Genomic DNA, 144,179 nt, shown 5'->3' with positions numbered 1-144,179 from the left:
ATCCCAAATCTACCCTGGAGTCCTGGTCCAAGTTGGTGCCCTGCTTGGCTCGAGCAATATTGTAATTGCTCTCAGAGAGCTTGCTCTTTCACCCAAAGATCTGCTTCATTGCTCTAATCTTGCCCTTCTGTCTCAGAAGCGACACCACAACCCCCCAGTCCCTGCAGAGTCTCAGAGAATAGGAAGACTTCTGTCTCGAGTCACAGTCCACTTCTCTTAAGTCCTCAGCTTCTTCTGTGCCTGAACCAGCTTTTTCCCCAAGTTGAGCAATAATGGGAACAAAGTTCGTCAGAGAAAAGTTCACCTCCACATATATGTGTGAATTCTGGCCCCACGGTTCTTACAGTGCAGTTCAAAAGTATATTTTCCAAAGTGTTAGCTATATAGTGTTAAATAGTATTATGGGTAGGCATAAATCAATTGGTTATTACACAATTCACAGTGAACTATATCAAGCCCTAAGATCATGGCATCTGGCCCCATCACATCATGGCAAATCGAATGGAGAAAAAGTGAAACCAGTGACAGATTTTATTTTCTCAGGCTCCAAAATCACTGTGTACAGTGACTGCAGCCATAAAAATTTAAAAGACATTTGCTCTTTGAAAGGAAAGCTGTGATAAACCTAGACAGTGTATTCAAAAACAGAGATATCACTTTGCTTACAAAGGTCCATATACTCAAAGCTTTGGTTTTTCCAGTAGTCATGTATGATGTGAGAGTTGGACCATAAAGAAGGCTGAGCACTGAAGAATTGATGCTTTTGAACTGTGGTGCTGGAGAAGACTTTTAAGAGTCCTTTGGACTGCAAGGAGATTAAACCAGTCAATCCTAAACGAAAACAACCCTGAATATTCACTAGAAGGACTGATGCTGAAGCTCCAATCCTTTGGCCACCTGATGCTAAGAGCCAACTCATTGGGAAAAAAAACCCTGATGTTGGGAAAGATTGCAGGCAAAAGGAACGGAGGGTGGCAGAGGATGAGATGGTTAGAAAACATCCAGACTCAATGGACATGAATTTGAGCAAACTCTGGCAGAGAGCAAAGGATAAGGAAGTCTGGTGTGCTGCAGCCCATGGGGTTACAAAGAGTTGGACACGACTGATCGACAACAAAAATATCAAGCCCAGAGCCTTTCCTTCTGCCTGAAGAGAAGACTACGCCTGTACATTTCTCCTTTATGTTTCTCCTCTGAATTCTGCCCCTCCAAACAGCTACTCCAAAACAACGCAGGACTCCTTGGAAGCATGGGCAAGTCTGGTTGCCTAACACTCTATAAAACTTTAGCAGAGAAAAAAAAAAAACAAACTTTAGCAGACACTTAGTGAATTACTGCCTCGCAGTTACAGGCTTTGTGAAGATAATGTCACAGTTGATCAGATATCCTTCATCAGCTATCTCCAACCTCATTATTTTTCAGATGTGTCAGTAGGGCCTAAGGAAAGCAGATAATGAGCCAGAGTTAGGAGATTTATGGGAGATTTATCCCAGGTGGGATGCATGAGACAAGTGCTCTGGCCTGGTGCACTGGGAAGACCCAGAGGAATCGGGTGGAGAGGGAGGTGGGAGGGGGGATCGGGATGGGGAATACGTGTAAATCTATGGCTGATTCATATCAACGTATGACAAAACCCACTGAACTGTTGTGAAGTAATTAGCCTCCAACTAATAAAAAAATTAAAAAAAAAAAAAAAAGGAGATTTATTGGAATTAAGGCTATGAAAGATAAAGGAAAAAGATACAGGAAGGGCCAAAGATAGCCTTCAGATCTTGATGTAGATCTGACATGGAGGAGCAAGTAGGGTGGGGCAGAGAGAACCTCGGGCAAACATAGATCTGATAAAGGCCCAGCCAATGGTCTGGAGCAGATTGCCCGTGAGAGCAGATTTCTGTTTGGGTAGAAATAACCAGACCTAGTAACCTCACTGTGCACAGTCATTGGCTGGGGCTGCCTGGGAGGAGCAGCCTGAAAGCCAAGATGGATAATTCCTTGCAGCTGACCAGCAAGTTCTTCCCTGAAAAGAGATCCAAACATGGACACTCCTTGGCTTTCACAGCAGGGAAATTTCTGTCTGTCAGCTGACTTTCCATCAGTGAGAAGACCAAGGGAACCCTTAAAAAGTGTCTTGCTCATCACTTTAGCAAGTTATACGTCCTAGCTATTCTCTTTCTTGTTTACTACTTTCCATCACTAATGCCAGCACTCCATTCCGAGCCATTATTTCTTGCAAGAACTACTATAGTCATCTCTGCTGGTCTTCCTATGCCCATGGTCTTCCCATGGTCTTCCCATGTTGTGCCTTCCATTCTGTTCTGCCCACTGCATTCAGAGCCATCTTTTCAAATACAAGTCTAATTAAAACCCCTGGTAGCTTAGCATTTCTCTTAAAACACACAGTTAAATTCCTATCATCTTTTTCAAAGTCCCGAGGGTTGCTGCCAACTACCTCTTCAGCCTAATCTCATACTCTTCATTGGCTATGCTCCAAAACAGTAGCCATCTTTCTATTTCTAAGAAATGTGCCTTACTTCTTTCTTTCACTGGGCTTTTCCATATGCAGGTTTCTCTGTCTGGGATGTTTCTTGCATTCTTTTCATGTCTGAGAAACACCGAATGAAGCAGCTGGGTTTGTTTTTTCCTTTTTGAACATATTCCAAATTTCTTTTTTAAAATTAAACAAAATGTAGATCGGAGGGCAGCATTTTTTATAAAAATAAAAGTGTAAATAGACATGTAAGGTATTAAAGGACAATATTACCACCCAAGTCACTTGTAGAAAAAATTTGAATACAACATTGTTTTTAAGAAATAATTTATTCATTATTTTAAATTATTTTTCAGATCACTATAAAGAATAAATTTGCAGGCAATTATTTATATGGAATCATGAAAAAATTATGTAGTGTCCATTGAAAAAGGTGAAAAACAAATTGATAAATATAAGACTTCCATTTCTAGCAGTTCAGGCAACCAGATAACTGGGAAAACCCCTTGCCATATAATATCTAGAAATTGTAGATAAAAACACAATAAATATTCCTTTCAGTGCATAGCTGAGAGATATCTCTAAGGGAAAGAGAGAGAGGGAGAGACAGAAAGAGAGAGAAGATACTAATAACTGACAAAATCAGGTGAGGTGTGTATGGGTATTCTTTGAATTATTATTATTATTTTTTTTTACTTTTCTATGTGCTTGAAGTTTTTCAAATTAAAATAAAGTAACACAATAACAAACATAGCAAGATAGGCCCCAAATTAACACAATATCAAGTGAAGCAGGAGAGAGGTTGGGGGGTGGGGTGATCAAAATTACAGCATTTCAAGGTCCCTGTGTTCTACAAGAAAGTAGAGATAACTCTTGTAGCTAGAGAAAAAAGAAGCTGTACATATTTTTCAATTTCTGATAAGTATATATTTTTTGTGTATTAATGTGTATTAATTTTTAGTGTGTATTAACCCCGAAGACATTACACAGGCTCATTTAAATACTTCTAAAAGTAGTGGAAAATATGCACAAGGACATTTATCACCACATTGCTTATAGTAGCTTCACAAATTGTAAACAGCCTAGTTTAGGGTAATACTGTGCAGTCATAAATAATAATGATGATCCCCCATAGGTACTGACTTGAAAAGATTTCAGGCTTATGACTGAGCAAAACAGGTCACAGAATACATGCAGAAACACATTTACATAAAATTGCCTTTATACATCTATGATTATGACAATGGTTGTCTCATGACAAGTGACTAGATGGTTTCACTTTGTGCCTTACGCGTCTGCATTTGAATTTGTTTAAATGGGCATAAAAAAACAAAAACAGTAAAGATGTTCTTAAAGGCAAATGATAAAATAAATTACAAGTACATTCTGCTCAACATGGAAACATGTACATTATCATATGTAAAATAGATAGCCAACAGGAATTTGCTATAACTCAGGGAACTCAAACTAGGGCTCTGTGACAACCTAGAGGCACGGGATGGGAGGGAAATTCAAGAGGGAGGGGACATATGTATACCTATGGCTGATTCAATTCCAAGTACTTTCTGCTCCTTCCTTTCCACCTGGGCTCTGTTAGCAAAGATGTCTGAAACCATCGTACCTAGAAATGAAGAGAAAGCAGAGACTAGGGCACAGCTCCTCTTTTGTAAGCAGTTGAGTCTGCACTTTGCAATAGGGCTTCAACATTCATAACAGTGAGTATTGTATTCTTCTTATCTGAAAGTCAGGAATACATGGCCCATTCCTGTCTGGCTAGGAGATCCACCCAGAGAAAGGGGTCATCATTTCCCCAGGCCAGTGAAAAAAGGGCTGCTCAAGGCTCAGCTGCCACTAGAGATTAGAAAAGCAGCTGTGATCAAGTAAGTGCCCTGAGGCTGAGGAACTCAATGCCAAAGAATCCTTTTCCATTCCAGCATTCAAGATGACCCCTCCCTTCACATTCTTTCAATCATCCTCCTAATTCATCTACCAGAATGCTTTCCAGTTCCTTCTCAGCAATTCATTCCTGTCTTTTCTAAACCTTGCACTATCGCACTGCTTCCGTCAGGGATTTAACACAGTATGCAGGTCCACTGGTAAACTTTTTTCTGAGTTACGAGATCTGGGCACCTCTTGGGGCCCAAAGGTGCACCCAGGTTTGTAAATATTAGTATCACAGAAAAAGAAATGCATCGAGAATTTAAAAAGCATTTAATATCAGAACATGTCTCCTGACCTCAGTGCTTTCGTTGAGCCTCCTGTCTGTACAGTTATGAACATCTGTCCAGCTTTAAAGTGTTAGTCACTCAGACGTGTCTGACTTTTTGTGACCCTATGGACTGTAGCTCATCAGATTCCTCCGTCCGTGGGATTCTCCAGGCAAGAATACTGGAGTGGGTTGCCATTCCCTTCTCCAGGCGATCTTCCCAACCCAGGGATTGAACTCCAGTCTACCGCGTTGCAGGTGGATTCTTTTATCATCTGAGCCTGCAAAGTCCATTTTCAAAATACTATAGGTAGGAGTGCAGGGGAGGCACTCTTGAGCACTGCCAGTGGGAGTATAAATTTGTACAATCTTTTTGAAAGAGAAAAACATTGCTATGGACTAAACTATGTCCCCCCAGATTTGTACGTTGAAGCCCTAACCCTGCCCCCACAATGTGCCCGTATTTGGAGATAGGCCCTGTAGGGAAGTAATTCAGGTTAAATGAGGTCATAAGTTCAGTTCAGTCAGTCTTGTCTGACTCTTTGTGACCCCACGGACTGTAGCACCCAGGCTTCCCTGTCCATCACCAACTCCCAGAGCTTGCCCAAACTCATGTCCATGACTCGGTGATGCCAGATGAGTGTATCTTTCAGATGGGTGTATCTTTCCTTTTCTCCTTTGCTTTTCACTTTTCTTCTCTTCTCAGCTATTTGTAAGGCCTCCTCAGACAACCATTTTGCCTTTCTTTTCCTTAGGGATGGTTTTGATCACTGCCTCCTGTAAAAAGGAGGTCTTAAGGGTGGGGCCCTAATCCAATATAACTGGTGTCTCTATTTGAAGAGGATGAGACACCAGAACTCTCTTCCTGTCTCTGCTCCTGCACAGCAAAAGGCCCTGTGAAGACACGGGGAGAAGGCAGCATCTACAAGCCAGAAAGAGCTCTCATCAGAAAGTTATTTCCTGGGCCTCTAACCTCCAGAATGTTCTGTTGCTTAAATCATCCAGTCAGCGGTATTTCATAGCCTGAGAAAACTAATACAGGTACCAAAACTTTAAACAATGCTTAACCTTTTACAGAGTTCTACTCTAGGAATAATCGCTAAAGAAATCATCATGAATTTACACATGAATTTAAGTTCAAAGGCAGTCTTTGCAGGCTTATTAATAATATGAAAAAAATTAGAAACAAATATCTAGGTCCATACGATTGAATAAAGGTACGTGTGCGCTCAGTCGCTTCAGTCGTGGCTGACTCTTTGCCACCCCATGGACTGTAGCTCACCAGGCTCCTCTGTCCCTGGGATTCTCCAGGGCAGAATACTGGAGTGGGTTGCCATGCCCTCCTCCAGGGGATCTTCCCGACCCAGGGATGGAGCCCAGGTCTCCTGCAGTTCCTGCACTGGCAGGAGGGTTCTTTACCACTATGCCACCTGGGAAGCCCTGAATAAAGGTAGATTAAACAAGTAAATAAATGATAAAATTCTGTCTTTTAATATGTTGTGGAAGGACATTAACATGGGAAAGGAGTCATAAACATATTATTAGGTGAAAAAACAAGGTTATGAAACAGTGAATACAGTCCAATTATTAGGAAAAAATATTGTTATGCACAGAAAGAAGTGGGGGCACTTACCTGGTAGTCCAGTGACTAAGACTCAACTCCTAAAGCAAGTGGCCTGGGTTCAATCCCTGGTCAGGGAACTAGATACTACAAGCTGCAATTAAAGATCCTGCATGCTCCAACTAAGACCCAGCACAGCCAAATAAATAATAAACACATAAATAAATATTTTAAAAAAGATTTGTATGTAAATGCCAGTTTATGAATAATTTATTTAAAAAGAAAGAAGTGGGGATGGACTTACTTATATAAACACTTATTTTTATTTTTTTATATTTATTTTTATACCAAAACATTAAGAATAATAAGGTCAGGATGATGCATTAACTAGCAATTTTTAGTTTCTTTTTTTGTTTATATATGAGTTGTTTTTTTTTAATCACAGTGAATATGTGTTAATAATTTTTGAAATAAGAAAAAAACCCTACAAAGTTTGTTACTTTCTTATAGTTTTGAGCTTGACAGACCAAAACATCAAGCTGGAAAAATAGGCTTGAGTTCAGAGTCAAACTGTAATTTTTCAGTAAGGAAACAAAACAGACAGGAATGAATTGATACTTGGATATCAATCCCTGAGTTTCAGGTGATGATAAATTCACATAGAACCAACAGTACAATATGACTGCTAAAAAAGTTAATATAATCTTAGGTTGCACAACAGAAGTACAGCTTATGATACTTTGTTTAGTCCCCACTAGGGTTTCACTGATGGCTTAGCGATAAAGACTCCAACTGCAATGCAGGAGATGCAGGAGATGCAGGTTCGATACCTGGATCTGGAAGATCCCCTGAAGGAGGACACAGCAACCCACTCCAGTATTCTTGCCTGCAGAATCCTGTGGACAAAGGAGCCTGGCAGGCTACAGTCCATAGGGTCATACAGAGTTGGACACCCTGAAGTGAATTAGCACACATGCATGCAAAACATTCCAGATGTTCAAGCTGGTTTTAGAAAAGGCAGAAGAAAGAGAGATCAAACTGCCAACATCTGCTGGATCATCAAAAAAGCAAGAGAGTTCCAGAAAAACATCTATTTCTGCTTTATTGACTATGCCAAAGCCTTTGACTGTGTGGATCACAATAAACTGTGGAAAATTCTGGAAGAGATGGGAATACCAGACCACCTGACCTGCCTCTTGAGAAACCTGTATACAGGTCTGGAAGCAACAGTTAGAACTGGACATGGAACAACAGACTGGTTCCAAATAGGAAAAGGAGTATGTCAAAGCTGTACATTGTCACTCATATGCAGGGTACATCATGAGAAACACTGGGCTGGATGAAGCACAAGCTAGAATCAAGATTGCTGGGAGAAGTATCAATAACCTCAGATATGCAGATGACACCACCCTTATGGCAGAAAGTGAAGAAGGACTAAAGAGTCTCTTGATGAAAGTGAAAGAGGAGAGTGAAAAAGTTGGCTTAAAGCTCAACATTCGGAAAACTAAGATCATGGCATCCGGTCCCATCACTTCATGGGAAATAGACGGGGAAACAGTGGAAACAGTGAGAGACTTTATTTTTCTGGGCTCCAAAATCACTGCAGATGGTGATTGCAGCCATGAAATTAAGAGATGCTTACTCCTTGGAAGGAAAGCTATGACCAATCTAGACAGCATATTAAAAAGCAGAGACATAACTTTGTCAACAAAGGTCCATCTAGTCAAGGCTATGGTTTTTCCAGTGGTCATGTGTGGATGTGAGAGTTGGACGGTGAAGAAAGCTGAGCACTGAAGAATTGGTGCTTTTGAACTGTGGTGTTGGAGAAGACTCTTGAGAGTCCCTTGGACTGCAAGGAGATCCAACCAGTCCATCCTAAAGGAGATCAGTCCTGGGTGTTCATTGGAAGGACTGATGCTGAAGCTGAAACTCCAATACTTTGGCCACCTGATTCAAAGTGCTGACTCATTGGAAAAGACCCTGATGCTGGGACAAATTGGGGACAGGAGAGGGGGACGACAGAGGATGAGATGGCTGGATGGCATCACTGACTCAATGGACATGGGTTTGGGTGGACTCTGGGAGTTGGTGATGGACAGGGAGGCCTGGCGTGCTGCGGTTCATGGGGTCGCAAAGAGTCAGACAGCACTGAGTGACTGAACTGAACTGAACTGAATGCAGTATGTAATACTACCACATTTAAATAAAAAGAATGTGGAGAAGGAAATGGCAACCCACTCCAGTATTCTTGCCTGGAAAAATCCATGGACAGAGGAGCCTGGCAGGCTGAAGTCCATGGGATTACATGACTGAGCATGTGTGCACGAGGGTGGAGGGAGATGGGTTGGTAGGAATAAAGTGGTAGAACTAAAAAAAAAAAAGAATACCACATTTAAAAACAGATAAACTGAGTTCATAGGAAAATAAGTGAAACAATGTAGGCTCACATGGAGGTTGAATGAGGATGCTTACTGGGCTCATAAAAGATAAGAAGAAGGATAGACGTGGAAGCTGGCAACAGAGGGCTAGCATATGAAAGACAGAACTGATTTTGTTTTCCATTGTGCCCTTGAGAGAAGAACTAGAGTGAATAATGACTGCTTATAGGGAGGCAGTTTTCATATTAACTATAAAAAAGAACTTTCTAACGATCAGCCTATAGCAACAGGATGGCTGGGAAGCTGTTGAGTAAGGGTGAGATAAAAAAGATGTAGAAAGTTGTGTATCCAGGTGGAAATTAGGCCAGGTAACTAGTCAGGTCCATTCTACTCCCAGGGTTCCAGGTTATTTTCAGAGCATACCTCTGAACTCTGTGCTCATAATAAGGAAACATATCTCAGTGCTCAACAAGGCCAGTCAGGCAGCCTGAGAGCTGTGGCTTCAGCCTCTTTCCCACTTATGACTGTCACAGTTGTTTCTCATGTATTTGTTCCCTTTCCTGTCCCTCCCTCCACCCCATAGAAATACTTTTACAAAAATGATTTAAAAGCAATGTATATGCTCACTGTAAACAGCTTAAACAATGCAGAAATGTGACTGAAAAAACCCTCCAGACTCCTTTCTGCTCTCCATTTCAGTATTCTCATATATAAATAATGGCTTCCCTGGTAACTCAGCAGTAAAGAGCCTGTCTGCCAATGCAGAAGAGGCTTGTTTGATCCCTGGGTTGGGAAAATCTCCTGGGGAAGGAAATGGCCACCCACTTCAGTATTCTTGCCTGGGAAATCCCATGGACAGGGGAACCTGGTGGGCTACAGTCCATTTGGTTGCAAAGAGTCGGACACGACTGCGCAGACTAACCATGAGCGCGACACTGCTATTATAACAATGATTTTACCTAGACCAGGCGGAAGCAATCAAATGTCCATCAGGTGGCTCACCAGCTGGATAAACATTTAGGATAAACTAAATTTGTGTACACGTAGAGTGGAATATCATTAAAAATGAAGGAAACTTTGTCACATGCTACAACACAGATGAACCATAAAGACATTATGCCAAGGGAGATGAGCGAGTCACAAAAAGACAGATACTGTGTGATTTCACTTACACGAGGTGGATAAAATAGCTGAACACACAGAAACAGAAAGGAGAATGGTAGAGGTCAGGGACTAGGTGAGGGGAGATGGGAAGGTGTTGAATGAGTATAGAATTTCAGTTTTGCTTGTTGAAAAAGTTCTGGAGATCTGTGTATAACAATGTGAATAAACTTAACACTACTGTATTGTGCACTTAAAAACAGTTAAGACAGTAAATTGTATATTACACATTTATTACCACAATTTAAAATTTTAAACATTTATGAAAAATCTTCATAGACCATTCAGATTTGGAGAACACTGGATTCCACTACAGCTGAAACTTTTCTCCTTATACATCTTGATCATGATGGTTTTTAAGGTGTCTGTCTCTAAGCCTTTGGGGACAGTTCTAGCAATTGTGTGTGTGTGTGTGTGTGTGTGTGTGTGTGTGTGTGTGCTAAGTCGCTTCAGTCATGTCCGATTCTTTGCAACCCCATGGACTGTAGCCCACCAGGCTCCTCTGTCCATGGAATTCTCCAGGCAAGACTACTGGAGTGGGTAGCCATTCCCTTCTCCAGGAGATCTTCCCGACCCAGGGCTTTTAACCCTTATGTCTCCTGCATTGGCAGACAGGTTCTTTACCACTATGGCCAGCTGGGAAGCCTGTTATATCAGTTACACTGCTGCTAAACTTTTGTAAAAAACAGAAGTCTTCTACACATCAAGTTGGGTTACAAACTGGTTTCACTTTCAAGCCCAAAAGAGACTGTTTAATTTTATATTTTGTTAGTGACACCTTTGGGTTTATAGTTTAAGATCATTTTTACATGTTATCTCATTTGATCCTCATAACAACAAACTTTGGGGAAGATAAGGTAGATTTGTTATTTTCATTTCACAGATGAGAAAATTGAGGCTTAGAGAGTATACGTGATTTGTCAGGAGTCAGAAATCCAGTTAGCAAATATGAGAATGGTAACCTAGATCCCCAAACTCCCAGAAGAGAGCTCTACGCTGTGAAAGTAATGAATATAGTAGGCACTATTTCACATTCATTTTAGCAACTTCAAAGTTTATATTTTGGTAAAAATCACAATTTCAAGAGGAAGCAAATTTATCTCTTAACCGTGAGAATCACGTCTCTTGGAATTATCAGTTTGGGGACCATGAGAAATAACCAAAACACCGGGTTCCGCTGGTAGCAGTATAATTTAATCTGGTCAAGGTCAAGGACACTTCACAAACAAACTTTAGCAAAGTGATGGCTAATTTATCCTCACTTCTCACAGTATAGAAGGTCAGATCTGGGAGTCTGGGTCTGGGCTTTGTCCTTTTGAGTCTGGGTCACAGTGGACCGGAGTGAAGTTGAAGGTCCTAATGGGGAAAGAAACCTGAGTGGCCATCCACAGTGTGACCTTGACGCTACCCTCATTCTCTGTTCTGTGAGTGTCTCTATCTCAGATGCTTTTTTAAAAAAAATTTATTAGAGTATAGTTGATTTACAGTGTTGTGTTAGTTTTAGGAGTACAGCAAAGTGATTCTGTTATACGTATATTCATTTTCGGATTCTTTTCTCATGTAAGTTATCACAGAAGACTGAGTAGCATTCCCTATGCTCTATAGTAGGTCCTTGTAGATTATGTATCTTATATATAGTCGTGTGTGTATATTAATCCCAAGCTCCTGATTTATCCCTCCCTCCCATCCCCCCTTTCCCTTTGGTAACCATAAATTTGTTTTTGATAACTATAAGTCTGTTTCTGTTTTGTAAACAAGTTCATTTGTGTCATTTTTTCCAATTAGATTCCACATAGGAGTGATGTCAGATGATATTTGTCCTTCTCAAACTGAGTTACTTCTCTTTGTATAATGATCTCTAAATTCATCCAAATGCTTCTGAACTAGCATTTCCCCCATTCCCACCCAGTTGTAATCTGATTAGAATAGAGAATGTTATCCTCTGTCCTTTCTGCCCCTTCAGCAGGTAAAGAAGATGGCAATGGAACTGTCCTCATTATGGTGACGCTTTAAACATACCTTCCCTTCTGTTAAAACAATATGAAAAATGTCAACATTAACGTAGCAAGATAGATATACCCTGTCTAACGAGAAAGCAAGCAAACTTGGTTTTGTGCGACTTCTAAAACTGTTGATGTTCTCTGAATCAGAAACATGGGAATTTAAAAGGTATTAGGCATAGTTTTGGATAAAGAAAGTGAGACAAAACTAATTTTCAGACTTACTGTTGTTGAGGTAATGAAAACAAAGTCCTTTTGAACTTGTTTGTTGACCCCATTTCTCAGAAGCTTCCATGTACAACCTGCCCACAAATTTTCAACCCGCCCACAAACCTGCTAGCTTGGCTCTTTCAGGACTGGTTTTGTTTGAGAACAAGGTAGACTGTCTGGATGCGCACTGAAAGTTTTAAACAGAAGAGGGCACTCAGTCGGAGAGCTTCCAGCACCACGCTCACCAGAAATGCCAGAGAGAGAGAGAGAGAGAGAGAGAGAGAGAGAGAGAGAGAGAGACAGAGACAGAGAGAGACAGAGACAGAGAGAGAGAGAGAAGAGGGAGCAGAGGGCAGCGCTGCAAGCACGTGGAGGAGGGAGGAGCAGAAAACCGAAGCAGAAGAAGAGAGGCACGATCAATTGATGAGGATGCAGAATCAAACCCAACTGCAACTGCAAGTCAGGAAGGAAGTAAATATTCACGCGATTTCTCTCTAATGCTGGAAAGCAACTGTTGCGACAAGGCATGCAGCTTGAGATTTTGTGTGTCGTACTCTGAAGAGTGTAGCTTGAGAGGACTGAAAAGAGTTAGTGCGCTGCATCTAAATGCTTTGTGTGAACAAAGGAACAAATATTGGAAAGATTCTGTCTGTGTATTCCCTGTGTTTACATGGACAAAGGCCAGGAGATGATGAAAGACATAGTTTTGGTCTTACTGCCACTTAGCTCTATTAAAAAAAAAAATTTAACATGGAAGTATTTCTGTAAATTTTATTACATTCTATCCTAGAAGGAAAAGTACTATACTGTTTTTTGTCCACATTGGAACATTCCTTTTCAAATATTTTGGGTAAATTATTGACAGAAGTGTCAGAGGATTTCACTTTTCTGGTTGAACCTAAAAAGAAAAACTTCATAAAATGATGGCGTTGGAACAGATTTGGGAGTAATACAGTTCAAGACAAATATTCCAGAATCCCATCATAAGAATAATTTCTTATTTTTTAGGTTGGAAGTTTCCCCTTCCTAGGAGAAGTGCCCACATTGTCCCTCACCTCCCTCTCTCTGGGATGTATAGACAAGGGTTAACTAAGCTCTTCCTGCTCTAAGAAAATCTGTTCATAACAGCACTGTCCATCAAAAACATAGTGCCAGTTATGAGTACAATTTTCAGTGTTTCAGAAGCCACAGGAAAAAAAGTAAAAAGAAACAGGTGAAACTGTCTTAATATATTTAACTCAATATATCAAAAATATTATCAAGTCAATGTGTTGTCAATTAAAAAAAACTGTTATTGAGTTATTTTACTTTTTTGGTATGTCTTTGAAATCCAGAGTGTTTTACACTTATAGCAAGTGTTGATTTTGACAAGCCACACGAAAGTGCTCAAAGGCCTCATGTGGCTAGTGGCTACTAGACCGAATAGTGCAGATCTGGAACATATTATTTTTGGTCATGAAAAAAAAAAGCAATGAATCAGTGAAGTGGCAAATGTAATAATGTATCTAAAAGATGCACTGCCATCTATAACTTCAAACATAATTTAACATTTTTCAAATGTACCACTCAACTATTAAAATAATTTGTTGAACAGCTTCAAAATACCAAATATCCTTTTCACTCAGAATGGTTGCATAATGTTTTCCCTCCTGTGGGTATAAGAACAAGAAAGGAAAGTTTCAATGTGAAAGTCAGCTTTTTTTTTTTTTTTTCCACTTTCAACAAAATTATTAAACTACTTAAAAAATATATTTGTTATTTTTAAAGTTAATTAATTAGTTTTTGGCCGAGCTGGGTTTTCATTGTTGCTGCAGGCTTTCTCCAGTTGCTGCAAGCAGGGGCTGCTCTTCCTTGCGGTGCACAGGTTTCTCACTATAGTGGGGTGTCTTGTTATGGAGCAAAAGCTCTCGGGCGTACTGTCCTCAGTAGTTGCAGCTCCTGGACTCCAGCGCATGGGCTCAGTAGTGGCACACAGGCTTAGCTGCTCCACAGCACGTGGGATATTCTCAGCCCAGGGATGGAACCTGTGTCCTCTGCATTGGCAGACAAAGTCTTATCCACTGTACCACCAGGGAAGGCCTGTTTATTTTTATTTGTTTGGCTGTGCTGAGTCTCAGTTTTGGCATGCAGGATCTTGAGTTGTAGCATGTGGGATCTAGTTTCCTGACCAGGAATGTAACCCAGGTCTCCTGCATTGGGAGCATGGAGTCTTAGCCACTGGACCACCAGGGAAGTCCCTGAAACTATTTTTTGAAACACAAACCTGGTGAACCATTTCCCCACCGCCTAAGAATCTCATAGACACGAAACTCAAAAACACTAAGGGCGAAGTCTAAGAGGCTGGCATCTGAGGAACACTCGCTGCTTTGTAGCCTAAACACAGAAGTCAAGGGGAAAATTTATAAGCCATTTATATTAGTTTTGTAAATACTATAATAATATTTTAGTTATATTGATGATGCTATTATGGATCTTACATTTCTCCATAAAGATCGGCAGGATGCTGCAAATTTTCTTTCATTGAGATGGTTTCCTCTATTCTTAAGTAATGAAATACAAGTGGAACGAGGATATGCAAAATAAAATAACTCAAATAACCCAGGAAATACACATTTTTTAAATTCTATTTTTCATTTCATCTACTATTTTACATTCAGAATTGGGTGAATTGTATATGAATAACGTGGTATTACTTATGATTGGAAAAACTTTTATATTTAGTATAATTTAACGCTTATATTTTGTGAGTTGTATAAACTTAACTTTCCTAAAACTTTAATGTGTCTGAACCCTGTCTGTATTGTGGTGCAAGGGCTTAGCCGCTCTGTGACGTGTGGAATAATTTTTGCTGCCTCACGTTGCTCTGTGCAGATGACTGTGTTTTTAGTGAATTCTTCCAACTTAGAATAGTGAAATAAAATAAGAAATTATTTAGCATGCTTGTTTACTGAGGACACTTTGGTAGCTACTTCCTCCACCCCAACCCCAATCCTTTACTTTGGGTACAAAGTCAGGTCAGCATCAGATTCTTCTCCCATAGTTATTCCACAGGTGGGATCCCTGGGTTAAATATGGTCTCCCACTGTCTCAGTTGGCTTAAAATAACCAATATCTAAATACCAAAAAGGTCAGTCTAGAAAACCAAATGCTCATCTGCTTGTCTTTGCTGCCATGTTAATGTGGCTCCTTTTTTTAAAAGATGTTCTCTAGATACTGGCTATTTCATGGATTTGCTTTCTTAGTCACTATTCATTCTTACATTCGTTACTTCATAGAGTTAAAGATTTTTTATTTTCGATAAAAATTCCCCTCAAAAAAAAAAAAAGAGAAGGGCATCCTACTCTCCCTTTAGGAGTTTCTTCACCTTCCACTCAGATCTACTTGCATAAATCCCACATTCAGAGACAATAAGGTGTAAATGTCTATCATAAAAGATAGCAAGTGCTTCTTTCCTTTTGCAGGTTTTTCCTCCCTCCCTCCCTTTTCTTTTTAAAAATTTATTCTTTATTTTTTCCAGTTTTATTGACATATAATTGACATATGTTGTTGTTGTTCAGTTGCCCAGTCGTAGCCAACTCTTTGTGACCCCACGAACTGCAGCACACATATAATCTTGTATAATTTTATTTATTTATTTATTTATTTGGCTGTGCCAGGTCTTTGTTGTGGCATGCAGGATCTTCAGTCTTCATTGTGGTACGCCGAATTTCTAGTTGCTGCCTGTGCAATCTAGTTTCCTGACCAGAGATGGAATCTGGGCCCCCAGGGCTTGGAATCTTAGCCACAGGACCACCAGGGAAGTCCCTAACATTGTATAATTTTAAGATGTACTAAATAACAATTTGATATATGTCTACAGTGTATCTTTCTTTTTCTAGACTCCATTCAAGTTAAATGCCACTGGATCCAATAATGTCCAAGCAGCCCTGGAAAATGTTTGGGCTCAAAAAGTTACCATGTGGAAACAGCAGCATTTATAACCTATCTATACATTTACAATTCTGCCCATTCAACTAGCATCTTTGTATACACACATAGCCTTGTTGTGCCCTCCAAGAGTCAATGATCTGCGTCTTCAAATTTGCTCTCTCTCTCCAGGAAGGAGTAGTGTATGCTCTGAGTGATGCTTTCTCTGTTTTTCCTCTTTTGAACATTCCTTTTGAAGGGATGTTTATCTTATTCTTTCTCCACCATTGTATATTTAGGCACATTGAGGAAATTTAGATTTATTGTTTAAGTTATAAGGTAACAAGGCACCCTCATCCATCCTGATCATGAATTGACATAAAGATCCTGGAGCTGGGACAGGGATATGGGTGGCTACATAGTGGTTTGTTGTTGTTCAGTCATTAAGTCATCTCCGACTCTCTGCAACCCCATGGACTTCACTGCACCAGGCCTCCCTGTCCTCCACTATCTCCAGAGTTTGCTCAAACTCATGTCTATTGAGTCGGTGATGCTACCTAACCACCTCATCCTCTGACACCCCTTCTCGTTTTTCTTCAGTCTTTTCCAGCATCAGGGTCTTTTCCAATGTGTCAACTCTTCACATCAGGTGGCCAAAGTACTGGAGCTTCAACTTCTGCAACAGTCCTTCCAATGAAGATTCTGGTTGATTATTAGTGGCTAGACAAGGGCATTTTTGGAATTGTATGTATGGGAAGAAGACTATGTGTATTAGCATAGTGGTGGGAGAGGCAGCAAAGAATATAGTGAACAATTTTTTTCTTTTAACTTTTTTCTATTCTTCTGGAAATAGCACTCTTGTTATAGGTCTACTTTCTACCTATGAGGCCCATGGACACGTAAGGATGTGAGCCTGAAGCCCATAGTATTTCTCATAGTGGCAGATAACTTGAGAGAATAAACACAGACAAGAGAAGTAGAGAAGAAAGATGGAGAGGGAGCATCCTGAAAGTGAGAGGTTTTGTTCCTGTTGTCCTTCCCTGTCCTATGGTTTGCATATGTGAGCCAATAAATTCATTGCCATATTTGGCTAAACTGGTTCAAGGTAGTTTCTGTCATGTGTCACTGGGAGCCCATCTAATTCATTGAATGAAGTGAAAAGTTCTTTCTTCTTTTATCTTTTTTTCCCAAAGCTACAATGATAGTTCTACAACCTTCACCTCTAATTCACTCTCAGCACAGGCTACTCATACCATACTGAGAATGATCTTCGTATTTCATGGAGGCTAGAAGTCAATTTACTTTATAATTTTAAAAGACATGGATTTATCCTCTTAGTGTTTTAAAAATTTTAAAATGGTCATGTGTTATTGTTGTAATAAGAAAAATGGTTAACTTTGTTCTAAAAAATTAAATCTTCAGATAAGAAAGGATAAAATCAGTATTTCTGTTTGAGGACCCCTAATTTCTGGATAAGTGTTACAGTAAAGCAATCTCTATTTTAAAGTATTTTCCCAAATTTTGTTCAAAATTGTTAACACAGCAAGGAAGTTCCCTTGTCATTTATTTTGGCTCTCATAGTGACGATGGTCTGCCTGGTTTTGTAGGCAAAATGCTCTACGGTTTTACTTAAAAGTGTTGTAGGAAGGGGGACCCCTTCCAGGGCCTGAAACTGGGCTCTTGTCTAACACTCGGAAATGAATTGTCCGAGGAGACACATGTGCTGACAAAGGAAGAGATTTTATTGGGAAAGGGCACCCGGGTGGAGAGCAGGAGGGTGAGTGAACCCAGGAGAACTGCTCTGCCATGTGGCTCGCAGTCTTGGGTTTTATGGTCATGGGATTAGTTTCCCGGTGGTCTTTGGCCAATCAATCTAATTCAGAGTCTCTCCTGGTGGCCCACGCCAAGATGGATGGATGCTAGCAAGAGGGATTCTGGGAAGTGGACGGATGCGTGGTGTCTCCTTTCGACCTTTCCTGAACTCTTCCGGTTGGTGGTGACTTACTAGTTCCGTATTCCTTATCAGGATCTCCTGTCGTAAAACAACTCATGCGAATGGTTACTATGGTGCCTGGCCAGCGTGGGTGGTTTCAATAAGTGTGCTTCCCCTAACAAAAGTACTTAAAAATGTTTAGCTCTTATTTTCCCTTTGCTTAAAATTTTGTTTAAAGATTCATAATTTTGTAAACAAGCTACCTTTATCTTACTACTACTACTAATGTAAACCAGGTGGGATTGGGGCCTCCCCATCCTAGGTGCTAGCACCCTCATAATTTATAGACTGTGAGAGTCTAGATCCTGCCCGGAGAGTTCTGTGAATCCCAGGAAGCTCTTGCTTCCTCAGGGTTCCTTGGGTTTCTACTTTAGGCAAAGATGGTAATTAGGAGCACTCTCCCCAGTTTTCCACTGGGCTCCTTATCTGACAAGTACTTTGTGATGTTAGTAACTTTTACCAGGATGTGAGAGATTGCCGGAAGGATGAATCTCAGAGGGCACGGTTAGCTTTCCATCTTCTCAACAGCTCCACCTCCCCCTCCTCTCCCTCCCTCTCCAGTGCAATCCCTTTCCCTTCCTTGTTCTAGGCTGGGCAGTGATTCCTCTCACTGAGGTCTCAGCTTCCAAGCAGGCTAACCGTGGAATTTTCCCAACAGAGGAGAGTCTTATTCGTAACAGAAACGATCACACCAGTTGCTAGGAAAAGAACATTTTCCCATTTGTTAAACTAAGAGGAGTATTTGACATCTACCTGGGTCGACAGAGCTCTATCTGGCTGACACCTCTGCATCTCATTGATGGGAAAGGTTATTTCAAGATGCTGCGGTCTGACAGTCTCCCATTCTTTCCCTCCATGTGGTCCCTTTGAAAGATGTGAGCTGTAAAAATCGAAAACCTTCCTAAACAAGTACATGGGGAGAAAAATGTATCTCTGACAGTGGAATATTTTATTTTTTAAATTAATTTTTATTGGAATTTAGTTGATTTACAATACTGTGTTAGTTTCTGCTGTAGAGCAAAGTGAATCAGTTATACACACATATATATCGACAATGGAGAATTTAAGTAATAGAATGTGACGTCTTTTAACTAAGTCTTCTAGTAACGTTAACTTCCAAAGCTTCACATTTATTATTTGTCACGTTTTTGAGGTCAGTTGATATTATTATCTTTATTTAAAAGACAGGAGATCTAAGATACAAAAAGATTTGTAATCAGTTACAAACACATGATTATACATTTCTTGGTGTCCTGGCATCATTTCCAAGGTGGTTTCAAACCACAGATGGTGAATTATGAGCTTTAAAGATCAGCTTTTACAGTACAAATGTCCTTAGTAAAACTCAGAGAAGCCAAAGTCAACATTTACCCCCAAGTAATTCACATTCCAACTCTGGTACTTGAATAACTCCTTATTCAGGAAGTTGTTCAGCGCCACCTGGGGGAGTTCTTACAATGAAGAACTTTGCCGAAAATGGTAAAGACAGTTTAAGAGTGTAGAAAAGTTATTCAGGTATTCATGGATATGCATTTCTTTTATTTCTTTATGAACCTGTAAAAATCAAATCAACTTAACTCAGTAATTTGGTAGCGGGACAATATTATCTGATTTTCAACTATTTTTTGAGTGACTCATAAGTACCAGGCACTATTTTGAGTCACTGCAAAGACATAAAGTTGTGTAAGATAATGTCCCTGTCCTCAAGAAACTTTCAATAGGGAGGCCATAGTAGTGAAATGATAATAATAACTAACCCTTATGGAGTACTTGTTCTAGCATAGGTACTCTTCTAAGTGTTTCTTATCTAAAACTGTTACCAGTAGAAAAAGAAAGAGAGATAAACAATAATAATAGGTAATATTTCCAGAGAATAGACTTGTGGGTGCCACGGGGGAGGTGAGTAGAGGAAAGGATGATTGGGAGATGGGGATTAGCAGATGCAAACTAGTATATATAGGATGGATGAATAAGGTCCTACTGTATAGCGCAGGGAACTATAGGCAGTGACCTCTGATGAACCATAATGGGAAAGAATATGAAAAAGAATATATATGTATAACTGAGTCACTTTGTTGTACAGCATAAATTAAACACAACACCCTAAGCCAACTATACTTCAGTAAAAATTTTTTTAAATTTTAAAAATAAGCAATATTTATTGAGCACTATCACATGCGAAGACTTTCCTAAGAGCTTTACATATATTAGTGCATCTAATTTTCATTTACAGCCTAGAAGGTAAATAGTATTATTTTACAAGCTAACTAATTTAACCGTTACATGTTCATTAATTTAATTAGGACTTATCACTGTTCCTTTTTGCAGATGTAAACTGAGGTGTAGAGAAAGTGATTAAATAACATGGCCATGGTTACATATTAGTACATGGTGGAGCCAGGAGTCAAAATGCTATCACGGGTGCATTTAATTTACATGAATTCAGCCATAGGAACTGAGGCCAAGAGAAGAATTTAAATGGGAAGGGCAGTCCCTCTTCTCCTTCTACTCGGCTGTCACTCACTTTGGAGGGAGTGCGTCATGGGAGACGAAGGATTGTCCTGCTGGGCTTCTGTGACTTTCACAGCGTGGACGTGTCGCCAAGCCAAAGGTGATCCCTGGCGGCTCAACAGTAAAGAATCTGTCTGCAGTGTAGAAGCCCCAGGTTCCATCCCTGAGTCAGGAAGTTACCCTGAAGAGAAGAGAATTGGCACCCACTCCAGTATTCTTGCCTGGAGAATCCCACGGACAGAGAAGCCTGGCGGGCTACAGTTCATGGGGTCGCAAAGAGTCAGACACGACTGAGCGACTAACACTCACAGTGCATTTAGCAGGGTTCTTCCTTTCAGGGCAACTCATCTCGGCTACTGTGCAGCCATGGATGTCTTCTGATTATGCTGAAAGAGAGTGCTGTTGATCTCAGGAGAACAGTTATTAATCTCTGAATTGTCACCTTCTTAGGAAATTTTGAGAGATTTTTTGCACTATAACTTTTTTGGTCCTTCCTCACTGACTTTGGAGCCTAACTCCTGAGTAAGATGTAAGGTGGGCTTCCCCAGTGGCTCAGCAATAAAGAATCCGCCTGCAATGCAGGAGACCCAAGCTCGAGCTCTAAGTCCGGAAGATCCCCTGGAGGAGGGTATGGCAACCCACTCCAGTATTCTTGCCTGGAGAATCCCCCTACAGACAGAGGAGCCTGGTGGGCTGCAGTTCATAGCGTCACAAAGAGTCGGACAGGACTGAAGCGACTGACCATGCACACAAGATGTAAGACTGCTGTATACAGTGACAATAAACTAAGGACAAATACTGCGTCATTGAGGAGTTAAGAACTGACAAAAGCTACAGTGAGTCAAAGTGGGGCAAAAATCGTATTTACCTTGGGGAATAGAGATTTGTTGTGAACGCATGAAAAACTTCATAAATTGAGAGGATGTTTGAGGCAGCCCTTGAAGGATCTGTAGCTCTGACAGCCAGCGCAGCAGAGAAGTGAAGTGTAGAGGAGGATCCTGAGTGAAGGCAGAGGGGTGGGAACGTTCAGGGTGTGATCCCTGCGGCCAGCGGGCTGCCCAGGCCACGCCTCCACCAAGGGAGGTGGTGGGAAGCTGGCCTGGAGAGAAGCCATAGGTCCTTACACAGAGGCCGCTGTAGAGGAGGGAAGTTTTCCTCTACCCTCTTAGGGTACCTGGCTGGGTCTGAGAAGTAAACCAACAAAGCGAGATTGACAGGGGGAAAGCATACACACTTATTTAATATAAATTTTACAGGACATGAGAGTTTTCATACAGAAATGAAGACCCAAAGAAACAGACCAGTGTGCTTTTAGGCTATGTTGGATGAAGAGTAGGCTTCCCTGGTTGCTCAGACAGTAAAAAAACTACCTGCAATGCAGGGGGCTTGCGTTTGATCTCTGGGTTGGGAAGATCCCCCAGAGAAGGGAAGAGCTACCCACTCCAGTATTCTTGCCTGGGAAATCCCACGGACAAAGGAGCCTGGCAGGCTGCAATCCACGCGGTCACAAAGAACTGGACACGACTGAGTGACTAACACTTTCACTTTTGGATGAAGGGTGGACAGTTGAGGAGTATGTTCAGTTAAGGAATGGGAGGTAACTGTAAGAAACTAGGGGAAAGTTAGCAAGGCCTCTGATTATCATTCCTCTTGGTGTCCCTTTGTCTTTGAAGATAAGGATGCTCCCTTCCTGGGGACAGAGAGGTCACGTCTTACAGGAGAGTTTTAGGGTTTGTTTCAGGAAAGAAGGGGTGGGGGAAGAGGAGTCAGAGTGACCTTGCTTCTCCTATTTAATCAAACTCCTTCAGTTTAAAATATTCAGTATGCCAAGATGCCATATTTTGGGACAGTGTGTTCTGAACCTCACCACCCTCAATGCCAAGTTGAGGAGTTTGTACTCAGAGGTTCTGAGCAACGACATCATCAGGACTATGCTATAGGGAGATTTATCTGGCAGGGATGTATAAAAACAATTGGAATTGGGGATAGTATTAAGCATACTAGTTACAGGTTTAATGCAGTAATCTGGGAAAAACAGAGTCTTGTAGGAAATATTTTGGTTTGCAAAAAACGGAAACCAAAATAAATAAATAAATAAATAAATGGAAACCAACTTGATGTAGCCTAAGCTGAAAGGAGAGTATTATAAGGGAACCAGCACATTTGGAGAACTTTGGGGCAGGTGGACAGCTGGGCCTAAGGTTAATAAACTTTAAGTTCAGTGCTTCTTAACTGACTGCTAAGGAGAACCCAGAATGAGTCTCACCAACATGCTCACATGGATGAGTGTTTTGTAAAATTTGTTAAAGTAAGACTTTTCAACCACAGTTGGTTCAGATCTGTCTTCTTTCTCTACTCACTCATTCCTGTAGTCTGCACTAGCCATTTCTGGCTATTTTTTCTCTTGGGAGAGCACTGAATATCTGCCTCCACACCTTATCTGAAGCTGCGGACTACTTCAGTATTTTGCTACAGTTACATGTTCTTTTTTCAGGTTCACATGTCATATGAACCATCACTAATCCTTAGATGGAGCATTTAAACACACATGCCAACTTATTTCACTTCAGGCTCTCCATATAATAGGACAGTTTCTCCACTGTCAAACTGTTCAAGCCTTGCAACATAGGTACAATGATAAGATGAGGATTCTAAAAATATGTACTATGAAGATTCAGAAGACAAACTCATATACAAATGAGTGGTAAAATATTTATTCAAAAGATTCATAAAGCTTGAATGTGCATTTTAACTGTAATTTGAAAGGCATTTTGGAATATTTCAAAAGAATAAATAAGAACTAGATTCCTGATTTGAATAGATATAAAGAGTACCTTCTTATTTTAAAATTTAAATTTGAAAATTATTGAATTTGTCAATTTTAGATAAATATATTTATTCAGACAAAAATTAAAGGACTATGAGACAAAAGTGATAAAGATGCTGGTTACATCAAAAATAGAAATTCGAGATAATAATTTCAAAACATATCAAAGCAAACATTCAAAGGAAAAGATAAATTTGAAAATAAGTAATGAGGAAATTTTGGATTATACCAGAGTTAACAGGAATGACTCTAGGAATAAATTGGCAAAATATGTAAGTACATGACTGGTTTGACATTAAAAAGTGACATCCATAGAGATAACATGATTCATCATCACTACTCACTGAACATCAAATAGCAACTAATTTTTTTTGTCTAAGAGGCATTTAAAAAAATTTTTACTTAAGTATATTTGATTTATTTTTTTTTAGTATATTTGATTTAAAATGTTGAACTAATTTCTGCTGTACAGCAAAGTGACTAACTTGTACACACATATATTATTTTCCATATTCTTTTCCATTATGATACAGGATATTGAATATAGTTTCTTGTGCTATACAGTAAGACCTTGTTTATCCATCGTATACATATCAGTTTTCAAAGTCAAAGAATATCTAAGATTAGTCACAGTGTATGAAAACTGGAATAAACTAAAATCTTACTTCTATATGAAAGAAATGTGATAGAAATTCCTGCAAATTGAAAACTTTCCTAAAATGTATATATTATCAATAATAAGTTATAGGGCTAACAGAAGCATTTCTAAAGTATCAGTAATAAAAACCAAATTTTAATATTCTAAGCTAGAGGAAAAAAATGATCTTTCTGTTCTTTCCATGAAACTAATATTGCAAAATCATCATATGAAGAAACAAGAGAGTATGTAGCCAATGAATGTAGGAAAATTATTGGCATATCAAGTAGTTAATTAATATATTTTAATTTTCTTTCTCCATTCAGGCAACCAAATAACAATGCAGACATTGTAAGTGGACTCTGGAATTCTCTAGTAGAATGTAAGCCACTTTTAGGTTTGTTGAATCGTGAACTGGGCTCCTTCACCTACTTTAAATCACAGGAGAGCACAGGATGGAGAGAAGCCGACCTGACCCGTCGCCTTCAGTCTTGGAGATAATGCGGAGGAGGAGCAGGAGGAAGCTGAGCAGTGTTGAGAGCAGGGAATCTGGAGCCAGTCTGCTTAGTTTTCCTGCCTGGCCCCACTATTCACTTGCTGCTGGTCATGGAAAAATTGTTCTACACCTTCAGTTGCCTCAGTTTCATAATCTGCAAAATGATAATACCTTCCTAATTGTGTTATGAGGATTAAAAAAAGCTTAAAAGAAAATACACATTTGATATACACTATTACTAGATCTACACTAATCTAAATTTCAAAAGCATTTTGTTGGTATTTAGGACTCTGACCAGGGCTTCCCAGGTGGCTCAGTGGTAAAGAATCTGCCTGCTGATGCAGGAGACACGGGTTTGGTCCCAGGGTTGGGAAGATCCCCTGGAGTAGGAAATGACAACCCACTCCAGTATTCTTGCCTGGAAAATTCCATGGACAGAGGAGCCTGGCAGGGTGCCAGTCCAAGAGTGCCAGTCCAAGAGTCAAACACAACTGAGCACACACACAGGATTCTGACCACATGTAAGCACAGATATTATCAATTACTATACTAATTCATAGACAGCTGAATATTAATTTGAACCATAGAATTATTTTTGTTTCCCTCTCTCCATTACATTATGAGAGTATCAGTCTTTCATATACATTCACAGTATTTTAGAACTCTCCCCTTCCCATTTATTCCATTCTTTTCTGTCTGGCGTTCACATTTCAGTTATGGTTCTCCTGTGACCTTTTATCCTCCATATTGATTGGATTCTTACCCTGGCCTTAAATTCCCCTCTTTCTTTTTGCTTAGCAGTCAGTGTCGTCAGCAGATAATGGAAAGTCGACTCAGACACAATGAGACAGACAGGAAGAACAGGACACAGGAGCCACAGGCCAGAGTACAGAGAAGATGCTGGCAACCAGAGGAAAAGGGAGTGTCTGGAGAGGCAGATAGGGAACACAGCCAGAAACATTCAACCGTCCGCAGCAGTGCCTGCTGTGTTAGGCAGAACAGGGATGCCAAACAGAGGAGCAGGGCTGCAAGGTGGGGCCCTGCCCTGCGGATTTGGGCGGAATAGGACAGGAGGCTGCTGTCAAGGCTGAAGCAGAGGGCAATGCTTTTCATCCTTGATGTCTGGACAAGAACAGTTGAAACAAAGTTGCATTTTAGGTGTATTCAGTGTTAGTGGTTGAGAACACAGGCTCTGGAGGAGTAAATCTCCAACTGCACTATCCACTGCATAAGGTTATAAATTTTTTTTTTTTTTTTATGTTTTCTCTATGTAGCATGCAGGATCTTAGTTGCATTCCCTGCAATGGAAGCATGGAGTCTTAAACACTGGGCCACTAGAAAAGTCCCTCTACTATGTAACTTTGAACAAGTGGCTTAATCTCATACCTTCAACATGAACTGTAGTATGGGATAATTATACAGAATTCATAAGATTAATGAACACAAAGTATCCAGTTGTATGTATACTAATAGGAGCCAATATTATTGTTATTATTATATCTATCTAATCTAAAAATAATATATCATGTATAATAATAATAATAATGTATTATTATCATTGCTGTTATTTACTACAAATATGATGCTACCCATTCTGATTAGCTGACCAGTAGGAAAAACCACCAGAGAAGAAAGTAAATAAATAATGGGAAAAACATGGCTTTTGGTATGCTTTTCTAATCTTCAGGGTGATCCAGGAAATGAATGGAAAGAAAAATTTCTACTAACTCATTTTATCTTAGTAGCATGAAAGAAACAGCTAAGTGTCCTTGAAAACTAGTCAGCCTGAAGATATGGCAATTTATTTCAGATCTTTCTCCATGGAAGACATTTATCTTTGTGTTTTAATTAACTATTATAGCATTTATCCTGAATTTTATTAAGAAATCAATATCATTCAGAAACTTTGCTTGCTTGTTTTGCTTCAGTCGTGTCTGACTCTTCGAAACCCTATGGACTGTAGCCCACCAGACTCTTCTGTCCCCGGGATTCTCCAGGCAAAAATACTGGAGTGGGTTGCCATTTCCAACTCCACAAGATCTTCCTGACTCAGGAATCGAACCCATGTCTCTTGTGTTTCCTACATTGGCACGCAGGTTCTTTACCACTAGCACCACCTGGGAAGTGCTAAATCAGAAACTTTAAAGATTAAATATAATCCTAAATCACTAATAAAATATTTTCATATACATTTCATTTGAACTTTTAATTTTATGGGCTTCCCTAGTGGCTCAGATGGTAAAGAAACTGCCTGTAATGCAGGAGACTTGGGTTCAATCGCTGGGTTGGGGAGATCCCTGGAGAAGGGAATGGCAATCCACTCCAGTATTCTTGCCTGGAGAATTCCATGGAATTATTTAATTTAATAATAAAGATAAGGAGGCAAAATCTGCTTACAAAAGTTGGTTTTACCATTGAAAATATTAGAAATCCTAACCAGAATAAAGTGTAATCCATGCTAAATACTTCAAATATTTTTAAAAACTAATAAAACATTCCTTGAAAGTAACTTTTTATTTTTATTTTTTTGAAAGTAATTTATATGTGGTTAGAATAAATACAATGCTTCCAACTAAAGCACTGTTTTAAAGAGAAGACTGCTTTGTAGGTATATCAAGAACTCAAGTTATGAAACAATTTTAAGTACTTATTTTACAAGAAAACATTACATGGTAAAATTACACATGTAACTCAAGAGGATTTGGTGTCCATTCTATATTAAAAACTTTACACTTTCTGCTTATCTGGTTGCATTTGATGGTACAAATTTCATTCTTAAGAACTATTTCATTGAATTATGGAAACTTAACATGTTCCTCCAAAATTATTTTGGTTTTCATCATTCTCTCAGGCAGGTCTATTATAACTTGACTAACATACAATGTTTAAGAGATTCTGACTTATAAAAGACAAGATAGTATCTAAAACAAAACATGAGTTTGGGGATTGGGTTCCTTTGCAGACACAGAATATGGGAGAGTTATGAATAATTATCTTTGGAGATACCCAGAAAGGGCTGGTGGGAGGGATGGATACAGTAACTCACCAACACCATAGTGTAACTGGACAGTTGCCCAGAACCCCTTACTCTTTAAAGAGACAAAAGAAGAGATTTTTCTGGCTGTTCTTATAAAGTTTACATAATTGTTGGTAACCTGTGATTTGCCCACCTGCAATGAGGGAATCCAACAAGTTTAAAACCTATGTCAGTCACTCAGAATTCACTACTGTGTCAGGGTCTTGCGATACCTGGCTTCCAACATGGCCCTAGTGATGTTCATCTTCTGGTGTTATGTCCTCGTGTAGTGCCATCCCACGTTGAGTTAGGAGTGGTCTGTATGACCAGTAGAATTCTGGTTAGAAAAGGCAGCATGGCATTCCTATGTTCTCTTGGATTCTTCACTTTGAAAGGGAATGGGGCCTTATTTAATCAACTATAACTCATAGTGCTCAAGTATTTGCCCAAAAACGAGAATTTTCAATTTGGGAGGGACAAATCATTTACAGGCCAGCACTTGGAGAATTTAATCTTCTCCTTCATTCCTCATGCTCATTACCACTTCCACCCTTAAAGCAGGTGCTAAGGGGTCCTTCTCCCACTTAACATTCTGATATAAAAGTGATGATAATCTCTTTTCTTATTTCACCTATCATATTGAAGGCAGGCTGAATAGTCTAAAGTGGTCTTAAAAAGAGATTTTCTTAGTGAAAACAAAAGGGAAACAGAAAAGTATCTAAAAAAAGAAAAAGAAAAGTACAAAATTATTCTACCTAGTATACATATAATCATATTAATATTTGGTCTCTATATATACAGACCAAATCTGTTCCTAACGGAGAAATCAGGGCTTTGTTGCACACTCCTTAATATGCCATGTTATGGTCATGGAGATACAGTAGTACTGAATACTAATTCCTTACAAATATAAAAAATGGACAATAGTGAACTTGTGCTCAGGCGCTTAAGTCGTATCCAACTCTTTGTGACCTCATGGATTGTAGTCCACCAGGCTCCTCTGTCCATGGGATTTCCCAGGCAAGAATACTGGAGTGGGTTGCCATTTCCTACTCCAGGGGGTCTTACCAACCCAAGGAATGAAACTGAGTCTCCTGCATTGCAGGCCAATTCTTTACAGTTCCCTTAAGTGATAGGCTATTTTACAGGAAATAGGGCATTAGAAATACTGCCCTAGAAAGGATGCTGTTTAATGTATCCTGTTCAATGTGTATGAAAGATTTGAATGTTTTAGGGAAAGTCGTTCAGTTGTGTCGGACTCTTTGCGACAGCATGGACTAGACAGTCTATGGAATTCTCCAGGCCGGAATACTGGAGTGGGTAGCCTCCTCCAGGTGATCTTCCCAATCCAGGGATCGAATCCAGGTCTCCCACATTGCAGGCAGATTCTTTACCAGCTGAGCCACAAGGGAAGCCCTTGAATGTTATAAGGCTTTACAAATTCTTTAATTTAGAAAAGTGGCAAGAGTCGCTATGTTTTAAAACTCAGGAATCTATAAAACTTCATCAGAGCTCAGAGGATCTCTTTGACCCTGTTTGCTATCCAGATTTCCCCTATGTTTAAAGCAAAAATCTCTTAAGAAAAAAGTATCCACAGTTGCTTTTTCGGATAGGAAAGAATCCCCTCGCAACCCTCCTGGCATCCCAGTAAATACACAGGCATTATTAGCTTTAAAAAAGAAAGAGAAGATCATTAAATTCCTCGCTCTTCAGAGACTTCTATCAGAGGGCCTCCTGTGATTCTTTGAAGTTTGAGCCTTACTGTAGCGTTATTTCCACGGTTCCCACGTTACTTTCAAGAACAGCTATTTCTTATAATCCTCAGGTTTTTTCCTTCGCTCAGGACTGACCGTGAAGCCTCAAACAGAGTGACTGGAACTGGGAAACGAACCTGCCGAACACTGTGCCGGGTCCATCGGAGTGCGGCTGCAGGAGCCCGGGAGGGGACCAGAATCAGTCCCCACGCGCACTGGGACAGTCTCGGTTCTTTGTTGAATAAATACAAGAAAACGCGGCGGCTGCCAAGCGTGTTGGTGGGGGAATAGATTGAGGCGTTTATATGCATAACTGTGCGTAAGAAAGATCATTAACGAGGCGCTACAAACGCAGTGTAACCCTGGGCACCGTGTCATGGGCTTTTGTGTACTTGGAGGCGCGTGAGTGCCCTGCTCAGAGATTCCTCTTTGTGTGAAAGGGGAGAAACCAGAAGCTCTCCGCTACAGCTGGGTTTTCCTTTTCTTTCGAATTCGCAGGCTCCCAAATACTCCCGCAACAACACTCTCCTGCATTCCCGCACCGACAATCCTCGGACTTCAGTGACTTCTCCGTCCGTCGCCGACCGAGCGAGGAGCGACAATGGCTCGGTGCGGGCATCCGCAGCTCCCCGGGGCCAGAGCCAGGGGACGGCCCGCCGCGCTCCGCAGCTGCGCGCTGAGCCCCGCCGCCCGCCCGTCAGCAAACGCGGGCACCAACCGTCGCGCGGCCCGGCCGTTGGGCGGGTGGTAATTTCTGGGAACGGGGCGGGGTCCGCGGTGTACAAGGCCGGGCGTTTGCAGGCTAGCGGGAGGAGGAGGAGGAGGAGCGGGCCGCGCGGAGGGGCGCGGGCAGGGAGGGGCGTGGCTCCACGAGCGTCACCGGCCGGGGAGGCACCGGGGGCGGGGCCGGCGGCGCGCTCCAGCCCGCCCGCGCCCCCGCCTTCCACTTAGTCCAGGCTTCGGAGTGGAGATGCTGGAGACCCGGGCTAGGAGTTTCCACAACCTCCAGCCCTCAGTGACTGTCAGGCTGCCCGAGGGCAGGGCCGTCCCTGCAGGAGAAGGGCGGGAGTCTAGAGCTTTGGGGACGGGGTGACCGCCCGGGCCCGCGGGGGCCCTCAGAGAGGGGGCAAGGGCGTATGAGTGCGGTCCGGGCCGGCGGCCGCTGCAGGTGCACGCGCGGCCCCGCTGCCCCCCACGCGCCGGCCCGCGTTTGGGAGCAGTCCCGGGCCGGGGTCGGAGTCTGGAACAGGCTGGCGAAGGCGCCGAGCAGGAAGCGGGACGAGTGGCGAGAGTCTTTACCTGAGAAGGCGGGCTTGGGAGAAGTTGGGGGGCTACAGGGCGGGCGAGACTCGAGACGGCCACGGAAGCACGTTGGGCGGGCTGGTGCGGGCCCAGGGCGGCGGGGCCCCGCGCGGTATAAATAGCCGGCCGGGGTTTGACAGGCGCGGCGGTGACTGGCGGTGCCGCCGCTCCCCGCCTCCCCCCTCCGCCCGCCGCCGCCGCCGCGTGGGGAGGGGAGGAGCGCTCGGAGCGGGCGGGGTGGGGGAGGCGGACTCGAGTGTCCTGGTGGCGGCGGCAGGAGGCCGAGGGGGAGGAGCCGAGGCGGGGGGTGGAGGGCGGGGGCCACCATTGCTCCCCGCGCCGCGCTCAGTGTCGCCGCCGTCGCCTCGGCGGTTGGGGGGTCGGTGGGGTGGCGCGGGCGGGGGGCTCTGCGCGGGGCGGCGCGCCGCTGTTTTGTCTCCTCCTCTCCCAGTGGAGCGGCTCGGGCAGCCGGGGAGGCCCCGGCTCCCTCCGGACGCCGCGGCGGCGGCGGCGGCTAGTCCGCGGCCCTGCCAGGAGGGAAAGCGACGCGGCGGTCTTCCCGGGCGACGCGGAGAGCAGGTAAGAGCGCGGGCCGCCGAGGCTGGTGGGAGGGGGGGAGCGCGGAGGGTGCGGCGAGAAAGGCTTGCCGTCCCGGGTGCCACCGCCTCCCTCCGCGCCCCCGCCCGGCGCCTGTGTTGTTTGCTCCGGGGTTTGCGGAGGGTTTTCCGGAGGCTGTGGCGGTGACACCGGCCGGGAGCTGGGACAGGGGGCTGAGTGCCCCGGGGCAACGGTCGGGGAGCTGGACTTAGAGAAAGGGGAAGGCGCGCGGCGCGCCCGCCCGCGAGGAGCGCGGGGCGCGGAGCAGGGCTGAGGGAAGAGGTTACAGACCCCGGCGCGGGGGATGGGCCGCGCGCAGCTGGTCTGGCTGTGTTTACATCGCCGCGCGAGTCACCTCTGCCGAGAAGCGGACTGAACTGACCCGCCTTATCCCGCGAGGAGGCCAGGGCGGGGGTCCGGCCCTAGAGGAAACGCGTCCTGGGAGGGCCGGGTAAGGCGGGAGGCGGCGGCCGGCGCCGGGGCGGGACCCGGGAGGCTGCGGCCGCGTGGGGTGGCGTGGACGGCTGGGGAGCAGTTCCCTCCGCCGTCGGGCCTCCTAGCCGCCTCTTACCTTTCCTGCCCTCTGCGGCTAGCTGGCACGGCAGGTTGTACTCGGTCATTCTTTTATTCTCTCTCTCCACCCCGGCCCCCCGCTGCCACTTCCCCCTGTTCCCGCGGGAGTGGGGAGGCTGGGCTCTGACAGGAATCTGGTTTTTAAACAAAACAAAAACGGGCTCGGTAACACGCGCGTCCAGTGACCGCCTTATGGAGCCTCTCTTCGTGAAGCTGGCCCTCAGGGACCGTGTTCTTGGATGTTGGAGGGTGGGGGGGACGCGGCAGGAGGACGGGGAAGGCTTGGGTAGGGCTGGAACAGACTGCCTGAGCAGCTTTCCGAGCTGGGCAGCCGAGTCCCCTCTCTACTCTACTGGGGCATTTTAATGCATGTCAGTAGAGGACAGAGAAAATATTCCATTACCCCAAGAGTAATCTAGATCGAATCGTTACTAATGTTTCTCATGTGCCAGCATCCTGGGCTCTTTTTCTGCAGAATAGCCTTTAAGTTCATAGTACTTGATGAAAGAAGTAAGAGGCGAACACTTGATTGTACAACTGTGAATTTCACCCCCTATCTTGTGTTTAGCAACATTTATTTCAACTGTGTGGTTTAAATTTTAATCCGGTGATGATAGAACAGTAATCTGGTGTTTAGTAATCAGACTTGCCTTTCTTTTTAACTGTGAGTCTGTATCGTGAGATAAATTATGCACTTTGTCTAGTGCTGTGGTCACAGAATAGTGCCAGAATGCACAGAAGAATGTCTTCTTTACAAAGATAGGATTGGATATTTGAGTTTCAGAATTTCTTCTTTTCTTCAGAAGGTAGAATGACATTATATAAGGCTGGAAGCTGATTGCATTTAAAGGTGTTTAGGAATAAGGTCTAAATATGATGTAGTAGTTTACAAAGTGAGTTTATATGAATATTACTGAGATAGCTTCTAAAAACATGAAATAGAAAATTCATATATCTTGGGCATTTGAAATTGGACAATTTAATGTCAGTATTTTTTTAAACTTAGTGACTGAACTAATTGCTTTGATAAATGATTACTTTTCATTTCAGACATATATACTCATTTACAAAATAATCACAGTAGGTTGGAAAGAATTTGTAACTTTGAGATTTTTCTATCCTAAGTAGATAGATTGGATCTGTGGCTGTGGTAGGTCCTTATCAGTGTTGATGGCTTTACCTGCTCACAGATTGTACACCAAGGTTTATTGTCCTTGATGATAATAACAGCTTTATTGAGATATAATTAACCTACCATTCAATTCACCAATTTAAAGTGTACAGTTCAGTGGTTTTTAATATATTCATAGAGTTGTGAAACTATCACCATAATCAGTTTTAAAACATTTTCATTATCCCCAAAAAGGAACCTCATACCCATCAACTGTTACTCTCCATTTTCCTCCAAAACCCTCAGCCTTAGGCAAGCACTAATTACCTTCTGTCTCTATTCTGGACAGATTACATAAATGGAATCTTACAATGTGTGATCTTTCATAACTGCTTTGTTTGACTTAGTATAATGTTTTGAGAGTTCATTCATGTTGTAGCATGTGTCATTATTTCATTTCATTTTTATTGCTGAGTAATATTCCATGGTATGGATGGATATACCACATACTATTTATTCATTGATTAGTTGATAAACATTAGAGTTTCTACTTTTTAGCTCTTACAAGCAATGCTGCTATGCACATTTTTGTACAAGTTTTTGTGTGGATATGTTTTCATTTCTCCTGGGTATATACAGTTTTTTTTAAAAAATTAGTTTTTTGAGTTATTTAATACCCCAAATTCTGGATGCAAAATTTAATAACTTGTTAGTAAATATATTGAGTTGTTAAATTATCACCACAAGCCAATTTTAGAAATTTTATCACTTATAAAAATTCTTTCTAGTCTTTTTGCAGTTAACCCTTATTCTCACTCTTGGCCCCAGTCAACTACTGGTCTGTATTTTGTTTCTATAGATTTTTTTTTCTGGATATTTCATGTAAATGGAAACATAGAATATGGAATCTTTATCATCTGGCTTCTTAACATTAATGTTTTGAGGATTCATCCATATTGTAACATGCATCAATATTTTGTTCCTTTTTATTGCTGAATAGTATTTTGATGTATGGATATACCATGTTTTGTTTATCTGTTGACCAGTTGATGGGCATTTGGATTGTTTCCAGCTTTTGACTGTTGCAAATAATGAAGCTTGAAAGTTTAAGTCTTTAGTGTGGACATATGGTTTCATTCTCTTGGATAGATGCCTAGGAATAGAATTTCTGGGTCATCTAACTTTTTGAGAAATTGCCAAACTGTTTTTGAAAGTGGCCACATTTTATATTCCTATCAGCAGTGTATAAGAGTTACAATTTGTTCATACCTTTGCCAACACTTGTTATTGTCCTTTTTGTTACAGTCATTGTACTATGAAATGTTTAACTCTTTGTGATTTTAAATAGCAGTTTTCCTAAAAATGCAAAGTGTTAAATATTAAGCATTTTTTCATATGGTATTCATATATACATTTAGGTGGAAAAAGCCATTCAGATCTTTTGCCCGTTGTTGAATTATTACTGACGTGAAAGAGTTTTTATAATACATTCTGGATGCAAGTCCTTTCTTAGATACATGATTTTACAAATATTTTCTCCCAGTCTGTGGCTTTTCTCTCTCTCTCTTTTAATTGGAGTCTTTTGAAGCACCAAAGTTTTAATTTTGGTGGAGCTTAATTTCCCGATTTTTCTTTTATAGATCATACTTTTTTGTTTCAAGAATTCTACCTCATCCAAGAGCTTAAGGACTTCTTTTTTGTTTTCTTCTAGATATTTTATAGATTTTGCTCTTAGATTTATGATATATTTTGAGTTAATTTTTAAGTATGGTGCAAAATAAGGGCCTAAATTCACCTGCTGTATATGGGAAGATCCCCTGAAGAAGGAAATGGCAACCCACTCCAGTATTCTTGCCTGGAGAATCGCATGGACCAGAGGAAGCTGGCGGGCAATGGCCCATAGGGTCACAAAGAGTTGGACATGAAGCGACTTAGCACTCACATAACGGGTTGTCTTAACACCATTCATTGAAAAGATCATCATTTCCCCATTGCTTGTAAATGTAAAGATTTAATTCCAGACTTGCAGTTCTGTTTCATTATCTGTATGTCTGTCCTGTGCTAGTACCGCTCTGTCTCCATTGCTGTGCTTTATGGTAATTTATGAAACCAAGTAGTGTAAATCCTTAAATTTTGTTATTTTTTAAAATTGTGGCTATTTTGGGTTACATGTAAGGTTAAAAAAAAATTGACTTGTCATTGTCTGCAAAAAAATGTTTTGGAACTTTGATGGGGAATGCATTGAATCTGTAGATCAGGTTGGGATGAATTGCTGCCTTATAATATAAATTATTATAATATTTTTTTAAATACAGGAACATGAAATTTTCTTTTTATTTATTGATCTTTAATTTTTCTTAGTGATGTTTTAGAATCTTCAGTGTACAAATCTTTTACTTAAATTAAAAAAAATTATTGTAAGAACACTTAACATGAGATCTACCCTCTTGACTTAAAGACATTTAATTTATTTATTTATTTTTGGCTATGCTGGATTTTTGTTCTTGCTTGGACTTTTCTCCAGTTGAAGCAAGTGGGGCCTACTGTCTCGTTACAGTGCTCTGACTTACTTCCCACTGCCGTGGCCTCTCTCGTTGCCGAGGCACAAGCTGTAGGAAGCATGGGCTTCAGTGGTTTTGGTTCCTCGGCTCTAGAGCACAGGCTCAGTAGTTGTGGCCCGTGGACTTAGTTGATCCGCAGCATGTGGGATCTTCCTGGACCAGGGATCTGGTGTTCCTGGACCCCAGGGTGTCTTCTGCATTGGCAGATGGATTCTTGAACACTGAGCCACCAGGGGATCCTTTAATTTTTTAAGAATACAGCACACTGTTGCTAACTGTGACAAAACATTGTGTAGCAGGTTTCTTTATTTGGTAGAGGGTTCCTTTTAAATTCTATTTTATTCAGAGTTTTTTTTTTTTATCAAATTTTACTGAAGTTTATCAAATGCATTTTCTGTCTCTCTTAACATGACAAACTGTTAATAGTTGCTCAGGCTGATCCTGGTTTTAGTACTGGAACTCCTGCTTCTTGGGAAACTCTTAGTCCCAGACAAAACAGAACGGTTGGTCACGTTAATGTCTGAGATGATCATGTGGTTTCTGTCCTTTATTCCATTAATATAGAGTTCTATATTAACTGATTTTTAACAATTAAACCAGCCTTGTATTTCTGGGGTAAATCCCACTTGATCATGGTATATAATTCTTACTGTTTGCTGCTTACTATTAGTTTGCTAATGTTTTGAATGTTTTTGTGTCTGTTCTTATGGAAGATACTGGTCTGAAGTTTTCTTGTGACTGTTTGGATTTTGTAATGTTTTTATCCCAGAATAAATTGAGAATTGTTCCCTCTTCTGTTTCCTTTGAGTTTGTGAAGGATTGGTGGTATTACCTCCTTAAATATATTCATAGAATTCATCAATGAAATATCCTGGGCCTAGATTTTCCTTTTTGGAAAATTCTTAAACTACTAATTCAGTTTCTTCACTGGACCTATTCAGACTTTTTTTGCTAAGTTTTGTGTTACTAGTTTTGGTAATTGTGTTTCTAGGGATGTGTCTATTTCATCTAAGCTATTTAATATTTTTGGCATTCTCTTTGTAATAGTCCTATATGTGCTTTTAATTTTGCAAGCATAGGTAGTGATGTCTTTGTTTCATTTCTAATTTTGGTAGCATGTTTCTTCTTTTTTTACTTAGTCATTTTAGGAAAAGATTTGTCAGTTTCATTTTCAAAGAAAAAGTTCTTCTGTTTTCTGCTTCACTGATTTCCATTTTAATCTTTGTAATTTCATCCCTTCTGTTTGCTTAATATTTAGTTTACTTTTCTTTTTCTAGTTTCTTAAGGTAGAAGCTTAGGTTATTGATGTGAGATCTTCTTTTCTGATATAGGCGTATAAAACTACACATTTTCTTCCAAACACTGTTAGGGACCATATGTTTTTATATGTTCTGCTTTTTAAAATTTTAATTCATACTTTCTCATTTCCTTTGTGATTTCTTCTTTGACCCATGGTTATTTAGAAATGTATTATTTAATTTTCAGTTATTTGGGGATTCCCTAAATTTCATTGTTGTTAATTTCTAGTTTAACTCCCCTGTAGTAAGAGAACATACTTTGTATTTTTTCTCATTTTACATTTATTGAAACATCCTAATGACCTAGCAGGTAATCTTTTCTGAAGAATGTTCTATGTGCACTAGAAAGGTATTCTGCTGTTGTTGGGTGGAATATTTCATAGGTATCAGGTCAAGTTGGTTCTTTGTTGTGATTTTCTGTCTAGCTTTTCTATTAATTACTGAGAGTGAGATATTAAAATCTATTATTATTGAAGTGTCTGTTTTTCCTTTCAGTTCTGTCAATTTTTGCTTCCTATTTTTGGGACTGGTATTAGATATGATATATGGATATAATAATACACATACATACATTTTGTAGTAATACTTTTTCTGGTGTTAGTGTGGCTACTCCAACTCGCTTATGTTTTACTGTTTGCATTACATATCTTTTTCTTTTTAACTTACTTGTTTTGAATCTAAAGTGTATCTTATAGACAGCATATAGTTAAAATGCTTATTTTAAAAAATTAATGTGACCACTTCTGCCTTTTGATTGGAGAATTCATAATCTGTTCACATTTAATGTTATCATTGATAGTAAGATTTATGCAGTTCTGCTAGTTATTTTCTATATGTCTTATTTCTTTTCTATTTCTTTCTTTGGCCTCTAATGCCTATTCTGGAGTTAATAGTTATTTTCCAGGCTATCATTTTAATTCCTTTGTTAGTTTTTTAACTGGATTTTTAAAAGTTATTTTCTTAAGTTGCTTTAGGGATTAGAGTATGTATCTTAATTTATCAGTTTGCTTCAGAATTGACTGATTTAATTATAGCAAAATATAAAAACTTTGCTCTATTTTTTCCCCTGTCCTGTCAAGATTGTCATACATATGAAATTTTTATGTTTTAGGAGCCCAACAATACAATTTTACAATATTTTAATGTAATTGTATGTTTTTAAAGATAGTTAAGAGAAGAAAACATTTAAACAGTTTTAAAAATATTTATTAAAAAATAAAATAAAATATTTATCACATATTTACAGTTTATGTATTCTTTATTTCTTTTTATATATTGATTTATGGGCTGATTATTTCCTTTCAGTCTCATGAACTTCCTTTTGGATTTCTTGTAAGGAAAGTTTGTTACTAATGAATTATCTCAGTCTTTGTTTCTTGGGCTTGTTTTTATTTTGCCTTTATATTTGAAGAGTACTTTGGCTGGATATAGAATTCTTTGCTGCATTTTTTTTTTTCTTTTAGCATCTTAAATATGTCATCTTCTACTTTCTGGTCTGTATTGTTTCTGATGAGTAGTTTTTCTTTTTGTGCTTTCAAGATTTTCTTTCCTTAGTCAACAGTTTTACAGTGATATGTCTGGGTGTGGATCTCTTTGTGTAATCCTCCTTTGGATTCAGTAAACTTAAATGTAGTGGTTAACATTTTTAAACCATTTGGTAAGTTTTATCTATAATTTCTTCACATGTTTTTTCTATTCTCCCTTTTTTCTAGGACTCTCATTACATGTATGTTGCCATGCTTCATGGTATTCTTATATTTCTGAGGATCTGTTAAACTTTTTAAAAATTATTTTCTCTTCTTCATAATTGGTGGGCTTCCCTGGTGGCTCAGATGGTAAAGAGTCCACCTGCAAGGTGGGAGGCCTGGGTTTGATCCCTGGGTTGGGAATATCCCCTGGAGGAGGGCATGGCCACCCACTCCAGTATTCTTGCCTGGAGAATCCCTATGGACAGAGGGGCCTGGTAGGCTATAGTCCATGGCGTTGCAAAGAGTCGGACACCACTGAGCAACTTTCACACACATTGATATAGTTTCAAGTGCATTGGTTGTTTCTTCTGTCATCTCCAATCCGCTCTTGAACTCTGCTAGTGAATTTAAAATTTTGGTTCTTTCTGTGTTTTTCTACCTGCACCAAGTGGCTTTTGGGATCTTAGTTCCCCCACCAGGGATTGGCAGTGAAAACTTTGTGTCCTAACTGCTGGATTGGCAGTGAAAACTTTGTGTCCTAACTGCTGGATATACAGGGAATTTCCCCAAATTTTGGTTCTTAATATTTTTCAACTCTAAAATTGTTAATACTTTTTAACTCCAGGATTTACATTTATTCTTTTTTTAAAAAATAATACCTGTATGTTTATTGAGATTGCCTATTTTATGAGTTATAGTTGTCATACTTTCCTTTAATTTTTTTAAACATGTTTTTTTTGTTTGGAGATGAAATTAAATTTTAAGTAGAAGATGATATGTAAGCTATGTTAAATACTAAAATGAAGTTTGTTTTACTTCTAAATTATATTCAATATTTTAATCTGTATTTCATGATATGCATAAAAGTATATTACTCATAAATGCTAAATTTCATCTGATAGTTTCTTTTTAAACATAATTAGCAATTTACTTACAATACTATTGTTTACTGATAAGTAGGATCAGTGTACAATTTGAAAGACATGCTATTAATTCTGAAACCTTAGTTCATTTTCTGAATTGTTTATATATTATAAAGTCTACATGTTTATTTGTATTTCTTGCTGCTTAATTCTCTCACAGTAGGTGCTAATGGGTAAAAACAGCAGAAGAAGCCTAAGAGAGCAATATAATGTGTTAGAATGGTTATAAAATATCAAAGTCTTTATATGAGCCTGCACATTTAATAGTATAGTATTTATTCATTTTAGTTCCATGAGAGATTATAGTAAATAAGATAAATGTAGTACTTGTTTTCATGGAACTTTATATTCTGTTAGAGGAGACATACGTTAAACATATTAACAAGATAATTTTAGAGAATGATAAATGTAATGAACAAATAAAATAGGGTAAAGTGAAAGTCACTCAGTTGTGTCCCACTCTTTGCTACCCCATGGACTATGCGGCCCATGGAATTCTCCAGGCCAGAATACTGGAGTGGGTAACCTTTCTCTTCTCCAGGGGATCTTCCCAACCCAGGGATTGAACCCAGGTCTCCCACATTGCAGGCGGATTCTTTACCAGCTGAGCCACCAGGAAAGCCCACAGTAGGGTATTGTGATCTCAAATAGAGAATGATAAGGCAGCTACATGGAAATGTGATATAATTTTGGTGGGAGGGGAGCCATGAAGAAAATGTCTCTCTGAAGAGGTGGTATTTGAGGTGAATGAAATCTGCATGATGGGTGAGGAGGATTCAGTTTGTTCATGATCTGGAAGAGCTTTGTAGCCTAGAGAATAGGAGGTACAGAACAAGCTTGGAGTGTTAAAGGAGCAGGGCCGGTGTGGCTGGAGCTCAGCAAGCCAGTGAAAGAGAAATTAAGGGATGAATGAGATCAGAGAGGTGGGGTGGGCTTCCACTGGGTTATCTTTATAAAGACCACGTTAGAGTTTAGATTTTTTTCTAAGTGTGGTGGGAAAACAGTGGAGAAATATTTCAGTGACTTAACATTTTTAACTCAGGAGTTAATTACAGCCTGAAGCTCCAGTACTTTGGCCAACTAATGCAAAGAGCCGACTCATTAGAAAAGACCCTGATGCTGGGAAAGATTGAAGGCAGGAGGAAAAGGGGATGACAGAGGATGAGAAGGTTAGATGTCATCACTGACTCGATGGACTTGAGTTTGAGCCAGCTCTAGGAGTTGGTGATGGACAGGGAAGCCTGGCATGCTCCAGTCCATGGGTTGCAAAGAGTAGGACACAACTGAGCAACTGAACTGAACTGATACAGTTTTATTCTTTTTAGCAACTTCTGAGTGTGCATAAATTTCTGAAGGGTTTTCTATAAATGGTTTTAGCCTTATAAAGGATAGAAGGGAAAGTAACTTTTCCCATTTCTTGAACTTTACTGAAAAATACAACAAAAAAATCAATATCTGTAAAGCTTTGAATTTGTAGTACAGTTGTAACAGTGGCAAAGATTCTTGCCTAGAGATAAGAGTTCCAGGTGCAGTGGAGAAGATGATACTTAGTTCTGCAAGTTAAAATAAGCATGCATTTGTTCATAAGTAGTTTAGGGCTCAAAGTGAGAGACTGGGTGCACTTTTCTCCCTAGCTACTTCTGCAGGGCCCTTTTAATTTAATACTATAAGAAAGTTTATATTTTGGTTCCAGGTGTAATACATATGGGCAAATCTTAATTAAGATTGAAAGCTTATGCCTGAAAAGCTTTGTTTGTTACTAATAGAGAGTTGCAGGCCAACGCTTCTTTCTAAAAGAAAAAAAGCTCAACCCCTAAAGAGAGCAAAGGAGAAAGAACTTCTCATGCTGTCAGTTTCTCCCTTAGGCCTATAGGACTTGATATGAGAGAATTTGTGAGTTAAATAATTAATTCCCTCCTCGTACCACTTCCCCCCTTTTTGGGGGGAAAGAGAGAAATGTATGCTTATATAGATAAGATATATATAATTCCCATTTAGTATATTTGAACCTTTCTGATTAGCCTATGTTATGAGCCAATAAGGAAGTAGGTAGAGAAATCTCCCAGGGTTGGGTGAGAGAGGTTCTATGTGATTCTTTCACAGTTTTAATGTTAAAAACAGTTGTATAATCATGAGGCAGAAAAACTTAAAGAGCATAGACTCTGGATCCAGACTGCTAATCTCTATTTGTTTGTTGTTTGACCTTGAGTAAGTTCCTTAAAAAAAAAAAAAAAAATCTCCTGGTGCTTCAGTTTCCCCAGATGTAAAATGGGGAATTTATTATACTTGTTTTGTAGGATTGTGTAGATTTACTGGATGAATACATAAGCAGGTTTAGAATAATGCTGGCATGGAGTAAGTGCTCTATAAATGTTAACTACTATTATCCCTTCATTGTTTGGAAGAAGAAAAAATACTCTTTTTTATTTTGTTTTTTTTTGGTTGGAGGCTAATTACTTCACAACATTTCAGTGGGTTTTGTCATACATTGACATGAATCAGCCATGGAGTTACATGTATTCCCCATCCCGATCCCCCCTCCCACCTCCCTCTCTACTCGATCCCTCTGGGTCTTCCCAGTGCACCAGGCCCGAGCACTTGTCTCATGCATCCCACCTGGGCTGGTGATCTGTTTCACCATAGATAATATACATGCTATTCTTTCGAAACATCCCACCCTCACCTTCTCCCACAGAGTTCAAAAGTCTGTTCTGTACTTCTGTGTCTCTTTTTCTGTTTTGCATATAGGGTTATCGTTACCATCTTTCTAAATTCCATATATATGTGTTAGTATGCTGAGAAAAAATACTCTTAAGCTAGGCTGGTTATTGACTTTCCTCTAGGATAAATTCACACTAATGAATTCATATCCTGTTGAACCAGAATATTAAAAAAAAGTTTGTTGTGAAGAGCAGTTCTTTGCTTCCTTTTAAATCACAAAAGTGAAGAAGTTGCCAGAGGCTTTAGAGTGATCTGTACTAGGGTCTCTCCTTCAAAAGGAAAAATTTTCCCAGTTTGCTTTGCTGAATAGAGCCTAAGTAGATTTGAGGTTTTTTCATGACTGGGAATCTGCCATACATTCAGATCACCACTAGCTTCAGCTTCCCATAAAGCAGTTGCTTGACTGTCTTAATCCAGTCGAAACAAGTCTTTTCTTGTATCTCCTTTTGGGTGTGCAAGAGCTAGAGTGACCAGGCTTGAGACTGTAAACATCTGCACAGTGGTCATGGGATGAGCCAATGACCTTTTTTCCTTAAATTTTGTTGTGCCAAGTCTTAGTTGCAGCACACGGACAGGATCTTCGATCTCTATTGTGGTATGTGGGATCTTGTTCCCTCATCAGGGATCCAACCCTAGCCCCCTGGTTTGGGAGCATGGAGTCTTAGCCACTGGACCAGCAGGGAAGACCCAAGCCAGTGACTTTTGATTGTTACTTTTTCCCTAACCAAACGTCCAAGTACATATTCTTTTATCTGGTTCTTGCTTGATTTGGAAATGTCCTTATTCATAGAATATACGTGGCTGAACATTTATTTCCACCATTATAGTATTTCTTACAGATAGTTTGTGGAGTAAGTATAGAAATGAATATTCATTTAAGTTTAGGGTTACTGAGTAATGATCAAACCTTTGGGGACTTCCCTAGCAGTCCAGTACTTAAGGTTCCACCCTTCTACTGCTGGGGGCTCAGGTTCCATGCATACCTCTTGGTGCAGCAGGGGAAAAAAAAAAATCAGACCTTTGTTGCTTATCTGCAATCTTCAAGATAGGCTGGATTCTAAGATGTGCTTAATGTGATCAAGTCCTCCCTTGTTATGCTTATTTCCTTATTACTGCCCTGGAATTGAAGCGTATGTGGAGAGGTAATAGAGATTAGGAGGATAAAAATACTAAAGGAGTATAGCTAGGCAGCGGTATCAAGTTTAGCTCCAGTGGTAACTGTGGGCAGCCAAGTCAGGTTGACTTTGTCTTGCTGTTTCTTTGCTCATCAGTTCTTTAAATAACTCTAATGTTTGATTATTTGGAATATTTTTAGATGATAATTCCCTCCTAGATTTTCATCATCCTAAAATTAATTGAACAAACCAACGTTTGTTAGATTACACCCAGAAACCTGGCCACTGTAGTTCTTTGGTTGATGAAGAAACCAACTGAAACATGCCTGGCAAGAAAAGCATCAAAATACCTTAAACAGAACTTGGATGATGTTACAAACTATCTAAGTTCACTTCTTATCTGTATGTGATTCTTTGTCTTTTTCTGTGTGTCAAAACTCAGGGCCATGAGTAAATGCGGATTTTAAGATACTGTTATCCATGGTACGGGACTCTTGAAGTGCAGAATTGTTTTTTTGCTTGGCAAGTTATCTTACTTGATTTTCCAATTAGCCTGTTCAGTCTGTTTCTTCTTCTATAAAATGAACTCTAAAATCTCTTCAAATAATTTAATGCAGTTTCTTTTATCTTGTCATTTTCTGGGATCCAGTTTATATCTAGATGACTCCCCTTGCCCTAAAGTAAGTCCCATGACAATGATCTCTTGCTGCCCAAATAATTTCCAACCCTGATTTATGTGGCCCAGATATTTGTAAACTATATAACTTCTTACACTCAAGTTCCATTTTCAGAAGGGGATTCTTCTTTCCTTAAAAGATTCATTAGTTTACTTTTTATCCCTTTAAAATGTACTGATTTTTGTTTTAACAGATAACACTGAACATCTCAGTTTGGCATGAGGAGCAGTTAGGTTTTAGGTATAATCGTCTATTCTGTTACTGCTTTATTGTTAATATGAAGCTTTGGCAGTATGATACAATTCTGATTAATGCTATCAAAGATAATAATAAGGTCACATTCATTCAGTATTCATAGTGTGCCAGGTACTTTATAGAAAGGCTTAAAAGAACTAAACACACTGACTTCCTAGAATTGTTTCACTATCTTTTTATGGATGAGGATATTGAAATTTAAAGAGATAAATAACTGTCCAAGGTCACATAGAGGTGAGGCCAACAGTCTATAAATTCTTATTGAGTACCTACTGTATTCTGGGAATACAGTGGCCAACAGGCTCTTAAGTTGCACATGCTCTTAAACATAAATAATTCTGTTAAAATAGTCATCATTAATACAGGGATAATTATTCTTATTTCATATGGTTATATAAGAATGAGAAGACAATGCATAAGAATGCATGATTTAGTAACAGAAAAAATAGACATTGATACTACTGAGGCTGTCATATTAACATTATAAACTACATACATAATTTCCATCAGACTTGGTAGATAAGTAAAAAAATTGAACAATGAAATACAAATCAAAACTATTTTAGGAATTGAGTTCCAAATTTAAAAGGATTAATTTTAGCAATAAAATAAGAACAGTTAAGGGTTTTTTTGGGGGGAAGTTGTGAGTTAAACTGTACATAAGTTTAGATTATCAAGCTGCAGTTTTTCTTAGTATGATGATAATGTTAATACTGTACAATAATGTCTCTTTAATAGGTTAAATTTGTAGCATTGTCCTCTCCTTTTAAAATCTAGTTTATTGAAGTTTAATCACATGTAGTGAAATTCATCCTTACATTTCCATGATTTTGACAAATTCAATTTGTATCATTATGCAGTCACCACCACAATCAAGATGTGAACAGTGCTATCACCCCCAAAAGTTCCTTGTGCCCTTTGAGATCAACTCCTTCCCACTGATCTGTTTTCTGTTCCTATAGGACCTTTTCTTGAGTGTCATATAAATGGAATTGTCCTTCCTCTTACTGATCTGTTAGGCTGTTTAGATATAGTTGCTGCACTAGCAAGTAAGATAACCGTGACCCTCTATGCTGCTACAGCTTTCTTACAAATTAGGAATTACATTAAGAAGCAACTAAATCAGAAAAAATTGACACAGCCTGTTGGGAAATTGGAAAAAGAAGTTTGTCCATGGTTTAGTATTAATAAATGTTATTTAGTTTACCCAACATATTTATTATTATTATTTTTTAAATTTTATTTATTTATTTGGCTGCTCTGGGTCTTAGTTATAGCATGTGGGGTCTAGCTCCCCTGGATCAGGGATCAAACCTGGGCCCCCTGCACTGGGAGCTCAGAGTCTTAGCCACTGGACCACCAGGGAAGTCCCTACCCAACATATTTAAAAGGAATCAATTCATGTGAATGGATTTCACATTTTAGATGTTGTCATTATTATTCAGTTGCTCAGTCATGTCTGACTCTGTGCCCCATGAACTGCAGCATGCCAGGCTTCCTTGTCCTTCACCATCTCCTGGAGTTTGCTCAAACTCATATCCATGGAGTCACTAATGCCATCCCACCATCTTATCCTTTGTCACTCCCTTCTCCTCCTACACAGTAGATGGGAAACTAATAAAATCATTTTTAAACCTCTCCTTTGACCAACCTCAGTTGTACAAAATTTAGTTCGTTTGCTCAGTCGTGTCCGACTCTTTGCAACCCCATGGACTGCAGCATGCCAGGCCTCCCTGTCCATGAACAACTCCTGGAGCTTACTCAAACTCAGGTCCATCGAGTCGGTGATGGCATCTAACCATCTCATCCTCTGTCGTCCCCTTCTCCTGCCTTCAGCCTTTCCCAGCATCAGGGTCTTTTCCAATGAGTCAGTTCTTCGTATCAGGTGGCCAAATATTGGAGTGTTAGCTTCAGCATCAGTCCTTCTAATGAATATTCAGGACTGATTTCCTTCAGGATTGACTGCTTTGATCTCCTTGCAATCCAAGGGACTCTTAAGAGTCTTCTCCAACACCACAGTCCAAACCATCAATTCTTTGGCACTCAGATTTCTTTATAGTCCAGCTCTCACATCCATACATGACCACTGGAAAAACCATAACTTTGACTAGACGGACCTCTGTTGGCAAAGTAATGTCTCTGCTTTTTGATGAGCTGTCTAGGTTGGTCAGAGCTTTTCTTCCAAGGAGCAAGCGTTTTTTAATTTCATGGCTGCAGTCACCATCCGCAGTGATTTTGGAGCCCAAGAAAATAAAGTCTATCACTGTTTCCATTGTTTTGCCATCTATTTGCCATGAAGTGATGGGACCAGATGCCATGATCTTAGTTTTTTGAATGCTGAGTTTTTTTTTTTTCCATTTATTTTTATTAGTTGGAGGCTAATTACTTTACAATATTGTAGTGGTTTTTGCCATACATTGACATGAATCAGCCATAGATTTACATGTATTCCCCATCCCGATCCCCCCTCCCACCTCCCTCTCCACCCGATCCCTCTGGGTCTTCCCAGTGCACCAGCCCCGAGCACTTGTCTCATGCAAAAATATGGAGCGCTTCACGAATTTGCGTGTCATCCTTGCGCAGGGGCCATGCTAATCTTCTCTGCATCGTTCCAATTTTAGTATATGTGCTGCCGAAGCGAGCACTGAATGCTGAGTTTTAAGCCAGCTTTTTCATTCTCCTCTTTCACTTTCATCAAGAGGCTCTTCAGTGGGGTCATCTGCATGTCTGAGATTATTGATATTTCTCCCGGCAATCTTGATTCCAGCTTGTGCTTCATCAGCTTGTACACAATTAGATAAATCATCCGTGATTCATGACACAGAATAATTTACCCAGTCATTGTTGTTTCTTGTGATCACACATGAGTCCATCACTCAGATGAAAACTAGAACCTTTTTTTTTTTTTCTTTTTGGTCTCACTGGAGTGGGTCACTGTTCCCTTCTCCAAGGGATGTTCCCAACCCAGAGATCAAACCTTGCTGGAGGGATCTTAGTTCCCTGACCAGAAATCGAATTTGAGCCCCAGTAGTGAATGCCAAATCCTAACTACTAGGACTGCCAGGGAATTCCTGAGAACTAGAATCTTGACAAGAATTTACATCACATTTATCTGTGTGTGCCTTAATATATTTAAAAATCTTTAATAGATTTTGGTTGTGTATATTTCTCATTAATTAGTAGGAGCTCTCCTTTCCCCCCTTTTTGGAGGGAGGGGAATTACTTTACCTAATGTCTTGTCTTTCAGTTTTGTTTTTGGAGTCTGTTAAGAACTTTTAAAAATATTGGTGTAGTCATGTTTAGTAATTCTTTGTTTCTTGCTTTCCATGTATTTAGTAATTTTTCCTTAACTGTGAATTCATGAAGATATTCTCATTTCCTTCTAATTTGAAAAGGTCTTTAGGTCTTTAGTACACCTGTATTTAGGTCTTTAGTACACCTGTAATTTAATGAGTGGTGAGAGGTGGTAATTTAATTTTTGTCTTGTATGGATAATCACTTGTCCCAGCATCATTTAATAGTCTTTTTTTTTTTTGCCATTGATTTTAACACTGCCTCTTGCTACATTGTTTCCAATATGCATGTGTCTTTTTCTGACCTCTATATTCTGTTACATTGTTATATTTGGTTATGTCTACACCACTACTTACTGTCTAATTACTAGACTAGACTAGGTAGGACAGTTCTTTTCCAGGGACTTTGTTCACTTTTGCCAGTTTCTCTTGTGTAATACTCCCCCCCTCTTAACTATCTTTGTCAAGTTTTTTGTGAAACCTTCTTGGGATTTTTAACTGGAAATATGTTGAATTTGTTGGGCTTCCCTGGTAGCTCAGCTGGTAAAGAATCTGCCTGCAATGCAGGAGACCTGGGTTTGACCTCTGGGTTGGGAACATCCACTGGAGAAGGGAACAGCTACCCACTCCAGTATTCTGGCCTGGAGAATTCCATGGATATATATAGTCCATGGGGTTGCAAAGAGTCAGACATGACGGAGTGATTTTCACATATTGAATTTGTTAGATGAATTTGTTGAGCATTGGTATCTTTAAGATATTGAGCTTACCTATCCAAGACTGCCAGGGAATTCCCAAGACTTCTTTAATCCTTTTCAGTAGATTTATTTATTTTCTCCATAGAGGTCTTTGTTAGATTCAGTCTTAGATATCTTTGTGCAGCTTGTGAGATTTTAGTTGCTGGACCAGAGATTGAACCCAGGATGTGGCAGTGAAAGTGCTGATTCCTAACTGCTGAAATTCTGTAACTGCCAGTGAATTCCTAAGTCTTAGGTATCTTATATTTTTGTAGTTATTGTAAATTATATCCTTTTTAAAAATTACATTTGCTGTTTCTGGTATATAGAAAAGACACCTGATTTTTATATATTGATCTGTATCCACACAAATCGCAAACCCTCTTCTTCTAATATCCAAAGGTTCTTTTGAATTTTCTACAGTATGTACAGAGTTTTATCATTTATAAACAGTGATAGCTTCATTTCCTCCTTTCAGTTCCTTACTCCTTTTAATTTTTCCTTATCAAACTCTCCTGATCAGGATTGCTAGTATGGTTTTGAATTGAAGGGGCAATTGTAGGTATATTTGTTCTGTTCCCAGTATCAGGGGAAAGTTTTAAATATTTTGCCATTAAGTCTTGGCAGCTTTTTTCTTTTAATTATAAAATTTTATCAAGTGATTTTTATTGTATCTACCAAGATGATGTATAAATTATTACTGCATAACAGGTTACCTGCAACATGTGTTGATGGGGATGTGAAGAAATTAGAACCTTCATACATACTGATGAGAATGTGAAATGATGTCATTTGGCATTTTCTCAAAATGTTAAGTGTAAAGTTACTATGTGTTCCAGCAATTCACTCCTGGGTATATACCAAGGGAAAATAAAACATGTCTACACAAAAACTTGTGTATGAATTTTTATAGCAGCATTGTCTTATAATAGTTAAAAAGTGGAAACAATTTTGTACCAATTGATGAATGAATAGATAAAATGTGATATATCTGTGCAGTGGAATCTTATTCAGCAATAAAATAATTGAAATAATACATGTTACACATAGATGAATCCTGAAAGCGTAGTAAGTAAAAAAGTCAGTCACAAAAGCTCACATATTTAAAATTCTATTTATATGAAATGGCCAGAAAAAGCAAATCTCTAGAGATAAAAGTAGATTAGTCTTGCCAGGGACTAGGGGTTGGGGAAGGATGGGGAGGGAGTGCTAATGGACATGAGGTTTTTTTGAGAGGGAGTGCTGAAGATGTTCTAAAATTAGATTGTGGTAATGACTGCACCACTTCATTAATGTACTATAAACTTTTGGGTTATATGCTGTAAGTTGGTGAACTGTATGATATGTAGGTGTTAGTGTTAGTCACTCAGTTGTGTCTGACTCTTTGCAACCCCACAAACTATAGCCCACCAGGCTCCTCTGTCCATAGAATTCCCCAGGCAAGAATACTGGAGAGGATAGCCATTCCCTTTTCCAGGAGATCTTCCCGACCCAGGGATCACACCTGAGTCTCCTGCATTGCAGGCAGATTCTTTCCCTCTGAGCCATCAGAAAGCCCATGATATGTGAATTATATCTCAATAAAACTGTTTCAAAAGGTAAGTACATATGTAGTTTTGTTAGATGTTACCAAATTCCCCTCCCAAAGTGTGCCAGTTTGCATTCCCATACATTTACAATGTATAAATGTACAGTTTTACCAACAGATTATTGTTATACTTTTAAATTTTTACCAGTTTGATAGATGAGAGAAATGGTATTTCAATTTTTAAAAAATTTGCATTTTCCTGTGAGTGAATTTGAACATCTTTTCTTATGTTTAAGGGCTATTTTTATATCTAATTTTGTGAATTGTGTGTTTTTCATATTTCTCTCTTTTTTTTTGGTCTTTTATTCTCTATTTTGTTGTTCGGTCATTAAGTCATGTCCGACTCTTTGCGACCCCATGGACTGCAGCATGCCAGGCTTCCCTGTCCTTCACTATCTCCTGGAGTTTGCTCAAACTCATGTCCATCGGGTTGGTGATACCATTCAACCATTTCATCCTCTGTCACCCCCTTCTCCTCTTGCCCTCAGTTTTTTCCCAGCATCAGGGTCTTTTCCAATGAGTCAGCTTTTTGCATCTGGTAGCCAAATTATTGGAGCTTCAGCTTCAGCATCAGTCCTTCCAGTGAATATTCAGGGTTGATTTCCTTTAGGATTGAATGGTTTGATCTCCTTGCAGTTCAAGGGACTTTGAAAAGTCTTCATCAGTACCACAGTTTGAAAGCATCAATTCTTCGATGCTTAGCCTTCTTTATATGGTCCAACTCTCACATCCATACATGACTACTGGAAAAACCATAGCTTTAACCGTATGGACCCTTGTTGGCAAACTAATGTTGGCAAACTAATGCTTTTTAATATGCTGTCTAGATATGTCAGCTTTTCTTCCAAGGACTAGGCTTTTAATTTCATGAAAGCAGTTACTGTCTGCAATGATTTGGAGTCAAGAAAAATAGTCTGTCACTGTTTCCATATTTTCCCCATCTATTTGCCATGAAGTGATGGAACCAGATGCCATGATCTTAGTTTTTTGAATGTTGAGTTTTAAGCCAACTTTTTCATTCTCCTCTTTCACCCTCATCAAGAGGCTCTTTAGTTCCTCTTTGCTTTCTGCCATTAGAGTGGTATCACCTGCATATCTGAAAAAGAAAGTGAAAGTCGCTCCGTGGTGTCCGACTCTGCGACCCCATTGACTATGGAATTCAATGGAATTGACTATGGAATGTCCATGGAATTCTCCAGGCCAGAATACCAGAATACCAGAGTGGGTAGCCTTTCCCTTCTCCCAACCAAGGGATCGAACCCAGGGCTCCCACATTGCAGGAAGATAATATCTGAGGTTGTTGATAAAAAAAATTCTCTCTTTTAGTAGTCTTTTGTGATATAGTATCCTATTTCCAATATCATAGAATTTTCCTTGTTATTATACTTTATATAAATAAAATCATACACATAAACTGTTTTTGGGGAGAATGTGATATAAGAATGTGATTCTAAGTAACTCAATTATAGTCTGAGGTGAATTTTTTTCTGAGTGATACTTAGGTTTGCTATCATTTCTCAGAGTTTTTTTAGTCCAGAGAGTTGAGTCAGTATTCATTATTCAAAGATGTTTCTCTTATTGTTATGCCAACTTCCACCCCTTCTTCTAGTCCTAGGCCAAATGGTGACTCTCTAATGAAGTCTTTCTTGAATCTTCCCACCCCCCAGGGCTGATTGGGTGTTACTTTTTTTGATGTTGTCCACTGTGCTTTGTAGTTTCCTTCATGACATTTACATTAATGTACTTGCTTTAGGTGTCTCTCCTTGCTGTACTCTACGCTGCTTGAAGGGCGAGTCCTGGCTTTATGTTTTTGTGTCCTTGGCGTACTGCTGTGTTTGGTATATAGTTAAGTGCTTAGTAAGTGTTACTGAAAGAACTGGTGTAGTAGAGAGAAGAAAGAGGTGATATTATTACAGGGGAAACGTTGTCCATGGGGGAGAGGTAGAATTTGAATAACCAAAGAAGAGGGCATTCCTGGTGAGATAAGGGAACCAGCAGAAGGATAGGGAAGGGAATGAGCTTGGTCTGTGTAGTGAACAGTGAAGATGTTTGTCTTATTGGGATATGTTTGTTTACCCTTGTATTCACCATATCTTTACTGCTGCATGTGTATCTGCTGCATGAAACCCCTGGTTTAGTGTATTTAAACTTGGTGCTTTGAGAAAGTAGTAAGAAGATAATATTAAGACGGTAAAGAGAAGCAAGATTTTAAGGAGCACTGAAGAAAGGCATTAAGTGTTGGGTTTGATATGGTTCGTTGGAGGTGGTAAGTGGATGATCTGCTGGAAACTGTTATTTTCTTGATGTTTTTGTGAGGAAGGTATATAATGTGGATTGGGGGAAGAGAATTACAGAGAATATTGATCCCTTTGGTGATGCAGGTGCTTTAGGGCTGAGACCTGTTAAGACAGCTAGGATTGGCCAAATGGGCAAACAGAGGAAGGACGTCAAGAGAGAGAGGAAATAGAGAGCTGTAAACAATTGTGGTATTAAACAACCACAGTGGAGGGAGTAAAATGGGAAGATGAGGCTGGACAAGTGAGCATGGATTAGATTTGTGATTTCCATACTGGAGCATATCAGAATGAACATTTCATAACTTCTGAAAAAGAGACCTAGACCCCTTACTTGTTCTTACTAAATCAGTATGCTTGCAAAGATTGAAATTTCATCTTGTAGGTGATGATGAACTGTTGAAGAATTTTGAGAGGGGCTTGACGTTATTCAGTCTTGGATTACCCTGCTGGTGCGGTTAGATGGACTGGAAAGGAGGGGAGATTAGAGGCCAAGAGGCAAATTCTGAGGCTCTTACAACTTCAAAAAGATGATAAGGACCTCAACTAGGGCAGAGCATATGAGATTATAGAGATGAGTCAAGAGTGAGAGAGGATGATGATGATAGTGGAAAAAGAAGTCACCGATGAGTTTAGCGTCTGTTTCTTAGGCAACTTGTGTAGGCGATAGTATAGTTTATGGAGGTAAGCACAGTAGGAGAGATCATACTTTGGGGGAGGTAGCAGAGAAAAAGTTCAGTTTGGGACATACTGGGTTTCTCTCACACTTTTATTCATCCCACTTAATGGCTAGTCCAGGTGCTCTGATTGATTTCTCTGGAGTCATTCTTGATTCTTCTCTTTCATTCACACCCCACATCCAGTTTGCTATCCAATTTTGCTTCTTTCATCTACAAAAATTTTTGAAAGTTCACTGTTCACTCACCTACCACTCAGTCCAAGCCACCATCACTTCTCACCTAATTATGATATCAGCTTCCAAATTGATCTCTGTGCTTCTGCCCTTGTCCTCTTATCTGTTCTCAATCCAGCATCTGATTATTGATCCTTTTAATAATCAGGTCATCTCTCTGCATAAAATCCTCCTTCTCCCTGGATAAAAGTCAGAGTCCTGAGAGAGGGATTTCCCTTTTCCTCTCATCCCTTTCTCTTTCCTCTCTGTCATCATCTTCTGTCTTCCTTTTACTCACTTCACTCCAGCTCTATTGCTGATATTTGAACTACTCAGGCTTATTGCCTCTTTAAGATCTTGAATTTTCCCTTTCCTTTCACTGGGAAAGTCGTTGTGCCAGTCATTGGCACAGTTCATTCCTACTTTCTGAGTTTTCACACATGTGTCACTTTTTCAGTGAATTCTTCCTTGATCACCCAGTATGAAATTGCAACCCTCTTCCTTGCTAAATATTCTCTCCCTTTGGCTCATTTGTCTCCTTAGCCTTTATCACCATCTGCACATGCGTAATACATATTTTGCTTATTTTCTTCTCTCCACACTGGAATTTAAGATGCATAAGAATAAGGACTTGTGCTTTTAAAAAAAAATATTTTTTACTGTGCTGGGTCTTCATTGCTGCACAGGCTTTTCTCTAGTTGCAGCAAGCTGGGGCTACACTCTTAGTTGTGTGTGGGTCTCTCGTTGTGGTGGCTTCTCTCGTTGCAGGGCTCAGGCTCTGGGGGCTTCAGTAGTGCGGCATGTGAACTCAGTAGTTGCGGCTCCCAGGGCTCTGGGGCACAGCTTCAGTAGTTGTGGTGCACAGACTTAGCTCTGTGGCTTGCGGGATCTTCCTGGATCAGGAATCGAACTCTTGTCTCCTGCATTGACAGGTGGATTCTTTACCACTCAGCTACCAGGGAAGCCCAGGACTTTTGCTTTATTCATCACTATAACTCTCACTGAAAACTACTAGTACATAAAAGGTGCTCAATTAATATTTATTGATTGGTTGAATTAACTAATGTAGTCCTTGGAATATCCTGGAATAGATGCTTGCTATTTAAATTTGCAGGGAAGTATAGGCAAGAAAATACCTAGTAGACAAACTGGAGCCCATAAAATGGTTTAGACTGGAAGATAGAGTTGAGTGAAGCCAGGACAGTGTCTCGGATAGTTTAGAGAGAGTGTGAAGATCTGAAGAGGACTAGGGAGGGATGGGATCCTGGAAGTACCTTCCAGGACTGACTAGAGAGTTACTCTGTCCTTAGAGTTATCCAGGCAGGAACCTTAGTCTGGGCCTTGTGCTTTAGAGGTCCTCATCTGGCCTTTTTCCAGCTATACCGCTCCTGAGAGGATGAGGATTTTGAGGGGCTAGTCCATCTGGAAACCATTTCCAGATCAAGCTAAGAGTATTTGTATCCCCAAATTCCCTGTCCGCGTGGTCCTTCACAGATCTCTTCCCTGATTCTCTCCTCTTAGACTGTACCACATATATGTATCTCTGGCCTGAGGGTTGGCCAGGTGGCAGCTGTTTGCAGGCATGTAGGCAGAGGTTAGACATGTTGTCTGGGATGTCCACATGTATATATATGAGGCTTTTTTTTTTTTTTTTTTTATATGAGGCTTTTTGTAGTATGGAGTAGAACCAAAGATGGGATGAGAAGAAGGCAGGCCCCTTCCCCCAACTGATGTTGAGTCTGGGAATGCCAAATCAGAACTTAGCCTTTTAAGTTTTTATGAAAGTATATATGTCAAGATAGTGGGATAGAATAAAATTTACTAGCCTGTTAGTTTGGTCTATAGCTTTAAAATATTTAAGCATATGGTATGTGGGCTTATATTTGTACTCTTAAAGTTCCTTGAAAACTAGGGGTGGGCCTGCAACAGGAAATTGAAAAAGAGTATCTGGAGAGGGAGAAGATAAATTCAAGGTAGTTTTAAGGGGGGAATAATCAACAGTGTCAGATGTTTCAGAGACATTAAGTCCTATGAAGACAGAAATGTATCCTTTGGATTTGATAACCAGAATTAATAAAAATTTCATTTGGTGGTGATGGATACCAAACTTGTGTAGAAATCAGAAAGTGGAGGCACAATTTAAACGATTTTTTTTTTTTTAAGTAGAACTGTATCTGAGAAAGGAAGGAACTAGAGTGGTAGCTAGAGGGCTATGCAGGGTCATGGAGGAGTCATGTTTAAGGTGAGAGGGTCTTGACTTTCCTGGCGGTCCAGTGGTTAAGACCCCATGCTTTTACTATAGCGGGCGTGGCTTAGATTCCTGGTCAGGGAACTAGGATCCCACATGTTGTGTGGCATGGCCAAGAAATTAAAAAAAAAAAAGATGAGAGAGTCTTATAAATATTTGGATGTTGAGGAACAGAACCCAGTGTTAAGAAAGAGAAAGATAAGGAAAAAGAAGGAATAACTGATGGAACAAGGCCTAAGATCCAGTGCGCCTGTCAGCAGATCAGCTTTAGAAAACATAAGGGCTATTTGAGGAGGCTTGGAGTGTTTGGATTTGTGTGAATGCTAACTTTTGAAGAGTGAGCAAAAAAGTGAATGGCAGGAAAGTTTAACAGGCAATAATACATTAATGTTGTTCAGTAGTAGTTTTCTGGGTTAGTCTTTTTTTTTATTATTTAAAAATTTGTTTAAATTTTTTAAATTAATTATTTTTTTAAATTGAAATTAGTCTTTTTAAACTTGATTTAGTACACCTGGAGTTCTGGGGTTATACTTGCAGCCATGTGTTAAAATCCTCCTGTTGGTTGATTGAAATATAGCCCATAATGTGGGGTATAGGCTATGTATGTGGGAATCTGTTGTTATTCAGTAATTGTCATTTAGTGATGACTTAAAACTTTTAAGTCTGTTAAAAAACTTTTGATTCTTCAGTAGCTTAGAAATAATTAATTATGTTCATTATAAAATGTGTGTCATCAGGCTTGGAGATGATTTGTTGTAGTAAGTACATATTGTCTGAATCACATCTATTTTGAATAAAATATTTTTATAGAGTTATATTAATACTGTATTTTTCCCCCCATTAGTAGTTCCAGAGTACTGCTGGTTTATATTTTAACTCTTGCCAAGTTGTGAAACTAGTGAAGGATGCTTAGACTACTTAACATTCAAATTGTAAGTAAAATTTATTTCTGCTGTTGTTATCTGTATGATTAGAAAACAGAAATTGAAAATAATTGTTATCTTATGTGATAATAGTGAGATTCAGTGTGATGGGATTGAGGATTTCTCTTAGTTTTTATTCTTAAGATACAAATATTTCCTATCGCATTTTCTGTTGATAAGATCAAGAAGAAGACTAATAGTAGTACTGAATGGGTCTTAGGTAGTGAGGTGAAATTTCTGCTTTTTTTCAGGAATTTTCTATTTACTGTAGAAGTTTATGGAAATTCTTTATTATTTTATTTTCATATTTAATATAGGACATGTTATTAATGGAATGATTAATTAGAAATGATTATTTTCTCTTTAAATATGCTTAGTTTTTTGTGTGTGAAATTTTTGTGTGAAAAATTCTGTTAAAAAGCCCTGTGATTTCTTTGTGAAATATTTAATGTTCACAAAAATCAAATAAAATGTAACCTTTTAAGAAATAATCTAATACATAAATCAAGATGATGTACATATTGCCATTCATCTCCACTAGGGGAAAAAAACTTGAATTATGTTTACTTGAAACCATTTGCTATATTGCATTTTGAACCAATAACAAAAAAGTTATTGAAGAAAGAATGATAAAGTAATATTAAAGGCATTCCAAGTCATTTCACTACTTTATTTTCAAACTACTGTATTTGAAAGTATAAGTAATTCAAATTAATCTGTTTTATAGACCTTATAGAGTATACAAATTATGAACACAAAATGAGCCTGCTACTGTAAGCAAAAGATAATTCTAATTAGTTATTTATATACCTACATAAACAACATAAACATAAATTCATATACATAAACAAACCAAATGAGCCAAGGAAGACTGAAATGTTTACAAACCAATACATCTTTTAATTTGTTAAATAGGTGAATAATTTTAGAAGTTGTCTTGGTCCAGCACATTTTATGTTTTTAGTGCATAAAACTTTTTTTAAATTTCAGAAATTTTTACCAGACTATTTCAGGAATAACAATACATCTTCATAAGGGGAGAAAGTTGTAACATTTTATTTCTTAGAATGTAAACATCATAAGATCGCCAATGTGCAATAATAGCTTGGTAAGAACTGCAGATTGTGAACTTGACTGCTCTAAGAGAAGTGCTCATTACTGCCCTCTTTTGACACGAGCTGTATAAGCCTAGCTCTTTTTTTCTCAGTTTATAAAAATGTTAAAAAATTTTATTGCAAAATAGTTTGTGCTTTATATCCTTGTATTTCTAAAAATAATTTTTCAAATTCTTCTTCTTTTTAGGCTCTCTGGTTAATCATCTTAAGAAGACTGGATTTCTGGATATCAACTCTACTCCATCTCTATTGACTTTTAAAAGATGATAATGCAAACCTGTAACACTGACAGTCATCTATGAACCTTTAATTACAGTGATTGGTAGCGTTTGAAGCTTCCTCAGGGAGTAAACAATGACATCAGCAGTGGTTGACAGTGGAGGTTCTGTTTTGGAGCTTCCCAGCAATGGAGTAGAAAATCAAGAGGTTAGCCATCCAGTGTATTACATTTCTGTTTTGTTCATAAAATCAATGCATGAACTAATGAATTTAATGGGAAACAGACATTTGAGGGTAGAAATGTATAGTGCATGAGATTGTATATCTCTGTCATGTGTCCTCATATAATTAGGTACTAGAAGGTTGAGGGAGGTAGTGCTGGGCCTGAGTTGCCTGAGTTGTTGGAACTTCCATATCTTGGAATGGACTAGGAGGGAAAAAAGAAACAAGACAATAGTATTAGTTGTGAAATAAATTTAAATCTCTGATAAAATCCATTGTTTTGGATTTTAGAGTATATAAGTAAATACTGTACCTAAATACCTAAATTATGCATCTTACTTTAGAATTTTGTATCTCTTTTTGTTGTTACCTTTGTCTTTTGATTGTTCTAATTCATGTGAGAATCCATTGTATTTTAATTACGTATTATTTATACTTAAGAATTTAGATAATGTTTAAATAAGAAGAGAAACTCGGTTTTGAAATTTTATACTTGAAGGATTTTGGAATGTTATTTGTTTTTTTTTGTTGTTGTTGTTGTCATTATTGATAACATTAAAGAATAAGAGATAGGAGTAGAAAACAACAGTACCAGAAATACATGGACTTTGAGGGCCTGGCTTTTATTCCCACCATTTGGTAAAGACTGACTATTAGGAATTATCTAAATTAAAATATAATAATACTGTCACAACAATGGTCAAATATTTGGCCAGAGATAAGATGGGAAAATAGAGGAAAAAAGTTTGTTTTTTCTACATTCTGTGAAAGATACTGCTGTTACTGGTACTTAGTATTACATCTGAGATACAAGTTAGGATGTCAGACTGTGTGTCTGGATGCTGGCGTCTGGATTCTTTTTCTCGCTTGCTTGGTGTCTCGTCAGTCTTCCGAGATAGCTATGGGCAAATTCAGTGGGTTTGTTTTCAGTGGACTTGGTAACTGAAATATTCCTGTTGTATTTGAATCTAAAACTGTTTGAAAATCTACTAAGAGAAAGAAAGGCAAAGAACATGTTTTATTTTCATAATCAATTCCTACTTCCTTCTTGAAATTTCACTTTCTGTATGATCTCTTCCAAGTATGATTCATCCAAGAAATGAGGGACTCAGGATTTCTGTCCCGCCAATATCATCCAGTACTTGCTTCTTCAGGTACTTTCTTTTTGCCCCATGGTTTTACTTTGTTGATATTAATTCTGTGGGGGAAGCTGCTAAGAACAGTTGGCAGAATATATTTACCTTGTGGTGACTGGGTACCACCATTACTGGAAAATGAATAGAACGCTTTGTTTCTGGAAGACTCTCTATACCTCCCTTCATTTACATGGAATCCCATGTGTTCATGGCTTGACAAACTGATTATTACCAAAGAAAGAATCTGACAAAATAATTTTGCCAAGACATTATTGACTAATGATTTATGCAGTAGTCTTAAAAGGTGATCATAGGCATTTTAGGGAGAGTGTCACCAGAAAGGAGGAAACTGTTCTTGGGAACTTTTTCTTCACATTATATCATGTGGATGCCTACTTACTTTCATTTCATTTATTCCTTCAACAAACACTAATTGACCTCTTACTGAATGTCAGTTACTTTTTTAGGTGCTGGGGAAAAAATATTTCAGAATGGCTGTGAAGAATAAATCAGGGCTAGAGGTAGATAGAGAATTGGTAGGATATTTTGATTAGAATGGACAAGGAAGGCTTCTCTGAGCAGGCGGCATTTTAGTGTCGACCTAATAAATAACATAAGGGATTGAGCTGTAGAAACACCTGGGGAAGAAAATTCCTAGAAGAAGGAAAAGCCACTAGTATCTGTAATATTTCCTAAGTTTTTAAAGTGAGTTTTGGGGATGGTGGTATTTGAAAGATAGAATTTTGTCTTATAAGCTACTATTCAGGAATGTATTTATAATATATATATATACATATATATATATATACACACTACTTATACTTTAAAATGTAAGGTGGGGTGGGAAAAAAATGACCTTATTACCTTAACTTCAGAATCTGAAGAAAAAATAAATGTTTAAAATATGATGGGCAACACATTTTAAATCAATTATACCCCAACACATTTTTTTTTAAATTATTAAAAAAGTGGGCATTTGGAGACTTACTAGTGATGCTTAGGCTTTATTTCTCATAATTTTATTCTTGATTATGCTTTATATGAATGTGTTTTATAAAATTAGGATAATTCTATTTCTGACAAAGCAAAAAAGTAGACTGTAATCTTATTAATGAGTGTGGATATAAAAATCATAAATAAAATAGTAATACATTTATAAAATAGTCATATATTTAAAAATCCAGTTACCAAATAGGATTTAGATACATAAGGATAATCCAATTTTAAGAAAACCATCAATATATATCCCTACTAATATGACATGTGATATAGTGGTTAGGATAAAATACTTGATGAAATAGAATTTTATGAAGTTAAATATCCTTCCTGATAAAAACCCTAAATAATATGTGTGTATTTCCTTAACATTATTTAAAAAAAAATATATAAATCAAGAGCTAGAATCCTATTTAATGGTGAAATACTGGAGTATTTTCTTTGAAATTGGAGAGAAAGTCAGTATGGGCACTACTATTATTTAATATTTTCCTGTAATCAGACAAAACAATGAAAAAACATATAACTACTAAAAAGGAGATCAAATTGCTGTTTATAGATAATATGACTCACCACCCAGGAAAACCAAGGGGAAATCCATGAAAACCCATTATAGCTAATAAGAGTGCCTAATAGTTTGGTGGGTACAAAATTAACATAAAAATATCTTGCTTTCTTTTAAGGACTGTAATTAGCTAGAAAAAAATCATGGAAATAAACTGTATTTCAGAAAATTAACAAAAATGTATAAAATGTTGAGGAATAAAAGTAAAAGATATGTAGGACTTGTTTGAAGCAAACTAATTAATGACACTTAAGTAGACTTTAATAAACGAAGAGATATAGTTTGTATTTGGGTAAGAGAAATGGGAATGGTCAGTATTGTGGTCCTCCAATTAATTGTCAGTCCTCCAATTAATCTATATATTTAATTCCATCTCTATCAGATGTTAGGGCCAGTTGGGAGAAATTGATCATATGGGCCTAAAGATTGTATGGAAGAATAAACATAGAGGAGTAGCCAGAGCAGTTTTTGAGAAGGAAATACATAGCAGGTAGGTCTCATAGAAATGGGGAATTAATGCAGAAAAGATAAAAAAGGATTTAGGTATATTTAAAAACAAAATGAATGCAAGTTTTAGAGAGCATCTGCTTCCAGACAAAGAAGATTGAGACTTCTTCCACTTCAGGTTGTGATGGAACAACTGAAACCAGATTTATACTCCAACCATAAACAACTAGGAAAATGAACAAAACATATGAACCCACAGTTTTTATTTGTGCTATGGTCTTGAATGTTTGTGAACCCCTCAAAATTCATATGTTGAATCCAAACTTCCAAAGATGATTATCATTAGGAAGGTATTAGGAAGTAGGGCTTTAGGAAGGTGATTAGGTAATGAGGAAGGAACCTTTACAAATGGGGTCAATACTTTTATAAGAGGCTCTAGGGGGAAAAAAAAGGCTCTAGAGAGACCCCTTGCCCTTTCTGCCATGTGAGAACAAAAGAAGAAGTCTGTGACTTGGAAGAAGGCCCCCACTCAGTCATTCTGGTACCCTGATCTTGGATTTCCAGCCTCCAGAACTGTGAGCAATAAATTTCTGCTGTTTTTCAGTCACCTAGTCTGGTATTTGTTATAGTAACATGAATGGATTAAGACAGTTGGACCACAGACAGTGCAAGACTGTTCTTCCTGAGAAACAATTGCACTGGCTTACTGCTTGGACCTACTTTTTGGACCAAACCATGGGAAGGAGAAATCCAAGCAGAATGTGACAGTCCCACTGTATCAAGGAACCAAAATTCAGAATTTGGAGAGGCTAATGCAACTAAAAATGGGAAAACAATGGAATAGGTGGGGAAACAATGGAATAGATGAGGAAACATGGAAATAATGCAACTAATAGATAGGAAAACAAATAGATGGGAAAACTGGAAACAGTGACAGACTTTATTTTTTTGGGCTCCAGAATCACTGCAGATGGTGATTGCAGCTATGAAATTAATAAACACTTGCTTCAAAAACAAAACAAAACAAAAAACGCTTGCTCCTTGGAAGAAAAGCTATGACCAACCTAGACAGCATATTAAAAAGCAGAGGCATTACTTTGCCAACAAAGGTCCACCTAGTCAAAGCTATGGTTTTTCCAGTAGTCATGTGTGGATGTGAGAGCTGGACTATAAAGAAAGCTGAGTGCCGAAGAATTGATGGTTTGGACTGTGGTGTTGGAGAAGACTCTTGAGACTCCCTTGGACTGCAAGGAGATCCAACCAGTCCATCCTAAAGGAAATCAGTCCTGAATATTCATTGGAAGGACTGATGCTGAAGCTGAAACTCCAATACTTTGGCCACCTGATGCAAAGAACTGACGCATTGGAAAGACCCTGATGCTGGGAAAGATTGAGGGCAGGAGGAGAAGGGATTGACAGAGGATGAGATGGTTGGATGGCATCACCGACTCGATGGACATGAATTTGAGCAAAGCTCTGGGAGTTGGTGATGGACAGGGAAGCCTGGCATGCTGCAGTCCATGGAGTGGCAAAGAGTCAGACATGACTGAGCGACTGAACTGAATGCAGCTAATTTGAGGGGCAGGGTATCTGAAAGGAAGAACCTGCCCAGAGGAGGAACACAGAACTCAGCCTTTGGTTCCCCTAGTCTTTAGCTGAATGAGCTCCCAGGTATAGTAAGAAACTCCATGAAGCCAGGTAAAGGATGATCAGAAAGGTGTAAACTCAGGAACCTACTGAAAAAAATCTACATAGTTCACTCAGGGCTGGAAGATGCTAGAGTTTCAACCAGTTGGAAAAGAGAGTTTTTGTTAACTGCCCAGGGCCCTCATTAGAGATTCCAGAAGGGTCATGCCTATATAAGTGGAGCTAAACTAGCTCTGGAATAAAGGGGAGTCCAAACTTGCTCTAGAAAGATTTCAAAATAAGCCTTGAAAATTGATCCACAAGTAACATAACTGTCATAGTAAACATTATTAAAATAAGACAGCAATGTGTAAATTTCACCAAATGATGTAAATTTTACATATGAAATACCCAATCATGTTAAATGCAAGGATGCAGGAATAATATAACTTAAAACTTGGAGAAAAATTTGTCAGTGAAAATAAATAGAAATGATAGGTAATTAACAGATAAAATTTCAAAACAACTATTACAGATATGTTCAAGAAAGATAAAGAGAACATGAATCTCAGAGGAGAGGTGTAAATGACATAAAAGAACCAAGTGAAACTTCTAGAAATGAAATCTATCCTATATGAAAAGAAAAACACTGTATAGGATTACAAATAAATTAGGTACTGCATAAGAAAAGACCAGTGAATTTGAAGGATAGAAACTATATCATGAAATGCAGAAAGACTGAAAAAAGAAAAAAAGGTGAACAAAGACTTGGTTACCTGTGGGACAATATCAAGTTGTCTAACATAATGTAATTGGAGTCCCAGAATGAGAGAAGAGAACATAAAAAGCATGTAAAGAAATAATGGCTATAAAATTTCCCAAGTTTGATGAAAATATAAACCCACAGATCTGAGAAGGGGCTTCCCTGGTAGCTCGGCTGGCAAAGAATCTGCCTGCAATGCAGGAGACTCTGGGTTGATTCCTGGGTCGGGAAGATCCTGTGGAGGAAGGAATAGGCTATCCATTCCAGTATTCATGGGCTTCCCTGGGGGCTCAGACAGTAAAGTATTTGTCTGCAATGCAGGACACCTGGGTTTGATTCCTGGGTTGGGAAGATCCCCTGGAGGAGGGCATGGCAACCCACTCCAGTATCTTGCCTGGAGAATCCCTGTGGACAGAGGAGCCTGGTGGGCTACAGTCCATGGGGTCACAAAGAGATGGACATGACTGGACAACTAAGCACAGCACAGATGTAAGAATCTTAAACTCTAAATAGGATAAAGCAGAGAGTAAACAGACTGAGGTACATCATAGTAAAGCTGCTGAAAGCAAACTTCAAAAAGAAAATCTTATAAGCTTCTAGAGAACTTCTCCTCATTGAGAGGAGTGTGGCCTTCTCTCACACCATGGCTTGTGCTCATTCACTGATACCAGTACTCCAAAAAGGAGGAGTCATCTGGAAAAATGCCTCTTTTCTTGCTGTGTTCAGGTCTCCCGTTTGACCAGATATTGTGTACTTTACTCACACCAACTTGCACAAGAACAATGGACAGCTCTATGCTGCAGTGAATTAGCAGGTCATCAAACCAGTTCTGAGTCTTGGGCCACTGGCAGAGCTGTGACTCTATTTCCCAGAGTTTGAGGTGGTGGGACTCACTGTTCTGGCCAGGGTGCTTTTGGAAATATATGTTGTGGAGGCCACATGTTTGCGCTAATCAAGGCCTGGTGATGTTGGCACTTCAGACTGAACACAATGCAGAAGTGATACTCTATCTGCTCTGCACTGGCTGCCTCAGCGTTACCAGCGCTGGTTGTGTCATCTTATTGAGGAAGTTCCTGAACTTGCTTTGGTGGCTGAAGATAAAGTTGAAGGCTACAAGAAGACCAAGGAGATTGTTTTGCTTCTGAAGAAACTTAAGGCTTGGAATGATATCAAAAAGATCTGTGCTTCTCAATGAACGAGAACTGGCAAAGGCAAAATGAGAAGCTGTCACTGTATCCAGCACAGGGAACCCTGCGTCTTCTTTAATGAAGATAGTGAAATCATCAAGGCCTTCAGAGACATCCCTGAAATTACTCTGCTTAGTGTAAGCAAACTCAGTATTTGAAACTTGCTCCTGGTAGGCATGTGGGATGTTTCTGCGTTTGGACTGAAAGTGCTTTCCACAAGTTAGATGAGCTGTTTGGCACTTGGTATAAAGAGTAACTGCAAACTCCCCATTCACAAGATGCTTAATATAGACCTTTGCAGAACGTTAAAAACCCCAGAGATCCAGAGAGCTCTCCAAGCACCACATAGGAAGACTCACTGCAAAGGCCTGAAGAAGAATCCACTGAAGAACTTGAGAATCACATTGAAGCTACTAAACTCATATTCACAGACCATGTGCCAGAATACCATTCTTCTCCCGACCAAGAACCACAAAATTCAGGTGGACAGAAGCAGCATTAAAAGCCAGATCAGATGAAGAGGGGATTCCAGGCAAGAAGACTGTGGTGGAGAAGAAAGGAAAGAAGGCTCTTGGCATTAAGAAGCAGAAGCAGCTTTGAGGGGAAAAAGCTGCAGTGAAAACAAAACAAAACAAAACAAAAACCCAGCAACTGAAAGGAAACCCACAAAAAGGAAGCCCAACACAGAGAAGAAGTCTGCTGGATAAACTCAAGTTTGTTTATTCTGTAAAGGTCAAATCATTTTGGACAGTTAATTTTGAGTAAAGACCCAATCGAAGAGGTAATGAGAAGCATGGAGGAAAAAGGCTTCCAGAGGAAAAAATTCATTACCTACAGAAGAATGAAGATACGACTACAGATATCTTTATTAGAACTATGCAAGTCAGAAGATAATAACTTCCTTAAATTTCACAAAACTAAAACTTGTCAACCTACAATTACATATCCAGTGAAAATGTCCTTCAGAGTGAAGTTTTTCTCAGCCCAACATAAAGCTGAGAGCATTTATCACCAACGAATGTGTATTGTAAGAAATTTTAAAGGAAGATCTTTAGGCAGAAAGAAAATGATACCAAATTAAAGCATATGTACATAAATTTATACATAAAGCTAGAGAAATAGTTAATGTTTAGGTAAATACTTTCTAAAATTTGTTTTAAATTTTTTAAAAAGATAATTGTTTAAGACAAAAATAACAGTGCATTATACAGATATGTATGTATATAATAGCTGAATTATGGGGTTTGCAATGTGAAGAAGCAAAAGAAGTGAATGTATGACAACAGTCGAACAAAGGATAGGAGGCAGGATTGGAAACATACTACAGTGCTGTAAACTTTTTACATTAAGCATTGTTGGATATAAACTGTAATATGTTAGGAAGCCTATTGTAAGATCTGTGCTGTGCTGTGCTTAGTCGCTCAGTCCTGTCCGACTCTTTGTGACCCCATGGACTGTGGCCCACCAGGCTCCTCTGTCCATGGGGCTCTCCAGGCAAGAATACTGGAGTGGTTGCCACCCCCTCCTTCAGGGCATCTTCCCAACCCAGGGATCGAACCCAGGTCTCCCACATTGCAGATGGATTCTTTACCATCTGAGCCACCAGGGAAGCCCAAGAATCCTGGAGTGGGTAGCCTATCCCTTCTCCAGGGGAGCTTCCCAACCCAGGAATTGACCAGAGTCTGGTGCATTGCAGATGGATTCTTTACCAGCTGAGCTACCAGGGAAGCCCATTGTAAGATCTAGTGCACCACTAAAAAATAAAGAAATATAGATAGCAAGCGATTACTATATATAAATTAAATAGAATTAAAATGGATACTAAAAAAATTCTTAATTCAAAACAAGACTGAGAATGAAAGGAACAAGGAATAAATGAAGTAAATAACAGAGCAGTTGGTAGATTTAAACCTTGTTTTATTGATAATATTAAATATAAGTATTCTAAAAAGCCCAATTTAAATGAAGATATTGTTTAAAATGCAGATTAGATTTTTAAAAAAAGCCAAATCTGTTGGTTTCATGCAAAGAACTCATTTTAAATATAACCACACAGTTTAAAAGTGAAAGTATAGATACAGATGATACCATGCAAATATTAATTATAAAACAAGGTGAAGTGGTTTCAGGACAAGACCAGGGATAAAGATAGACATTTCATAAATGATAAAAGGACCATCTTCTCAAGAAGACTTAATAATCCTAAATGTTTTGCATTCAACGTGAGCGCTTCAAAATACATAAAACATAAACTGATAGAACTGAAAAGAACTGATAGAACTGAAAGAATAGATAAATCCACAGTATTAGTCAGAGTTTGCAGTATTCCTCACTCACTAATTGATAGATCGATTAGAAAATTAATGAGGGTATCAAAAACTTGAATAACAGTATGAGCTAACTTCACCTAATGGACTTCTATGAAGCACTGTGCCTAACAGTATTAGAATACATATTCAAGTGCACATGGACAGTAAGCGAAAGTAGATCATATGCTGGGTTGCACATCTCAGTAATTTTAAAAACTTTCAAAGGATCAAAATTATATAGAGAAAGTGTGACCAAAGCAGGATTATATTAGAAATTAACAAAAAAAAATGATTGCAAAATTTTTTAATACTTCCATATTAAATAGTATACTTCTATATTAATGTAACCCATGGATTAAAGAATAAATGACAAGAGAAAGTAGATGTTCAAACTGAATGAAGATGAAAGCACAGTATATCAAGTTTGAGGGATGAAGCCAAAGTGGTGCTTAGAGGAATGTTTATAGCTTCATATATTTACCTTGGAAAAGGAAAATCAATCTTAAGGTTTTGCCTCAACAAGCTAGAATATGAAGATCAAATCAAATCCAAAGTAGAAGGAGCAAAGTAATAAAAATAAAAACAAAATCAATGAAGTTGAAAGTGGACAATTTCTAAGTAGACTGCACAAGAAAAAGGCAAAATACACTAATATCAAGAATGAAAGATACATTATTATAGACAGTAAACATTAAGAAGAACTTTAGGCCAATAAGTTTGATAACTTAGATGAAATGGGCCAATTCCTTGAAAGTCGTTCCAAAAGGAAAAGCAGGCCTGCATAGCCCTCTATTTTTTAAATAAGAAATCTTTTAAAAAGATATCTTTTAAATAAGAAATCTTTTAAAAAAGTATCTTTCAAATAAGATATTTAAGTAACCTTTGGATTTGTAGTCAAGGTCTTTCCTGCAAAGAAAACTACAGAGCTAAATGGCTTTCTTGATCTGCTAAATGTTTATGGAAGAAGTAATACCCATTCTACACAACTCTTTTAGAAAATAGAGGACAAGAGAATTTTATGAGGTCAGAATTACCCTAATATCAAGACCAGACAGATTTTATAGGAAAAGAAAACTACATGTCCATATTCTTCATGAACATAGAATCAAACATTCTTGATAAAATACTTGCAGTCTTCCACTGGAGGCCTACACGCCGCCGCTGGGGCCGCCGCCATGTCTCTAGTAATTCCTGAGAAGTTCCAGCACATCTTGCGAGTACTCAACACCAACATCGATGGGCGGTGGAAAATTGCCTTTGCCATCACTGCAATTAAGGGTGTGGGGCGAAGATATGCTCATGTGGTGTTGAGGAAAGCAGACATCGACCTCACCAAGAGGACAGGAGAGCTCACCGAGGATGAGGTGGAACGTGTGATCACCATTATGCAGAATCCACGCCAATACAAGATCCCAGACTGGTTCTTAAATAGACAGAAGGACGTGAAGGACGGAAAATACAGCCAGGTCCTGGCCAACGGTCTAGACAACAAACTCCGTGAAGACCTGGAGCGACTGAAGAAGATTCGGGCCCACAGGGGGCTGCGCCACTTCTGGGGACTTTGCGTCCGAGGCCAGCACACCAAGACCACAGGACGCCGTGGTCGCACTGTGGGTGTGTCCAAGAAGAAATAATGTGTGGGCGTTGTGTTAATAAATAGTTTATGCAGTTAAAAAAAAAAAAAAAATCCCGGGGCATATAAAAGGGATCATATGTCTCAAATGGGGTTTATCCCAGGGAGGTAGGTTTAATCAATTAGTGTAATTTTCCATGTTAACAAAGGAAAATGGAAAAATCATGTGATCGTATCAGTAGCAGCTTAAAGCCCATTTGCTAAAAGCCAACACCTATTGTACAAATTCCATAAACTAGTCATAAAGGGCCGCTTTCTTAGTCTGGTAAGTACATATGTGAAAAACCCACAGTAAACATACTTAACGGAAAAGGACAATGTTTTCCTTTTAAGGTTGAGAACAAGGCAGGGGTGTCTGCTCTAACCACTTCTGTTCAACACTGCACTGGCAAAATTGGTACAGGGCAAGAAAAATTAAAGACTTACAGATCGGAAAAGAAGAAATAAAACTGTCTTTATTGCTAAATGATGCAATCATATACATAGAAACTCCTAAGAACTCTGTGAAACTGGTAATAAGTAAATGTAGAATAGGTGTCTATGTAAAAATCAGTTGTATTTATATATTCTGGCAAAGTGCAATTCAGAAAGTAAATTTAAAAAGCAATACTATTTAACAGCAGCATAAGACCAAAGGGTTAAGTTTAATGAAATCTGTACATAGAAAACTACAAAATACTGTTGAGACAAATTTAGTTCAGTTTAGTTGCTCAGTCGTGTTCAACTCTTTGCGACCCCATGGACTACAGCATGCCAGACTTCCCTGTCCATCACCAACTCCCAGAGCTTGCTCAAACTCATGTCCATCGAGTTGGTGATGCCATCCAACCATCTCATCCCCTTCTCCTTCTGCCTTCAATCTTTCCCAGCATCAGGGTCTCTTCCAATAAGTCAGTTCTTCACATCAGGTGGCCAAAGTATTGGAGTTTCAGCTTCAGCATCAGTCCTTCCAATGAATATTCAGGACTGATTTCCTTCAGGATTGACTGGTTGGATCTCCTTGCAGTCCAAGGGACTCTCAAGAGTCTTCTCCAACACCACAGTTCAAAAGCATCAATTCTTCAGCACTCAGCTTTCTTTATAGTCCAACTCTCATATCCATACATGACTACTGGAAAAACCATAGCTTTGACTAGATGGAACTTGGTTGGCAAAGCAATGCTAGGTTGGTCATAGCTTTTCTTCCAAGGAGCAAGTGTCTTTTAATTTCATGGCTGCAATCACCATCTGCAGTGATTCTGGAGCCCAAAAAAATAGTCTGTCACTGTTTCCATTGTTTCCCCATCTATTTGTCATGAAGTGATTGGACCGGATGCCATGGTCTTAGTTTTTTGAATGTTTTGTTTTTAGCCAGCTTTTTCTCTCTCCTCTTTCACTTTCCTCAAGAGGCTTGGTTCCTCTTTGCTTTCTGCCATGAGGGTGTTGTCATTTGCATATCTGAGGTTATTGATATTTCTCCTGGCAATCTTGACTCCAGCTTGTGCTTCATCCAGCCTGGTATTTCACATGATGTACTCTGCACATGAGTTAAATAAGCAGGGTGACAACATACAGCCTTGACATACTCCTTTCCCAATTTGGAGCCAGTCTGTTCCATGTCTGGTTCTAACTGCTGCTTCTTGACCTGCATATAGATTTCTAGGAGGCAGGTAAAGTGGTCTGGTATTTCCATCTCTTTCAGAATTTTCCAGTTTGTTGTGATCCACATAGTCAAAGGCTTTGGCATAGTCAATAAAGCAGAAGTAGATATTTTTCTGGAACTCTCTTGCTTTTTCTATGATCCAATGGCTGTTAGCAGTTTGATCTCTGGTTCTTTTGTGTTTTCTAAATCCAGCTTGAACATCTGGAATTTCTTGGTTCATGTACTGTTGATGCCTGGCTTGAAGAATTTTGAGCATTACTTTGCTAGTGTGTGAGATGAGTGCATTTGTGCAGTAGTTTGAACATTCTTTGGCATTGCCTTTTTTAAAGATTGGAATGAAAACTGACCTTTTCCAGTCCTGTGACTACTGCTGAGTTTTCCAAATTTGCTGGCATATGATTGCAGCACTTTAACAGCATTATCTTTTAGGATTTGAAATAGCTCAGCTGGGTATTCAATCACCTCCACTAGCTTTGTTTGTAGTGATGCTTCCTAAGGCCCTGTTGATTTCTCATTCCAGGATGTCTGGCTCTAAGTGAGTGATCACACCATGGTGGTTATCTGGGTCATGAAGATTTTTTTTTGTATAGTTCTTTGTATTCTTTCCATCTCTTCTTAATCTCTTCAGTTTCTGTTAGGTCCATACCATTTCTGTCCTTTATTATGCTCATCTTTGCCTGAAATGTTCCCTTGGTATCTCTCATTTTCTTAAGAGATCTGTAGTCTTTCCTGTTCTACTGTTTTCCTCTATTTCTTTGCATTGATCACAGAGGAAAGCTTTCTTATCTCTCCTTGCTCTCCTTGAGAGAAATTAAACATTTGAATAAATGGAGGAATATAACATAGGTGTGGATCAGAAGATTTATGGCTTAAAAACAGAGTTGGAGGGCTTACACACCTGATTTAAAGACTTACTGTTAAGATCCAGTAATTGAGATAGTGTGATGTTGGTATACTGACAGACCTGTGGATCAGTGGAACATCGCATAGTCCTGTGTAAGACTGATTGATTTTCAGTAATGGTGCTAATGTAATTCAGTGGAGAAAGGATAGTCATTTTAACAGATGAGGTGGAACAACTATATCCCTATGCAAATAAATGAACTACAGTCCTTTCTTGCATCATACACAGTGACAAACTCCAAATGTATTATATAATTAAATGTTTAAATAGTGTAAATGGAGAAAAATGAGGAAATTTTCTCAGCCTTGAAACAGGCAATAATTCCTTAGATTGAATATAAAACACATGAACCTTAAAAGAAAAAAATGATAAAATTCATTTAAATGAAAAGCTTCTATTCCTTAAAAATATCCCATTAATAAAATGAAAGGGCAGGAATTCCCTGGTGGTCCATTGGTTAGGATTACGGGCTTCCACTGCAGGGGGCTCAGGTTCTATCCCTGGTGTGGAACTAAGATCCTTTATGCTGTGTGGTGAGGGGGAGGGAGGAAAAGGCAAACCAAAGGTTGGAAAGGAGTTACAGCACATAACCTGTATTCAGAATATATAGAAGGACTTATATTCAGATGATATATAATAATAAGTTGGAGATAATCCATTAAAATTAGAAAAAGATTTGAGCTGATAACTATATGAATGGCTAATAAGCACACTTTTAAAATGCACAATATTATTAGCCATCAGGGAAACACAAAGTGAAAACACAAGGAAATACTACTACATAGAGAATGGTGAAAATTGCAGAGCATGTTTGGAGAGGAATTGGAACTGAACCTTTCATACATTACTAGTGGGAATGTAAAACAATGTGACCACTTTGCAAAATAATTTGACAGTCCTTTTAAAACTAGATGTACAATTACCATATGATCTGGTAATTTGATTTGTAGGTAAATATTTAATGGAAAAGGAAGGAGAGGAACAGCAAGACATTACTAGGAGTATTGCTGCTGTTTAGTCACTAAGTCGTGGCCAACTCTTTGTGACCCCATGGATTGTAGCCTGCCAAGCTTCTCTGTCCATAGGATTTTCCAGGCAAGATTATTGGAGTGGGCTGCCATGCACTTCTCCAGGGGATCTTTCTGACCCAGAGACTGAGCTTGTGTCTCCTGCTTGGCAGGCAGATTCTTTACCACTGTGCCACCTGGGAAGCCCCAATAGAAGTGTTAAAGCTCTGTGTAGAGAGGTCTGTCAATACGGTGGGAGTCTCAGCAATAAAAAGAAATGATCTACTGAACATGCAATGACAAGTATAAATCTTAACATTATGCTAACTTAACTCAAATACAAAAGAGCAAAACTGTTGACTTCATATATATGAAATTTTAGAAAAAGAAAATTTATGGAGATAGAAAGACCTGTGATTGTCCACGTGGGTGGATGGGGGAGTAGGTGGTGGTATGGTGGTGATTGTGAGAGTTTGACTGGTATGAGGGGTGCAAGGGAGCCTCCTGGGGTTATAGAAGTATTCTATTTCTTGATGGTGATGATCGTTACAGGAATTTCTACATTTACAGAAATCCATAGAACTGTACACTTAAAATGGTTGCATTTTATTTACATAAAAATACATCGGTAAAGTTGATTAAAACTAAATAATTTATTTTATTAGTTGATATATTATCCTGCTAGTTTTATAATACTGAAATGATATTTCTTTTTAAATTACCCCTATAAGTTTTAATATATATATCATTTAGTAATTGTTATTTTTCCTTTGTTTTTTCATTTGTTCTCTTTTTTTTGTCATTGTTATATTTAAGTGGGAAAAAAAGTATTTTGATTTTTCTTATACAGGATTATTGTAAAAAACAAATTCAGATACACTCAGAAATGAAAATTCCTTTTATCTTCTCACCTGTCCTACAGTGTTATTAATAGTTTGAAGTATATTCTTCAGATTTTTTATTACATATGTAAAACAAATATGTTTATAAATAGAATCATACAGAAGGACTGTTCTGTTAATCATTTCCCTCTGACTTATTTGTATCATTACTTGAACCAAACTACAAGTCCTTAAAATGACAGTTTAGTTTATATGAGGTGTATATTGTTGAGGAGGATACAGTAATTGACTCTTGATGTAAAAATGGGCTTTTGATCTCAGTCCTCTTAGTGTCTTGTCAAGGAGTTGGATATGTAAACAGGTAATTATAATACAGGATAATGTACAGTGGTGATAATAGGGAAACAACTTTTTCTAGAAGTATTTGGTATGGAAAAATTGATTCAGATTAGAGGATTGTAGAAGACCCTGTGGATCTGTGCCCTGAGTGGATAAAAAGGATTTGGACAGATAATGGAAGCAAAAAATCATGGAAATTTCACTTTTGGGAACAGTAGACACTTACTGTGTCACAGTTCTGCAGGCTAGGAGTTTGAAAACAAGGTTGGTGGAGTTGATTCTTTCTGAGGGCTGTGAGAGAGAATGTCTCCCACTCCTCTTTGTTAGCTTTTGGCAGCTTCAGGTGTTCCTTGGCTTGGAGTTGGTCTCCCTGTGTCCAACTCTTTGCAGCCCCAAGCAGTGCAGCCCACCAGGCTCCTCTGCCCATGGGATTCTCTAGGCAAGAATATAGGAGTGGGTAGCCATTCCCTTCTTCAGGGGACCTTCCTGACCCAGTGATCGAACCCAGGTTTCCTGCATTGCAGTCAAGTTCTTTACCGTCTGCGCCACCAGGGAAGCCCATGCTTCTCATTAATCACTCTTATTTAACTGGGTGGTGCTGTCAGCAGGCTGTGATTATAAAGCTGATCAAGAAGCATGATCAGCATGAAGATTCACCTGTCACTGTATCCAATTGGTGAAAAAGAATTTTTTTCTAATGTTTAAAAGTTGTACTCATTTCTTGCCTTATACACAGTAAATTCAAGGTTAATATTCAATATGTACTTTCTTTTAAAAAATTCACCATTATCTTTGCTTTGTAATTTATTTAAAAAATTTGTGCAATATTTTACACAAAATGAAGAGTATATAAGATAATATGTTTCAATTTAAGAGTAACAAAAAGAGGACATATGATCTATCATTCAGGTTAAAAAACAGAAATTATTGGCATTTTAGAACACTAAGTGTGCCGCACCTCCTGTCCCCATTCCTGTTCCCTGAGGTGCCATGATCCTGACTTAATGTGCTAACAGTCTTTTATTTTTCTTTATAGTTTTATTCTCTCTGGATATCTCCTAGACAACATATTATTTACTTTGAGAAAATGCGTAGTGGACTTGGCTTTAGAGTTAGGAAGGGACAGCATTACCATAGTTAGTAAAAGCTTCTGGGAGACAAGCTGACTAGTCTGACATCGGATTCACTGAACTTCTAGAGATTCTACTCAGGTAATCCTTAAGCAGTGTAATGAGTTAGTTCTGGAAACATAAGGCCATCTTGATCAGATACATGGCAGTGCTAGGGTATGGGCTTGGTATTGCAGCCTTCTTCAATAGGTATGTGATCATATGGAAAGAGTGCTATTGTGCCGTTGTTTATTTTTGATTTTTGAGCTCTTTGTGGTCTTCCAAAACTTAGGAGTAGATTAAATAAAGCAGAATACATCTGGGAGGTTCTCAGCTGATCCAGGTAGCAAGGGAAGGTGGGGTGAGTAAATATATCAAGACAAGCCAAATATAAATAAAAATCTGGAATAGGCTTATGGGCATCCTTTCCCTAGGGACCAGTGTCAGTGGTCATCTTGGTGATGACAGTTTATCCTGCTGTCTCAGGAGTTACTTTGCTACAACTGAACTAGTTGCCCTTCAGATGCAGTGCACAGCTGGCATCCTGGAACCTCTCTTCACAATCCCATCCTCCTAAACATTGCTATTGCCTCTCTCCCGTATTAGACCTTCTATATTCTAGGTTATCATCCTTATTAAACTTTTACTTTTTTAGTGAAATACACTCTCCAGTTTCTTCTTGAGAAAAGATGCAGGGAAGGTAAACATTTTGAGATCTCTCATGTCTGAGACAATATCTTTACTTTTTCATAAGATGGTTTGGGTGCAGAATTCTAGATTGGAAATAATTTTCCTTTATAATTTTGAAGAAATGGTTCCGTTGTCATCCGTCTTCCTTCCAGTATGACTGTGGAGAAGACTGAAGTCTGAGTCCTGATTCTTTGTATGTGACCTGTATTTTCTTTCAGGAATCTTAGAGAATCCTCTTTTTGTTCCTTAATTGTGATATTTCACAGTGGCGTGCCTCAGTGTCGGTCTCATTCTTTATTTGTTTATACTTAACACTTGGTAGATGTTTTTAAATGGTCACCTCATATCCTTCCATACTAGGAAAATTTCTGAAATTCTTTTATTTCGTTCCAACTTTTTTCTTCCCCTGTTTTCTTTTTCTGAAACTCCTGTTATTCAGGAGCTTGGTATTGATCATTGGTCGTCTTGGACTGATCCTCTAGTAGTGTTCCCGTTTCTCTCCTCTTTTTTCTCTGGTTCCTGGAAGACTGCCTCAGTTTTATCCTCTGTGCCTCATTTTAGCTATTGTGTTTTTAATTTCTCAAAACTCTTTATTTTTTAATGTTCTTTATTAAATTGTATTTTGTTCCTGCTTTTTGGATATATCTTCTCTTATTTCTATGAAGAATGTAAATTTATAAATGTATATGTAAGTAACTGGTATGCTTTGTGTTAGAGGTTTTTGCTTGGATGACTAGTAATACTTGGCTGTCTGCTCATGGTTAAAAGTGGAGGACTAAGAAGCTGATTGGGAACTCTACTTTGGGTACAGAATTGATACTAGTAAATGTGCCTATGTACCTCAAAGATGCTCTTGTTTTTCTCTCTCCAGAAAGTAACTCTCCAATCTTCTGCTGAGGTGGGGAAGGGCCGGTTGCCTAGCATCATGGAGAAGGGAGCAGGTCTAGGAATAAAAGTGCTTTTCAAACAACTTTAATGGAATCTTCCTTGTTTTAACCCCCCTCTTCTTTCTCCACCACCTGCTGCTCCTCTATTTCCAGAAGTAATTGGTATTGCCTTCTGTGGATTCTCCAGTGTAAAGTGTGTTGTGTCTCATTTATTTTTTGCTGCCAGGCTATGATTTGGCTTTCCTCGGTCTGCTAAACCACTTATTAATATTCATCCATTCACTATCAGTCTTTCAAGATTTTGTTGCTCTTATCTCTTCTTATGAGTTTATGTCTAAAAGTCTTTTATTGCATTTTAGTGGGTTTTCATGATAGAGTGAAATTATATGCATGTTTTTAATTTGCCATCTTAATCCTAAAGCCCTGACTTTTAAAATGTTTAACATATGTCTCACCTTTTGAGACTTGAAAAGATTATTAAAATGAACCCTATTCATCTCTTGCTTTGGTTTTTACATTCATATTTATAATACATGAAACTCATTTGAACTCCTTGAGACTATATGAACTCAAGGATTTATAAATGAATTCAGAGTTTGTGAATAAAGAAGTTGATTGTTTTTTTAAATTTACTCTTGTAGGAAAGTGGAAAGGTTTCTGAATATCCAGCAGTGATTGTGGAGCCAGTTCCAAGTGCCAGATTAGAGCAGGGCTATGCAGCCCAGGTTCTGGTTTATGATGATGAGACTTATATGATGCAAGATGTGGCAGAAGAACAAGAAGTTGAGACCGAGAATGTGGAAACAGGTAGACATCTCATAAAATGTTCATTATTTTTAACTTTCTCATTTTGTAAGTGTCAACATAACTATTGCCAGTTGAATAATATACCGAAAAATCTCTTTTTAATGCTATTTAACATAGCTTGGAAATGAGTGAAACATTTCTTAAGAGAGTTTATATTTATAGGAAGTTCTACATAATTCTTTGAGGTATAACAATCTCATATCATTGACTCTAAATTACAGACCGATAATAATATAACTATTTTTGTCATTTTTTCCGGGGAGTGGCAATTTTGACTAGTTGTTATTTGTAGAAGTCAGTAGACCAGTATATGATTTTTCTTAATTAAAAAAATAAAGTGTCCTCATTTCATAGCAGATTAGTTTCTTTTAACCAGTAGCATTAGAGCAGTATCATTTCTTTTTCTCTAGCTCAAAAGCGTCTTTGTGGTAGTGTATCAAATTCCTCTTTGCTTTTTTGTCTTCTTAGAAATTTTGAGAAAAAAAAAATTTTTGGTATTTCAGTAAGTCTGTGGTGAGATAACTGTATGTTTAGTTGGGTATTAGTATGTATAATTCTTGGAGAAACCTTTTCATTTTTGCCATTGACCATAAAGAAAAAAGGATTTTTTTTACCAGAAAGATTGTAGTGACAATTTTATAAAATAAACATTAAAATTTTTCTTTATTAGTTAATAGGAAAATAAATCCTTATATTTGGTTTGCAATCCTAATAAAAATTTCTAGTACTTCAGATAAATTTCTTTAAATGTAGCAGAATCTCATGATTAAAAAATTTTTACTTGATGTCTTTCGGCTTATTGAGGCCCAGTTGTACCCCCTGGGACTCTTAGCTTCCTTCAGCTTAAACCTGTTCTTCCTCAACAGTTTTATTTTTTGTTGAGCTGGGGGATTGAAACTTACCTTGCTCTTTGGAGGTACAATGATGACAGCCCTGCCGGCAAACCCCGTGTGCAGTGGTAATCAAGTCATTTTATTAAAACAGATAGCTAAACACTTCATAAAGACTTCGTGGCTATAGTCTGGAGTGGTACTTGATTTACAGTGCAAGTAGCAGGAAGATACTTTTTTTTTTGAGAGCTTGGAGAGTTTTCCAGTCTAAAGCTACAAGTTTAGTGGCGGAGATGAATTTTCCTCTTGAGGAAAAGAAGAGCACTTATAAAAGTATTATGCAGGATGATATTTTGAAGTAGATATTGTAACTGATTTTATTATAGGAGCATAACTAAATAGAACTAATGAAACAAGGAAAGTGTGATAGCTTAAGTTGAATAAAAAAAAAACTGATTGAAATTTCTGGGAAATGTTTTGATCAAAAAAAAAATAAGAAAAGCCATGATTTTGGTGGTAAATTGGAAGCTTGGAAAAATGAAAATTATAGTGCTAAATTTGTATCAGTAGAAATTTAAATTCACATTAACATACCAGAGCATGTTCACCAGATCTTACTGGTTATACAGTTAATGGTCAACAGTTCATTAATTTAATATTAATTAATTAATTAATATGGCAAAAAGAATTCCAAATAGGAAGTGGATATAATCCATTTAAGGGATTTTATTTTCTTCTTGAACTCACTGAGGGGTGATGATATAGTTTGCATTACAGAGATAAAAGTGATTATTTATAATTTCAAAAAAGAGGATATACATCGCTTCTCGGTCTTTTGGCTAAGATCAAGTGCGAAAAAGAGGATATACAAAGTCTGGATAAAAGAACTATTACTTTAATGGCATTATGAAAGTAGTTTTTGAATACTTGATAATATTTTTTAGATTTATTTTTCTTCAACACTAAAAGGAAATTTTAATAAATAGCTTACATTATTCTGAAACAGTCTAAAAGTACTGAGAAGTTCATCTTACATTTTGTTTTTAATTCCATTCTGGCTCATGGATTTTAAAACTCGTTTTACTTCTGAAATCCATATTACTTAAAATATAGAATAGGATAGTGTAGCTATTCTTGGCTTTCTTTACAGAACAACACTGTAAGATATGGCATTCAAATATAACATTTTTAAAAACAATGCCAAATTCAGAATGAAAACTACTGACTCATACATTTGTAATCAGAACACTCACATTTATTCATCATAAGGCATGCAGAACTTGGAAACTACAATATACTAATTTATTTAAAAATGCCCTGGCTCATAGTAACTTAGTAAGATTGTTAATATACATAGATTAGTTTAAAATCAGTTAATCTGAGCTGAATTGTGTTTTTTCTTGAAGACTGAAATGCAGTTTTACATGAGTTAAAATCTACACTTGATCTTAGCCAAAAGGCCGAGAAGCGATGAGTTAAAATCTAAATAAATTTTAATTCTCCTGATATCTAGAACCTACACAGATGAATAAAGGTTGTTATGACTTATTGTAATACATGTTTCCTTTTAGTGGATTTGGATCAGGTTCATTTCTTGTGGTGATAATAAATATTTCATTTAAATCTCAGATATATGTAGGTTTTGGAGAAGAAAATAATTGGGAAGGAAAGGAAAGGAATATTTATAAGATGGCTGTAGCAGTTTCTGTTTGGTGAATTGGTAGAAATGAGATCTGTATAGAAAAGAGTGCCTTTTGCCCATCTGGGAAACACTTCTTGGAATGATCCTACATTATCATTTAGATTACATTAGTCCACAAATGTTCATAATTGTGTTTATTGATCTGTTATGTCAGTTCTCTGTATGTTTTCATTGAAGTTTTTCTTCTTTTATTCCTTTATACCCATACATACATGTCTTTATGAGAAGCAGTATTCATAGTGTCATCCAGGCAGGAGTACTAAAATCATACAATGATGTACATTTATCTGTCTTCATTATTTTGTCTATAAAATGATTTATTTTGTTAGTGATAACTGTACACTGTCTTTCTTCACTTTTTTTATAGACTGAACATCTTCATTTCCCTCACAGAGCTTGTGTGTAATAGTAATCTTCTCTTAAGTTATATAGGAAAACCCAAATATATTTGAAACTTTAAAAAAGCAGACATATTCATCTAAACCTATAAGTTGCTTTTTGATGATAGCTAAAGTTTAGTAATCATAAGGAACTTTTGTGAAATAGTGACAAAGTATGGATGAAGGGTGGTCTTGACTGTGGCAGACTGAAATGCCTTTGCCAGAGGCTGCAGACTCCAGCAGTTCTAGGAGGCTGCTGGGGAGACTGATGTGTTGAGTTGGGGGTGGAGAGGCATCTCTTGGATTCCCTACTAAGATGTGCAAATCAGTTTTTATGTTCACTCTTTAAAAAAATACATATATAAATAATATAAATTTTAAAAGGTTGTTACAGATTACCATGTAAAAAGTAATGTTTATACCAATACAATCAATAGTAAGTTTTCTTAGAAAACTTTTAAAACTTGCCTGAAAAGATGGAGCTGTTTAGCACCTGCTTCTTCATTTTGTACCTTAACTTAAACTATATTTATACTCATAACCCTCCAATTTGTGAAAACATATTAGTAAATATTTTGTGTTTGTTATGTGCCAGGGCACTGTGTTCAACATGTTTGTTTCCCACAAGGAGGTAGTAATTTATATTTTGTGGAGATAAGATACATGTATTATAAAAAAATATAAACCAACATAAAATCAACTGAGCACTATTTATAAATTCAAAGAAATGTTCAGAAGAGGAAAGTCCAATTACAGGATTAGGGAATGTTTTAGAGAAAGTAAAGGAGGAAGACAAATGATAGAATTTGGATGAGGTAGCAGGTAGGCGAATGGCATGTAGAATGAGGGAAATATAGTTAACAAATGGGTGGAATGTAGAAATTCAAGATACGTTTAGGAGATACTGAGTAAATGAGATATTAATAGGTTCCATTAAGAATTGTGACTAGTGTGTGATTTGAACTTAAGAGTTAGTAATTAAGCATATAATAAACGGCAAGATCTGGAGGGTTTTGAGTAGATGCTCATAGATGATTAGTATCTCGGTACACAGGATGAACTGTAACGGTGAAGCCGAAAGACCAGCTGTTGTGGTACGAGGCAGGGACGGCTTGAGAAGCGCTGAGATGAGGTAGGGGCAACAGGGGCCTTCTCAGGGGGCGCTGATGGTGAAGAGCCCCCCGCCCAGTGTGGGGGACTGAGACCTGGGTTCAGCTCCTGGTCCAGGGAGATCCCCTTGAGGAGAAAGGGCACTCCACTCCAGTGTTCTTGCCGAGAGAATCCCGTGGACTGCAGAGAGCTGGACACGACTGAGCGTCCGAGCTCATGCACAGAAGCAGTAGGAACAGAAGGGGCTTATATAAGCAAATACTACTATGTAAGATCTAATAAGACTTGGCATGATAGATTATGAGAAGAAACAGAATTAATTAAGATATTACTCAGTTTTTTTACCTTAATAATGATGAAAGTATCATAAAGGAGTTTGGGGAAAGCACATAAGTTTGACAATAAGCATGTTGATTTTGATTTGAAGCAGGGCATCTGAGGGGATATATTTAGGTATTTAAAAAGACATGTAAATGTATAGTCAGTATCCCATCACAAAAGAGAGGGCATATTCAAATTGGGATAATTTAAAGAATGTTTTAATAAATGGATAGTTACAAATATGTCAGCGAGTGTAGGGTGACCATAAGTAATAGCATGGTACTCGTGAGCTAGCAGTAATAGAGTTATTTCTGTCCTTTGGCCCAAGGGCCAGAGGGAAGGGTTACTGGAACCCAGAAGAAGAGAGCCCTGGAGAGAGGGTTACCTTGAGAGGGTCTGGAACCTTTGGTCAAAGGACATAGCTGACTTGAGGGCAGTACCACCTAGAAGGAGCCCAGGGAAGTCAGCCTCCTGGGACAGAACAGAGAGGAGGGTGGGGAGTAGATCCACAGAGCACATGGAAGACTTACCTAGTGCAACTGAGGCTTAGTACAGCGAGCTCAAGGAGAGACTAATTGGAGAATCATCCTCATTGAAACCACTGAAATAAATGAAAGCGTCAGGGGGAGAGGAATTTGAAAGATCTCCTCAGGGCAAGATTTTAAATTCTATATTTGTCACTCTGTGCTCGAGAACAAAGGACACAGAATTAAGAAATTAACCTTAAGGAATGTTTACATTTTGAAGATGTGAATAAGAGCCAAAGAGTAGTCAAATATGATAGAAAATCCTGGGTGACTAATCCTGAGCTTAATTTTTTTTTCTTTTAAGCCTTTTAAGTAGCTTTCTTTAATAGGAAAGGGAAGAATATTGATTGGGTTAGTTAGTCTTGGTTTCAGGTTTCTGCTTTATCACTTACTTGACAATAATTAACCTTTTCAGAGTCTATCTTACTCTCGTAAGATAGGAGTTCAAGGTTGTGAAGATTATATAAAATAAACCTATAAAACACAGTGCTTGTGATGTAAGTACACCATAAGTGTTCCTTAACTTCATTAACACCTCTCTTCGTGCCTTCAGATGTGGAGAAGGTCTTTTATACATTGAAACACAAAATTTGTTTAATACTTCTCTACTTCTCTGTTATAGTACTTCTCTTTCCTTTCACTTTGACTTTTTAAAAAGACAAATATTTTATACCATAAGTCTGTACTTTTTCTTTCTCGTTCCTTCCTTAACTTACTGTGCTCTGGGATCTACATTTATCATTCTCCTGAAGCTCTTTTGTTTATCAGATTTCAAAGTCCACTCCTCTATCAAATTCACTGACCCATGGAATCATGTAGAAGTAGAGCCTTTTAAATCTGGCCTTCTTAGCTACAGAAACACTGTACTCTAGCTGTTTCCTTTCTGACCTCTGCGTGGCTGTGCTATTTATGCTTTTGAGCTTTTGCTCAAATATAGTTTTCTATCAGGAATGTCAAGTATTATTCATACTTTCAGGCCCAACTACATGAAACTGCCCACACTCCCTCTCCTGATCTTCTGTTAGACCAACTGGATGTAGGCACTTGATCATTTACTTTCTTATACTATTCTTGTGTGTATACTCCTTTTGTTTTCAAAGTAAGCGTACAAGCCCCTTGAATACAGGGCCCATACTTTTATTCTATTTATTTTATTTGAATATAATATATAATATAGTGTTTAACACATAACTGTTAGGAAATACAGACCGAAGCAAATTGAGTTTTGACTTAGAATTGCAATATAATCAAGAATCATGTATGTAAAATCTTAAGTGTGTTTTCTTTTTTATATAAGCTAAAAAAAGCTATTGGATACTCTTGAATTATTTAAAGTATTAAAAGGTACTCATCCAGAACATAAATATTGTCATCCAAAATATATCAAAGCCATAATGTTGTCATACTTAGATTAACTTTATCTTAAAAATCACAGTAAATTTTATTCATTCTTGCTTATACCTAAACTTGACTTTTTATTTTTGTATACTAAAAGCAATACATGCTCACTGGAAAAACTGGAAAGTATTGCAAAGAATAAACAAACAGAGAAAATCACCTATAATCTTACCAGTGAGGGGACATAACTACCACTTTTCTAAATTCCCCGCTCATCTTTTTTAATGTATGTTTTAAGTGTAATTAGCATCATGTTATATAATGCACATTGACTTTTTTATTAATCTTTACTAACAAACATTGGCTGAAAAGGGTCTGATAGCTTCCTGCTACTCTCTTCTGATTATTGGGAACATGACTTTGGTTTTTAACCAGGTATCAAAATATAAAAGGTTGGTCTTACTAGTTAAAGTAATTGTCAAGAGAACTCAGAAAGCTTTTTTTTTTTTGATCAACAAAATTGCATTTAGAGATTAGCTGAAAAGATAGATGAATGATAAGAATTTTTATATACTTCAACAAGAAAGTAGTGCTTTTTTTTAATAAATGAAAGATTAGCTTTTTTGAAATGGAGTTTTAAAAACTAAAAACCAGATTTCTCTTGAAAAATAAGGAACCAAATTTCTTTCTTGAAGAATCTCAAGACTAGGTTGACTTCATGATGAGTTGTGAATAACGTTTGTATTTGTTATACCATCAGAAATCCTCCCTGTGGCACAAGAGGACTCTTTTAATTAGAAAATATTGTTGCCACAGGGAGGTAGAAGATCGACATGAAAAACTGGGGATCTGAAAAGGAGCCCCTTTCCTAGGATTACCTGAAGGGGAAACAGATTGAGCCAGAAGGAAGACAATACTGGTAGGTTGGTCTTTAATTTATTAAGAATGTTTACAATTTTACATTTAATTACAATTATTTCTACTCCCTCTACCATATTTTTGTTTAAAGGCTGACAATGAGTCCTCCTTATAGGAGAAAAAATAGTATTCTTCCTCCTAAATAATTTGCTATCTAAAATTAAATCCCCTGTTTTGTTCCTAATACTTGTTTCTTTTTATGGGTAAAACTCTAGAGCTATTTCCTGCCTCCACTTCCTTGGAAGTTACTACTGACTGAACATCTTCAAGTCTGTCTCTTTTTTTTTTTCATGTCTGTTATTTCTGCTACTAATCTATACTTTTTCCTAAAATAACTTTTTAAGAAGTGTTTTCTTTCAGTTATCTATTTTCTTGAGTTTAGCCTGGTCACTAGTCTTCTAAAAAGGTAAAATGTAAATCTTAAGTTTGTTTAGTTTTGATTCTAGAATTGTTTGAGTTATAATTATACTATGATTTAGTTAGAAAGCATTATTAGAGAAAAGTTTTCAATATTTTATTGACAGTATTTCATTTAATCTGAGATGCCATCAATTGTAAGAAACATTTTTAGGCTACTGAAAGAAAAAAATGCTGCCAATTGTAAATTTTAGGCTATCATCAATTGTGAAATACACCGATTTCAGAGATGCCAAATGTGAAAAAACATGTCTTAGAATTAATGAACTATGTTATTATGCAATTATGAATCTTCCTGAAATTCCCATTATCTGGGAATTAGATACTAAAATATCAGGTTTATGAAAAATGAGAGAGAGGAGTTGCAGTTGTGGAGGTCTCTATATATGCTAAGATCTCTAAATTTTTTACTGTCTTTTAAGAGAGGGTATTTAAAGCACCATTTAACTATATTGTTTAAAAGTATACAAAATAACTATAAGATAAATGAAAAAGTATTCTAATATGATGCTTTTACTTAACTCAGTAGGTAGTTTGGGAATTCCCTGGTGGTCCAGTGGTCAGGACTTGATGCTTTCACTGCTAGGGCCCTAGTTGGGTAACTATGATTCCTCAAGCCACCGCAGGGCCAAAAAAAAAAAAAAAAAAAGAGTTTTATCATAATTGGCAGTTTTTAGTTGAATCTTGTGACCTAGTAAGCTTTTTAAACTATCATTTTAAAACAGGATCCTTTAAAGGTTTTTTAAAATAGCCACAGATTTCTAGTACACTTTGAATATATTTTTTACATACTATTAATTATCTGGAGAGTGGCCAAAAGCAAAGAACTACCCCATCAATTAATAAAACAAATGAAAAAGAATGATTTTAAATGGTATTTGTATACTTTTCAAGAAACATCTGTTTTGTATAAAAGGAAAGATAAATATATCCAGACAGGAGATCATTAAAGAATATTTGTTTAGTTTGGGAAACTAGTAGCATTCATTCCTTTGCACTCAGACTTGTTTTTTTAAACACTAATAACTTCCAATTTTATATATAACAATGTGTCTAAGTAATACAATTTTATTAATGCAGACTGTGGAGAGGGTTAAATGCAGATTATATAAAATTTTAAATGAGTAGCACATAAGGTTACAAGTGTTACAAAGTAGGGATAGCTCAGGCTTCTTAGGTATACAAATAGGAATGCTGTAAAACTGCAGGCAGATCCATTCCTCTCCCAGCTCTTTCTGCGGACCTGCAGCCTGTCCAGCTCAGAGCTGAAATTCTTGTGGTAAGCAGGACCCTGCCTTTGCCCTCACCAGGTTTTCAGCTTTGTGGAAAAGATGAACAATTAAACACATTGCTGCAATAAAATGTGATGAGTTAGTGTTATGATAGAATTCATGAAAGGTTTAGACAGCATACAGCAGAGGAATGGCTAGGAGGTCAGAGAATGCCTTCATGAGAAAGTGACATTTAAACAGATTTGAAAGGTTTGAAGTAATTAGCCATGTAGTGAATAGCATGTCTGAAAGTCTGGAGGAAGGAGCACATAGTCTATTTAATTAGCAGAAAGGTATTCAATATGGCTAGATTATGATTTATGACAAGGAAAGGGGATTAAAATGAAGCGAAAGAGGTAAAATCTTAACTGGTGAGGACTCTGAAACCTTTATACCTGCTTTTTGGGCCTTATCTAAAAGGTGGTGGGAAGCTTTTTTGAGTTTTAAACAAAGTATGTTTTTTATTCAAATTGGTTTCCAAAATATTGAGTACTGTAAAGGAAAAGTAAAGTAAGACAATAAAAGCATTACCTGAAATAAAGACTGAAGTCCTTAGCTCCTCATTCACAGTTTCCTAATTTTAAGCTAGTTGACTATTCTTACTCACTTTCCGCTAAATTGTCTGCCTCTGCAGATTTGGGCTGTAGATGTGCTCATGGCCCACACTAAGCTAAAAGTTAATAGAGATTAAAGTAGTTGTACAACTAGTGTTTCTTTTAGGAATCAAGATGTGGGTGCTTTGATATAATGCTGTCTCAGGAGGAGGAATCATTGTCTCTTCTACATGCCCCGTGCCCCGTTGTAAACTTGGGAGAGCGTCTATACATTTTCTCAGATTTGTGAAGGGGCGTATAACTTAAGAAGAGGTCAAGAACACTTTTAACACAACTGTTAACTATTAGCTTTTGCACGATTTTTTAATGGTTTTGTACTGTGGGCCTCTTTGGCCATGTGGTAAAGCCTGTGGACCTTCTCTCATATTTAACGTTTTTAAATATATAAAATACCTAGGAATACCAAGGAACCAAATATATTGAAATATAGCTTTCAGGCTATTTTTGTGATATATTAATACATGTTTCCTTAATAATGTATTAAATAATGAGATTTAGTGGTAAATCAAATTTACTGCTGTAATTTCAAGGTGGTGATGACCATCAATTATATTTTGAGAACTATGTAATAATTATAATACAATATGAAAACATTTTGTGATTTCTCTTGGTCATGAGGTCACAGATAATGTGTCTGTGAAAACTACTGTGGTTTGTACTTTATTTAAGATTAAGGTGCTAAATTTCAGGTGGATCTAAAAAGCAATTTTCCTCTATCTCATTCATGTCTTATTTCAGTTGTGTACCTTATCTTCCTTTTCTTCTCCATATTCTGCCCTGCTTCTGTTCTCTTTCCTTAATAGCTCATGGTAGGGACCTGAAAGCCAGTTTAAATATGTTTCTTATTGAATACAGTTTTATGATTTCTGCTAAGGAAAAGAAAAAACCTCTTAACTGTATAATGGTAGTTTTTCATGTCACTTAATGGTTTGACTTAAGTTATTCTAAAAACATTCTAGTGTTTGTACATCAAGTACATTTCTTAAAAGCTTCATCTGATCTTTCTTTACTTTTCTGTTGGTTTGAGATCCCTTCGATTTCCATGAAAAAAATTTCTGTGGCTAGTGGTTCTCAAACTTGAGCATTCGTCATAATCATCTGGAGTGCTTATTAAAATACAGATCGCTAGGCCTCACCTCCAGGATTTGTGATTCAGTGGGGTGGAATTCAAGAATTTGCATTTTTAACAAGTCCCCAGGTGATGCTGATGTTGATGCTGTTGGCCCAGGGATCATACTTTGAGAACCATTATCTTTTTTTTTTGGTGATCTCTACAGTTTTATTGTTACTGGAAGAGAGCCATTATCTTGGCTGTTGGGAATGATAGCACTAAAAGAGCTTCTGCCACTGTGAGAACTCAGTTAATACTGTAGTTTCTTACTGTGTCATATTTTACCCATCACAAAGATTGCTGTTGAGGGTGAAAAGGTACTAACGTTATTTCAGGTTTGTATGAGATGATGTAGTACATTACTATTAATTAATTCACCAGTAAACATTCATTGGGCATCTGTTATATATCAGGCACTATTTAAAGCATGGGCTTCCCTTGTGGCTCAGCTGGTAAAGAATCCGCCTGCAATGTGGGAGACCTGGGTTTGATCCCTGGGTTGGGAAGATCCCCTGGAAAAGGGAAAGGCTACTGACTCCAGTATTCTGGCCTGGAGAATTCCATGGACTGTATAGTCCATGGGGTCACAAAGAGTTGGACACTACTGAGTGACTTCACTATTTAAAGCATGGGGTTAGAGTGATGGACAAAAGAGGAAATGTCTGCATTCATGCAATACTTAGGCTTTGCTGCTGCTGCTAAGTCGCTTTAGTCGTGTCCGACTCTGTGTGACCCCATAGACGGCAGCCCACCAGGCTCCCTCATCCCTGGGATTTTCCAGACAAGAACACTGGAGTGGGTTGCCATTTCCTTCTCCAATGCAGGAAACTGAAAAGTGAAAGTAAAGTCACTCAGTCTTGTCCGACTCTTAGCGACCACATGGACTGCAGCCCACCAGGCTCCTCCATCCATGGGATTTTCCAGGCAAGAGTACTGGAGTGGGGTGCCATTGCCTTCTCTGACTTAGGCTCTAGTGGAGAAAATATGTAAATCCCCCTTAGAGTAAAATTTCTTTATCACAAAGCAGATTACATAAATTATCAACTCCTGAAATTGTTCTTTACAGTTAGTATTTTCAGTTAAGATAAAATAATAAATTCATGAACCATTTCTTTTCAAGCAATTGAAGCAACAGGTAAATTCTCCCTTTTCCTCCTCCATACATCAGTTTTTAAGCACAGTTGTGATACTGGTGAACTAATACCTATCATGTACAAAGTACCTATTACATGCAAAGTACTGTCACAGCTCCTAGGGAGTAAGTGATTCAGAGTTGACTATAACATCGTGGTTGGCCTCAAAGAAGCTTACCAACTAAGTTGAGAAAAACAAGGATTTGAGGAAAAATAGTATAAAGTAGATAAGGTTGGGGAAAGGTAAGGAAAGACAAAAAATAACCTAGTAGTTAGTCTGTAAGTTCCAGATTGAATTATTTCTACTGTGGTGGGTCATATTTAAATTTTATCATAAGGGCATAGTTGACTGTTAAGGCAGAGGGTTTAGGGTCAGAGAAGCAAGTCAAATGGAATTAAGCATTTGTAAATCTCACCTTTTTTTTTTTTTAATCGTGTGGAAATACTGCCATCAAAAACATAAGTGACTACTTCTTCCCACTCACAAAAAATCAGGGAATAGGGCTAAGAACTCAGTGTGTTTGCGATGCTTAGTTACAATTTGGGAATGGGATCAGGAGATGAGATAGGGCTAGTTTTTATTTAAAATTTTTTATACATTTCTGTAATTTTTTATTGAGTATATCAAGGGAAGAAGGAATATAGCTAATTTCTTTCTTTCTCTTAGACATTATTAAGGTGAAGTACAGATTTTTATAATAGATATCGCATATTCTCCACGTTTAAATTCAGCATTTGGTTGTAATTGTTTGATTTCTTTTTACTTTTTAAATCAGCCAAGATATATATCTTACTTAAAAGGAATGAACAATTCAAAATTTTTAATTTAATGAAAATACTTTTCATATGTTTTCTGTAAGACTGAGTCATGATAATAAGTAGTTATCCTCCAGGACTTTTTTAAGAATATATTTGAACAAAATGAATTATTAGCCAGAACGTAGAGATTTTCTTATGACTAGATGAGCTTACAAAAGATAAACTAGAAAGTGTTAGATAAAAAAGAAAAGAGTTATGTCTAAAAAGGAGTTCTTGTTATGCATGTTGTTTGATGTGACTTTTAGGAGAACCTGAATCCTGTTTTTGTTTTGTTTTTCATACCGTCTTTTTTCCCTGCAACTTAATCCTCCTAAAATAAAGACTTAGAATAATGACTTAAAATGCGAAATTGTTTTGAAGAGGGGACCAAGGGTTTGGTTGAAGAGGAGAAAGAACTCAAACAGCTAGCATGGTTAGCATCTATTTGGATTTACGGCAGGAAGCTTTAGCCATTTGGTTTGGAAAACACAAGGCTGGCAGAATAGCATTTGTTTTTAATTTGATTGCTACATTACTTGCCTACTTAGGAGACCCTTATAAGTGCCAGTTATCTTGAGATAAGAAGACACTGATTATTATGTCTAGGCTTCATCTACAGGCTATATTCTGGAAAGAGAGGCCTTCACACACAAAAAAAGAAAGAACTTTTGGTGAACCTCATCCTTGGGAATAAAAGTAAGGGGCATTCAGTTTACCCTCTCACAAAGGGAGTCAGGAACTATAAATTAAAGACCACTATTGTAAGGTAATATAACCCTGTGTTTAATTTTGTTACCTTGCATTTTTCAATAGAATTAGTAGCAAGCACTTCAACAAAAAAATCCCTAAATACTTGTTTTTGGTGGCTTCAAGAAATGGGGATGCCAGTGAAAAACTAGTTAATTCTGCAACTAATCTGAAGGGAAACAGAATCCGCAAAGATAGAATAATTGAAAGGAGAAGAAAGCAAACTGAATTCCTTTCAAGGAAAGAAAACACCTTGAGGAGTTGCCTTGGCTTTGAGACCATTTGTGGGGTTATCCAAGACTGCCTGTACTGCATGTAGCACTTTTTTTATGTGGGCTAGAACAAGAAATATAGACTATAAAGGAACTTACCTCTATTAGGGAAAATATATATTTAGAAAAATAGCTCTTTATAATGTAAAGAGTGTTGTGAGGAGGAGACAGCTATTAGCTCTTGTGATGGAAAGTTCATATTTTAGCTGAGCCTGGGAAGATAACTCTCATTTGAGAAGTGTTAAAAAAAAAAGTACAGTGACAGTCATTAAAGTACATACAGTAAGGAAGACTTTATTCAGGGTTTGGGGCTGGGTATTGTAAGAAGTCATCATTTATACCCTTCCCTCCCTTAACCTCCTAGTCCATTACCAAGTCACATCAGTTTTACCACCAAAATGTATCATAAATCTACCAATTTCTTTCCGACTTTATTGCTACTAGCCTAGTCCAACCTGTAGTTATTTTTTATATGAGCTATTGTGATGGCCTTTGGCCTTCCTATAGATCTTGTTTCCATTCCTGCCCCCTGCCCCCAACCCTAATCAATTCATTCATGTTGACTTTAAAAATGGATTTATAAATTGAAATGTGATAGTCCCTTCCTGAAAAACCTTTTAGTGGGTTCTGACTGCACTTGGGGTAAATTTCAGGTTTGTTTGTTTGCTTACTTGGCTGTTCAGGTCTTTGTTGCAGCACTCGGGATCTTCCTTGCATCGTGTGAGACCTTTTGTGGTGGTGCACAGATGCTGGACTCTGTAATTGTGGCTCTTGGGCTCACAATTGAGTAGTTGAGGCAGTTGGGCTTCGTTGTTCTGTGGCCTGTGGGATCTTAATTCCCCTACCAGGGATTGAACCCATGTTCCCTGCATTGCAGGGTGAATTCTTAACCACTGGACCACCAGGGAAATCCCAATATTCAGGATTTTTAACATGGCCTTCAAGACACAGAATAGTTTGTCTCTTCTCATCTGTCTAGAAACAATAACAACAATAATAGCAACAAAAAACAAAACTATAACATTAATATATCTTTACTATATTGCCAGGAATAGTTTTTAGGGCTTTATATAATAATAGATTTAATACTTTTAGCAACCCTAGGCTGAATAACCTTTCTAAAGCTAGACAGCTATTTAAGTGGTGGAACAAGAAAAGTCAGAGGATAAGTCAGATGGTAAGTTAGCTAGGGCTTCAGAGCCCAAGCTCATAAGCATTGTACTCTGATGAATTATCCAGTACCCTTACCCCAGACATACACACACACGGTTGTCTTTTTACTTTTCCTTTAAATCAAACTTTATCTTCCTAGGGTGCTCACATATGCTGTTCTCTTTCTGGAACATATTCTTTTCCATTTTTTAGCTTTTAATTCCTGGTCATCTTTCAGATGTCAGTTTGAAAGTCACTTTCTCAGAGAGAGGACCTTTAGCTGATACTCTGCAGTCTCAGTTGTGACAGCTCTGTTATTTTGTCAGAGACTCCCATTCCTTTTTCCTCTTTTGATTAGCACCTACAAAACTTATGATACAGTAAACTCCCATGATAAAGTAATAAGTAATTTTAAAAAATTCAAATCACAAATGTGATTTGAAATATGACATTATTGTGAGATTAATAAAATGGCCCAGGTCAATCTGTGTGGATGAGGAAATGTGTGTGTGGAGTTCAGAGTAAGGTGTCCACGTCCAAGGTCAGACTTAGGGGGTTTGGTGCCACCTGCTGGTATTCATTTTCTCCAGTGACTGCTGTCGGAGAACAGAGTGCAAGATGGGAGCCAACTCCCAGTTACAATTTATCTGAATTCATGAAGTTTTACTTTATTATGTTTATATTTATTGTTTAATCTTTTCACTCCATGCTTCATAAAGCCAGAGGCCATATCTGTTGTGTTTACTGGTATTGCTCAAAGCCAGGCGCCAAGTGGGTTTTGAATAACATATTTGTTGATTGAATGAATGAATCAGAAAACGTCATGAACCAGAACAGAATTTCAGAAATTTTGTATTTTATTTAGAAGCTGATAAATAATGTAGTTTAAACTGATAAGTAATGTAGTTTAATTAGGCTTTGTAGATGTATATGGTTGAGAGAAATAAGCCTAGAAAGGTAGAGTGGAACCAGATTTTGGTGGCCTTTGAATAAAATAGGAGCTGTGTGAAACATGATCTGAAGAAGATGAGAAGTGAAAAGAACATTTATTTTAAGTAACTAGAGCATACTAAAATAATAGAAATAGAAAGTATGGCTTCCAAAGTACTAAGTTGGGGGGTAGGGAATAAAATAAATAGGGAATAGTTGGGGGGTAGGGAATAAATTTAGGGAATAAATTAAACTTTTAACCAATCTAACAAAAAAGCAACAAAGAGGGGGAGGAAAAAACTATGGAAATACAAATCATAAATGCAGACAGTAGAAATAGTCCAAAACATCAATTATATTAAAATTGCCAATTGTGATCTTAACATGAGTCTGCTATTTTGAACAGATACACAAAACAAAATTAAATAAAAACAATGGAAAAACATGTTTATCAGAGAAATACTAACCAAATAAAGCTAATGTACTAAAATAGAATTCAGAGTACAACTTAATTGGGCCAAAGGCTCTTCAGACTGCTAAGAGGAACAGTCCAGAAAATATAATCATCGTAAACTTATATGCATCTAACAACATAGCCTTGTAATATCATTTTAAGTAAAAACATTTGGGAATTCCCTGGTGGTCCAGTGGTTAGGACTCCTTTCTTCCACTGCAGGAAGATCTACTAAGATACTACAAGCTGTGCAAGCTACCACCAAAAAATAAAGTAAAAACTTTAAGAATTGCAAGGCTAAGTCAATGTGTCTACAAAACTGGGACTTTAAAAACACCTCTGCCAAAATTGAAAAATTAAGCAGACACAAAATTTAAAATGACATCAAAGAACTGAACCACAGGATTAACAAATTTGATAAATGAGATATATAGAACATTGTACTTAACTAAATAAAATACAGCCTTGTATATTTTTTTCCAGTTATATTCAGGTCAGTTTTTAACCATCATAGCAGAATCTCAACAATGTCTGGAAACATCAGTATCATTCAAAATACACTATTTCGAACTTCCCTGGTAGTTTAGTGGTAAAGAATCCGCCTGCCAGTGCAGGGCACATGGGTTCATTCCCTGGTCCAGGAAGATCCCGCAAGCAGCAGAGCAGCTAAGCCTGTGCACCACAACTACTGAGCAACTTAACAACAGCGACAAATAGATTTTAGCATTGCTTAGGTTTATCGGGGTTGCTGTGTGTACCACAGCAACGAGACAAAAAAGATCCCATTCACATAGTTTTCAAAATTTAATTAGGTACAGGTATATGTAACACCTGTATGAAAATAAGAACTTTATGGAGGGACATAACTAAATGAAGAGATACATGACTTCCTTAAAAAACAATAGAAAAACAGACCAAACCGATTTTATTGGTTCCTTTAATCTTTAACCCATAAACACATGGAAAACTGGACATGGTAAAGCTGTTACTTTTCCCCTATTAATCGGTAAACTCAATACATTCCAGTCAAAATTCTCAGAGGACTTGTTTTTGGTGGAACTGACAGACTGTTAGATAGAGATCCAAAAGTAGTCTATACTGCAAAAGAACAAAATGTGTGGTACATAACCTCCTATTCATAAAATTATATAAAATTTTTGAATGTGTTATTGGCCCACAGATGAATAGTTGGGTAGAATAGAAGACTATAGAGAGCCCAGAAACACAGTAAGCATACATTTATGCCTGGTACATAATAGACTGGGTTTACAGAAAGGAAGAATTATTCAATAAATTATATTAGGACAGCTAGCTTTTTATAGAGAGAAAAGTAAAATATTAATAGATCCGTGTTTCATACTTTTATTTATTTTTTCAACTGATTTGTTTATTCCTCTTTATCCTTTTTATTTTTGTAAAAATCCATTTTTCCTCCCTCATAACCATCAAATTTAATTTGATTAATGGGTATTTTTTAGTGTATTAACTGATTATATGGACATGAGTTTGAGTAAACTCAGGGAGATAGTGATGGACAGAGAACCCTGGCGTGCTGTAGTCCATGGGGTCACAAAGAGTCGGACACGACTTAGTGACTGAACAGCAACTGTATATATATCCTGTTGTATAAACTTAAAGTTTATAGAAATGGTATCATGTATATTAGTCTGTTTTTTTAGTAAGTACTGTTCTTAGTATCCATTCATGTTGCTTTGTATGTATCCGATCTGTTGTTTCTAACTGCTGCACAGTTCTCCCTGATGGACATCAGCCACATTTTATTCTCCTGTTTGTGGTGGTCTGTGGATCAGCTGGGAGCTTAATAGCCTAGGATGGTCTCAGCTGGGACAACTCAGCCCTCTCCTCTCTAATCTCCAATCATCTTTTTTATTTTTAAGATGTTGATCAAGAGGCAGTTCTTGGGTGTTTTTTTTTTTTTGGTAATGGATTTTCTCTTAAAATTTTTTTTAATTAGAAGAATTTTTAAATGAGGTGTAGTTAACTTATAATATACATTGTATGTCTCAGGTGTACAATAGTGATTCATAATTATTGAAGGTTATGTTATATTTAGGTATTGTAAAATATTGGCTATGTTTCCTGTGCTTTATAACAGCTTATTTATTTTATACATAGTAGTTTGTACCTCTTAGTCCCTTACTCCTATTTTGCCCCTCCCCCTCTCCATTCTCCACTGGTATGTTCTCTGTATCTTTGAGTCTGTCTTTTTGTTATAATAGCTAGTTTAATTATTTTGGATTTCTTATACAAGTGATATACAATATTTGTCTTTCTCTGACTTATTTCACCAAGCATAATAATATTCCGAGTCCATCCATGCATCCAATTTTGCTGAAACGGCAAAATTTCATTCCTTTTCTGTGGCATTCCTGTTTGTGTGTGTGTGTGTGTGTCTCTGTGTGTGTCTGTGTCTGTGTGTGTGTGTGTCTGTGTGTGTCTGTGTGTCTATGTGTGTGTGTCTGTGTGTGTGTGTGTGTCTGTGTCTGTGTGTGTCTGTGTGTCTGTCTGTGTCTGTGTGTGTCTGTGTGTGTGTGTCTGTGTGTTTCTGTGTGTGTGTCTGTGTCTGTGTGTGTGTGTGTCTGTGTCTGTGTGTATGTCTGTGTCTGTGTTTGTGTCTGTGTGTGTGTATGTGTGTGTGTGTGTGTCTGTGTCTGTGTGTGTGTCTGTCTCCATAGACACACTGCGTCTCCTTCATCCTTTCTTGGGTTGGTTCACACTTTGACTGCTTTGTGTCTTCACTGTTGTAACTACTGCTGCTGTGAACATTGGGGAGCATACATCTTTTTGAATTAATGTTTTTGTTTTCTTTGAATATATACCCAGGAGTGAAATTGCTGGATCATATGGTAGTTCTACTTTTAGTTTTTTGAGGAACCTCCATAGTGTTTTCTGCAGTGGCTGTACCAATTTACATTCTCATTCGCATTCCTGTTTTCTTCCTAAATCTTGAGAGTGTATCTGAAGTTTCAACCTGAAGTTTAGTGTTTGTTGTAGGTTTTAGTATATAATATATACCAGGTTAAGGAATTTCCATGTAGGACATTGGTTTTGCTTTTGTGTTAGTTTTTTACAGAATCCTATCAGATGCTTATTTATCATTCTTTGATAAGTTATGATTTTTCTTCATTAATGTGATCAGTTAATAGGAGAATTCTTAGGCGTTGAACTCTCCTTGCATTTGAGGATACATCATTTTGCTCTTGTTTTACTGTTAGTTAAGGGCCTTTCATAAGTAGTATGGAACTATAATTTCTTGTATTATCTTTATCTAATTTTGGAATCAAGATCACACTGGGCTCATAAAATAATCTAGGTTGCTTTCACTTTTTTATTTTTCTGTAACACTTTCTATAAGAATTAGTTTAAAATTTTGCTGGAATTTTCTAAAAAGGACATTTAAGCCTGTATTTTTTTTCTGTTTGTTTTTGTAACAGAAGTTTAAGACTATATTTTAATTTCTTTGCTGCTTTACTATTCTATTCGATTTTTTTCCTTATACAACTTACATAGTTTCTTTATACAGCTCATCCAGATTTCAACTTTGTTAGTGTGTAATTGTTCATAATCCTGATTTATTATTTCTGTATGTATTATATCTGTGGCTATTTCTCCCCTTTTGTTCTTGTATCATATTTGTACCTTCTTGGTAGCTCTTTTTTTTTTTTTTTTTTAAATATGGAACGCTTCACGAATTTGCGTGTCATCCTTGCACAGGGGCCATACTAATCTTCTCTGTATCGTTCCAATTTTAGTATATGTGCTGCCGAAGCGAGCACTCATGGTAACTCTTGTAGAGAGGTCTATCTGTTATAGTAACCTTTCCAAAATCAATTTTTGATTTTGTGAATCTTTTGTATTTTTAAAAATTATTGCTTTCTATTTCATTTTTCCTGCTTTTTATTTTCTTTCTTCTTTTTTTCCCATCTTTATCACCGAATGTTTAGCTTATTTATTTTTAAACCTTTTCATTTCCTGGTATCTAAGTACTGTTTTAGCTGTGTTGCACATAGTTTCACATGTTGTATTTTTATTGTAATTAATTTCTAAATATTTCTTAACTACTTTATGATTTCCCTTTTATTCTATGGGCTATTTAAAATACACTGTAAGTGATAGCACACATTAGTTTGACTGTATCAAAACTTAAAATTTTTGTAGGACAGAGGATACCATAGACCAACCAAAGTCCAAGTCAAACAGCAGGCTGGCAGAAGATAATTTGGAACACCTGTCTGAATTATTATTATCTAGTGTACACTAGATAATTAGTGTTATTACACTAGATGTTAACATTCTACACATAAGTAAGACAAAGTGTCATAGAAAGATGACAAAGGATATGAATAGAAAATTCATAGGAGAAATGTTAATGGCCAGTAAGTATGTGAAAAAAATGTTTATTCTCAGTACTTATTAGGTATATGCAAATTAATGGAGCAGTGAAAATTTTCCTGCCATCCAGGAGATGGCAAACATTTTAAAAAGTCTGATTATATTTTGTAATAAATTAAAAATGCACTTATTCTTTGACCTAAAAATTCTCTCTGCAGGTATGTACTATGGAGAGACTGTAGCATGCATTCTTAAGAAAACATAGATAAGATTCTTTTTTTGCAGCATTGTTTATAAAATGGAAAAATGGAAACAACTTTATTTGCCTATCAGTAGATAATTTTTTAACAAAATGGGGTATATTTATGCTCTGAGATAATTTGAAGTATGTAAAAGGCATAGCTATGTCTACTTATAATAACATGGATAGAATGTGAATCTTGAATGAAAAAAGCAAATTTTAGAATGGCATATATAGTATAATGTCATTTATGTACACAAAGCATGTAAAATAATACTGTATGTCATTCTGGGATATATGCACACACATGTGAACACGTAAAAGTATACAAAATAGGCTGGAAGAATATATACAGAAACTCATGATAGTGGTTTCTTTGGAGAGATAGAATGGTGAATGAAGACTGGGGATAGTTCTCAAAGGTGTTATCATCTTCATTTGTAATGTACTGTTTCTTAGGGAGAAACAACACTTTCAAGTATAAATAACAAAATGATAACAATCGTTTGTTCTGGATGGTGGGGCCATGAACTGTCTGTTTTTTATATATATATGGTTTTTTTTTTTTGTAATTTCACATACATTTTAAAATTTCCTCAAAAATTATATGACTTTCTCTTAAAAAATTTTTTTTGCCGGAGGATAATTGCTTTACAATATTGTGTCAGCTTCTGCCACACACCAGTTTGAATCAGCCACGGGTATACACATATCCCCTCCATCCTGAACCCCCCTCATCTCCATCCCCATCCCGCCCCTCTAGGTTGTCACAGAGCGCTGGCTTGAGCTCCCTGTGTCACCCAGCAGATTCCCACTTGCTATCTGTTTTACATATGGTAATGTATGTGTTTCCTTGCTATTTTCTCAATTCATTCCACCCTCACATTCCCTCACTGTGTCCACAAGTCTGTTCTCTGTCTGTGTCTTCCATATGGATGTGTTAATACATGGTATTTGTCTCTCTGACTTACTTCGCTCTATTAGACTCTAGGTCCATCCACCTCATTAGGACTGACTCAAATGTGTTCTTTTTTAATAGCTATATAATATTCCATTGTATATATATACTGCAATTTCTGAATCCATTCATCTGTCGATAGACCTCTAGGTTGCTTAAGAGATGACTTTCTAAACTAGGAACACAGACAGATGACTGAAGGTTTCTAGCCTGGGATGATGTAATGTTATTGATAGAGGAAACAAAGGAGATTTGTAGGTAAAAGACCTTTAGATACCAGTGGGTTATCCAAACAAAGACATTTACCATACAACTGGAAATTAGAACTTAGACCTAAAAAAAAAAGAAAAAATTAAGTCAAGCCTAGAGATGCTAATTTTTGAGTTAGTTCAGAAATAATATTGAAAGTCATGGTGGTGCATGGATATTAACTGTTATTCTTCAGAGAGTGGAGAAGGAAGAGAGAAGCTGGCTAAGGCTTATGCTTTGGAAGAACAGTCACATTTGAGGGTTGTGCAGATGTAGGCTAAGTCAACTGAAGAAAACAGGAAAAAAACACAGTCAGTCTATTATTGTGAAAGTCATATGAAGGGAAGAAGGTTAATAATGGATAGTCAAAAATGTCATTTGTTTGAAGAGGTAGAGTCAGGTGAAAACTATGAAGAGGTCCTTGGGCTTGGCAGTTAAAAACTTGAAGGGACTTTTGAAGAACTTTTCAGTGGGTAGGTGCAGAAGATATATTGTAGCAGGAGAAGAAATTAGTTAATTTGAATATTCCTTTTACAAAACAGAATTTGACTTACGTTGCAGTATGTTTTAGTTAAGAACTCCACTGTAAATATTTTTGTAAATATGCCAAACGAGAATCATGCATAGCCCTTGTACTTTCACAGGAATGAAAACTGTTTCCAGAGTATTCAAGATACATTCCCTAATGATAATAGAGAACCCACATCCTTGAAATCAGTTGTTATAAATGTTATTTAAAATAGATCATTAACCATTTTAACTCACTTGTATGGTGTCATACACATAAGGGTACTTAATAAATGCTTTTGGAAGACAATTATTTGTCCAACATCCATTGGAAAAGACCAGCTACAAGAATCAGTTGATGTGTTGTTCTAGGAGTGGCTGCTAAGGATTAGAAAGTTTTTTGCTTAGTATAAACCATAAAGTGAAGAATCAGCAGGCTCAAAGAGAGTTTGGCCCAGGGATAGCTTAAGTAAAATGCAGAAAACACGAATAAAACTAAGCTAGATTATCAGTTTCAAAAATGGTACATGCTGGATCCTTACTCATCATAGGTTTTTATGGTCCATAAATGCATATGCCGAGAAAAATTTATGATAAAATAACTTTTGGGAATCATAGACCTCCTTGAGAATCTGACTAGTCATAGTTTTCTTTTCTTCAGAAAAAAAATGCTATTTTTTGCTAACAGAATATTTTGCTAACAATTTTTCCTTTATGAACCCCCTATTAAAAATTCATACCTTATGAAGGCTTTTATACATGTAAATATAGGATATACTATCTTAATTACTATCTTACTTTCTTACTAACTTTACTATCATTACTGTCTTAATTTCATGTATAGGCAATTTTGTATATCACACTTGTCTAAGAATTTCACCCTTGGCAGAGGTTCTGTGTGAATTGAGAAGGCTTAATTTTTTTCTTTTGTTACCTAATTCAGTGTTACCAGATGTAGTAATAGGTGACTACAACAGAAAGTGTTGTACAAAGTGCCTACAATACTTACTTGCTCAAAGTAAGTGCTGGTCAATTATTTGTTGAATAAATGAATGGACATGTGAATATAATGTGGGTTCAAACATCTTCATTTTAATAATATTTTATAAAACCTAACTATAATATTAAATAAAATGTATCAGTATTATAAATAACTAAAAACAGAGAAGTAACCACAGTAGTTTAAAAACATATGAGATAGTCTATCTTTTCTCTTTCTAAATCTACAGACTTGCATACCTATATGTATTTGTCTACCAGTATTGATGAACTGAGCTTTACTTAATGATCCTAAATCTCTTGATTCCAGTTTGTTGTCCTAATAGATATATTTTATCTATAAATTTATAAAATGGTAAAATGGGTTTAACTTTTGATCCATTTTGTAGCTTCTTAGTTTTATAGAAGATTGTTTAGTAGAATTTTTAACCTCAAAATCATAAGCTACCATGTGACTTTGGTTAAATTATTTAACTTCTTGGGGCTTCAGTTTCCTGATGTGTAAAATAGGGCATTGGATAAAGCTGGCGATTCTCAAATAACCCTACCATTGGTGGTTACAGAGTTACTATCACTAAAATAGGAAGTTTTTATCCTTCTCCAAAATTATAGGGTGTTAAATGTATATGACATTAAATGGATAGAATGTCTCCATTTAATTCCTACCTGTAACTTTTTTAAAGCCTGTTGCCCTTGTATCTGATAGAGCACACAGTTACATATTTGGTTTTAAAGTGTAATATATTTGATTCATGGAAGTCAGGAAAAGAGATCATGATGTTCAGTTCAGGTCCTTAATTTTTTCAAAATCTCTAGGTGATGTGGTCTCTAGGCACCTTTTCAACCATAACATTTTATGATTCTCTTTTCTAGATAAAGAAAAAATACAGGAAGTAACCAGAATAAGCTAAAAACATTAAAACCTGTATGGTGTAAGAAACAATTGTATGTTTACATACCTCTAAAGAATTTTTACCATCTTGGTTATTCCAGGACCATAAAATCATTGAAATACCCAAGGGTATCTAATTATTTTCGGTTATATTAGACCTGAATTCCTAGGTAGCTCAGTGGTTTAAAAAAAAATCTGCTTGCCAATGCTGGAGCTTCAGGAGATGTGGGTTTGATCCCTCCGTGAGGAAGATCCCCTGGAGGAGGACATGGCAACCTACTCCAGTATTCTTGCTGGGAAAATTCTATGGGCAGATTAGCCTGGTGGGCTACAGTCCATGGCATCACAAATAGTCGGACACAACTGAGTACACATGCATTCATTCATTCGTTCATTCATTCATATTAGACTTTAATGGTAATGATTATGTTTTGATGACTTACTTATTTTTAAAATGGAGAGGCTGGAGGATGAAAGAATTGATGCTCAGACTATAAAGACAGACATGGAAAGAACTGCTCAGGACTCTGTAGTTGAAAGTTACAGGTCATTTTTTAAACTTTTCCCTTCTTTAAGGTGTAAAATGTGACAAGTTGGGAGTTTAAACTGCTCCTTTTCTGTGTTTATTATCTTTTGCTGATTAACAAATCATCCAAATTTAGCAGCTTAAAATAATAAACATTATATTATCTAGTTTTTGAGATTAAGGATTGGGGATTGACTTACCTGTATGGTTCCTAACTCAGGATCTTTCATGAGGATGGAATCACCTGAGGGCTTGATTAAGGCTGGAGGGTTTGTGTCCTAGAGAGTTCAGTCACAGGACCGTTGGCAGGATGCCAGTGTTCCTTGTCTAATGGGACTCTCCACAGAAATGCTTCCTCAGATTGATCCAAAAGCAAGAGATCAAGCACTTTCTGAAGTCACATACCATCACTTCAACTCTGTTCGGTTTGTTAGAATGAGCCATTAAGTTCAGCCTACACTCAAAGGGAGAGATTATATTCTACCTTTTGAAGGAAGGGATGTTAAGGAATTTTCAGAAAAATAGGTACTAAATGCATCATAATGGATAAACAAGCCTTATTACTTTGGAGCTTGGGGAAGTGTTTGAGAGTAAGGGCTATGGAGTTAAGAGTTCTTGGGTTCAAATCCTGGCTCTGCTTCTCTTGAACACCATGACCTTGTTCAACATTCCTCATCTATAAAATGAGCACAGTGGTAATATCTGTTACAGAAATGTAAAGCAGAATAAGTGAAAAAACTGAAGGTAAAGCACTTACTCTGGTGGCTTTGATTTCAGTAAAAGTTATTACTTACCTTTTTCCCTATTAGATCATAGCAATACTTTGATATAGAGGATGTCTTTCTGCAATGTTATGAGCAGGATATGAATTTGCTCTAAAGTTTCTACCATGCTAACCTAACTATTCTTACTCAATTTTAAAAATTCTGCTTATGAATACCTGCTTAATCTTGAAGACTTCAGAAATGCAGATGTATGTATGTGAATGTGTATATATATATACATATATATATGCATTATATACACATTTTCACAGTCTACATGGCTTGAGTGATAGTGTATGGAAGAAATGCATTATATCTTAGTCCTGCCACATTTATATTTTAACATTTTACCATGTTGTTAAAAATTCTTTGAACATGTTTTTTAATAAAATGATCCATTGAATTTCTTGATTATTTCCTCAAGCTAGGCCCTGGAAATGAAATTCCTAGATCAGTATATATTTACCTCTTTAAGACTGTTGATATCTGACACTCATTGCTTTCTTGAAAGTTTGTACCAGTTTATGTTTCCAGCAGCTATAATTTCTAAAATTGTAAAGTGGATTTTAACTTTTCATCTATTTTGTAACTTGGTCTCACCTTGCTTGTTATTCCTATTATGTTGGTGACTTTTGAAAGCCTAGTTATAGGACCAAAACAGAATTGCATTAAACTCTAGGGAATTATGTTTCTATAAGAGCTTTACATATATAGGAATAGTTTCTAGCCTTTCTACATAATTTTTATTAATATTTCATAAATATTATATATGTGTATATATTAACTGTGAAGCATTATGCAGGAATAGACACAGCTTCTGTTTCCTTGAAAGTTAAAATATACGGCAGATATGGGTCTATATAATTAAGATTCTGTTGTTGTTTAGTAGCTGAGTCATGTCTGACTCTTTTATGACCTCATGGACTGTGGCCCACCAGCCGCCTCTATCCATGGGATTTCCCAGGCAAGAACACTGGAATGGGTTGCCATTTCCTTCTCCCAGGGATCTTCCCTACCTAGGGATTGAACCCACATCTCCTGCATTGGCAGGCAGATAATTACTGAGCCACTAGGGAATCCCCTTAATTAAGATATACTCAGAGTAAAATACACAGACACACACTGTTATCTTCCTTAAAAGATATACCTCAAGAAGCAAATAGTAAGATGAAAGTTATGTATGAGGCTTCAAAGTGACTCCCACAGTGAGAAGAGATTTTGTTTCCTTTTGAGCCAAGTCCAACTGTTGCCTCCAGAAAAAATAAACCTTTGGCTTACTTTACTCTCTTCCTTTCAAAACATATTAATATCTATTGATTGATAAGAGTGGAAATTCATGTTTGTTACCAATTTCAATGTTCTGTCTAAAGCTAGAAATTAGCTCCTTAGTATTCCTTACCATCCTCTCATCTGGAAATTCTCAGTTTATGATACTCCCGGTAAATGGATGATCCTTATTTTAAATTAACTAGAAATTAAAAAAAAATAAAAGCGACCAATCATACAATTTTGTCCAATAGGTGGCAAGTTTACCTAACTACAAGAAAGAAATCACTGTTTGGTTTAAGGGAAGGTTGTACATTGGAAATGGCAGATAGGTTCTTTTTGGGGAGTCTGGGGATTATGGGGGCAGGACTAGGGGAAAGGTCCAAGGGAATCAATGAGTATTTGGAAGAAAAGAAAAAAAAAGTCATGGACTGTGTAATCTACTCTGAAGTTGCACTGACATGTTGGGCAAGTATTTGTAAAATGACGTTGTATTAATACTACCATTGGAAAAAGTTTCTTCTGTAGTTATCAGCATAGTTCATTCAATCTAGATCATAAAAATTACACCTTATTATTCAAAATAAGTAACAAAATTTTCTTTTGTTTATTCAGCAAATACTTTTTGAACACTTATTCTGGAGGGAGGCACTGTGAAACTATAGGGCAACATTTTGTTTCAGGTTTTTTTTTTTATTTTTGATATTATGAAACTCTGAAACCAAGGAAGCATTTTTTTGTGTGTTTTAATGATGCTTCATCTAAGTCATATTATAGGCTTGATTTCTTGTGTTGTAAGTTTGTAGTCACTAAGTGGCAATTTAGCTCCTGCTTCTACTGTATTTTAATGTGTATGTTATTTGTAATAAGGTTAGTTTTATCAAAAAGATCTTTAAAAGTAGATGATGTGAAATACGTTTGTTTCAGAATGAACCAAATAGAAATATAAGAGGGTACATAAACTTCATGACTAGCAAACTGGGGGAGGATAATCTAATCTCTCAGAGGTTGGCATGTTCTGTTGTTCCTTAATAAATAGTTATCTAGAGTGCTAACACTTCTGCAGGGGGAAAGGACAAAGTCGGTCCCTGAGAGTAACTGGATGCTCCTTACTTTGTTCAAGGAAAGCTTCTATAATGTTTTCCGGGTATGACTTTTTTTAGTTGGTATTCCTGTTTTAAAGTGCAGCCTTTCAAGTGAACGGGTTACATGTAGCATAAGCTTTGACACGGCCAAACAAGTTAAACAGCTACCTTTATTTACAGCTGCAGGACTAGGATTAGATCTCTTCCAGAATGAAAATTTGATTAATGACTCTTTTCTTGAGTGGGGACAACTGCAGACTTTTCTTCCGCAGAGCGTGAAATGTGCCTCTTCCTGCCGAGGGGCCTCGTCCTAGCCGCGGCTCCCGGGGCGACTTCCAGCCTCAGGTGTCCCCCTCGGCTGCGGGCCGCTGCCGCTCTCCGGGGCGGGCGTCCGGGACTTCCTGTCTGGGCGCGGGGCGGAAGGATCGCGTTGCCAGCCGAGGCGGCCGCCGCCGCCGCCGCCGCCCCTGCCGTTAGGTGGTGGGGTTTCTCAGCCCGGCGGCGGGAGGCGGGCCGGCCTCGGCTTCCTGTCGGAGGACGCGCAAGGATCCGGGCGTCTGAGTGTGCGAGTGCGTGAGTGTGTGTCGGCCGCACGGCGTGTGTCTCCGGCCGCGGGTTCCGCCTCCTCCCCTGCCGCCGCTGCTCACGGTGTAAGTCAATGTGAAGCAGCAGCTCCAGCCCCGGGATAAACATGGCGACGTCTCTGCATGAGGGACCCACGAACCAGCTGGATTTGCTCATCCGGGCTGGTAAGGACAGGGGAACTTTCCTCCGGTGCATCAGTGCAGCAGGAGAGGGGGTGCACAGGAGGCGGGGTGGCTCCCCTGTAGCGGTCAGTGCAGGGGGGACCATGTCCATCAGTCACTGGGGCGGCCGGGGGAAAGGGGGGTAGTGAATGAAGTAATGGAGGCGACGAATCAGGAAGTGATCACCTTGGAGAGTAACCTGCCTCGAATCCGGCGCTGTCGCTCCAGGGTGGGTTTGTGGAGCAGCGGCGGCAGCTGCCGGGCGGAGCGCTGGCAGCGGGTGCCGGGGAACGGAACCGCAGTTAAGTTGGGGACTCGGGGGCGGACGAGTTGTGCGCTTCACCCCAGTTGCTGAGGAACCAGGAAGTGAGTGAGGCTGTTGTCTCCCGGCAGCGCCTGCCACGCTGTCTGACCCGAGAGGCCGCTACTGCCCGCGGTCGGGGGCGGCGGGCTTCTCGGGTGGACGCTCGCCACTCCCGCCCCGTCCTTCTTTCAGACTTGGTCCACAAATCCTCGACTTCCGCATGGACGAGGCAACCCCGGGCCATGTCCGGTAGATCGATACGCGCCAAAAAAAAAAAAAAAAAAAACAACTCTGACCCTCGTCCTCACATCCCCACCTTGTGCGGTCTCAGGAGTAACGGTTCTGGAAAGGGTCACTTAATAACGTGGAGCGGCCCGGGGTGGTGTTTCTCTCAAGGGCCCGCCTCCCTTTCCTCGTTTAGTGGGCGGCAGTGGAGAAGTAGGTTTATGCCCCTTCCCTCGTGGGTTGTTTTTTTTAGGGGGGTAGAATGGAAAAGACATGGAATGTGTTTTGTACCCCTACCCCGGAGCGTTGGGGCGTCAGAGAAGAACGTTTATTTTGGTAAACAGTGGGTGAAGGTGGGGCGGGCGGGAGGGAGTCTTGGCCCTAGGGAAGTCTCCGCAAGGAATTGCCCCCTTTTCCCCTCCCCCCCAAGCCTCCCACCTTAGCGGAAGCGCCTCGGAAAGGACAGAACGGACGGGATTGACAGGCCTCTGGTTCCAATCTGCTCGCTGAGTTGTTCCAAATAAGAACGTTGGTTTCTGGGGGCGGGACTCCGGGCCCGCGCTGGGCCAATGAAGATTGGGCGGGAGTGAAGCTGACAATGTACGCATGGAATTGGAGGGAAGAGGAGTGTAAACACGGAAGTGGCCGCGGGGGTGGGGGATGTGCAGCGCCACTGCTGCAGCGGAAGGGCACGGACTTAAGTTACATAGAAAAAGCAGCTTTACTTAATAGCAGACAGCGCAGTGAGAGTCCTGAATAGGCGTAGCAGTGCTTGAATACGATTTACTTACTGTAGTGAGCATAAATGTTCCTTTCCCAGGGTTCTATTTCATATCGCCATCGATGGGAATTGGAAGATGGGGAATATTCATCGAAGAGCATTGCTGTGAAAGGTCTTACCGTCTGTTTTCCATCCATTGTTTTTAGGTAGTGAAGTTAGTAGTTTGGTTGGTGAAACTCTGTGTTTCAGTTCGATTGGGAGAAATCATAAATGTATATTTAACAGAACTTAATCTTTAAAATGTAGCACTGCACAGTCCCAAAGAAAAATCACAGTGAGTAGTGATGAAAGCACATTTGACAGTTATTTTCTGATTAGAGCAAGATCTTAAATATTAGTGAAACGGGGGCAGAGTACAATGAGAACTTGGTCCCTTTATGTACATTCAGTCTGTTAATAATACTGTATGAATTAAGGGATGGAATGTTTGGTTTTATATTATTGGTACTAACAATACTTTTGATTAAGTCAGTCATGTTGAGCGTGTACCTTTTCAGAAGCGTTCCTAGTGGTTATGAGAACTTTAGGATAGCGCATGCAGTTAGAATTTTGAAAAATACTGTGAAGATAAGAGGGCTTAATTTTGCCAAGAGAAGATCCTTTTTATAAGCTTTTGGCATTATCAAAACCGAATGTGATCTGTAGATATTTTGCTAGGAGTGGATACAAACATTCTACAGTTTTAAAAATACAAAGGTTCTATCTTTTGATGATTTTTTTTTTAAGTGAAATGCTGCTTTCGAGTTCTGCATTTCACAAGTATATACAAATCTTACAGTTGAAATTTCTTTTGTGATAATAGTGTTCTGTGACAAATACATTTTAATACAGTTGTTTTCAAATATTCCCGCAGTTATGTTCGTGTAATCTGAAATTCCTTTATAAACTCTGTCTTAAAAGGAAGTTTGAGGCAGGTTTGCTAGTTTATCTAAGGTTTATTCATTGAAAAAGTTGGGGAGGAAACGTGACCTGAAAAATGAAGAATCATGGATCTAAATTTTTATTGCTGCCAGTTTCCAGTGATGTTTGGAGAGTCATGTTTAAAGGGTTTGTATTTGTAAATGAACATAATGATACTTTTATTCCCTTGAGCGAAGTCATCAAGTGTTAGGATTATTCCTCATAAAGGTTTACAGTCTAATTGAGGAGACAGGTGAAAATCTATATAATACATAAATGTTAAATTTAATTACAGTGATTGCTATATGGGTTTATAAGTGTAGAATAGAATGACTGATAGTAAGGAAAACTTTTAGAGGAGATAAGCTTTAAACTGAATATTGTTAGCATAACTGTTGTTTCTAAGTAGGTACAAAGCACTTAGAATTACCACTACTATTATATGTTAAGATGTTAGAGGATATATTTTTGCTTTTATTTTCCTCCTTTGGAGACTTAACTGTCAACTTTAGCTGTCAACTTCAGCTTTAGTTATCACTGTTTATGTTGTCAGAGGCGTTTGAATGAAGAATGAAGTAAATATGCTTGTTTATTAAAAATCACTTTCATTTTAACATACAAAATACTTGTTTACGGTAAAGACTTGACATACTTTATTAAAAACTTTCACTGGCAACATGATGTTTGAGAAGGAGCCTTGACCCTGAGGTCAGGAGATAAGGATCTTCATCTAGCTGTCACTAAACTGCTCTTTAAAGCTTCATTTTCTGTAAGAGAACAGGATTGACTAGGTGATCTCTACTAACTTTTAAAGCTCTAAAACTGTAGGCAGCTCAAATATATTTAATGGAAAGTGAAGGTTCTCATTTTCTTGGATTTATTTACACCATGTGAGTGAATTTGTCTAAGGTCATTATGTAATGGGGAGGTTAACTTCTTTGTCACCAATCTTTGTAACAAATTGGAGCTTGAGGTTGTGTCTGTATGTTGAATAAGACACAAGATATAGTTTATTTAATAATTTAGACCCATTTTTAGTCTGTAAGGAAAAATAAATATTCCTTAATATTTATGCAAAAGTGTTTGTATATGTGGTCTGCATTTTTTGAAGACTTTGAGTTTAAAATATTCTCCTTTATTATCAAGTACATACTTTCCTTGACTTTTTTTTTCCATCTTTTTTTGAGAAATTGAAAATTGGGAAAGTGGAGAATTTGAGATTTGAGAAATAGGGTAACCAAAAGTATTGTTCTTCGTTAACTGAGTTATTGAAGGGAAGGGGGAAGGGGGAAATTTTTCTGGAAATGCAGCCTAAGTATTTTCCCGGACAGAACAAATCTGTCTAGTTTGTCAAAGTTCATCATGAAATTTGAACTTAAATCTGATTTATTATAAACAGGAATACCTAGTATCAACCTTGAAAAGAGGATTATTTTGAAAAAAAAGTTTAGCAGGCAGTGAAAAAAATGAGGGCCTGTGTTGAAATAAAATTGGAAGAATGACATTACTTTTTAAAAAATTTATTTGAAAATGTGTTTAAGAAATTACTCTTCAGAATTCATTGCAGCATTAGTACTAAAATTCATAAAAATTGAGTGAAAGAGTAAGTCATCAATATGTTAATAGTCATTCCAGGTAGTTCAGCATCAGTTTCCTTTAGGGACAAATTTAACTGGTGGAAAGGGGCAGGCAGGAGAGTGTTTCTGATTTATGAAAAGTTAAAAAAAACAACAAACTTTATAAGTTGACAAAATACTATTGTCAAACTTACGGAAATGGAATCATAATTTTTTGTCCACACATTGATTTTATGTTTAGAAGCTAAAACTTACAGAAATATGAGGATAGAATTTGGGTGTTCTTAATTATGTTTGATACTAAATTACACTCGCGGTTCTTGAAAACTGAAATTCCTGGGAGTCCCCCCAGACTCTTTCAGGGGAGTGTGTGGAATCAAATTATTTTCATAACGCTAAGATATGTGCCTTTTCACTTTTATGAATGTTCACAGGAGTTTTCTAGAGGCTACATGGCTGGGTGTAACAGATCAAATGAAGAAGCAAGTATGAGAGCCCCAAGTATGACAGCCCCGATGTATTCTACTGTGTACTAAAAAGATTTGCAGAAATGTGAACTAAAGCTACTCTTTAAATTTTTGTTTTTAAGAAAAAGTTACTTTTTATAAAAAATATTAAAAGTTGCTTTAGTTTTAATTTCAAATAGGATAAATATCTAAACATGAGACTTATATAAGCAAAATCTTCTTTGTGGTCCTCTGAGTGTAAAAAGATTCTTTGACCAAAGAAGTTTGCAAATAGCTGTACTATAGTTTAATTAGTCTACACTTTTCAGTGCCATAGCGACTAGCCTTATGTGGTGATTGAGTATTGGAAATGTAATGGATAAACCAAATTTTAAATTTTATTAAAACATAAAAACTGAAACAGTAGAAAACTTCTTTACCATGTACATTTCTTTTACATGTTGAAATGGCAATGTTTTTGAATATACTGGGTTAAATGAAAGGCACTGATTTCAGCTTCCACTAACTTTTCTCAATGTGGTTGCTGGACATTTAAAAATTACATGTGGCTCTTGTTATCAGACAGCTCTACTTTAGAAAATTATTTTATTCTCTTTCCGTTCTTAACCTTATAATGAAGCTGTAGAAAGTCAAAGGGCACAGGTAAAGATGAGAGGCCTTTACCTTTCCTCCTCTTCAGTGTGTTCGTTTGTGTTCTTTACTCATCTGTTAGTGTTACAGTCCTGGGGCTTGAGAGAATAAGCTGTGGTAAGTCAGGTGGGGTAGCCGAGTGATGGCCTTGTAAATATTAGTTTATGGTCTTGTAGGGGAATATCACTATCACCTAATGAAGTGTTTTCTAATTTTTTCCTGTGGCTCTCAAATTGCTGTTAATTTTTACTTTTGACTTTTGAAAACATTATTATGAGCTAGGTCTATTGCCAGCATTCTCTTCTGCAGAGCTGAGAGGTACATCTCTTGTCAGACTTAATTACCAAGTTTGGTATTTAGTAACAGCTGTTGAGTGAGTCTGGAATCGTCTACCATACAAACACCAGTTGATTAGAAAGCTAGAAATGGAACAGATTCTTACCAGTAGTAAAGGAGGGCATAAGCAAATTTAATTTTTGACACTGATTAAAATAGTTTTGAAATTTATTTGATACATTTAGTTTTTCAAGGAATATTGACCAGAGACCTAACTACTAGTGGTAACTAGATGATGATGTGTCTGTCAGATAACTTTTTGCTTCATTGTTTCTATTTTTTAAATGAGTTTTTTTTTTAAACTCCCATAAATTTAATACATAGGCCTAGAAAAACACCAGTAAATCAAGTTTTAAGTAAGAGATGATAATTCTCAACTGCCACTTCTAAGTTTGCTAACTTTGATGGCACAACACTGTCTTATTTACCTTAAGAACTGTGCAGAATTTTAGTTGTATTTGAATTATTATTTAGTTGTATTTGTATTGAATTCAAATTGTATTTGAATTACTGATAAGAATAAAATAGTATTGAAAAGTTTTCAATTATTACAGAAACTTGCATAGGAAAAATATTTCTTAAATTTCTGTTCCCAAAAATACTTATTGACTTAGGTCAACAAAAGAAGAGAAAAAGGAGATAGTGTTCCCTTTTAACAAAATGGATTAAGTATTCATGGAAACTGTCAAATTATTTTGCATCTTTGTTTTGAAATATTTTACTCCTGTTTGTCTTTTCAACACTTTCTGAACTATTTGTATAAGCTTCATGAGGCCAGAGAGCCTTCCACACTTGTGTCTCAGGTTTGTAGCACATGGTAGACCCTGAACAACCATTTATTGACTGTACATAGAGTATAAGATCCTATCATTAGTTTATAGAGAATTTATGCATGTTTAATATTCTCATCCTAAATTTATAAATGAGTTAATAATCTTTTTCTTAAATTTGTATGTTTTCTGTTTGTTTTACTATGTACATGTACAATATTTTAGGGAAATAATATTTTGAACTTAGGGAAAAAGGGGAGGTTGAGGTTGGAAATAAGAGCTAGGAAATTTTCACTGACATAACTAACATGAAATCATGGTTTTGAAAATATACCTCAAAAAAAAAAATATATACCTCAAGCTATGTAGGAATTTGGGGCAGTATAATATGTAACTGTTGGGAAATTTTGTTTATAACTTAAAACATTAAAATATCTGGTAAGATTCTATTGCTGTATTATTATGAAATACTCAGAGCTCTAACTTTAATATGGTAGAGTTTTAGGGTGTGTCTTAATACAATTACATAAGGAATTAGTTTACCCAGAGTAGTTTATTAATAGCACCTCAGACAACAGTTAAATTGCAACACAAGCAGACTTTAAAGAGAATGAAGTTCTTAGAATAAACTTTAAAACCCTGAAACTGCTTCTTCCTAAGGTTCTTTAGTGCACATGAGTATTGTAGGGAGGTAATTTGAAAAAAAATATTCTTGAGAATGGTAATACATTTTATACTTACTAATGGTAAGTTTCTTAAAGTTGAGCTAGAAGGACTGATTGAATCCTCTGCTTCAGTGAGGCTGCAGATAAGAGTAAGCAGGGTCACCTAAAGATAGATTTACTTAGAGGTTTGGCTGCCTCTCTGGAACCGTTTAGCTTTGAGCAGATTTCCATAAATGGAAAGAGCAACTGGAGAGACTCAGTACCTTGGTTGAGAGTGTGGATGATGTGCAACAGGTGGTAAAGCAGTCAGTGGATTTTTTATAAATGCTCTCCAAATGACTGGTGTTTAAGGTGGAGGCCTTAGCCCTTGGTGAATTTTGAAACTAAGTGAAAAAATCTTTTTCAATTAAAAGTTTACTAGAAATGATTTTAAAAGATTTGTATCTTTAGTGTGTAGAACTTGTGAATTTATAATGGTTTTATGAAATTTGTATATTTCTTTTAGTCCTTGAGAGGACATCTTGAGAAAGATGTATCAAATTAGAAACTGTTAAACATATTCGTGTTTCAGAACCTCTTAAAAAGTAGAATTTCAATATTTCAAATCAGGATGTGAAATTAATATATCATTAGGATAATGAGTTTATGCTTGGATTGCTACTTTTCTGTAAGGTCTGTCAGTTGTCCTTAACTTTAATAAATAAAAGAAATACTTATATACCTACTATATGAAGAATCTATGTTAGGGTCTATAACAGATATGAAGATGACTAAGACAGGCCTCCCTTGGACTTCCTTGGCAGTCAGTGGTTAAGGCTCCACACTTCAACTGCAGGGGGCATGGGTTTGATCCCTGGTCTGGGAACTGAGATCCTGCATGCCATGCCGTGTGGCTAAAAAGGGGGGGTGGGCAGGGAGCTAGCCCTCCGTGACCTCATGGAGCTTATAATCACATAGAAGTGATAAGAAATTATCACCATTTATTAAATTCTTCAGGAAAACTGCATTTAATTCTCAAAACTGTATGAGGTAAGTAATATTACTGTTTAGTGAAAGAGGAAACTGGGCCATACAAGGATTTAAATTACTGGCCTTAGGTTACAGAAATAAGTGGTAGAGACTAGAACCAAAGCTTTTTCACAAATAATTTAATCAGCAAAGCATAAAGTAAGTATTAGAGGAGTTACAAAAGGTGGTAGAATTAGAAAAGGCTTCATGAAGGGGGGGAATAGGAACACTGTCTCTCTTTTTTTTGCCTTTCTAAATTTCTTGGGTGAAACCCAGCAAAGGCCAGTGAAATCTTGAAAAGAAAGCAGATAATTGTGAAGAAAATTTCTAAGTTCTCCGGTGCACTCACCAGGAGGGTTTGTAAGAATTGAACTAATTCATTAAAGTAATTTAGAAATATGAGTTTCTGACTGATTCTGCTGGGTGTTAACCCCCGATTTTAGTAGCAGTATGTTAAAATTACAATAGACTTCATAGGATTGTTAATCTACAACTATCCTTCCCCCCCATCCCAAGTTAGTTTTGACCTAAAATTGATACAGAGTTCAAATTTCAAGAGTCTGTCTTTGTTTTCCTTTGGATAAGATTCAGAAATTTCTAATTAATCTCAATAGTTGCTTTATAATCAACATTCATTTTATAAGTGGCAGGTTTGTTGTTTTAGTTTTTAAATTATTTCTGTAATTTGTGAGACTAATATGTATTAATGGCTTATTTTGAGTTATGAACTAAACGTGAGCATTTAGTTCAGTAATGTGTTCAATGCATTTTTATTGAGTGGACCTTACTTTCTCTCCAGTGGAAGCATCAGTTCATAGCAGTAATGCACACTGTACAGATAAGACAATTGAAGCTGCTGAAGCCCTGCTTCATATGGAATCTCCTACCTGCTTGAGAGAGTCAAGAAGTCCTGGTATGTGAACTGTTCTTTATTATATTAAAGATATCATATCATTTCATGTATCTAGAATAAAAATTTTTTTTTTAGTCCAAGGGAATTGTTGTTCTCAAAGTCTGTTATACATAAATACCTGTGACAGCAGTAACTGGTCTTTTTACCTGTCAATGTTCCCAAGTCTTAAATGCTTTAAATACTTAATTTTCAAAATAATTGATACAGAAGGTGCCCACTGTAGACAGATAAATGTCAAATTGCTGTTTCTACTATTTTGTCTCATTTCCTTAACTCTGGGTACATGAGAGACCCTAAGAGCATGGCTGGAGAATGGCCGATGGGAGCTCTTGCCACCCATGCCCACTGTGAGTCCTTCCTTCAGTGATAAGGGGCAGCAGCTCCGGGACCATTCCCTGGAAGAGAGAGGATAGTGTCCACCTCTCTTCACACTCCCTTCAGGCTTCAGGCTTTCCATTGGTTTTGGTCTGTTTTTACAGATTGCCTTTGAGAATCTGTTTGTCCCTAATTTTAATGTCCAAATGTTAATTTGATTTAATACAGTAAGACCCTTCTTTTAGGGATTTACACTAAATACTAAGATCAACTGCACTTCTTAATTAGAGTAGTAATCCCGTGTGTTATTCAGGGATATGAGAAGAAAATTAGTGCATATTGGTCAGTGTATTAATCTATGGTAGTATGTATTAATTGAGATGGAAATGTCATATCCTAGTTATTCAGGCACATTGAAAGGAAGCCAGAGCAACATTATTATACGTAATAGAATACTAAAAATATGTATGCACTATTTCAGTGACCCAAAGTATTAGGGACTGTTCCGTTAAATAAAATATTGAAAGATGATACTCATTTGGCTATAATGAAAAACATTGAAAGATGATACTCATTTGGCTATAATGAGCAGGTTTTTTTTCATATTTAAAATGAACTGTAGGAACTTCCTTGCCGGTCCAGTGGTTAAGACTCGGCCTTCCAGTGCAGAAGGTGCAGGTTTGATCCTGGTGGGCAAACTTAAGATCCCATATGCCTCAGGGTGTGGCCAAAAGTTATTTTTAAAAAAAGAGAGAGAGAACCATAAGTGCTTACTTCCACTGAATATGCTTTTATCATTTTAATGTTATACCAGGTGTGTGTTTTACCTTGTTAGAGAATAATGATGAGTAAGTAGAAGGAAAATAATTATTAACTCACTGTTATACTGTTTTATTCTCAACTGTTTTCCCAATTGTCAAAATGATACAAAGTCTTCTACAATGAACTTGAAAATACCTAAAGTGTGAAGCAAGGGGGTTGACTACTCATGATCTCCCCCTTTACCCAGAAGATTAACATATCCTCCAGGTCGAGTTTCTTTGCATTTATTTACTTACATACTTTAGATCGTATTGTATATTCAACAAATTAACCTCAAGTTCTTCCCCTGCTTTGATGAATTCTTAATAACCTCACCTTACCAAAAATTGAATTGTCCATGCTAAGAGGCATTAATGGGGGTGGGAAATTTTAATTTTTCAACTTTTTTTTATAGTGGAAGTGTTTGTCCCTCCTTGTGTATCAACTCCAGAATTTATCCATGCTGCTATGAGGCCAGATGTCATTACAGAAACTGTAGTGGAGGTGTCAACTGAAGAATCTGAACCAATGGATGCCTCTCCTATTCCGACATCACCGGATAGCCATGAACCAATGAAAAAGAAAAAAGGTAGGGTGTATTTATAAATTTCTGGGAAATTGGGTGAAATTTTTTCTAGTATCTTTTTTCTCCATCAAGGGACATGGGAAATACATGCTATATTTATGATTGATGTTATACTGATTAGATATTCTCAAAAAATTGAGATTGTTAATTGTGTCTTTTAACATGTTCATAGTGTTTAAAGGAGTTAATATTTGAGCCCTAAAAGTAGTAGCCCAAAAATGAGATTATAGTAAGAGCTTGATACACAGCAGGGGTCCATGGGGTCGCAAAGGGTCGGACATGACTGAGCGACTGAACAACACAGAAGGAAGAACAGGGATTCACTGCACATTTTTCTACTTTCTGATCCTTTTAGGTACTCGGTTACTTGAAAGAAAAGTATTCTTGACTCTGTTTTTCATAACCTTATCTTCCTACTCTTTTGTGGGCATTAAAATAAAAGGCCCAATTTTCTTCCCCACTAGCTTTGGCCTTAAAACACCAAGATTGCCTCTAGGGAATTCTGAGGGGACTAAACTCACCATTGGGTAAAGACCATTTCCACTTACTCTTTGACTCCTGCTGAAACCTGTGTTCATCTGATCCTGGGGATTGGGGGTGGTGGTGGGATGGCACACAATGCTCCAGTCCATCTCTAGCATCTTGAGTGGGTTCTTTTTTTCTTTTCGAATCAAAGTTAAAACTTGAAAGAAGTGAAATTCTGTGTAAATGGGTACTCACCTAATTCCACTTTCTTCTCTGCCTCTTTCTGCACATTCTACAGTTGGGGGGAAAAAATCAAAGGCAAAAAATAAGGGGAACAGTTGTGTTAGAAATAATGGTATTATCTAATCATTTAGGTAGCGGTATTTCAGATTGCTGTGATGTTCACAGGTGTGTGCCTCATTGCTTTGAGGAATACAACAAAGAATAACACAGGTTGCCTTCCCTCTTATAATATAGATTATATATATATTTGAGAAAGGCATGGATGAGAGAATTTAGAAGGAAGAATTACTTTCCACTGTAAATGTTTAAACAAAAGACATACATGTAAATAAAACCCTGTTTACCCACTGCCCACTGTAGCCTTTGACTGGTTGTATCTTATGCAAACTGTTCCAAAATACCTAAGAAAATTTTAGATTTAAATGAAGAGGAAAAAGACTGAAAAGCTGGGAGTATTTAGGGAACCAAGATCTCTAGATAAATAGGTTGATCTGCGTACATGGTGGTATGGTATAAACCAGAAAATAATTTGCCAATTTAATACTAATCTTACGTATTTGAAAATAGGTGGTCTTAATGATATGACAATTTAAAAATTACATAATAACACCACAAATTATTCATTTGTGGTTAAGTACATTTGGGACATATAAAGTTAGGTAGGTTGTTTTTAATAGTAGGGCCTTATTTTTATTTCCAGAGCTTTTAATATACTAATGTGCATTATAAGTCTCCAAGAGATGATTATGTGCAGTTCTGAAAGTTAATTTGACTGTAGAACCCTTTTCCTACTGATGAATAACCTATCTGTCAAGTAACATGATTTGGGACATGCTGCTTTATAAGAAAATAAGCCTTTGGGGACTAACCTATCCATTAAAGAGTTCGGCTTTTGTGCTTGAATTTAGGAGACAAAGAAGATGTTGGTCTTGCTATTGACTGCTTTGTATATATAAATATTATTTAAATTGAGAAATTAAGCTCTATTTTTAATTAGGAGACTGGTGAACTTTGTTTTAATTTTTGCCAAAACATACTTCCTATTGATTAGAATTACCATAATAAAATTCTAGAATATAATAGCTATGCTTTTTTTAAATATAAATTAGGGCATTTTAATTTAGCTGTAGATAATCGTTGTTAATGAAGAGTAGAGACATCAGAAATCCCAGGTGTATGACCATCACCAAATCAGTAATATTATACTTAATAGTCCCGGTCTCTTTCTTGAGACTTGGCTCACCTGCCAGCATTCATCTTCAATGCTGAGGGCTGAACACAACACATTTCAGAAATATGCTTTCCTTACTGTAGAGAAGTGTAGCTCTTGCTTTTCTGTTCATTGTGGATATTGGACTGTCTGAGTGCGACTTAGGGCAGAAGTGAGTGAGGAGAAATGAAAGGGCACAAACATTTCTTAGACATATGAAGCAATTACTTGGAAGGTTTTTTTTTTTTTTTTTTTTATCCTTATACCTGCACGTTGAGGTGGGGAAATTTATGCTTAAATTCTGGTGAATTGATTGGCTCAGAGCAGTAGAGAGTGTTTAAAATAATATTTTTTACTTTTCCTCATTTGAGCTCAAAGGGCTTCGCAGATTATCAGATCTTCTGCAATAGGTAGGTAAAGCTTTTTCTAACAATTCTGTAGAACAGAAAACAAAAGTTTATACTAGAATTTGTTTCCATTGCTACATTATTGGAAAAGGTTAGCAGATTGAGGCTGTGACCATGTAAATAATAGGTTAGTAGTACCTGACTTGCCATATACATTGATTTTCCTATCAATTAATGCAAAGAGGGGTCGCAAAGAGTCGGACACGACAGCGACTGAACTGAACTGCTGTAATTTATATTGTAGAAGTGCTTTTAATATTCCTTTTAAAAGCAGCTTTTATATACACAGTATATTAATCCATAAATTAGTGTCTAGTTTCATAAATAATGTGTTATCAAAAAGCCTGCTATCATGTTTCTGTTATTTTTCCTGTTTTCCATGTATGGTTTCAATATCTTCTTTTTTCAGTTGGCCGTAAACCAAAGACCCAGCAGTCGCCTATTTCCAATGGGTCTCCTGACTTAGGTATAAAGAAGAAACCCAGAGAAGGAAAAGGTAATTTGGGGAGGGCTGTTTTGTAGGTGAGATGGATTTTTTTTTCCCCCCACTCAAGTACATTTGTAGGAAAATTACTTCTAGTACATGCACATGCACTGTAGCACTGACTTGGATTGTAATTCTTAATCAGGGGTGTATGCACGTCACATGGGGAGCTTTTTCAAGCTTCTCTCTGCCTGGTCCTTACCCATTGAGGCTCTGTAGGCATATAGAAGCTGCAGGAGTGGAGTTGGGGCCGGGCCAGCGTTTGGGTTTGGAAAAGGGCTGGTGCACACCTGTGTTGTTTTGAATGGTGTGTGTATATTGACACCCATCCTCATGGAGAGTCAAGTGGAGTCACTTACGTTTGAAAAGGTTTACAAAACAAAGACTTCCTTTCTGATACATACTTTTCTTAACTGATAGAAGCAAAGTGAATTTACTTTTCCAACCAACAAATTTCAGTCATGTCAGTAAGGATGTCTAAACAAAACTTTGATGTATTTTTTAAAAATTGATGTGTATATTGAATTTGTATATTCTCATTAAAGGCAAAAATAGCAATAAGCCTTCTACAGTCTCTGTTCTCTTAATTTGTTGGATTAAGTCTTTAATAAAAAAAAATTAAGTCAGTAAATCTACCAAGAAATTTGGTTAGATTTTTAAAAATCCAGTTACGTAAACCTTCATTTACTTAGGAACTGTTGTTCAGTTTGGGACAAGTTTAGGATAGTTTTATTTTCTTCTCTGTCTTTGGTTGAAAAAAATTTCACAGTCCTAACATCTTAGGTTTTATCTTTTAATTTGTATTGAAAACCTTAAAACTTTACTAGTAGTAAGTGTTAGAAATTTGAACTGTAAATATACAGTTATTACTGTTTTTAAAATTACTCCCATCATTAATGGTATCTCTTATATTGAAAGACCTTATGTTTAACACTGGAAAAAAATTTTGTGGTAACCTATTTTTACCAGTCAAAATCATCTTTCATTAAAATTTCAGTTTTTTATTCTTAAACCTGAGGCATTATGTTGCTGTGTGAAGATTAAAGTCATTACAGTCACACCTGGATTAAAAAAATCCAGTCAGCGCTTCATCTTCTGCAAAATTATGATGTCTGCATAGACTCTATGAACTACCTTGTCTGATAAAAAAGGCTTCCTGTTCTGAATTCTGTTTTCCTTAAAACCAGAAATGGAATTGTTCATTTTAACTTAGGGATGGTAACTGGAGTGAAGCAGTTAAAGATAATCTGAAGAATGTCAATGGGTCTAACTATAACTAATTCATTAGACACAGGAGCATTCAGATCTCTACTATGTACAAGGCATTGTCTCTTGTACAAAAATTTCTTCTAGAATGAATTCTTATAATCTCCAGGTCATAAACAGAATAAAAATTCCCAACTACACTACACCTCTTGATTCAGTTGAGACTGATGTAGTTGAAAGTTGTGATTTAACACTGAGAGTTTTTAGGTATTGATACTGATGTAATAGGTCTTCGGAGATACAAATGTAATAACATTGTAAAGTTGAAGATTAATCTTTTTAGGTCAAGAGAATGCACACAGGGCTCAACTATGGGTTAATGGATTTATTGAATTTTTGGAGAAATTACAGGATGAAAATGAAATGCTAGAGGAAGAGCATCAGTGTTTAGATTGAATAGTGGAAGCCTCCCCACCCCAAAATCTGAATTTTTGAGGATAGTAAAGGGTTAATGAGCAGGAGCCTAGAGATGACCCAGTGGCTCAGTGGTGGCATATGTATTCTAATCTTCTCAGGACTCTCTTCTGTTCTCTCATCAGTTTAAGAACCTCCATACCTAGAGGCTTATGGAGGGAATAAAGAAAAACTGCAGCCCATAGCAGCCTTCTCATAACACTGCCCACTACTCCTCCCCACCCTTCCAAAAAAAGAAGAGTGATGCTCTCTTCTCTTTGGGACTAAGTTCCTTATTTTGCCTACCCACATTCCTTCCTTTCCTTCTGCTATGCAAATCTTAGCCATCTTCCAAGACTTAATGTCTTACCAGTCCACTTTATTTTCACTTCCGAGATCCCAGACATTATTTTCTGTCATTGATTTGAAATAAAACTGCATGGCATTATGATATAGCTTATATTGTGTCAAAACTGTTATTTATTTCTTGAATTGTTATTCACTAGACAACACAGTTTGACACTGTACAAATGATTGATAACATAGTCAAGTATTTAATGGCAGACTCTTAGTACATTTGTTCTTTACCAGTAGTAAGTTGATTTTTTTATTCAGCGTAAGTAACTACTTGCTTTTAGTTATGTTGATGAATTTTTAATCAGTATCTATAATTTTTTTCAAAGGAAACACAACCTATCTGTGGGAGTTTCTTTTAGATCTACTTCAAGATAAAAATACTTGTCCTCGGTATATTAAGTGGACTCAGAGAGAAAAGGGCATATTCAAGCTTGTGGATTCAAAGGCTGTCTCTAAGCTTTGGGGAAAACATAAGAACAAGCCAGACATGAACTATGAAACTATGGGACGAGCTTTGAGGTAAGAACACAAGAGTTTTCAAAGAAAACTTATGTATTTCTTAATACTGTCTGTTAATACTTTGTGTGAGAGTGCTCAGTTGTGTCTTAACGCTTTACAACCCCATGAACTGTAGCCTGCCAGGCTCCTCTGTCCATGGAATTCTCCAGGCAAGAATACTGGATTAGGTTGCCATTTCTTCCTCCAGGGGATCTTTCTGACCCAGGGATTGAACCCAGGTCTCCTGTGTCTCCTGTAAGGTGAATTCTTTACCACTAAGCCACCTGGGAAAACTGATATTTAAAGAGAAGCTCTTAAAATCTCTTACTTATTATAGCTTTTAATTTGGGCGGATTTTCTAGAGGAAATTCTTGGATCTGGAGGCAGATGAAGAGAGAAGTTTAGTCTCGATGGCTACAATTTGAACACTATTGGAAAATCCATTTGTGGAAAATGTGTGCCTTTAAGAAAATTAAACCCAAACATTGTACAGTTTCCAAACTGTGAATTTGTTTTTTAGTTTCTGCAAATTTGTTAAAATTTTCATATCACAGTAAATCCATTGTAAGTTTTGTCAGTTTGAGGAACCCAAATACATAACTTTATGTATACATAAACTTTATGTGTACATAACCCAATTACATAACTTTGTAATGTATACGGCTTAAGGGTATTTGTAAATGAACATAGTTTATGTGACAGTATTCACATATGCCACAAATTCATTTTTACTAAATATGGTTTAGGTAATTTTTCCACATAACACCAAGGTGCTTTTATAACATATGTAAATCAGAACTAAATTTTTACCAGTATCTGTAAAATCTAGTTGTTCCTCAGTAGTATCTGAGGGGTGTGACTCCAGAACCCTCCTTGGATACCAGAAATTCACGGATGATCAAAATCCCTCATATAAAGTGGGGTGGTGTTTGCTTGTAACCCACTTATATCCCCCATATACTTTACATCATCTATAGATGATACAATACCTAACACAGTGTAAATGCAATCTAAGTAGTTGCTATCACATGGCAAATCCAAGTTTTGCTGTTTGGAACTCTTGTGGAAATTTTTTCTCCTTGAGCATTTTCGATCTGTGGTTGGTTAAATCCATGGATGAGGAACCCATAGATATAGAGGGCCAACTGGACAGCAATACATTCTGTATTCAGGTTAGATGACTTCCTTTAATAAAAACTGTGAGCGTTTAGCTCATTCACAGATTTCAGGGTTATAGGGCAGACGGTGCCAAGCTCTAATTTCATAGCCACTTCACATTCTTGGCCTTTTGAATAGAGTCCCACCTTACCGCTTCCTAGAGTAAGTGAATGTTTCTGTTAGCATCTCTTTACGGTATTTTTGTTTGGGGATTGTGGGGGGGCAAACATAATATACTTGACTTATTTAATACTTTTTCCTTACAGATATTATTACCAAAGGGGTATTCTTGCAAAGGTTGAAGGACAGAGGCTTGTATATCAGTTCAAGGATATGCCCAAAAACATAGTGGTCATAGATGATGACAAAAGTGAAACCTGTAGTGAAGATTTAGCAGCAGCTACTGATGAAAAATCATTAGAACGAGTATCATTGTCTGCAGAAAGTCTCTTAAAAGCAGCAACTTCTGTTCGTGGTGGGAAAAACTCATCTTCTCTAAACTGCTCCAGAGCAGAGAAGGGTGCAGCTAGAGTTGTGAACATCACTCCCCCTGGTCATGATGCTTCATCCAGATCTCCCACTACTACCACATCTGTATCAGCAACAGCAGCCCCAAGGTAAGTGAGGGAAACCAGTAGTGGTAATGTGTTTAGTTTTTAGAAAACTCTTTGGCACAACTGGGATGTTCCTTTTTTAATATTTGCATTCTAAGAACTGACTCTTTGTCAAGACTTTGAAAAGTGCTTGGTATTTTTAAATGTATTAATTAAAATATTCGTATTAAAGTAGATGTCTTTTCTTACTTGAATTGATTTTTATGATTTTATAGATGGAATTTAATGTAGGCTTTTAAATATATATATAAATATATTCAGCTCATGTTTAAATATATTCATCTCATGTTTTTAAAATATATTCATCTCATGTTATTTCATGCTGTAAACTTCAGAGATTTTCGGCACATCTGTAAAATTGGGTTCACTAGTTTTATATATGTTGGATTTGTATTCATCTTTTTCTCTCTCTCAAAGAGACCTGTTTGATAATTTAGTGTTACATATAATCAAATTTATTTTTTTTAATCAACCAGGACAGTTCGTGTGGCAATGCAAGTACCTGTCGTAATGACATCGTTGGGTCAGAAAATTTCAACTGTGGCAGTTCAGTCAGTTAATGCAGGTGCACCATTAATAACCAGCACTAGTCCGACAACAGCAGCCTCTCCAAAGGTAGTTATTCAGACAATCCCTACTGTGATGCCAGCCTCTACTGAAAATGGAGACAAAATCACCATGCAGCCTGCCAAAATTATTACCATCCCAGCTACACAACTTGCACAGTGTCAGCTGCAGACGAAGTCGAATCTGAGTGGATCGGGAAGCATTAACATTGTGGGCACCCCTCTGGCTGTGAGAGCACTTACCCCTGTCTCAATAGCTCATGGGGCCCCTGTAATGAGACTATCGGTGCCCCCTCAACAGGCATCTGGCCAGACTCCTCCCCGGGTTATCAGCGCTGTCATCAAAGGGCCAGAGGTTAAATCAGAAGCAGTGGCGAAAAAGCAGGAACATGATGTGAAAACTTTGCAGCTGGTACAAGAAGAAAAACCGGCAGATGGAAATAAGACAGTGACCCACGTAGTGGTTGTCAGTGCGCCTTCAGCTCTTGCCCTTCCTGTAACGATGAAAACGGAAGGACTGGTAACATGTGAGAAATAAAACAGCAGCGCTCCCAAGGACATTAGAATGTTAGTGAGAGTCCTGGTATAAGTATTTGCAAGGATGTCATCGAAAGAAGTCAGAAGACTTTAAAACATCTTCAGTGCATTTAAGAAAACAATCAGACTTACTGGAAATAAATTACCTATCCCATGTTTCAGTGGGAAATGAACTACATATTGAGATGCTGACAGAAAACTGCCTCTTACAGTAGGAAACAACTGAACCCATCAATAAGAAAAAGGACTGAAAGGGACCAAGCAACTCACTACAATATCAAGTTACACTAAGACTTGGAACACTAACATTCTGTAAGAGGTTATATAGTTTTCAGTGGGGAGGGATTGGGATGGGTGATCTTGTTGTTACATATAGCAATTTTTGATGCATTTTATATGCATACCAGCAATTATTACTGTGTTCACACAGAACTCACTTAACTGGTGCTATGTGAAAACTGCTAATATAGGTATTTTAGAATGTGAATTGAAGAATGGATCCAAAAGCTTCAGAAAGAGGTTAGCAAAAAAGATCTAGTGCGTTTTTTTTTTTTGTTTTTATCATATAGCTTAAGCTGATTTAAAACAAAGGCCTTAGACTAATTTTCGGTTTTCTTTATTGAAATAAGCTAATGGCTTGTTTGTGTAAAGCTTTTTTATTAAAAGAAAAATTTTAAAAATCTTGTACCTAGCACAGTATTGTTATAGAATTTACATGTAACATTTTATATGGTAGTTTAAGTCTGTCAGTTTCTTAATTGTGGACAAATTAACAGTTGGCTCTGGCCTTTTGCTATAACATGCCTGTTTGTCACTCACTTAGCCCTGGCATCTGTGCAGACATATCCATTTCAGTTCTACTGTCACTTGGAAGTTAAAGCTCAGCATGATTTTTGTCAGGTAACTAATACCTGGAGTTTTCTTTCTTCCTTTTTTTTTTTTTTTAGTTGAAGTTTAAGAGGGAAAGTACCAGTGTTCAGATTTGAACTATAATAGTTTGTATATTCAACATTTGAAGTATATTCTATTTTGTTGTACTCTTGTTTCAAAGTGTATTCAAGTAGGTTTTCTGAAATATAGAAATGAAATTTACCTTGTGTTTTGGTCTCTGGTGATATTTATAACAATATTCAAAAGCTACTATATAAACATGTTTTAGTTAAGAAGTAATAGAAGTCCTATTTTTCCTTCCCAACTGCTTCATGAAGAAATTGTTTTGTTCCATTACATTAATATTTGGCAAATAACCTGCATGTTTCCACTTCCTAATCACTGTCATGTAATTATTATAATGTTCTACTTACCATATGAATTTACTATTTTAGTGTTGGCCACACTTAAGTAATTTATATTTCAAATCAGATCATTTGTTTCTCAATCAGACCTTTTTTGGGTGAGGAAGAACAAATAATACTCTAGCCCTTTTAGGAACTGGAGGGACCAAAGGAACCTCATTTCACACCAAACTAGGTCCCATAACTCCACATAATAATTCTCTTTCTCCTACAAAGAAAAGTTGTCTATTTTTACATCTTTTAGAAATTTAAACTGATACTTAATATCTGTGGCCTTTAATTGTGCATTTGGTTAGACACTACTTAGGTTGACAGATTTTTATAACAGCTCCCTTTGTAATCTTTTATCTTTTCCATAAACATACTTGATGGTACTTTTTAATAAAAGCTCAAAGAAAAACTCATTGATTCTTATCCCATTTGGGGTTAATCTCAAACTCCACCTCCTTTTAAAACATTTCCTAAATATTTCACGTTTCAAAATCTGTATCATATGTCTTGACACATAACTATTTTTTCTTGCACTGCAGTTTCATTTTTTGAGTCATGTCTCCCATAATATTCTGTTAGGGCAAAGAAGTCACGTGAAAAAGCATTAGTCGTTCAGTCGTGTCTGACTCTTTGACGCCATGGACTGTATAGCCTGTCAGGCTCCTCTGTCTGTGGGGTTTTCCAGGCAAGATTACTGGAGTGGATTGCCATTTCCCTCTCCAGGAGATCTTCCCAACCCAGGGATTGAACCTGGGTCTCCTGCATTGCAGGCAGAGTCTTTACTGGCTGAGCCACCAGGGAAGCCCGAGAAGTCACATGGAAGATAGCTAATGAAACATACTTTAAATGAGCATTTCTTTTCCAACTATGCTGTATTACTAATTGGTTTTCCTTAGGCTAAGCCAAGGCTGCTTGCTTACCTCTACCACTCTACCTTAACATCTTCTGTGTGTCTTGCAGAGTAAGTTCACCTAAGGTCTCGATTTAGAAATACATGTTGACAGTATGTAATGATGAGAGTATTTCTTCTGATGGGAATTATCAGTGGTATGGCTTTTAATTGCAACCGTTCTGTTAACCATTATAACTTGTAGTTGCATTTTGTGTCCACTGTAACAAAGAACCACATACCAATGACTTGATGCCACTGTATTTTCCAGTCTGGCCAGGCTTTTGAACAGTGAATTAGCAGTCAGCCCATTTATTCCTTGGGTCATCTTCCAGCGACAGTTTCAGCCTTTCACCACCATCCTGCTTACCAGCCAGTATACCTCTTTATAGAGAAAAGCGAGGTCTGAGCTGTGAGCTCGACTTCTGGACCGCTTGCTGTGAGAGCATCTCCTCATTCCAGCATCCATCCTGAGCGCCTGCCTTGGGAAGGAGGCAGGCGTGCTGTTCTCTTGTCCTCAGCACCTCTTCCCCTTTCACAGCTCCTTGGTTTCTTTGTTCCAGCAGTCCATCGTTCTTCAGTAGCTTGCAGTTAATTCTGGCTTAGAAAAAGTTCCCACTGAGGTCTCCAGGAACGCAGTAGTCAAATCCAACAGATATTTCATTTTCCCATGTGCTCAGCCTACTTAACCCCTCCCCCTTTTTTTATTAATTTATTATTTTTTCCATTTATTTTTATTTGTTGGAGGCTAATTACTTTACAATATTGTAGTAATTTTTGCCATACATTGACATGAATCAGCCATGGATTTACATGTGTTCCCCATCCTGATCCCCCCTCCCAAAACTCCCCTTTGGCTTCGCATGATACCACTCTTCTAGTGTACTTCTTGCCTGACTTCTTCGTCTTTGTTTTCTGTCAGCTTTCCCATTTAAAGGTGGTACTTACCATGGGGTTTTTTTCTTCATAAAATAGTTGTATTTACTATTACGATTTTGCTTCAATATAACTGTTCAATAATCTCATCCATGCATATGGTTTTTACTACCAAATACATTGTCATAGGCTAGACTGAAAGTCTTAAGATGGCTTTAATTACCTACTGGTTATTTCCTCCTGAATGTCCAGTTGAACTCTCTTCTAAAATCTGTCCTCTTAGCTCAATAAATGACATTACCAGCAACCAGTTACTCTTGCCTGAAAGGCCATTCTAGACACTTGATTTCCAACATCCAGTCTTTCACCAAGTCCTATTGGCGGTTCATTCTAAATAAATTCCTTTCCTATCCTCCCTACCTTACTGCTTAGTCTTCTCAAGCCTCTCTGTACTGTTTTCCATGCTACCAGTTGAGTTTCTAAAATGAGTATTTTCAACTTCTTTGTGACTGCATTAAATTCTTCAGCGCATCTTGTGCTAAAAAGATAAAATATCCAAAGTCCTTTGATCTGGCATCTGCCTACATTCCCAGGTCTTAACTCTTGACTCTTATTTTAGGCATCTCCAGGCTACAGACCTACTGACATATATTTTCCCAAATATTTCAGGCATCTGTACCTTTGTTGACCCATGCCTCCTCAATGGCCTCTCTCTGGACCGCTCTTTCTTCACCTAAATTTGAAGGGACGGTGACAGACATAAAAATATTTCTGAAATAGGCATGGAAGCCATTAAAGGTGGGGGTTAGTCTACTCTACGTGAACTCAGAAAAGATTGAAAAACATCAAGTATATAAAGGGCTAGGAGAGAGGAAAAGTAATAAGTAGAGATCAAGGACTGTTCACGGAAAGGCAACAGGACAGATGAGGTCCCATTTCAGGGTATGGTGGGAACATTAACAAGTGTACCAGGAAGGACCAAGCGAGTAAGGTCAAAGAAAAAGCTGCCAAAATTGACGTAGAGACAACAAAGGGGCGGTTCCACTAGGGGACGACCTGAAACCAGGACGGCAGGGGCAGAGCACCTGGGTCATATCAGCCACTGTGGCCCCTGTATGCAAATGAGGCTTACCAATATTTGGGCTTATAAGGTATCTATCCTGAGATCCTGTAAGCCTCCTGGTCTACTTTATGTGAGGACATTACATATGTGATCTGTATTAAAGCACATTTTGGGGAGGCAAGGGGAACCCTACTTGCAGTCCCCCAGCCATTCCAGTAACTCCCTTTTGTAGCTTTTCACTGTTTGTAGTACGAGTCCTCTGTACTTGTGGTTCACCTGTCCCTCAGTCCCTTCGTTGTTAGCATCCTCCACAGTCAAAGCTTGGCCAGTCCTCTTGAGAATAAGACAGTTTCCCCACCTTTGCAAGTACACTGATGTGCCTCCTGAATCACACCAGAAACCTTTGAAACACAAGGGCGGCAGGGAGACTTGCAGGCACACTTGGTTTCACTATGCCGCACGTCGCAGATACTCTGCTTTATACGAAGCGAAGATTTGTGACAACACTGCTGTCAACGTGTCTATCAGCATCCTTATTCCAACAGCATTTGCTCAGTTTCATCTCTTTGGTAATACTCATATTTCAAACCCTCCTTCAGCAAAAAATAACTGACTCACTGAAGGCTTACATGATAACTAGAGTTAATAAAGTATTTTTAAATTAAGGCACATAGTTCTCTCTTTTTTGGAGATAGTATTATTGCACTTAATAGACTGTGATACAAATGTCACTTCTCTGTTCACTGGGACACCAAAAATTCACATGATGCTTTATTTACTGAGATACTCATTGTAGTGGTCTGGAACCAAATCCCCAATATCTCTGGGTACGCTGTATTTGATTTGGCATACATCTGCTTCACTTTTTAAATACCTGTAGCTATCTTTTTAAACACTGCACCTCAGCAGTAATGCTCTGGGTTCAGGACTTATAAATGATATATTATAACTTCCAAGTGAGAACTTAGAAAAACATGAGTATTTAATGCAAAATGCTCCGTAACAAAAACAAAACTCTAGACTGTAAACAGAGTTTTTGCACACTGTATGTTTAAACAAAAAATCTTGCTTATTTTACAAGGTTTAATGATGTGATAAGTGCATGAAAGTTGGGTACTAAACTGTTTTACAGAATCTGCAAATTATTTGGGTTGTAGGACATGAATTCACCAAAATACAGTGGTAACTTTGCTGCACGTTGGAAGTCACCTGGAAGGATTTTAAAATACTATTGCCCAGGTCACATCCCATACCACTTAAATCACAATGTGTCTAAGGGGGAGCCAGGTATTGGTATTTAAAAAAAAAAGAAAATCTCAATGTGATTTCATTATTCAGCCAGGTTTGGGGCACCTCTGTCACAAATTTGACATTTAGACATCTGTCTTAATCTAAGCTTTTCTAAAACGTTCAACAGAAAAAGGTAGTTTAGGATATTATATACTGTATATTTCATTGATTCTAAAGCTGTTTTCTCATATTTTAATGTATAACTAGGATGAGTTATTTAAAATTCTTATGAAAGAGTACACTATGTTAGTACCTTGTCCTTTAAAAGAAATTACTTTCAGAAAGCTATATATTAAGTGCCACCAATGCTACCATCGTTTGAAAAAAAAAAAAAAAAAAAAAAACTTTTGAATTGCTTCTTGGAGTAGAACCTAAATTTTTAAACATACTTAACTAGGGACACAGATGGTAAATAATCTGCCCTGCAATTCAGGAGACCTGGGTTCGTTTGATCCCTTCATGGCAACCCACCTTAGTATTCTTGCCTGGAGAATTCCCATGGACAGAGGAGCCCAGCAGGCTACAGTCCATGGTGTCGCACAGAGTTGGACATGACTGAGTGACAAACAGAAGGACAAGAATAAGAGACAAATTTTCCTACCAAGGAAGATTTTAGTTTTAGAAATAGTAAAGTTACTTGAGACTAAAAAACTGATGTGAATTAAGCTAGGTACTGCCATACCTGGCAAAATGAAACATGGCTAAAGTTCACACTAGTTTTCTTGAGACCTTCATAGAACTGTATATCCAATCTGTTCCAAAAAGTTTCAAAAATATTTTTGAGCAGCAATTAACAATTGCAATTAACAATTGCCAATTAGCAATTGGCAGCAGTTAACCCAAATTGTTTTGAAGTGCAAATCAGTTTTAATGCTTTTAAGAAACCCGAGAGATTTTCTGGTCTATTCCCTGTATTGTAAATAAAGTTCAGAAAAACTTGACTCAGTTTCAGTTCAGCTAATCAGTGGCAGACCTAGAGATAGAACTTCTTCTCTGACCTCAATCTCTGTTCCCTCCCATCTACAAAACGGCAGGGGTTGGGGTAAAATAAGCTTAGTGTCTGAGCAAGTCTATCTCACCATGCAGTGATCCCTGCTCTCACAAACTTAAATACTAAAATGCAGAATTTTGCTGGGTGTTCTCTTCAGGTTTACCAATCTTAAGATGTCAAGGGTAGCCCGTATCCAGCTTTCCATCATCTCTCCTGACTGGTGTTTCCTCCCTGTGATGCAGGACTCTTATTATACTCTTATTATACCTCCAGCATTCTAATATGCAAGTGGTCTACATCTAGAAGCCTGAATCTGCTCAATGTGGCAGTTTAGACTATTTAGATTAAAAAAAAAAACTTTAGATAGTTTATATATTGTAAGAACAAATGAAAGTCAACAAAAATAAGCAGGTGAAAGACAATGACATGAAGAAAAAGGCAGGATGGCAAAAGGAATACATGCTACAGAATGGTACACAGTAATTAAAATCCAGCTATAAGGTTTGGTTTCGAATGTCTCAGCAGCCAAAGCAAATAGGAATTCATCCTGAGATTTCATCTTGGTTTACCAGTAGCAGCCTAGAAGCAGCAAGGCTTCTCAAAATATTCTGTCAAGAGGAATGGATGCGACTACGTCCTAATGAATAGTTTCTTAGAGGTGAGCTTTCCACAGACATCTGGCAAACAAAGGGCCTGGAGTTGTGGCTGTTGTTTCATCTCTCAACAGGTCAAAGTAGGGATGACATCCTCTCCTGAAATTGAATCACTGACCTACAACCTCACATCTGCCTGGACAAATGGGGCTGAAAAAATCTTGCCACTCCCAACAGCCCCTCACCTATTTGGGTCTTAATTTCTATTAACACTATCTGCCCTTTCAAATGGAAGGATTAAGAGTGGCTTGTTAGGACATCATGAATATGTTAGGACATCAAGTACAGTGCCCTTTCCTTGACCTTAACCTTAAACCTTTACTCAATGACTTACCAAAAATTTACAATATTGTTTTACAAATATCTGACAAACCTGAGACTGACAAGGTAGGTGTGATGCTGCATCTAGATGAGAAAATGGAGGCCCTAGAGTCACAGTGGTCACAGCTAAGTCCTTTACTTACAGCCCATGCCCTTCTAGAGAATTTGCTTTTATAAGCCCAGCTCCAGACCTCTTGCCATTCCAGTATCCAACCACTCTAGATAAAAGCCTGCCTGTGCTGTATTTTTATACATGTCATTTAAAAAAGTTAAGAGCTCCTTATTCAAGCACATTCATTTTTTGGATGCCTTTCCAGTTGAAGTCAATTATGATTATTAGCATGTGTTTTTATTTTCTTCTTTTTTAGAATTTAGTCCCACTGGGACTTTGCTCAGATTATTTGGGCTTTTTAGGCCCAATTATTTTTTAAAATATTTGGCTGTGCTAGGTCCTTCCTTGCGACACACAGCTTTAAGCTATGGCATGTGGGATCTAGTTCCCTGATCAGGGATCGAACCTGGGCACCCTGCACTGGGAGTGCAGAGTCTTAGCTGCTCGTTACCAGGTAAGTCCCTAGGCTCCATTTTAAATTAGGAGCAGTTTTTAAGTCATATGCAAAGCTCCTGGAGCCAAAAATAAGGGACTCAAATGTTATACACACCGTTATGCTTTACTATGTCATCCCTACCACCTCGTATAATCTCCTGAAATACGGCCATGGAGGAATAAAAAAATCCACTCTGTCTTCAAGAATCTGTACAATTTACCTTCTAAGACTAATTATAACAGTAGTCAAAATATCATGGGCTATAAAAAGGAAAAGCTGGCTCAAAAGGGACATAGGCATGGAATAAGAAACTCAGTAATGGAACATATTGATAATTTTAGAAATTTAGAACAGAGATCTGTTATTTGCCATTATGCCTTCAGGTAACTGATGGTCCCCAAGGCAGAGCTGTCTACAAAAGAAAGACTAGAGAAGTAAAAACAAAGTGCCACCTAGCAAGATTTATAAACTACTAAAAAAAACTTTACATAAAATGCTCACATGACTACATTTTCAATGAAGACAAATACAGATAACAAAAGCATACAGAAGTATGTGTTTAGCCTACCACCACGGCAATACTGAAGGGTGACCTACCTGTCGATATTTCCAGGAGCCCTTTTGCTCAGAGGCATTCCCACCCACCCCCACCCTTCTCCCATAGCCTGTTAACATTTGAAATGGAAACACTTTTTTGGCTTTTATTCTCATCCAGATTTGCTTATGATATGGGTATGATAATTTCAAACTGGTGTCCTCTAGGGCAGGTAAACAGTATTTAATGCCTGTCCAAATCAGTATTCTGCTTCTCAATGTACAAATTCAGTCACTGCTAAGATCTGAACCAGGTGATAACTGGTACAGATGATATTTTGATATTTACTGAAACCCTCATTTGTTTCAAAAGCATTTCCAATACCTGGAGGAGCTATTTTTGCGGACTCCAACCTTGTCACCAGTGATACCTCACACACACAGCATCAGATGCCGCCTTCAAATACACAGCCACATCTGTCCTCTTTAAAATGAAGGTCTGACTGTCAGGGATTGTGTGGGCGCCACATTTAACAGTATTAAAAGACCAAATTTATTCTCTGTGCATTAAAAAGACAAGATATTAAAACACTAGCTTTAAGAGACTATTTATTAATCTCAAATATTTACAACTCACGGGTTAAATATATTATTACCAGTGGGCTGTTTTCGGGGATTTCATTAGGAAGGAGTTTCACCTGTTAACTTTACCACTTTATTTCTGAGCAAAGAGAATTCCAGGTTAACTTTTTATATTCTGCTTTCTAGATGTTTTAAAACCAGTTACCTGGCCATCTTAGTAAATCTCAACCACAGCTTCATGAACAGACCAGGAATAGTTTCCCATCTCTGAAAAGAAGGTCCTACTGTCTTTAGCCACTACCAGCTCCTAAATATATCTACTGTGCAAAGCACATTCAATACAAATAATGGCAGAGTGACTGCAAATGAATACCAACAGCACTCCAAGGGAATACCGGAAATGTGTAACAGTGACTAAATAATGAAGACTGGCCATGGAATCTCTTCAAGAAACACAATAATGGAGAACACAGAGGCATAGCAAAGATTTATGAAGAACATATCAAGGAGAACTGGTATTTCCACTTAAATAACAAAACCCCCTCAAGACTAAATAGCTCCTTTATACACTACTATTTTATTAGACCCCAATAAAAACATCTTTAAAGCTTTAAGAAAATTACTATAAATTATTCTATAACTTATGTTTTGCATGGTTTTAACATGTTCATGTTATAATTTAATTTTACATGAAGATATAAAAAAATAAATATTGCCATGCATAACTTGATATTAAAAAACACAAATAAATAACTTGAAATGTCTAGAGAAACTTCCTGCATACTTGTTAATTATGGGAGACTCAAGCAAGTCTACTATTTTAATATAGTATCCTCTAACAGAAAAAGCTTCAAAACAAGCCTAATATAATGCCCTTAAATGATCAACATGTAATTAATCCTAAGGGAAAGAAGAAAATGCAAAGCAATACTGGAGTGCAAAAACCTTTTTTGCTGAAGGTTTCAATGTGAGCTAATGGGGTTCCTTCCCAAGGGCATGCTGGAAACAATGAAAGAAAGAAGTGAGAAACTGGGAACCCTTCCTCAGTCAACTTATTCTATTTCAGTTTTCTGAAACATCCCTGGTTAAGACTCCTGCAATTAAAAAGACACAGACAAGTGTTTATAAATGTCCATCAGGGTTCCTCCTTAAAGCTGAAGTCACACACTAGGGACAGGTGGTCTGAAGGGTAATTGAAGGACGGTAGCCGGTTGGGTCCAATCTGCTCCTCGGTGAGCAGGTCCAGGGCTGACCGCACACTGAGCGCCTGCCTGGAGTACCAGATATAATCGAGCGTGTGCCGGCACTCGCCTGAGGTCCGGATCTTCCAGGTAGTGTACGGAGGTTCCGACTGCCCATCAGCGCTCAGCAGCTTGTAGGCGCTGTTCAGATTGAGGCTGGAGGAAGCAAAGTGCTTGTAGACCTCCTCTGTGGGCTCTGCGTTGAAGTCTCCACAAACAATCAGGGGAATCTTGGCCCCTTGGGTGATGGTCTGCAGGTTTTGGAGGAGGTCGCAGCCTTGAGCTGATCGAAATCGCTCCCAGCCGGTGCGAGCCTTCAGGTGGGTGACGGCGATGCAGAGCTGGCGGCTGGACTCCTTGCACTCCAGGGTCTGGGCGATGGCCACCTGGTTGGTTTTCAGCGTCATGGCTGTCAGCCGGATGTTGGCACTGTTGACCAGCTTAAATCGGTTTTGGAGGAAGAACAAGGCGCAGCCGTCGGGTCCATTGTTGTGCTCCACATCCAGACAAGGCGACCAGGGCTTGGGGAAGAAGGTGCCCTGATAGCCCAGTCTACTGAGAAGGGGCTGGAAGGTGTCGAAGTAGTGGTCCACCTCTTGGAGGCACAGGATATCTGGCTGGTAGGCGAGGATCTCTTCCAGGATCAGACATTTCCTTTCTTCCCACTTGAGGGCTTCGATAGGGCACTGGACAAAGTTGTCTTTGCCTTCGCCAAGAGCTGAAATACAAAAGCCGGTTGGTTGTCAGCTGCTAAATACCTGGGGGTCTCCTTGGGTGTAAGGCCACCTAAGACCTTCACAGTACTTTCTCTGCTTCAAGTGCTCTGGGGGGATTCTCTTACTGCACTGACCTCCAAACTTTACCTCTTACCATCCACATGAAGCAAGGAATTGACTCTTTCATATTAAAACTATCTGTCTCTATTCCAGGACAGAAGACATAATAAAGCCACATATTCCAGGACATAAAACATTAAGTTTCAGCTTTAAACAATGTTCTTTGTAGTCTAAGAGATCTAAGCTATGTCAGATGAACTAAATACATTTAGCCCTGTACTAATAAGCCTTTATAGATACCATAAATGACACCTATTTTAAACGGGCAGCTTTTACCTCTATCTGGGAAAAGAAAAAAATGAATCCAAAATTTTGGAAAGTCAGGGAGTATGTGCCCTTCTATTCCAGAAAAGGAGGGGAAACTGGTGACCCTGGTTTCCTCTTAAAATTTCAAGAGCTCCACGATCAGCACCACTGCACAAAGTTGACTGACACAGCTGTTTTTACACGCAGCAGACCCAGGAAAGGCGTCCTCTCTACCGCAACAAGAATCTCAAAGCACAGAGAACAGAGGCAACATCTCTGGCCTCAAACGATAAAGAAGCGTTTGGATGAGAATCTGGCCAGAGTACCCAGACCACCACCCCCCTCTCCCGCCCCCATCTCCTGCAGAAGATTCTACATCGCCCACTTGGTAGACTCAGTCTCTCCCTGGCAAACGCTATCTTAGTGCTGTGGACTAAAAGCTGCAGACAACAGAAAGTTTCAGGCTAATAAGAGACCGGGGCCTTGAAATCTGGATGTGCTGGGAGACAGAAGCTGTCACTGAATATCCAAAGCCTACCAACACGTAAGAAAGAAATACCTCTGAATCGCTGGATTTATCAGTGAAAACCAGAGGACCCCCTGCCCCCACCTCCCCTTGGGAGAGCTCCCCGGCTCCAGCCGCCCCCACCCTCGTCTGACACCCCCCGCCCAGGCGGAGGTGCATCGGGCATGCGCAGAGCGGCGAGGCGGCAGCGGTACAGGCAGAGATGCAGCAGGCCTACCTTGGGCAAGGATGTTCCACTGCATGACCCTAATGGGAGGGTGGCTGCTGGGGCAATCGGCCGGCAGCGCCACGAAGTCCCTCTGGAACCGCGGGGGCCGGGTGTGCAGGACAGCCCTGCATTCCTCCAGGAGCTCTTTGGGGTCGATGGGCTCCAGGTGCTCCGGGTCGGCGGCCACCAGGTACTCCGGGTGCTGGGACGCCGCGCTGCTGGTGAGTGTCTTGGCGAGAGCACTGTACAGCCTGCTCGTGCCGTTTCCCATGGGATACACTGCGGGGAAGGAGACACGGTCACACACTCAGCTTCTCCTGCCTCTCTCCCGTTCTCACTCAGAGCCCCCACGAGATAAAGCGGTTAGTGTCCACAGAAGCTGGGGCCGATGTGGCCACATTCATGGTCGATGGAGTGGACTACAGGAGCTCCCAGCTTCTAGCTTTCTAGAAGGACAACTACTTGAAATACTACAATTGAAATACCTTGATCTTTATGGCTTATTCTAACCTGAGACTTGTCTTTATAATTTATAGACACAGTCTTACAAAAGCATGGCTAAACAAAATCCATATTCCTTTTTCTATGTATTTTAAATGAGAACTTGAAGACCAGTTTTAAACAGCCAGATGTCAGAAAGCCTGGTTACTCCGAGATGACCTTAGAGCAGGCTCTTAGTGGGTCATCTACTCAGATCCCTGTTATAGGAAGAATCAGCTGGATTAAATCCATTTCTCATAGGGCTCTGGCTTTCTATAGGATTCTGTGAACATCACTGAGCAGCATAGTCTGCAATCTAATCTCTAACTGCCAGATTTTTAAAAAACCAGAAAAGAGGTTGGCGGTGGTGGGCGGAGAGATAGTGGAGATGGGGGTGGGGTGGGTGGGGTATGGTGGTGCAGGAAGCATTTTCTAGGTCCATTTCCTGGGGCTTCTGATTCTTACCTAACTGGATAATAACTAAGGACTACAGAGCACAGTCTTCAACAAGTTAACATGAAGGGAGAGCTATCTGTCACCTCATTAGGAGGCAGTTGATTGCTCTTTTAAAGGTCAACCTTGTTTTCTCTTCATTACAGTGTAAATTAGGCCAGATTCTGCTTGGAACCATGTCTAAGATTCCTGGTTTGGATTTCCTGACCTCATCCACGTCCTTGCCTTCTCTTGAAGGACACAACGTTTTCTTTACAAAATACATTATTTGGCAAGCTGATTGCACCTGAAACTAGCAAGCAATTGAATTCACCTTATATAGCAGGTCACAAAGGCAAATTCAAGTGTTTACCCCTATGATTTATCCTTAAACATCAAGACCAAGATGCAAGCATGCTCTATTATTCCTTTTCAATGACTCTATAAAAGTAGTTCCCCAATGAGAAAACGAGGCAAAGAAACACCAGTTTTCCCAACACACATTTCTGCGTACGTGCAACGGCCTGCAAGCCTGTTCTCACAAAGGCACATGCATGAACACACGCACACACTTATTTCCTGGATGTCTGATATTCTTTTTTATCAATTTGCTTGCCTATCTGAGTACATGGGTCCAAAGAAATCTTCTTGGCTGGCAGTACAACTTTGAAAATCTTTCTTCTGTACTTCTATTTCAGCAAAAAGCAGTAAAAAAATTCTACTGTTTTCTCAAGCATGGTTTCCAGCATCAGTAATAGCCTAACAGTAGACCAATCTGTCAGGGTATCATGGCAAACTCACAAGGGCTCCAATATCTGACATCTGTCAGGCTCCAGGCAAATGAGCAGCTTGAAGCTGTTCACAGTTTTAACAGGACTGCTCTGCATCCTTGATGACATCAGCTTCGCCAAGCTGAGTTTCAGGGTGGTTGCTGTGATAAAAAAGCAAGTACCATGCGAAAATGAATGTGAAAAAGGTTAATTGTGTCCAACAGGAGTTGAAGATTTAAGGAGTTATCCTAGCCACACTTCCTCCTAAAAACTTTTTAAAAAACCTTCAATATAAAGTGAACAAGGAACAGTATAATGTGCTAATACAATGAAAGTGCTGGAAGACATGCCCAGAAAGCCAATCAAAATTATATCCTATTGCAAAATTAGCTAAAAGATATTAAGAAAATGACAAAGTAGTCTAAATTAGAAAACTTACAAATGAGGCAATGTGAAGAATTAGTAACAAAACACATAACAGAAAGAAATGAGGAAATAAAGCTTGAGAGATAGTGGCAAATACTATGTACTAATTTAAAGCAAAGATGCAACATATGGATAAAAGGTTCTTGTAGCAGGAAAACCAATGCAAGGAAATGAAACACATATTGATACTAAAAACTATAAAAACTCTTCAGAGTACAAAGTTTCAATCATGCAAGATGAATTAAGTTCTGGAGGTTTAATGTACAGCAAGGTAGCTTCAGTTGAGGATACTATATCCCATACTTAAAACCCTCTAAGGATCTTAGATCTTAAGTGATCTCACACCCCCCCCCCCCCCAACACACACTAACCTAAGCAACATGTTAATTAGCTTGATTGAGGTAATTATTTCAAGATGTGTACAAATATCAATGGGCTTCCCTAATAGCTCAGTTGGTAAAGAATCTGCCTGCAATGCAGGAAACCCGGGTTGATTCCTAGGTCGGGAAGATCCCCTGGAGAAGGAAATGGCAACCCACTCCAGTATTCTTGCCTGGAGAATCCCATGGACTGAGGAGCCTGGCGGGCTACAGTCCATGGGGTCGCAAGAGTCGGACACGACTTAGCGACTTAACTACTACAAATATCAAACCATCACGCAGAACACCTCAAGTACATACAATGTTTGCTAATTATACCTCAATAAAGCTGAAAAAAAGGTCAATGTTAAAAATTATGAGGTTAAAAAAACATGTATCATGGACACAAACACACATACCTGAGACTATCAACCCAGAATGACCAACACCAGCTGGACTGTAAAGAAACAGAAACAAATCCCTTGGACTCCAGGCCAAAAACAGCAAGTAACTTATAAGTTAGAGGATCAGACTTCAACTGTAATGTTTTTAGACCAGAAGAAAATGAAGTTACATATTTGAAACATGTCAGGCTTTATATATATGACTCATGGTATATGAGCCAAGAATTTCACATCCAGCAAAACTGGAATACTGACTCTAGGAGCACTTCTTCCAGAAAATACTAGAGCAGGGGATGGCCAACTACAGCCAGATGTATTTTGCACAGTCCTTGATCTTGAGATGTTACACATACACACAAGCACACAATATGTGACAGGATCATTTCTGGCCCTCAAAGCCAAAATGTTTACTATCCGGCTCTTCGCAGAAAAGTCTTACCACCCCTGGAACTAGAGAACAAGCTTTAGACCAAAATGACCAGAGATACTGATATACGAACTGGTGGTGCTGTATTAAACATAGCAAATCAAGTCTAAATGAGGTTAAGATAGTACACTATCTACTGGCTATGTGATCCCAGAATGAGCCAAAGAGGATTTAGTACAACAACAACAACAAAAAAAAGAAAAGCTTGGGATGAGGGGTGGGGGTGGGACAGGGCAGGGACCAGAAAGAAGCAAGCATATTCAATTAAAAATTATTTGCAGTGATCATCATTAGTAACAGTAGAATCAGAATTGTTACTCTAGACTGCTTAAACTGGGTATTCTAATTTCATTATTCCCTGTTGTCCTTTTTTGGTTTGGTTTTGGAAATGTATTTATAGGGCTGTTAGCTACAAAACTCAAGGAAAACACATTCTTATTAAAGCCAGCTCAGCTCAAAAAAAGTCAGCTCATTTTGGTCCAATAGTGGATTACTATATCTTGTCATTCACCTTACTTGTGACTTTTTGAGGGTTTTCAAAAATTAAATCTACCACCTAAAGACAAAGGCTTGGTGCTTGGATTCTGAGTAAATCCAAAATTGGAGCCAACAAGTTTTGTGGATGACTTACTTGGATGTGGCCTATGAGAGAGCAGTCAAAAAAGTTTCCAAGATGGGTGGTTGAGCAACTACAAGGATGAAGCTGCCAATACAGGTTAGGAAAACTGGGTAGGGTTTGCAGAAAATAGGGGTTTGGCAGTTAGGTATGACTGATGTTCAGGAGAGAGGGGCAAATTGGAAACAGGTGGGAGATGTTTGTTGCCAGACGGAGGACTGAGCTCTGGAGCAGACTATCAGGTCTGTTTGCTAACAGGGCTGACACATTAGAGGGAGAAACCCATCAAGCAGACTGCAGGTGCGACCGCGGGAGGCAGCTGACAAGTCCTCCCCCTGAACCTCGGTGTCAAAACCAGCCATTTCAGTGCTCTGGAAGTAGACCAAAGGCGCACAGCAAACTGAGACGCTTTTATCTGCAAAAGCTATTGGACTTTAGTGTGCGAAAATTCACAAGATCAACGTGGAGGGATCAAGAGGAAATGTAGACTCTGACAAATAAATCTATTACAAATGTATGACAAATTCACAGAAGGGGGTTCAGGAAAAAAGGAATGATGTCACTTTCAAAAACAGCTTTTAACTGCTCAACACTAAAGGAAGTGCACTCAAGTTAGCAAAGCTGTTTCTCTTGGGGAGGTGGGTGTCAGCAATTCCCAAAATGCTTTACATGGGTATGGCGAACAGATACAGTAAGTAATGGGTGGTGGGAGTCTGATTTCTGTGAAAGAGGAGAGCTGCAGATGAATGAGGGAAGGCTTAGAAGGAATCACGTGGTACTGAGGTATCACACACTTCGTCCAGATTTCATGTTTCTCTTACAGTACATGCAGACGTATAGACAGAGAGCCATCAGGGATGTCTGAGACACCTTGGAGAAATGCAGGGCCAAGGTTTTCATAGCAACACTGAGGCATCCTTTCTCTGTCTTCGTTTGTTTTACCCGCGCTCGTGAGGAAACCGCCGCTTTGTCAACATTAGCTCAGGCAGTGGCCCCAGGCTCCATGAGGGGCCACTGTGCTCGTCACCATTATTCATTTTTAAAATTGCCTGCTTTACCCTCAAATGTCCTTAAGTGAGGTGGCAGTAAGCACTTCTGTTAACTTTGGAGCCCTGATGACCTATCTTTAAATTAGAGAAAGAGCAAAGTCCACATAAACCCTTGTGCTGCACATAAAATACGCTGCCTTAAGCAAAAGCACTCGGGTGAGTGTCTGGCCTGCAAAATGAACTCGCCTCTGTCTTCACCTCAAAGAACCAACAAACTTTAGTCAAGCACATATGGATACAAGGCAGACATTTATCCACTAAAATGTAAGAAGTGAGCCTGTCACTTTAAGGAAAACAACGGACAGTATTTTTGCCCATGAGAAAAATTTCCCAGAGGAAATTTTGGAAAACATATTTGCCATCAGGAGCCTGACAAGTCCCCAGTACCTTCTAAACTTCTCTGACAAGATTGGCGGTGATAGTTAAGGTTATTTCTATACTGTATAACATCTGGAAGAGCCACATGACCTAGGTTAACCACACTTCCCAAATAACCAATAAGATGTTCACTGATTATCAGATTTGACGTTGCAAATAACTATTAACATAACCTACCACAAAAGACTACCCACAATTATCATAAAAGGCTATTAAAATAATTCTCTCCGATTATATAACCAGTGAGAGACTGGATTTATATCTTTTAACCAATATATCACAACAGGCTGAATGGAGAAGCAAGTAGGAGGATGCAGACAGCTGTCACCCATTAAGCCAGACTTTCAAATAAAGAGATTTCCAAAACCGTCAAATGGTGCCACTCTTTCAACTCATCTTTTTATTTGGGGAAAAGAAAATGCTGGTTAAAAAGCAAAAACTAGACAAAAGCCAGGATGATCTGGGTACACACCTGAGACGCTGCTGTAGTTGACCAAGCCTGGGCCCAGCGAGGAGAAAAGCACCGCAACCCGAAGGACTGACGTCGCAGGAAGGCCCCGTTCAAACAGCGGCCTCTGCTGCCGCCCACTGGCCACTGTGCTCAGTCACCCCAGACAGGTCAGAGAACAGATTCAGCAGCTAACTTTCACTGGTCTTAGAGATGCCTGAACAAGTGTGGCCACCTTCACAATATTCACGAGATTACCATCGAGCTAAAACAGCTTGGATGTTGGGTATGCAATGTATTTAATACTTAATGAATAAAATCAATGAAGATTCACAGTCCCCGTGGCTCACAGCTTCATGGATCAAGTTCAAGTGGCTCCCTTTTTCTTACCCTTAATATTTAAATTACAACCCCTGTTCTTCACTCATTAGTTCCATGAGGATAGGGACTATATCTGCCTTGTTTATGGACTCAAGCAAGGTAGGTCGCCTGGTTTTCCAGAAATCAGGGCTTCTCTTTTCACTAATCAGATCCTGAACAAGTTATTTATCTCTGTGGCTCTGTTTCTTCATCTGGGGATCACCATGACCTACTTCACTGTGTTACTGTGAGGATTAAGAGAGTTAAACGAGCTATACCTAGTACATTCTAAATGGCAGCTATTTTGTTACTTTTCTTTTGGGGTTTAAAGAGCAGCTATTAACATTTGAGAGCCAAGCATATACCACACTTATCTTTCCAACAATCCAGCGAAGTAGGTATTGTATTCTCCATTTTATAGACACGAAGACTGACTGCACAACTGGCCAAGGATCTGGCCCTGGAGAGGCTGCCAGTGGCAGTGGCACCTCGGACCACTGCTCATCAACATCTCTGACACTGCTGACCCAGAGTCAGGATGACCGGATGGAGCTGCGCCAGGGGCGCGCGTGGCAATTAACAAAGGTCCAATTTCACCTCGTCCCTTTGCCCCAGTCATCGCCGTCAGGGCGTGCACAGTGGCGCAGCACAAAGTGTCCGAAGCGGTGTAATGACCTGCTTTACTGGCACGTAGCATTACTAGAGGTATCAAGTGAAGGTCATGTCTCCCAGCCCAGCGGGTCTATAAATACAAGCTCCTGGACACAGTGCGACAACCCCAGTGACCTTTCTTGCTAGGCAGGAGTCAGACACAAGAATACCCAACTGCGTTCTGGACAAAGCAGAGCTGTCCCTCAGTCATGCCAGATTCATCTTGAAAATATGGCTAAGGAAAGAGAAATCCCTCCACAATGAATACATAGGTTAGCGTGTTAAAATTGGTGCTTGATTATGAGTGGGCTGGCCAAGCATTTGCACAAGCCAGACTTTTCCAGCAAAATGCTAGAAAACTGAAAATTGAAAAGGCAGAAACAAGGAATCTGGTGTGACAGCTGCTCTCCACCAACTAAGACATCAGGTTTGGGTTACTACCTGGTGCCCATCATAACATTCCCAGGATGCTCAAGAGGCGGTCTGGGTCCACAGCTATGAATGGACATATGGGGCTAAGGAGTGCTCTGCTATTCTTCCCTGGGGGTCAGAGGTCCACATACATCTCCCAGTGCCTGGTATGAGATGCCTATGGCTGCTTACATTTTAAGATGGTTAAAAAAAAACACTGTAATAATATTTCCCGACATGTGAAAATCATCCAAAACTCCAATTTCAGCATCCGTAAATAAGGTTTGTGTATTGTCTGCAGCTACTTCCACACTACAGCAGCCGAGCTGAATAGCTATAATGGATATCTGGTCTATTAAGCCCAATATATACTAGCTGGCTCTCTACAGAGTTAGCAGACTCCTGCTCTAGATTGTGAATTGTACAGTCCATGTGTACATACTACGAAAGACTCCGTCATTTAAGGGAAAAACTAACTTTTATATATAGATTTCCATAGCCTTGCTTGAATAATTACAGCACATGTAGGAAAAGAATCATCTTCTAAAATGTGTAAAATCTCCAGTCCAATGACTCATTTTTAAGATGGGAATTGATAAATAATGTACAATAGGTCATCAGACATGAGGCCAAAAATACATTATTCTCCTTCCTAAGAGCTTTCCGGAATAAAGTACACACACGCATGTTTTTCTAAAGTCTGAAAGAATATGTGTAAAATCAGAAAGGATGCTACCAGTGGGCTTAAGAAACAATTCCAGGAAGACAGAGACAGGTTTGAATTAACAGAGAACCCAGAGTGGAGGGCAATGCAGTACAAACCACCAAAGGTAAATTAAATATGGCTTTTCCCAAGGGAGCTTTGAAGAAACCGAAAGCTAAGTCCACAAAGAGAGGGCCATCGTTAGGGTCAGTCTTTTTTTTTTTTTTTATTAGTTGGAGGCTAATTACTTCACAACATTTCAGTGGGTTTTGTCATACATTGATATGAATCAGCCATAAGGGTCAGTCTTTCAGCAACGGTATTTGAGACAGCTGCTAGTTCCCTCACTTCCCCTCTCAGACAGAAGAGGGTGGCCTCTGCCACCTGGAGAGCAGGCTTCAGAGATGTGGGGACAGGCCCTGGAAGGGCTCTCAAGAGTGATGGAGGGGAAGGGAGGCAAAGCAGACCAGGCACTAACCATGGACCTCAGGGATATTTCTAAAGGCGTGGCTGGAGGGGTGAGCTGAGCGTTGGTGAACACAGAAGGGAGCCTGCCTGCACTCCCCCACCCCTAAACCTCCCCAACTGCAGAGAATGCAAACTGCTCTCCCAGGAAGAAAGTTCTGGGGTTGAAACATGCACACACAACTATATAGGACACAAAGTAAGACTAGGCTTCTATGAACAAAGGAGCAGAGAATTA

General features: G+C 38.2%; 4 protein-coding genes, 2 non-coding genes and 2 pseudogenes across 16 annotated transcripts in view; 3 read left to right on the top strand and 5 right to left on the bottom strand.

The window, feature by feature from the left end:
* Positions 1–30,791: 30,791 nt before the first annotated feature.
* On the bottom strand, positions 30,792–34,036 carry LOC133055538 (uncharacterized). The gene is made up of 3 exons (XM_061140711.1): positions 33,997–34,036; positions 31,479–31,908; positions 30,792–31,371 (listed from the first exon to the last, which is right to left on the bottom strand). The coding sequence occupies exons 1-3, from the start codon at positions 34,034–34,036 to the stop codon at positions 30,792–30,794; spliced, it is 1,050 nt and encodes a 349-aa protein (XP_060996694.1).
* ELF2 (E74 like ETS transcription factor 2) lies at positions 30,870–124,564 on the top strand. 11 transcript variants are annotated; one of them, XM_061142363.1, is made up of 11 exons: positions 30,870–31,025; positions 55,862–55,949; positions 57,243–57,481; positions 76,220–76,385; positions 113,459–113,572; positions 115,104–115,277; positions 117,564–117,602; positions 118,009–118,095; positions 120,426–120,618; positions 122,022–122,372; positions 122,846–124,564. In XM_061142363.1, exons 3-11 carry the CDS (start codon positions 57,410–57,412, stop codon positions 123,471–123,473), a joined length of 1,824 nt encoding a protein of 607 aa, XP_060998346.1. In that variant the 5' UTR covers positions 30,870–31,025; positions 55,862–55,949; positions 57,243–57,409; the 3' UTR covers positions 123,474–124,564. The 11 variants fall into 11 exon arrangements, with proteins under 11 accessions (XP_060998346.1, XP_060998347.1, XP_060998349.1 ...); XM_061142364.1 differs by having other exon boundaries at positions 30,871–31,025; positions 115,140–115,277; XM_061142366.1 differs by lacking the exon at positions 117,564–117,602 and having other exon boundaries at positions 30,871–31,025; positions 115,140–115,277.
* LOC133058039 (U6 spliceosomal RNA) lies at positions 46,504–46,610 on the bottom strand. Its single transcript, XR_009693164.1, has one exon. It is a non-coding gene; the product is annotated as a U6 spliceosomal RNA (small nuclear RNA).
* On the top strand, positions 63,502–65,062 carry LOC133055793 (large ribosomal subunit protein uL4-like; annotated as a pseudogene).
* LOC133055792 (small ribosomal subunit protein uS13-like) lies at positions 67,650–68,212 on the top strand. The gene has a single exon (XM_061140896.1). The coding sequence runs from the start codon at positions 67,701–67,703 to the stop codon at positions 68,157–68,159; it is 459 nt and encodes a 152-aa protein (XP_060996879.1). The 5' UTR covers positions 67,650–67,700; the 3' UTR covers positions 68,160–68,212.
* LOC133057994 (U2 spliceosomal RNA) lies at positions 78,552–78,687 on the bottom strand (annotated as a pseudogene).
* Positions 96,101–96,207, bottom strand: LOC133058061 (U6 spliceosomal RNA). Its single transcript, XR_009693185.1, has one exon. It is a non-coding gene; the product is annotated as a U6 spliceosomal RNA (small nuclear RNA).
* Positions 124,565–132,515: 7,951 nt separating the features above from the next.
* NOCT (nocturnin) overlaps positions 132,516–144,179 on the bottom strand; it is an 18,227-nt gene continuing 6,563 nt past the window's right edge. The window contains exons 2-3 of the mRNA XM_061142375.1: positions 135,572–135,841; positions 132,516–134,464 (exon numbers count right to left, since the gene is read on the bottom strand). Of these exons, the coding sequence (XP_060998358.1) occupies positions 133,641–134,464; positions 135,572–135,841 (1,094 nt within the window). The 3' untranslated portion in view covers positions 132,516–133,640. The remainder of the gene's footprint in view (positions 134,465–135,571; positions 135,842–144,179) is intronic.

The sequence above is a fragment of the Dama dama genome, chromosome 5 (assembly GCF_033118175.1).
Source record: "Dama dama isolate Ldn47 chromosome 5, ASM3311817v1, whole genome shotgun sequence".
Classification (NCBI taxonomy): Eukaryota; Metazoa; Chordata; class Mammalia; order Artiodactyla; family Cervidae; genus Dama; species Dama dama.
The sequence above is the reverse complement of the archived record's forward strand: the minus strand, read 5'-3'. Positions and strand labels throughout refer to the sequence as shown.

What these genes read in the sequence shown, in the direction of transcription:
- LOC133055538 (XM_061140711.1), bottom strand. Translation starts at nt 34,036, where the DNA reads ATGACTGTAACAAAAAGGACAATAACAAGTGTTGGCAAAG. An exon ending in AATAACAAGTGTTGGCAAAG is followed by an intron (nt 31,909 to 33,996) that starts GTATGAACAAAT and finishes AGTCTGTTCCAG; the next exon opens with CCCTACCCAAGCCTTCCCCG. An exon ending in TTACCCGGCCCTCCCAGGAC is followed by an intron (nt 31,372 to 31,478) that starts GCGTTTCCTCTA and finishes ATGTAAACACAG; the next exon opens with CCAGACCAGCTGCGCGCGGC.
- ELF2 (XM_061142363.1), top strand. Translation starts at nt 57,410, where the DNA reads ATGACATCAGCAGTGGTTGACAGTGGAGGTTCTGTTTTGGAGCTTCCC. An exon ending in GACCGAGAATGTGGAAACAG is followed by an intron (nt 76,386 to 113,458) that starts GTAGACATCTCA and finishes CTTTCTCTCCAG; the next exon opens with TGGAAGCATCAGTTCATAGC. An exon ending in ACCAATGAAAAAGAAAAAAG is followed by an intron (nt 115,278 to 117,563) that starts GTAGGGTGTATT and finishes TCCTCATTTGAG; the next exon opens with CTCAAAGGGCTTCGCAGATT.
- LOC133055792 (XM_061140896.1), top strand. Translation starts at nt 67,701, where the DNA reads ATGTCTCTAGTAATTCCTGAGAAGTTCCAGCACATCTTGCGAGTACTC.